General features: G+C 25.7%; 19 protein-coding genes and 1 long non-coding RNA gene across 36 annotated transcripts; 9 read left to right on the plus strand and 11 right to left on the minus strand.

Moving 5' to 3' along the window:
- Nucleotides 1-1226: 1226 nt before the first annotated feature.
- LOC112597840 (deformed epidermal autoregulatory factor 1 homolog) lies at nt 1227-5673 on the minus strand. Its single transcript, XM_025344066.1, is given in 9 exon segments — nt 1227-1592; nt 1653-1734; nt 1796-1929; nt 2555-2824; nt 2894-3139; nt 3214-3378; nt 3441-3554; nt 4472-4828; nt 4830-5673. Coding segments are annotated over 9 exon segments (1704 nt in total). The 5' UTR covers nt 5007-5673; the 3' UTR covers nt 1227-1433.
- Nucleotides 5674-8363: 2690 nt separating this feature from the next.
- Nucleotides 8364-9751, plus strand: LOC112597746. Its single transcript, XR_003114855.1, has 2 exons — nt 8364-8854; nt 9484-9751. It is a non-coding gene; the product is annotated as an uncharacterized LOC112597746 (long non-coding RNA).
- Nucleotides 9752-11750: 1999 nt separating this feature from the next.
- Nucleotides 11751-13047, minus strand: LOC112597783. Of its 3 annotated transcripts, none has more exons than XM_025343995.1 (4): nt 13020-13047; nt 12281-12602; nt 12143-12211; nt 11751-12026 (listed from the first exon to the last, which is right to left on the minus strand). In XM_025343995.1, exons 2-4 carry the CDS (start codon nt 12482-12484, stop codon nt 11769-11771), a joined length of 531 nt encoding a protein of 176 aa, XP_025199780.1. In that variant the 5' UTR covers nt 12485-12602; nt 13020-13047; the 3' UTR covers nt 11751-11768. The 3 variants fall into 3 exon arrangements, with proteins under 3 accessions (XP_025199780.1, XP_025199778.1, XP_025199779.1); XM_025343993.1 differs by lacking the exon at nt 13020-13047 and adding an exon at nt 12757-13013; XM_025343994.1 differs by lacking the exon at nt 13020-13047 and having other exon boundaries at nt 12281-12750.
- A 6000-nt stretch (nt 13048-19047) lies between these two features.
- Nucleotides 19048-20317, plus strand: LOC112597729 (protein D3-like). Its single transcript, XM_025343907.1, has 6 exons — nt 19048-19205; nt 19336-19440; nt 19499-19622; nt 19695-19820; nt 19909-19984; nt 20095-20317. The coding sequence occupies exons 1-6, from the start codon at nt 19182-19184 to the stop codon at nt 20234-20236; spliced, it is 597 nt and encodes a 198-aa protein (XP_025199692.1). The 5' UTR covers nt 19048-19181; the 3' UTR covers nt 20237-20317.
- A 65-nt stretch (nt 20318-20382) lies between these two features.
- On the minus strand, nt 20383-25411 carry LOC112597728 (transcription elongation factor SPT5-like). Of its 2 annotated transcripts, none has more exons than XM_025343906.1 (14): nt 25227-25411; nt 24960-25093; nt 24793-24881; nt 24673-24727; nt 24390-24610; nt 24141-24278; nt 23757-24082; nt 23579-23691; nt 23109-23516; nt 21800-22053; nt 21545-21740; nt 21320-21451; nt 20582-21251; nt 20383-20513 (listed from the first exon to the last, which is right to left on the minus strand). In XM_025343906.1, exons 2-14 carry the CDS (start codon nt 24990-24992, stop codon nt 20392-20394), a joined length of 2757 nt encoding a protein of 918 aa, XP_025199691.1. In that variant the 5' UTR covers nt 24993-25093; nt 25227-25411; the 3' UTR covers nt 20383-20391. The 2 variants fall into 2 exon arrangements, with proteins under 2 accessions (XP_025199691.1, XP_025199690.1); XM_025343905.1 differs by having other exon boundaries at nt 23570-23691.
- Nucleotides 25412-25694: 283 nt separating this feature from the next.
- Nucleotides 25695-31055, plus strand: LOC112597726 (CLIP-associating protein 1-like). The gene is made up of 3 exons (XM_025343902.1): nt 25695-25756; nt 25882-25969; nt 26923-31055. The coding sequence occupies exon 3, from the start codon at nt 26987-26989 to the stop codon at nt 31046-31048; it is 4062 nt and encodes a 1353-aa protein (XP_025199687.1). The 5' UTR covers nt 25695-25756; nt 25882-25969; nt 26923-26986; the 3' UTR covers nt 31049-31055.
- Nucleotides 31056-34109: 3054 nt separating this feature from the next.
- On the minus strand, nt 34110-38701 carry LOC112597727 (transcription elongation factor SPT5-like). Its single transcript, XM_025343904.1, has 14 exons — nt 38476-38701; nt 38313-38407; nt 38194-38248; nt 37905-38137; nt 37443-37580; nt 37059-37384; nt 36858-36979; nt 36388-36798; nt 36078-36331; nt 35819-36014; nt 35620-35751; nt 34880-35564; nt 34651-34812; nt 34110-34582 (listed from the first exon to the last, which is right to left on the minus strand). Exons 1-14 carry the CDS (start codon nt 38533-38535, stop codon nt 34257-34259), a joined length of 3195 nt encoding a protein of 1064 aa, XP_025199689.1. The 5' UTR covers nt 38536-38701; the 3' UTR covers nt 34110-34256.
- Nucleotides 38702-40074: 1373 nt separating this feature from the next.
- On the minus strand, nt 40075-41535 carry LOC112597776 (cytidine deaminase-like). Of its 5 annotated transcripts, none has more exons than XM_025343981.1 (3): nt 41327-41535; nt 40761-40821; nt 40075-40525 (listed from the first exon to the last, which is right to left on the minus strand). In XM_025343981.1, the coding sequence occupies exons 2-3, from the start codon at nt 40813-40815 to the stop codon at nt 40122-40124; spliced, it is 459 nt and encodes a 152-aa protein (XP_025199766.1). In that variant the 5' UTR covers nt 40816-40821; nt 41327-41535; the 3' UTR covers nt 40075-40121. The 5 variants fall into 5 exon arrangements, with proteins under 5 accessions (XP_025199766.1, XP_025199764.1, XP_025199767.1 ...); XM_025343979.1 differs by having other exon boundaries at nt 41110-41535; XM_025343982.1 differs by lacking the exon at nt 41327-41535 and adding an exon at nt 41000-41103.
- Nucleotides 41536-46264: 4729 nt separating this feature from the next.
- On the minus strand, nt 46265-53958 carry LOC112597682 (transmembrane protein 62-like). The gene is made up of 14 exons (XM_025343844.1): nt 53667-53958; nt 53381-53492; nt 52183-52320; nt 51801-52102; nt 51589-51737; nt 51367-51525; nt 50966-51119; nt 50418-50540; nt 48257-48338; nt 47210-47332; nt 47021-47139; nt 46889-46944; nt 46581-46816; nt 46265-46429 (listed from the first exon to the last, which is right to left on the minus strand). The coding sequence occupies exons 1-14, from the start codon at nt 53700-53702 to the stop codon at nt 46401-46403; spliced, it is 1818 nt and encodes a 605-aa protein (XP_025199629.1). The 5' UTR covers nt 53703-53958; the 3' UTR covers nt 46265-46400.
- A 1473-nt stretch (nt 53959-55431) lies between these two features.
- On the plus strand, nt 55432-62095 carry LOC112597701 (nicastrin). The gene is made up of 13 exons (XM_025343870.1): nt 55432-55526; nt 55587-55691; nt 55751-55874; nt 56058-56322; nt 57093-57237; nt 57472-57702; nt 57888-58087; nt 58365-58546; nt 59602-59761; nt 59842-60069; nt 61232-61328; nt 61412-61607; nt 62071-62095. The coding sequence occupies exons 1-13, from the start codon at nt 55475-55477 to the stop codon at nt 62093-62095; spliced, it is 2010 nt and encodes a 669-aa protein (XP_025199655.1). The 5' UTR covers nt 55432-55474.
- A 2956-nt stretch (nt 62096-65051) lies between these two features.
- On the minus strand, nt 65052-67345 carry LOC112597751 (enhancer of mRNA-decapping protein 3). The gene is made up of 6 exons (XM_025343940.1): nt 67031-67345; nt 66800-66966; nt 66273-66551; nt 66036-66189; nt 65752-65969; nt 65052-65445 (listed from the first exon to the last, which is right to left on the minus strand). Exons 1-6 carry the CDS (start codon nt 67189-67191, stop codon nt 65123-65125), a joined length of 1302 nt encoding a protein of 433 aa, XP_025199725.1. The 5' UTR covers nt 67192-67345; the 3' UTR covers nt 65052-65122.
- A 3042-nt stretch (nt 67346-70387) lies between these two features.
- LOC112597663 (heat shock 70 kDa protein 14-like) lies at nt 70388-73258 on the minus strand. The gene is made up of 11 exons (XM_025343808.1): nt 73148-73258; nt 73019-73086; nt 72314-72397; nt 72019-72256; nt 71707-71908; nt 71482-71643; nt 71168-71426; nt 70876-71097; nt 70674-70805; nt 70560-70615; nt 70388-70492 (listed from the first exon to the last, which is right to left on the minus strand). Exons 2-11 carry the CDS (start codon nt 73082-73084, stop codon nt 70420-70422), a joined length of 1494 nt encoding a protein of 497 aa, XP_025199593.1. The 5' UTR covers nt 73085-73086; nt 73148-73258; the 3' UTR covers nt 70388-70419.
- Nucleotides 73259-75554: 2296 nt separating this feature from the next.
- LOC112597665 (RNA helicase aquarius) lies at nt 75555-87107 on the plus strand. Its single transcript, XM_025343809.1, has 26 exons — nt 75555-75632; nt 76188-76291; nt 77027-77183; nt 77253-77453; nt 77776-77953; nt 78101-78279; nt 78340-78453; nt 78809-78912; nt 80387-80498; nt 81374-81587; nt 82799-82847; nt 83012-83109; nt 83189-83326; nt 83387-83604; nt 83680-83849; nt 83935-84066; nt 84164-84274; nt 84342-84632; nt 84732-84930; nt 84990-85114; nt 85252-85680; nt 85763-85934; nt 86001-86171; nt 86240-86437; nt 86500-86682; nt 86759-87107. Exons 1-26 carry the CDS (start codon nt 75555-75557, stop codon nt 87035-87037), a joined length of 4404 nt encoding a protein of 1467 aa, XP_025199594.1. The 3' UTR covers nt 87038-87107.
- A 515-nt stretch (nt 87108-87622) lies between these two features.
- On the plus strand, nt 87623-94494 carry LOC112597777 (UDP-glucuronosyltransferase 2B18-like). Of its 4 annotated transcripts, none has more exons than XM_025343984.1 (7): nt 87623-87817; nt 91643-91792; nt 91859-91918; nt 92707-93549; nt 93635-93860; nt 93938-94160; nt 94219-94494. In XM_025343984.1, the coding sequence occupies exons 4-7, from the start codon at nt 92740-92742 to the stop codon at nt 94463-94465; spliced, it is 1506 nt and encodes a 501-aa protein (XP_025199769.1). In that variant the 5' UTR covers nt 87623-87817; nt 91643-91792; nt 91859-91918; nt 92707-92739; the 3' UTR covers nt 94466-94494. The 4 variants fall into 4 exon arrangements, with proteins under 4 accessions (XP_025199769.1, XP_025199770.1, XP_025199772.1 ...); XM_025343985.1 differs by having other exon boundaries at nt 91675-91792; XM_025343987.1 differs by lacking the exon at nt 91643-91792.
- A 1652-nt stretch (nt 94495-96146) lies between these two features.
- On the minus strand, nt 96147-100001 carry LOC112597821 (ADP-ribosylation factor 6). The gene is made up of 5 exons (XM_025344040.1): nt 99284-100001; nt 97871-97965; nt 97000-97103; nt 96731-96929; nt 96147-96670 (listed from the first exon to the last, which is right to left on the minus strand). The coding sequence occupies exons 2-5, from the start codon at nt 97950-97952 to the stop codon at nt 96528-96530; spliced, it is 528 nt and encodes a 175-aa protein (XP_025199825.1). The 5' UTR covers nt 97953-97965; nt 99284-100001; the 3' UTR covers nt 96147-96527.
- A 6243-nt stretch (nt 100002-106244) lies between these two features.
- LOC112597757 (trans-1,2-dihydrobenzene-1,2-diol dehydrogenase-like) lies at nt 106245-108074 on the plus strand. 2 transcript variants are annotated; one of them, XM_025343948.1, is made up of 7 exons: nt 106245-106474; nt 106568-106771; nt 106897-107027; nt 107137-107297; nt 107373-107616; nt 107677-107827; nt 107910-108074. In XM_025343948.1, exons 2-7 carry the CDS (start codon nt 106570-106572, stop codon nt 108008-108010), a joined length of 990 nt encoding a protein of 329 aa, XP_025199733.1. In that variant the 5' UTR covers nt 106245-106474; nt 106568-106569; the 3' UTR covers nt 108011-108074. The 2 variants fall into 2 exon arrangements, with proteins under 2 accessions (XP_025199733.1, XP_025199731.1); XM_025343946.1 differs by having other exon boundaries at nt 106246-106474; nt 106550-106771.
- Nucleotides 108075-109380: 1306 nt separating this feature from the next.
- LOC112597730 (cohesin subunit SA-1) lies at nt 109381-117575 on the minus strand. 4 transcript variants are annotated; one of them, XM_025343909.1, is made up of 23 exons: nt 117392-117575; nt 116341-116527; nt 115941-116284; nt 115676-115878; nt 115029-115202; nt 114762-114966; nt 114475-114700; nt 114267-114420; nt 113939-114087; nt 113500-113719; nt 113220-113438; nt 112768-112950; nt 112455-112670; nt 112222-112383; nt 111957-112151; nt 111730-111889; nt 111518-111651; nt 111281-111457; nt 110996-111210; nt 110768-110931; nt 110650-110689; nt 109613-109669; nt 109381-109537 (listed from the first exon to the last, which is right to left on the minus strand). In XM_025343909.1, exons 2-23 carry the CDS (start codon nt 116511-116513, stop codon nt 109381-109383), a joined length of 3927 nt encoding a protein of 1308 aa, XP_025199694.1. In that variant the 5' UTR covers nt 116514-116527; nt 117392-117575. The 4 variants fall into 4 exon arrangements, with proteins under 4 accessions (XP_025199694.1, XP_025199693.1, XP_025199695.1 ...); XM_025343908.1 differs by having other exon boundaries at nt 117356-117575; XM_025343910.1 differs by having other exon boundaries at nt 117537-117561.
- Nucleotides 117576-120132: 2557 nt separating this feature from the next.
- LOC112597690 lies at nt 120133-126593 on the plus strand. Of its 3 annotated transcripts, none has more exons than XM_025343853.1 (14): nt 120133-120556; nt 120675-120789; nt 121612-121679; nt 121761-121809; nt 122723-122794; nt 123512-123625; nt 123690-123962; nt 124021-124149; nt 124412-124699; nt 124763-125020; nt 125101-125312; nt 125718-125875; nt 125964-126185; nt 126288-126593. In XM_025343853.1, the coding sequence occupies exons 1-14, from the start codon at nt 120239-120241 to the stop codon at nt 126526-126528; spliced, it is 2517 nt and encodes an 838-aa protein (XP_025199638.1). In that variant the 5' UTR covers nt 120133-120238; the 3' UTR covers nt 126529-126593. The 3 variants fall into 3 exon arrangements, with proteins under 3 accessions (XP_025199638.1, XP_025199640.1, XP_025199639.1); XM_025343855.1 differs by having other exon boundaries at nt 120499-120572; XM_025343854.1 differs by having other exon boundaries at nt 120538-120602.
- A 3500-nt stretch (nt 126594-130093) lies between these two features.
- LOC112597740 (nuclear transcription factor Y subunit gamma-like) lies at nt 130094-135465 on the plus strand. Its single transcript, XM_025343923.1, has 7 exons — nt 130094-130311; nt 130376-130526; nt 130597-130905; nt 131486-131680; nt 132456-132629; nt 135145-135246; nt 135320-135465. Exons 1-7 carry the CDS (start codon nt 130289-130291, stop codon nt 135395-135397), a joined length of 1032 nt encoding a protein of 343 aa, XP_025199708.1. The 5' UTR covers nt 130094-130288; the 3' UTR covers nt 135398-135465.
- Nucleotides 135466-135932: 467 nt separating this feature from the next.
- On the minus strand, nt 135933-137464 carry LOC112597771 (phosphatidylinositol-glycan biosynthesis class W protein-like). The gene is made up of 2 exons (XM_025343970.1): nt 137424-137464; nt 135933-137341 (listed from the first exon to the last, which is right to left on the minus strand). Exon 2 carries the CDS (start codon nt 137310-137312, stop codon nt 135936-135938), a length of 1377 nt encoding a protein of 458 aa, XP_025199755.1. The 5' UTR covers nt 137313-137341; nt 137424-137464; the 3' UTR covers nt 135933-135935.
- Nucleotides 137465-140438: the final 2974 nt, after the last annotated feature.

Genomic DNA, 140438 nt, shown 5'->3' on the forward strand with positions numbered 1-140438 from the left:
AAAAATCAAAATTATGCAAAAAAATGTATTAAATATATAAAATTTAATTTTTAAAAATTCCAAAAAAATTTTAACTTTATTAATTACATTATATGACAGTCTTATATATTATATTATCATAGTTTAGTATTTAATATATTTTTTTTATAATACATAATTATTATACTAATAAAATTGGTTAGATAAAACAATAATGATATCGTTATGAGTTAATCAGATCATTGTCATTGCATTTAAAGTTGGATAGTTAATTTTAGCTAATTGACACAAATCTCAAAAAATAAATATAAGTATCGTTGACTATAAAAACCGACTATAAAATTGCAATACAATTCAATTATTCAATTTTTTAATATGCCTAGTTAAATTACCTATTTATTTATTTAATATTGATTTAGTTCAATTGTATCTAATATATAATAAGGTATAATTATTACTAAAAAAAACATTTACCAACAAGAAATGATTATTAATCAGGAAATAAAGGATTTGGTTTGATTCATACCTGACATTCATAAACGTCAAAGATGTGAGTGTAGTTTGGGACTTAGGCAATAATACTATTCTTTTAATTAAAATCATTTTATTTTTATTAATTGTATGGAATATTGATGTATACTTTTGTTCACATTTATTTATATCATCAAAGAAACTATTGTTCTCCAAAATTAGCTTGTAAATTATAATAAAATAGAAATTTAAAATGTAACTGTGAAATTTTATAATATTTAATTTATTTTATTTAGGTACCTACAAAATTTAAATTTTTAAATTTAATTTAGAGGGTGTTTATTTATCTTGAAAACTATGACAAAAATTAGATTGGTATTGTTGATCTTTTGAATGATTACGTTCTGTAAGAAATATTTTTTATTAATAAGACCGAGTTTTACCAAAAAAAAAAAAAATAGTATGAGAGAATTTCATGCATACATAGAAAGTTTTAGCTGTAAAACAACCATAGGTATCCTCTTAACCTTAAAATAGTTACTTGCATCTAAGTTTCCTAAAAATTAATGGTTAACTGTTTTTTTTCTTTTTATTCCTTAACAATACTTTCTTTATTTTGAGTATTAAAATTATGAAAAAAAATATTAATATAGGTTCATAATTTCAAATTAAAGCATATTATATTCAAGATTTATATTATCAGTCATTAATTACAAAATAATGTTTGTGTAATAATCATTCTGCTTCATTTTATATTTACATAAATTTTAAAATAAAAAATATGAATAGGTACATTTGTAATTTAAACATAAAACAATTTTGTTAATAAACTTAAACATTCACTTATCTTTAACAAACATTTCACTCTAAAATGAAGGTTAAAATTACTAAACTATACTATATTACTCATTATAAAAAAAAAAAATATATATTAGGAATTATAAAAACAGATTAGAAATAACTTGAAAAATCTAAAATATATTTTATTCTTGAGTTTGTACAATGAGCATAATGCTCCCCTGTGAATTGTCACACTCCACTTGATGATTGTTCCAATCTTTACTTTGACAAAATGTAGAACAATATGGTGTACGTCGACACAATGAACACTCAGCAAATGCATCTCTATTGCAATTGGCACACTGCGGAAAAACAAAAAATTGTATAGCAAAGAATATTATATAATCAAATATGCATACTACCTTTTTAACATCTGGTATATCATCAGTACTAGGTTGTAATCCTGCTGCCACACTTGAAATTGTTTCCACATCAAAATCATTCCTATCAGAAATAAATTAACACTAATTTATAAAATTAACAGGACAAACTATAATTATATTACCTATTTTCAATAGAATTTTCTTTGGCTCTCTTAAGTTCCGCTAACAACTCCTGTTTTTCTGTACTCCATTTGTACTTGGCAACACGCATAGAGTTACGAAAATGATGAACCATTTTTATCATTCTTGAAGACATCTTAATTTAAAATGAATTATTAATATTAATAATAATTATAAATTAGTACATAATTTATTTGAAAAATTTTAATGTTTCATAAATGTAATAAAAGCACTAAAATAATATATACACACATTTATCAAAACATAATTCTCATAAGGTAAATAATTCAAAATAATATTTTAATAGATATTTGACAAAAGTTATATCTTAATTAGATAATTTAATGTATAGAAGAAAAAGAGAAATTGATGATAATAAAATGGGAGAAAAATTTTCATTTTTTTTTTTTTTTACATTCAAATATTTTTTAGAGATGGTTATTTTAAATTGTTTACTACTAAATAAATTCAGTAAATTATATATATATATAATAACACAATAACTGACATTTTTATAGCTCCATAAATTTATAAACCTATATGTTTTGTACTCAACATTTTAAAGAAATACAAGTTGTTTATAATAAAAAATAATAGAAATTTTAAAATTCCCAATTAATAAATTATTAGATTCACAAGCAAATAATGATTGTTATTAATATTAGTAATTTGATATTTTTACTTAACAAGAATATTTATTTGAATAGTAGTCTGTTCCTTTAATCATGAATTGATTAAAGAAAAACTAAATATAAACTTACATTTTCTAACTTTTTAAACATATCTTCAATTGAATCATTTGATTGTACAATTTCAGCTTGAGAAATATCGCCTGTCTGTAGAAGTATGGGTTCTTCATCTTTAATATCTATATCACCATTGTCTAATGATATACCTACACTGCTATCACAACTATCTTCATCATTACTAATAGCAGTACCGTCTTCAATCTTTTTCTTTTTCGAATGACTAGAAGAATGTTTTTTTGTACGTATTCTTTTGTATGGTGTGAATAGTCGTACAGGGCCAGTCTAAAACCACAAATTAACATCATAACATTTTTTTTAAATGACAATAATTAATAATAATATTGGATTTACAGCAGATTCATCATCACAACAAGCTGCACATGTACAACTCATAGCGTGTGGTAGTAAGACTCCATCATATATCAATGTTTGCAAACTTCGACCACCAAATCGTATACTTCTTTTCCAGTCTTTACTAGAAGCTCTGCCACAAAGGGCTTCAAACTCACTAGGTGTGTACCATTGGTTTCCAAACTTAATACACTTGCCTCGGCAACCAGAACCAAATTTTTTCTTATGCAGTTCAGCATTAGTGGTCTACAGACATGATGAAAAGTTAGGACAATTACACTAGTATTCATGTACATAAATATATTAAAATATATAATTACTTTGCACCGAACTGGTAATACTGGCAACCTGGCAGCTTCAGTATATGAATAACAAGGTGCTGTATTTGGAGATGATACTCCTTGATCAGTCTCTTCTTCATGAACATTATTAGTGGTCGAGTTATCTGGTCTAAGTACAATATGAGCAGTTTTGAAAGTGCCATCCTAAATAGATACAATTATATTGATAAATTGTTAGTAGTGAATACCAAGCAATTTTTATTTACTTCAGCTCGAACTACTGTTCGCCAGGTATCACCATCAACTTGAGTGCGTGTATCACAATTTAAACAACTGTTATCTACACACAAGAGAGGTTTGAAATCATTTGATTCCGAAAGCTGTAATCAAAAATACAACTGTAATAACTTAAGTCATGGTTAATAAAATTTTACTACCTACTACAATCATTTATAGTTCAGCAAAGATAAAAAAATTATTAACAAACTTATACTTATACAGTACACGAATATTTTAATAAAAAATTTTCTAAATTAAGATTGATTCCTAACTACCTAATTTTAATAAATTTATCATAAAAAAGTAATTTTGTAGTAGGTAATTAATACTTTTATACAAAACATGTTTATTTTATTAATTGGTAATAAAGGTAGATTCTAAAATATTCTGTTCCATAATAGTATTGATAGCTACATTAGTACTCAATAGTACATAATACTAAAAACTTAGGTAGATAAAACTTATGTATGTTAAATACTTTGAATGCAATCGAAAACCTGTACAATGATCAGTGTTAGCAAATTTTATAGTTATACATTTTGGTACAAGCCAAAATAGTATCATGAATGATAATTGATATGCAATTATATAAGTCTGAAGACCTAGTCTTATTTTAAGTAGTGAATCCTGGATGGCTATTAGATAAGAAATAGATAAGTGCTTGAGGTAAGTTCTATTGACTTAAGCTTAAATGTTTTAGTAAAAACTATTTAATTGATTAAATTAATTTAAAAATAACAATGTAACATAATATATTAAAATGGGGTCTTTTGTACCAATAAAACGGCGGCAGGTTGGTAAGTCAAATAATTATTTGTTGTATTGTACAAAATAATTTCACGTCGTCACTGAATACCCAAAAACATTTTGCAATAAATTATAACCGAGCGGGAATAACATCGTACAACGACCATGTCATGTCCTAACACTCCTAACGAAGTAAAAACTATAGGAAATCCAAAACGTTGTCGACGGGACGTCAAAGAGTCCGTCATCACCGACGGTATCGTTCACCTACCTGCAACGAGTCAGCAGTAATAACATTGAACGTGCCAGCGGCCGACACGTTAATGAGCTGCCCGACGGGTATGGAGGACACTTGCACTTGAGACGAGGCGACGTGTTCGGCTGCGGCCGTGGCGTACGTAGCGGCGGATACGGAGACGTCCGACGACGACGACGACGACGGCGGCGGTCCGTTGCGGTTTTCTTTCACCGCGTCGGCGGTGGTGACGACTACGACGTCGGTGGCCCTCGTACCAGTCTCGGCCATGTCCGTCTGTTCGGCGACATTTTCCGAATGACGCTGCCGGCCACCACCGCCACCGCGTTCGTCCGCCGTCGTAACCACCACCGCTTGCAGTCGTTGTTGTTGTTTGTTGTTGTTGTTGATGGTGGTGGTGGTGATGTTGTTGATGTCGACGATGCTGTTGTTGATGTCGCTGTTGCTGCTGCTGTTGGTGCTGCTGCTGCTGCTGCTGCTGCTGCTGCTGCTGGAGCTGCTGCTGATGTTGTTGGTCGTCTGCGTAACCACTGCCGTCAATCACAGACATGTCAATATTATAATTAATATTTTCTCGAGATTCTTAAATCTAGTTTCTCTCAATTTGGAAAAACAAAGCGAATCGCTTAAAATTTTATGATTTACTGCCAATCTGATCGTTCGTGTCGTGAAATTTTTACCACACGTACTACAGGGCTTCCGGTTCGATCGCAGTGCGCGCAAAACCGGACGCCGAGTACTATGCAAGACAACCGCAACGATGACGATTCCGCTCGACGCCCAGTGTTCTCGTTATCGATGTGACCGCGTATCCGCCGCACTATCTACATACTCATGGTATACCGATTACGATTCTTGAGCGCAAAGATACGACCTAGACTTTTGGGCAGAACGCTATAAATTATGTGATTGAGATAGCGCTGGATGTTTTTTTTCAATTTTAGTTTATTGTTAAAAAATGAAAAAAAATGGCGTTTTGTTATTATTTTATATTTTCTTAATTTCCGATTGATAAGGGAATCGAGATGAATGTATTGATAATTGATACGAATACCCGAGAATGCGGGACCAACAATTACACAAATGGTTATGGTTCGGACCATGAGTTAATTAAGCTATGATACCAACAGTGATGCATAAAAACTTACAAGATATATTTTGAATAACCTAATAAAATTTAATTATGGCCTATAAATCAACTATTTTCATTTTAAAATATTCTGCGAATTAATCAAGTTTGACACCAGGTTATCACTATAAGGATTGATTATTATGCTAGAGAAATAAAATAAAAACTATAAAAATTCTATACTTATATCTTATATCATAATATAGTATTTATAATTTTGGACATTTCTGTAACTCATTAAGGTTTAAGCACTAGTTATTTTGTAACTTTAAATCACAGAATAAATATTATAATAAAATATCTAACCATACCCTTAACCTATATTAAAATGCATTAAACGTTTAACATTTATACTTATGATTTAAAAATTTAATACAAGGTTTAAGATTTACAAACTATCAAATAAAAGTTTTAAAATGCCGAGTTAAAATATATTATTGCGCTGAGAATCAAAATTCAATAATAAACATTGAACTTTTTTATCGTAGTTTTTTTAAACCTTTTTTTCCTCCTAAATCTCATTACACATTTTAGATTCTGACTGGAATAATGAATATTATATATGTATATTGGTTATATTATAATAACAATTAAGTGTGATTTTTTTGTGTGTTTATGTATATATAATATATATAAATGAAAAAATGCTTTTGTATACACCTTTGAAATTAGTTTTGGAATAGAAAAATAAATTTAGTTTATACTCGACGAAAAATCTGATCAGGCAAACTTTTTCCTAAACAAAATGAAATACCTCAACCCCTAAAATTCAATACAAAAAACCAATTCCATCTCATCAGTTAACCAAATACAGTGAATAAAATATTAACCTAGTCTAATCACACCAAGCAAAAACTTGAACAATTTAAATCTAACATAAAGTCTTAATAACAAATTACTGCAATACAAAACAATCATCAAGCCAGTATGTCATACAATATCAAAATTTAAGGCCCAACTAACCCCAAAGACATTCTTTCTATTCATAAGCCTTTTAGTAAATTACTCCAAGACTTATTAGTTATCACCTGTACGGCAGTACTCCAAGGTATAAATACAAATTCAGCCTTCCAAAACGACTTAAATCAGTTTGATTAAAGTCACTAAAAAAATTTCCACTCAAAATAAATTAACCATATAAACTTTTTCATTAAAACGTGTTCTCTATAACATTGCAATAAACTCCCCATCAACTAAAAATAAATTATAAAAAAATAGTCTAGAGACCTCATAAAATAAGAAAAATATATTTTATAAGCAGTATGTGTTTTCCGAGGTTCTGTTAAAAAATGGTATACTTTTTGTTTTTATTGTGTAAGCAAATGGAATATATTTAAATTAAAAAAAAAAAATATTCTCAAAGAGGTCAAAACCAAAAATCCGTAGGTAATATTTAATAAAAAATGATTGATTTTGGTTTTTTTGATGTAACTCAATAATGAATACGAAAAACTGTAGGCGTTCAGATAGTCGAAATTTATCACCGAATGTTTATATGTGAACATTTCCTACACATATATTACATAATATAGTGTAATTATTTATTATTATTAAAAACATAAACTTTTTTTGAATTATTTATAAATATTTTTTATATATTATAATTTAATTTTTTTATACCTATGTAAATGTTTATAAAAAAATTTTCCTAGGTAAAAATATTTGAAAATTGAATATGAGGTACAAGTTGTACATTCACCAATAAAAAAGAATAAAAAAATACATATAGTTACATAACCTACAATGCTGTAGGTGTTAAAATTAAAATTTTTATGAAATTCGTTAAAATTAGGAAAACTTTGCAACCTATAATATTTATTTACTTTTTAAAAGTGATGTATTTATTTAATTAAAGTCTTTTTGACCAATTTCTTCATAAACTTCTAGTAGAATTTCCAAGAATGGTTAGTGAGGTCGTAAGGATATTGGAGAAATAAAAAGATTTTTATGATTTATAAGTTTGTCGTGGAGAATTTAAATATAAATATTTAAGTTTGAATTTGGACAAAATTAGATATTTAAACAATAACTAACAATTTTATTTTATTTTATTTGTTGTAATTTAAAATTTTTAGTTATGGATACTCGAAACTTTTAACGTACCTATATTAATATATTTTATACGCAATGCAATTTTTTTTATTCTTATCAAATACATTACTTTAATAGCAATAGCAATATAAATAAATTATGAAATATACTTTGTTATATTGTCTACGTTCAGAAACATTTTCTTATACAATGATTCACCATCCAATATAACACATAAACATTGCAATTACTTTCTTCTCAATAATAAGTTTAATTACTGCCGTCAAAAATAAATAAAAAAAAATAATTTTTTAAATTAACACACCACTTTTCCTGTATAATTTTGACATTTAAATATATTAAACATTTTAAAATAAATAAACACAGAAAATATTCGTCAAATTTATAAAATTGTATAGCATAATATCTAATGTCTATGAGCTAAATTATTATTTATAAATTATAAATTTATAACTATACTAATCATTAATTAGTATTTAGTAATTAATATTAACTAAACTAAAATATAATGGGCTAACATTGTACAAATTTGAATTTACTACTTTTGCTGGATTTTATAATGAAAACAAAATAGAATACAGTGCCAGTAACCTAATTTACCTACACAGTTACCTTACTTGGTATTCGAATTTTATTGTTTAATACTACGCATGCGTACTAATTTGAATGCTCCTGGCGCTCCTGCGAACTACGAGTCTACGTGGTCAAACGTCGTGTACAACGACTACAACGCCATTTTATTTGTGACAGTTGATCTACGTAGTCGTATATCGCTGTCACGCCTAGCGGCCTAGCCGCCTAGGTGCCACAATGGTGGCTTACCACGGACTAGGGTAGACTTCTATCTTTGTCCGTGGTAACCTATCTAATTTTTCATGAAGTATCATACCATAGACCGCTATCCATAAGAAAAAGATGTAGATCAGAGAACAATTATTTCAAACAAGCACACTGGTCGTCAGAGCGCCGCCATGACAGATCCGTTGTCCACGTGGATTTTTACTTATCGATCACGTCGAACGGACCGATCACCCGCTATGAATACTGCCGCATCGTGTGTCACGTTTGACTGTGCGTAACATAAAATGGATCATGGACGTTGTTGTCACAGCGGTGTTCCCGCGGTTTGTGGAAGTACGCGATTCTACGGACGTTTTTATGAAGTGATATCTGCGCAAAAGAAGTGATGATCACTCTACGAGTACAATGCGTCATAGGTGAGATAAATTGACACAATTCATCAATCTCATATTTAATTTATATTAAACATACAAGCGTTAACTAACAATTGCCCAAACTTACAAATTATTATTTTCATAGACCTATGAAAGTATAAATCAACTTGGTTTATAGGTCTGTTTACTATTTAATTGGAGTAATCTTTATTTAGTGGTGCCATGTGCACTTCACTCATATCTTATATAACGTGGTGTTCGTGTAGAGTAACATGTTAACTTATTTGTGTTATGTGTAGTCTACGAAATAAGTTATACAATTTAATAATTAACATTTATATTTGTCACGCGTATAGGAAACTTGTAAGTCGGCCATTTTGTATTTTTTCTTAAGTTTACAAACCATGAATTAATTATGATATACCTACACTAATACCGATGTCTCGTTGATGAGATTTTGTCGAAACCTTCGACATATGATATTTGAATCATAATTTAGTAATTTACATAACCTTAAATTTATATTGGTTGGGTGGGGCGAACTTATACAACGTATTCATCACTCGCCCATACCACCAAATAGTGTCAGCACTGATTTTTATCAGTATTGCCTTCACATCCCACATTAACAGTGTTCATTTTTAATTTTTTATATATGATTATGTGCTTAGGTACTATGATGTATTCAGCCTACATGTCTTTTCCTCATTGTGGATACACGTTTAAAGAATGAAAGCAGTTCGGAGTACTTCCATAAGACGCGGGAACAGTGTTGGATGAGGACATCTATTATTTATTTTACTTCAGTTACTCATCGATCAAACATAGCCATTCGAAGCAGCAATATCCATAGTGGGAGACCGGACCAATTGACTGGTCCTAAGAGTATGCAAATATTAATGATAATCTTAACATTATATAAATAATATATTTTTTTAATTTGTTTTGAAATACTTTTCTTCAATAAAAAAACAGTTGAAAAAGTTTTGTATGTGATGTGTGTATCATTTTTTATATAATGATTAGTGTTCAAGGTACTTATTAAGTAGTACAATGATTTTATTGAATAGATTTCAAGGACTTGGTTATTCAAAGATGATATTTATCTATTAGATTAGATTTTTCTGTTTGTCTTAATTTAAATGTATGCAAGTCAAATATTGTATTTTAAAGTATTTGATGAAAGTTATTTGAAACCTAATTAAGGTAGACATGTGCATCTTCAATTGTCATTTAAAGAAATGTTATGAATTTGATGAATTATTTAAATAGCCTTTCTGTTAAAACTTAAAAAAAAATATTGAAAGTTGTGATCATGAAATAGGTTTAAAAAAATAAATCAATACTAAAAATCTTCATGAACTATTGACTCATAATTATGCACTTGGTAATTATTATATATAACCATGAACAATAAATTTATAACAGTAGTCTGAACCTTTTTTTTTACGAGACTAATTGAATTGTTGATTCTCTTCATTGTACGACATATTATAGACCATAAATTAAAAAAACATATTCTAAGACACGTAATACTGTATGTATTATTAAAATATGTTACTATTATGATGTGGCATTTAAAATTTTGGTCCAACTTCCAAGAATATTCAGTTGAGATGATAAGTTTTACTAAAATTAGGCTTAACTATCAATTTGTAGATTAATAACCCACTAAACATGAGAAAATATCTCCATTATCCTGTAGACTAGTATTCAAATTTTAAATTACATAAATTAGTATTATGTTTCACAGTGGATATATTTGATTGTAATTTTCTTACCTAATACCAAATATGTTAACACTTATAAATTACCAAATGTCAATTAAATTTTGGTAATCATGTACTTTTGAATTAAAACAAATAAGTATTCATTTCCTTATGTTTCTATTTGTTTGGTATTTCCATACAAATAAATTATAAAATAACTTAAATTCAAATAATTGATTGATAGCATTAAAAACAATTGTCATTGAATAAAATAATTAGTTTTTCAGTACACCTGGTAAATTTATTTCTATATTGCTTTGCTTAGGAATATATAATTTGCTTTTTGTAGTTAATATATCTAATGTTCTAATTGAGTTAATTGTGATGTTAATTTTTTTACAAATTTAATTTTGGTCAATTAAAATCAAAAACATGAATAACCAAATATCTGTGATCACAAAAAATTGAATTTCATTCAGTCTACACAAAATAAAGTTGAAAAATTCTGCATAATATTATCAACCTTTATTTTTAAAACACAGCAAATAACTTAATACTCTTTACTCTGGTTTTTTAATAATAAATTACAATTTATAAATACAATGAACTGGAAACTATTGAAAAATTATAATCCACGGATTAAGATGGAGTGGTATAATGACAATTTTTCAATAAATAGTTTTCATGCTATTATTTTTTTTTTCAAATCTTAATAGTTACCACTTAACAAGTGCTAAGATGAAATCGACAGGTTATACATAAGTGATTTTTAATAACTTAATTAATCATTCAAATTTTGATTTAGATAAAGCAATATTTTCAAAACAATTGTCTGTTAATTATTCTGAATTTAGAATAAAAAAGTATGGTTTTTAATAAAAAAAAAAAAATGTTTTCACAGTCTGAGGCTCTTGACTCTTGTTAAATGATATAAAAATCTGAATAATTGAAAATATAATTCTTAAGCACACTTAAAAGTTCAAAAAATTAGAATTTAAAAAACATGAAAAAATAGAAGTTAGAATGTTTGGCAATTGCTGTGGAATGTAATAAAAACCGACAATGAAAAGAGGTTAAAGACATCTCCTTTGGAGCATTATTTTTAGAACATGCCTATTCAGTTATTGTTATATTCCTAATATTTAGAAATAATTTTAAAAATACTAAATATTTATGCCATTTAATGTTTTCTGAGATTATATTATATAATATAAAGAATAAATATAAGAATTTTTAGTAAATAAGTATTATATACAATAAATATTATAAACCATAATTCTTTTTGGTGGATTTATATCATTTAATGATGATACTATTCCTCCAGATGCGCTTCTACTTAATTTTTTGTGTTTTGAATAATCACTTTCAGATTTATTATCATCATCCAAATGACATTGAGCAGTGAAAACATTTGATACTTCAGGGGATTTAGAAACCAATGAAATGCCTTCTTTTGATGCAGTATCTATATTATCATGACCCTTTGATTCCTCAACCACTTGATCCTATTCAACATATTTTATTAAGAATATTTAAGTAATTTAAAGTTTTAGCCATGAACTATATAAGATATAGTAAAATGGTTGACTACTCAACTACTATAAAATAATTAAAAAATTACCTTGGATATAGATGATGCCGAACGTATGGGTACAGCACCTTTTTGAAGAGATGGCCTTTTCAAATCAATCTAAAAATTGAATATTTTTATTAATTATCCACATAAGAACCAACACTAGATTGAGTGTTTAGTATTTACTGTGTATTTGCTAAATCCTTGACCAGATACCCAAGTGTCAATAATGTCTTCCTCTCTAAAATGCCGGCGGCATACTTTGGAATTTGGTTTAAAGCTAACACCTAAAACTCTTTCCCACTCAAGCTTCAGTGTTTCATTCTTGGGCACTCCAAATGCACTAACTTTTAGAGCATTAGACGGACACAGAGGCACACAACAAGGCATTTTAATTTTTTTTTTTTTTTTGGCGACAGATATTAAATAATTTACACTCACGAGGTACCAACTGCTTGTGTACTGACCATCAATATTATTTCCATAGAAGAGAAGTTATTGTTCTGTGCTATAACAAATAATTTAGGTATCATAGGATTGAATAAATGTGTTGTATATTTAAGTTGGGAGAACAAAAACTGAACACAGCTTGTGAATTGTAACTTTGCAAATAGATAATTCTAAATTGAAAAACTATAGTTCTATACTTCTATAAATAGTACCATAGCAAATAGCAATAATTATTGACAGGTTCTGGAAATTTGACAATACTTTAGAAATACAGAGAACAGACTACAATCTACTGAAGTAAAACTAGTAACCAGTAGGTACTAGGTAGTAAATAATAACAATAGTTGTTAAACATTTAAACAACTAATGAAATCATATCAACTAACTAGCAATTATATTTAGGTTATTGATACATAAGACGGTAAGACACTAGTTACTAAATAAAAACAATATATTAGACTTCAACAATTCATACTTCATATTCTAATTTTTAATCACAGATTGTTGTTTTGTATAACAAGTAACAACTGACATGTTTTATTATCTATGTATTTGTTTTTAATCTCATACTGTGCTAGCGACATATTTTGGTATGTGGTATGCACTTATGCAGGGTTCTCAAACATGTCCAAATAGCATTATATTAGTAATTAACTGACAGATAGCGCATTACTCTGACAATATTCACCAACCATGAAAAATATTTAAAAGCACTTCCCGTAGAGCAGTGCACTGTGCAGCGTTTGAAGCGTTTCCCAAATAGTGGGTCGCAAACTCGCAACCTACTATCGGACCATGAAAATATAATACCGAGTCGCAGAATTAATAAAATTTTGTTATTTATCACTTTTTTTAGATAATTTGAACTTTTTAGTAAAAAATATTTACAAAGTATTTACAACATAAATAATAAATAATAATTATTAAAATTGTCAATTAAACTTCATAAAAAACCCATCTACAAATCTATAAAGTATCTATAACATTTAATGAAGAACGGCCATTTATACATTTTTGGTTATCTGCTCGTCAAAAGTACCTAGTTTTAGAAGAACAAGCGATAAAATGTCTCATGTCTTGTCACGACCTATATTCGTAAGTGTGAAACAGCATTTTCAACACTCAAGTCCTTATGAATAAATACAAAAATCAGTTGGAAATCGAACCTGACTTGAGAAACAAACTAACATCCCGTCCAGCAAATCTTATTTTAAATTAACGCTTCAATTGTATTATAAAATTGTGTACAAACATTCAAATGTGTTTTATTTTGCAATTTATTTTACACAGTGATAAATGTAAAATAATATGTTAGTGGGTCACAAAGGGGAAAAATATTAATTACCGGGCCACTGGCCAGCTCAAACAAGAGTTTGGAAAACGCTGCTGTAGAGTATAGAACTATCTATAGACATTAGACAACTACTCCCAATTCTGAATTCATATGAACATAATAAAATATAAGCGTACTGGTACAAGGAGAATCGAGATTACAGTTTACATTCTGTTTCTGCATTGAGTGCATTTTTAATTTTCGTTAAAACATGTTTTAAAAATACAGTTTAGGTTATTAGATAATATTTTTTTTTCAATAATTTTTTCTTGATTTTTTTTTTGTTTATTGGGACTTTATTTACCGAACTTTTATACTATATACTATTATACTAATTAGATTATTAGATAGCTACCGATGTTTATCTTTTTTTTATAGAAGTTAATACTATTATTACTATTATATGTACTATTGTACTGTCTAGAATCTACTACACATGATTACATGAGTACCCCCATTGGGATGGATGGAGTCAAACTGTCAAAACAGGGGTGACAAGGCACTTGCCTCCCTTCATCCCTAGAAAAATATCATTAACTTTATATTTGAAAAATGTATTATTTTGCCCCTCCCTTAAATGTTACCTATGGGCCGCAAAGCTACTATATATATGCAAATTAAAGTACCCACCTACTAATATGTACTATTAATTTATAGATGTAATAACCCGTTTAAGAATTTACTTAAATAACTTTTAAGTTTTATGATTAAGCAATAATTAACAATATATTAAATAGTATTTACTTGTTATTGATAAAAGATGAATTCAAATAGGTAGGTACTTACAATTCCATAAGATTTGTTAATAAAAAATAACCACATAAGATGTACCCAACACCAGTGGTGCAAACAAGAAAAATGATCAGAGAGGCTCAAGACTCCAGACAGTTTTTTCTAAATTACAATAATCACATATGTACATATATCTGTATTTAATACAATTAAGTACTTTTTATAAAACAAAAAATGAAATTAAAGCAAATACGCAGTCAACCAACATTTTGATAAAATATAAGTAAAAATGCAAAATAAGTCAATCAATGTTTAACCAAATAGTAAATACAGAATACTGAAATCATGTGAATTATTAAAATTGCACATTTCGAACATTCCACAACTTTACAAAACAATAATAAAAATATTATAAATTTAAAATTATAATATGCAAACGTCATCCATGAATCCGATTGGGCGAATAGCAATAATTTCGATTGGATCTATTTTTAGTGTTTTCCTAATTTATAGCCTACGTTAAAGTCAGATATCGTTATCGTATTTCGTTCTTAATTTTGTCAAAAATAAGTAATAACTAATAAGTAACTATACAATTACTTTTTTTACTTATAAATTAAAATTATTTTATTTTATAAATACTACCTATCTGATTAGTTTAAAAAAAAAAATGACTTATTACCGAGTAAATAAAAAAAAAATTATGTAAACAACTGTTATTAAAAAATAATATACCTAAAATCTATTCTTATATTTTGAGGTAGCTTCTAGAATATTTGGGGGTGTTCCCCCTATTTGCGCCACTACCTAACAAAAAGAAGACTGCAGTCATTTAATTGCTTGTATAATAGACAAGGGCATGCGGCGTGATGTTTATTAAAATATAAGAACTATGACTTGAACGAATCCAGGAACACACCTATAAGAACAACCAAATAAAAAAATTGCTTCATTCGATTGGTTATGCCAAGTCGATTCAAAAAATGATATCTCTCAGTCAAGATATCTGGCCCACTAATTCTAATTTCTATTTGAGATTGAATCGCCTACATCAAGTATCTATAACCGTATTGTGTAAACCAATAATGACGTAGGTATATAATATTATTTTGTTTATTTGATTATCATTGATCATAGGTCTTCTGTAGTCTTTTGTACCTAATATATAAATTATCTATCCATCATAAAAATTTTAGTCACCTTAATCAATTTTATAACAAAATCACAATTAAAGAAAATTATAATTTTTTATTTTGGCAAAGAAAATATTTAGGTACTTAAGATACTTAAGTATTAATGGGAATCCTATTATGGAATTTAAGTATAGAATTAAAAGGTAGATAGATCTCGAGTTTTTTTAGCTATGATAAAATCTATTATACTGTTTGACGTTTGTAACTTGTAAGCTGTTCTCTCAAAAGACAAGCAATTTTCAATGCTCTTCAAAGTGAGCAAGAATTAAAGTCTCAATCACTTCCTCTATTTTGTCTAATTAGATGGTATATACAACTATACGAGTAATCTTTAAAAACATTATATTGTAATTATGCAGTTTTATCAAGTTTTTGGGTATATTGTCAAAAAAGAGGTCAGAAAATTATGCTAAAACTAAGGCAAGTGGTTTTCCCAAAAAAAAATTTCAAATATGAATTTTTATTATATACCAAATAAATGATTAATATTTTTGAGATAGTTGAATTTCTCAACGCAAAACTTCAAACGATATTATTAAATTTCTATAGTGTAAAATTAAAATTAAACACATAATTTCATCAATTGAATAGCAAGGAGAAAGTGATTTAAATGATTTATTACTTTGACTAGAAATTTCAACCAAGGCAAGGGAAATTAATATTAAGGAGCTAAATAATCAAAGACCTAACAAAACACCAAAAATATTTATTCAAAACAGTGAACAAGCTTTACCTCCGTCGGTTTTATCAGTTCAAGATAAATTTCTACAAAATTTAATTATTTTATGTTTATTAAAGAAATTTGTAATCGGCGAAGACAGAAATTTCATCCCGACAGAACCTAACCTATAATCTAGAAGTGATTTTAACTGAAATAGATTGGTATTATATTGAGACATGTTTTTAGGTATTGAAAAATCTAGGGATATATCTATAAAAAGTTTAAAGACGAAGTAAATTTTATAAAATCTGATTATTTATGTGATATGTTATCAACATTTTCCAAACTCATAAAAAATTATCTTAATTATTTCAGTTTCATTTTACTCTACACACAGCTGCAAGGTCTTTCACAGCATTAAAGAGGTTGAAGATATTTTTGAGGTCAACAATGACACAGAATCATCTCAATGACTTAATGATATATAGGCGATAAAGCTATTATTCATGTCCATCAAAACGAAGATGTGGATATTGAAAAAGTCGCTAATACTTTTATAAATAAAGCCAAAGTTCGTCAAAACACATTTGCATTATAATTAAAATATTTTATTTATTTCAATTGTTCAAGTTTATAATATTATAAAAGTTTAATATTATCTTATTAAACACTCAATATTCATTAAAAATTATCTTATCTTATATTATAAATATGTTTTGTTGCTAGTTTATAGGCGATTTAGTATAAGGAGTGAGAAGAGGAAAGCCCCTCACGAATGCTTTATGCTTGACATTGGTAAGACTGAGTGTACTTTTTATATACATTTGAAATTTAATTTGAAGAATTTTATACATTCATTATTTTAAAAATTCACCAATAACTAATAAGTTTCTGTACGAGTTCATTTACCACTTCCCCGCCAACTATAATATAATTCTTACAAATGTATTTTATTTTATCTAGGTAAATTTATCTAATAGGTACCTAATTCTTCGAGCATTATTGTAATTAACTTCAGGGTATTCATCATTTACATATTATGTTCAGTGCGCGTATATTAAAATTTAACTTAAGTAGGTATTTACCTACTTTTATCAGTTAGAATTATGCTATTATACCATTGAATATAAATTTATGCAAAAAAGGATAATTATTTAGGTTCCTAGGTATCTACTATTTATTTATAGTGATCCATTAAGTATTATCACCCCCTTTATTTTCTTTAAGAATGCAGTAGTTATTCAAAATCTAGTATAATATGGATTTTTTAAATGTACCTACTTCTATACTTAAACACAATATTTTTTAATTATCGAGATATTTATACTATACTTAAAGAATGTCCTGTAAAGATATAAACTCTGTTTTTTGAATGATATCTTTCTTTTTACTTTATAAATTGTATAGTGGATACTTATTTTGAAAATTTAAATTATCAAAACTTTAAAAATAGCTCCAAAAGAGTCGAAATGTTTTATGTTATATATAAAACGCTGATACAAGCATCTTGTGCAAGTATTGATTATTCATGTTTGAGTTGAAATAAGTTTAAAATCGAACATTTTGACCCCCAAAAATAAAAAACAGATCATCACAAAATTATTATATAATATTCTGTTCATAATTTAAAATGGGAGTGAGCATGCTTGGTGAATTACCTAAGCATGCCAATAGGTTCTACAGACTAATAGACTATAAGTTTAAATATACCTAATACATAGACGTCCTTAGGGGGAAGCAAGGCAAGGCACTTTCCCCCCTCCCCTAGAATTTTAAATTTGTTTCCTAATTGTTATAATTTAATGTTATACTGACGAAACATAATAATGTTCTATAAATAATTATTATAATAATACCTAATTGTAATAATGACAAAATATGATAATATACTATAAATAAAATGTATAAAGAAAAATCTTTATTTATTTTTTAAGTTAATTTTGCCCCCCCCCCCCACTAGAAAAATGTTTGCGGACGCCCATGACCTAGTGTAATATGTACTAAATACTGAACATCATCGTTCTTAATTTACTAAATACTGAATATCATAGTACTTAATTTACTAAATACTTAATGTAATACAAATTAATTATTAGTATAAATCTGTACAAGTAGGTACCTACCTAAAGAAAAAATAATCCTGATTCAAGTAGATATTAGGCTATACTATATTTTAATCTTGCCTAGTATTGCACCCAAATCTTATACTTATATTAGTTACAAGTTAGGTATAGATTTTTAGGTACCTATTAGGTTTATAAGTTATAGTTTACCACTATGAACACCTATTTAAGTATTTTATTTTAAATATTGTTTGATATTAATTGATTGCACATAGTAATATAGTAAGTATTAAGTAATGCACATCGCACAGTACCTACATCAGTACTTTTATATGCTAATTTAACAATTTACACCAATGATAAATTTGTATGACAATATCAAGTAGGTAGTTATACTGTAATAAAACAGCAATGAAGATAATAAAATATATTATTTTAATTGGATTACTGAAGAGGGGCATTGAAAATAAAAAAAATGAATATACTTGTAGTTGTGTCTCTACACGATTATTTTCATTTATCTATCTCCAACTATTGAGGTAACAATTTAGACAAGAATTTTTGAGTTCATAAGTTAATTTATGGTCTACTTGTAAAGCAGTTCTTAAGTTTCTATTATTTATTTAGGTAATTTATAACGATTTTGAAAATAAATATGTGGTTTTTAACATTAAATTTGGTAAGAGTACATACATTTTTATTTCTTAGGTTGAAGTTTTTTTTTTTTTTTTAAACGAAATTGAATTATTATTTAATATGGTGCCTATCATTAGTTTTTAAAATTTAATATAAAATCAATGATTCTATAGATCATATTCAGCGTGTCTGCATGCAAGTTCAATGTTGAACAAGCAATGAAAAACCAATTAATCATACCAGATGTCATTCCTGTTGCTCCAAAGGAAATGTTACAAGTAAAAATAAAAAATAATAAGTATTAAACAATCTAAAAATGTTTATAAAATAAAATAGGTATATTATTCGAGTGGTTTAAAAGCGGAACTTGGTAATGAACTAACACCTACTCAGGTGAAAGACCAGCCATCAGTTAAATGGAACACTGAACCTTATTCATTCTATACATTATGTTTAACTGGCAAGTATAATGTCAAATTATGCACATATATACTTAAAAAATAAGTCAAAAATATTTTTATTATTTACTTAGACCCAGATGCTGGACCTGAATTAAAGGAATTTCATCATTGGTTGATAGGAAACATACCAGGTGCAAATGTGAATATGGGAGAAACACTAACTGCATATGTTGGTTCTGCAACTCCACCCAAAACAGGTACTTACCTAGAGTAAATATTTTATACAATAGAATTTTATAAATATTTAAATTTAAAAGTAAATAAATTACATTTTAATATTTATAGGATATCATCGCTACGTATTCTTAGTATACAAGCAACCATCAAAATTAGTGTTTGATGAACCGCGTATAAGCAATAGGTAACATATAGCATATATTTATGTTATAGTATAGCATCACTAATTATTGTGCTACTGCAATAGACAGTTGTATATTATTTACACTTAAAAATCTTAATATTAATTTTTAGAACTGCTGAAAATCGTTTTAAGTTTTCAATTCACAAATTTTCAAAGAAGTACAAATTAGGAACACCTGTTGCTGGTAATTTTTATCTGGCACAATATGATGATTATGTTCCAATATTACTTCACCAACTCGGACTTCAGTAATTGATTATTAACATACAAACCAGAATTTTAATTAACTTAAGTGGAAGAATGACTTAATATGTCAGTTACATTAAAGTAATGTATTTTTTTTTTTTATTTAAGTCATAAAAGAATAAATAAAAAATGATTAACAAAAATACTGTATTATAAATGGGTTATGGTTTTGAGATTTGGTCTTTATGGTCTGCTGCTAGTGACGATAAAGCTGGATAAAATGGTATACTGCTAGGACTATCTAAGCCAATTGGACTTGGAGTATTTATAAAAGAATTAATACCTGAAATAATAAAATGAAAATAATATTTTAGATTTATACAAGATAATAATCATAATTATAACACATACTGTTACAACCAGATGGTGATATTTCTTGATATGGTGAGAAAGAATGTATTGAAGAACCATAAAATGTACTTGGTGACTGTCCATAAGTATCAGAACCTGATGGATATTCTAAATCTTCATAAGATACTCTGGCAGGAGTATATCCTGAACCTGGGTCCCAAACATTAGTGGGTGTTTTAGAACCGTCATGAGATGGAGTCATGTTTCCCAAGTGTGGTGTACGGTTACCAACTTCATAATTAGGTGTAATTGAACCTTGTACAGGAGTTTTGCCTCCTTCACGATACCCAGGAGTTTTTAAAGCATTGATAGGTGTTCTTGAGTATGACGATGTTAGTCTTCTATCCTTGGACTGCTGTACAATAATTGTTATGTTTCTACGATCTACAGATATTGTTTGACAAGAAGAATGAAGTTCAACTCTAGCTGTACACTCTGTTGCATTTTTTACAATTCCAACAGCACCTTTGTAAGGGCCACCCGTAATTCTAATTGTCTGACCAATTAATCTTATATCTCTTTGAACACCACTAAATCTACCTCCAGTTCCCACAAAAGTATCTTCTCCTATTCCTACACTTACTTTAGTACCAAATTGACCAAAGTTACTACGCCATGGAGACATAGCTTGTGGAGATGAAAATCCATTTTGTATTGTAATCTTAGCTTGCTAAATTGTTTAACAAAAATTATATCAAATCAAAAATAAACGTACTGATATATATATTGATATATTACTTTGTTTTTTATATTTCCAGCAAGAGTAATGTGCCTTAAACGACAAACAAAAATTCCACCGTTATCTGTCATTAAACGGGAATACAAAAAAGCAAAATGGCGATATAAATGTTTAATTTCACCATGCAATCCCTGAGTCATAAAAATAAATTGGTCGAATACTGATACTAACTATAATAGCAAATTAAGAAAATGCATTCCATAATCAATATTAATTAAAATTACCGTGTGTGGACCATCAATAACTTTTACAATTTCATTCCTTTGTATAGAATTTCCCAAACCATCAACTCCAACTGTATTTCTATGTTCTTTTTTTTTACTTAAAGATTGTGGTTTAGCTTCAACCAATTTTCCTGCCATATTTAAAATATGCATTTTTTCACGCTCAATCCGCACTATTACTCCAACATTTTGTGAACTACCAATAAAAATATCAAAATAAATTGTATCAAATCACAATTAGATTTCAATACTTACTCCAATTGTACAAGATCTCCCCATTGGAATTGTCCAAGTGAATCTACTCCAGAAGCTGTGTCTGTACACAACTGTAAATCACGAGGTAAAACTTCAAGTTCGTGCATGGTGACATCTGAAAATAACACAATTCGATTTTGTTCTACGCGAACAATAAGTCCTGTATCACCCTCAAAACGTCCTCCTACTATTTTTACATGATCACCTTGTTTAAAAAATTTGCGTAGTTCATTTTTCATAAATTCCAATGGCATCTATAACAAAAAGTTAAAATTAGAATTGCTTGACAAAACTTTTAAAATGTTTGAAAATGCTTAAAATTAATGCTAAAAATATACATTTTTAAAAATAATTTTTCTTTTAATCTAATTTAGAATGAATTTGAAGATTTATGCATAAGTTAATAACAATAATAACATATATTTCAGATCTAATATTTTTTCAAAAATGTGCTGAATGAAATATTGTATAAATAGGTATTTTTAAGCAAATAAAATCAGTAATAGGTATATTCTGTATATACTATATAACATATATATTATAAAACTAATACTTATAGATAATTATTCAATCAGTTTATACTACTCGTGTTTTAATTTGAATAATTTAAATCTGATTTTTGATTTTTACTTCATCATTTCTAGTCTTACATAATACAAACATACAATACTTATTATTGAGTTCAAAACTTCAATATAAAAAATTGCCAGATTGAACACTATATACATTATGTCGCAAAAGTCTCGTATCACCCTTACTATCTCCATGAAAAATCAATATATTTTACAATACTAAACTATGGAAATTCTGATTGAATGGCATAAAATTCAATTTTTATTTTAAAAAAAACTCAAAATTTTTTTTTATGCATTTAAGAATTTTAAATTTTAAAAATAGCCATTTCATAGGATATATTTTTTAAACAGTTCAAAAAAATAAAAAAATAAATTGTTTCACATTTCAATAATAAAATATCTATTTCAGGATGACAACATTTTTATATACCTAATTTAAGTTTTGATTTGAATTGAAATAAAAATAGCCATGTCTTATCTTCACTTTGAATTTTTTTCAAATAAATATTATAAATAAATTTAAGTTCTTTTCATTGTTCTCTAAAAAAACTAGTGGACTATTTACAATAAAAGTCACATCCATAGATGCCTTGAAATTATAAGAATTTGTAGCTGTTTTATAACTTTAGATTTACTACAATCTGTGGCCATGCATTTCAAAACTATTTTTTTTTAAACTAAAAATATAACAAAGAAATTATAAAATATAATAGTTAATAATAATTGTTACTCACATTAAGATTCTCATGTTTTGGCATAATCAAAACTGTATCACCATCAATAGATAATACTTTTCCTTGTAAATTTATTAACTCTCCAGCACATACTTCTACATTATCTCCAGAACATAATGTTTGACTGTTTGTTATATTATCTTTATTTGATGTTAATTCTATGTCTACACCTTCAGGAACATCTTCAAATATTTCAAGTTCTAATAGTGTAGGTTTGACTCCTTCAGTAATTACTGTATTCAAGTAAAAGTTTTTGTATAAGAATCCTTTATGGCTATATCGATTTCCTTCAAATATTAAAAAGTCACCATCACTGGTAACTTCACCACCAATAGCTCTAATAGCTTCTGAATCAAATAGTTTAGCTATGGGACGCCTTTTTTTCTTCCTTTTCAAAGCTTCTGGATCCTAGAGGAAAATATTTAATTATAAAAATTAAAAATAACTATTAAAATTATTACTATTGATACTCTAAGAGCACCGCGTAGCCTAGTATAATCAATCCTTGGTAGTAGTTTCAAATGTACTTGATTTTGGGACAAGACCACATAATCTATTTGAGCAATATCATCTTTGTACAAGCCTGCAGAAATAAAGTTTTAGGCACTTTCAGTGTTTATAATAAAATTTAGTAATAAAAAAATTAACCTTTTTTTAATCTAACCCATTGTTTAGATTTCAAGCCGGTTTGTACTTTAACTACTTTTAAAATATCCGACATTTCTTTTATAGGAACCATTTGTTGTTTCCAAAATCCCATTTTAAGACTACTAATGTTTTCAATGGCTGATTTAACATGGGTTTGTTTGTATGATTCAATGTATATGTATCCCTTGACGTTATCTGGAGAAACTATAGATTTGATTTTCAATGGATCGTCTGTAAATTGGTATGCAAAAAATTTTCGCATCAACAATAAAGCAGCATTTTTTTCGTCACCAATACGACATTTAACCATCCATAAATTTGGGTCCCTTAAATCAGAAGTTCATATTTAAAATATTTTTTATAGACTTATACTATAAATATTACTTGACACCAGGTAATAGAGTTTGTTGTGTAATTTCATCAGCTAGTTCTTCTCCAGCATCTCCAAAATGTTTTATTGTAGCTGAAGCATCTGCATACTTTTTACGCAAGTATTCTTCAATTTCATCTTCATTTTGAGTGCTAAAAATGTATTGTAATGATTATATATTTAAAATAAATAGAATAAACCTTGTATGAACCTGTATTAAACCTATACTAAATATGAAATATATATTATATACTAAATCTTACTCCCAAAGATTAGTTCCACGTCTGCGTCCTTCTATTTCTCTTGCAGTTAGTCCTAATTCATCAACCTCATTAGCAACGATGCCATATTCGCTAGCTCCATCTTCCCAATCATCATCTTCTTCTACTTCATCATCTACATCGGCTTCATCAATAATGAAACCACCAAAACGTTCATTTTTCTTTTTTTTCTTGACTAAACGATCGTCTTCTTCATCATATTCCTTACAAACATAAAAGTAATAGTCACACTAAATAATTACTTATATCAGAATTAAGAAGTTACATCCTCAGAATTTATATTCTCGCCTTCCGGTTCTTGTTCATCAGCAACTTTTTCCCTGTAACATTAATTAACATTTACATTTAATATTGACCTTACTTTCCACAAAAATTTAATAATTACTGATTATTTTCATCAGCTTCGGATCCACTTGATGAATGGCTTCTACTTACACTGTAATTCAATGTCTGCTTACGACATCGTGGGTTTTCCTAAAATAAACGCCAAAATAGTAATAAGATTATTTCGTATTTAATAATATATTTTATAAGACATTTATTAGCAATTACTTCAACATCACTTTCTGTATCGCTTTCCGACATTTCTGTGGCGATCGGCAATCGCCAATCGGGCTTAAAAATTATACGATTATAAATTATAGCACACTAGTAGTTGGTATGACAAATAACGATTAACGATTAACCTGAAACCGTTAAAAGAATAATATTAATGTACTATACTAATATGTTATATTTTTCAATAGATGGTTGTCTGCGAGGTTAGGTCTTTCGAGTATTGAAATAGAAGTCACGTGACTACTACCATGGCATGGGTACCTGAATAATTTGGTTATTTTGATGAGGATGTTGGGTAGCGGTTATTTGTCGATACTCATTACTTATTACTCGGGCCCGTTGTGAATTTGGTGAATTTTTAATCTGTAACGCCACGGATATCTTCATCACTTTTCGGAATATCAATAACTATTATTTTGTCCGAACACTTTAAAAAAAATTAATAGTTTATAATGTTTATATTATATTTCATAATTTTAAAAAAGTCGAAGTAGTCATGAGTTATGATTTAATATACTATATAATATAGTATAATCAATGTTGTATGACGGGACTTTTAGTTTACCTACCAGATATAATGAATCGTCAAATGGGTACACACTGGGAATACAGAAAATCTATTTTAGTGTCAAAAGAATAATGATTAGAAAACGACATTCGATTATTCCGTTTATGAATCATCTATAATTATCCGTCAATTGTACTATTCGTATTTCGTACCATCATGTAATATGTATTGACGTCTATTGTAGAGTCAGTGAACAGTGGATCGTCTTACAATGTTTATTCAAGTATGAAGTGTGTACTGTGTAGTCCTTCAGTATTTGCTATCCATCTAATCTATGCGTCAATCCTACGAAAAATTTTAAGACAAATGTCTTATATTCTATATATTCATCTGATATTTCCATTACAGGATTGAAGATTAATTATTCACTTACGATTTATGAAAATGACATTAACCAATATCTTAATTGATTTTTCAAAGCATCAACAAATATGAAGTACGTTATCAATATATCCATGATAAATTGTCATAAATTAATCATTTATTATTTAATATGTACTATGTACACTAGGTAATTAACAAATTATTAATGAAAATAATTTAAAACCAATTTTGAATGTTGCCCACCTTTTATTTTATTTTTGATTATTATCTTTATCATAATATGTCTTAACTAGTATATGAATTTATTTCATAAACTTTACGAAAAATTAAAGTTTACATTTCACCGTTTGTATTATAATAAAATAATATTGATGAATTCTGAAAAAAATTTTGATTCAATTTTTAAAAAAAGAAACTAAAAATTACTATCATGAAAAAATAAGTTAAAAACTTGACTAGACAACTTAAAATAATATAATATTATGTTCTGAATTAAAATTTTGTCTATGGTATATTGTTGATGGTTTTACTTCTCAGATTTAAACAATTTCAGTGGGTGCGCATATCTTTAAAATTTAAGGGCACTATAATTAACTTATTTCTTTAAATACTTAATTATCATATGTATTAAAAATAGTTTTTGAAAATTTTTTTTGATTTTCAAAATATATATTTATAGTACAATAGTTATTTTGTTATAACCCATCATTCTGGATTATCTAGGATGTCATCGGTATAGAAATTTGTGACTCAAAAAAATTTTAATGGTGATATATAATTATTTTATTATAATTTTAATATTATAAGAAAGTTTACAATATAGGTATATTGTAAATTTTTAATGAATATAAGTGATAAAATACTTTTATTATAATTTGATAAATACTGAATTATATTTAAATATATATTTTTTTTCTTTTAAGATTTTGATGAGTTATTTTTATCAATAATGGTAAAGTAATTTAAATAGTATAAATTTCATCTAAAAATATTTTACTATTCTTGAAATGTACTGAATTTTTTAATTGGGGTATTTTACTAAATTCTAATTTTGGTTTTTTGCAGGACATTAATTATATAATACAATATTCTACACAACCTCTTTCCAACATATTTACCATCTAAGAAAATGGCTGCTGAGTTACCACGTGATTTAGATGGTTTTATACCTCTATTATTGACTTCTGATATTCGAATGAAGGTAACTGTAGGTTGTAAATTATTTACTTATTTAGAAGAACCTAGTAATTCAATTGAATGCTCAGATATTGGAATCTTTATTGATGGGATTGTTCAATGGTTATTAAATAGCAATCCTAAAGTTACTCAGTATGGGATTGAAATAATCACACAATTAATCAACAGAATGAGAATAAATTTTAGACCTTACATTTCTACCATACTACCCATAGCTATTGATCGAATTGGTGATAGTAAAGAACCAATTAAAGTTAAAACACTTTTTCTCATAATGAAATTAATGGAATGTAATACCATAAGCCCGCAAGCTTTATTTGACAAAATATCAGTTAATGCTTTTAATCATAAAAATAGTTGCGTTAAAGAAGGATCTATGAAATTATTATTGTTAACTATTGAAGAATTTGGTGTAAATTGTATTACAATATCTAAAATTATACCCATGATTATAAAACTTTTAAGTGATCCTAATGTTCAAGTGAGACAAAAAGCATTTGAAACACTTGTTGATTTGTATAAGCATGTCGGGGAAAAGTTACGTATTGATATTCAAAAAAATTATTCAATTCCTCAAAACAAAATGACAGACTTGATGAATAAATTTGATGAAGTTAAATTAACTACAAATTTATTACCAACTACTTCTGTGGGGTTTTTTTCAACTAATGATGATGAGCCTGATCGGGCTTGCACATTTACACCTAAATATGTTGTTAGTAATATTAAAAGACCAGTTTCATTTTTACCTCTAAAATCAAATTCTACTTCACCATTACAACAGGTTGATTTTGTACGAAAATCTACATCATCATCAGCATTATCTGTTTCACATGCATGTGGAGTTGATGAAGATACTTTTATTCGGTCTTTTGAAGACGTTCCTACATTAAGCATTTATAGTATACGAGATTTAGATGACACTATGAAAAAGATACATGAATCTATTCAAGATAGTAATGAACAATGGAATAAACGTGTTGACTCATTAAAGAAGATAAGATCACTTGTATTAATTGGAGCAACAAAATATGAAGAGTTTTTCAATAATTTGAGATATTTAGAACATTCTTTCCAAATATCTATTAAAGATTTGAGATCTCAGGTTATTAGAGAAACATGTATTACTATAGCATTTTTATCCCAACGTTTGGGTAATAAATTTAACCATTTTTCAGAATCCATTTTTAGCAATTTAATTGATCTCATACAAAATTCAGCAAAAGTAACTGCTTCATCTGGATTAGTTGCTATCCGATTCATTCTAGAATATACTCATGCTCCTCGTATTATACCTATTCTTGCAAATAGTTTGGGATCAAAGTCAAAAGATATTCGTCGTGCATGTTGTGAATTTTTTGATCAAATTCTGCGTAAATGGCCAACTCAAGCAATAGAAAGACATTTAACTATACTACAAGATTGCATTAAAAAGGGTATTGCTGATGCTGATTCAAGTGCTCGGATGTTATCTAGAAAAGCTTATTGGGGATTTTGCAAACATTTTCCTGAGCATGGAGAAATATTATTAAATAAGTTGGAGCCAGCATATCGTAAAATATTATTGACAAGTTCTGAATCAAATTCGTGTTTATCAAAATCTGTAACAGTTGAAAGTACAAAATTGAATTATCATCGTCCTTCTTCTTCACATAGTAATATATCTGTAAGATCAAGAAGTGCCATAGACTTACAAACTGCTAAAAGTTCAAAAGCACATACTCAAAATTCAACACTTGTTAAACAAAAATTCAACCCCATGGTGTCTAATCAATCAGTTACTAAGAAGGGTAATGAAAATTTATACCAAACAAACAGAGAGAGAAGATCAAGAGTTCGAGTATCACTTTCTCAAACAGCTAGTCGTTCTGGATCACCATCTTCAAAATTAAATTTTGTTCAAACAAATTCACATAAAACTACTTCTGGTATACCCAAATCTCGAGATACTAGTAGAGAAATTAGTCCTAATAGATTTAATGTTCATGATTCACACATGAATAGTAAAGAACCACCTAGTTTGATTAAACCCAGACTAATAATGGCACAAAAGATATTAGTACAAAGTCAAGAAGCTGAGTCTGTTATTACTGATGCTTTAAGTAACAAAAATTGTTATAAGTCTCCAAGAAAAGTATTAGAGAGATTATTTGATGATTATAATGATGATAGTGAGACATCTAGTGTTTGTTCTGAACGCAAAATTGACTATCGTAAGCGATTTTCAGATTCATTTTACTTAAATAGATCACAATGTGGCCAACATAAAGAAATTTGGAAAAACTCTAGTTTGAAATGTTTAAATATTGAAGATATAATATCAAGGTGTGAAAGTTCAAACTGGAATAATCGCAAGGAAGGCTTATTAAGTTTACAAAAATATTTTCAACAAGGAAATATTATGAGTAAATTATTACTAACAAAAATAACAGAGGTGTTTACTAAAATGATTATGGATTCTCAAACCAAAGCCATAAGTCTCTTTCTAGATGTACTTAATGAGTTAATTATTACCCATAGTCAATATTTAGAATATTGGTTATATACACTTTTAGTCAAGTTATTCAATAAAGGAGGCTCTGATATACTTAATTCTGTACATTCAAAAATATTGAAAACATTGGAAATTATAAGATCATCTTTCCCTTGTGATTTGCAGCTAACTGCTGTGTTTAAATTTCTTACAGACCCTACACAAACACCTAATATTAAAATTAAAATATTTGCCATGAGTTATATCTCACAATTAGCTGTCAATGCAGACTCAAGGTCAATTTTTCTTTCTGTTGTAAATGACAAAAAAGATTATGCTACTTTAGCATTGATAAAAATGATTGGATGGACTATGTGTAATAATAATATAAAACAAGGGCCCGAATTGAGACGTGCATCTCAGGAAGCTATACTAGCTTTGTATAGTTTAAATGCATCTCAAATCACATTGCGATTATCCCAGTTACCGGAAGAGTATCAAGAGATATTTTCTAGACTCTTGAAAATTAAAGTAAGAAGAAGTAGTATTGATCAAATTACGTCTCTAAATTATAGTGGCCAGATATCAACAAATCTAGCTTCACCACCTTTACAACCTGACACCATTGATATTTTTAATTTGAAAGAAATACATAAGTCATTTAAACAATCTACTGGTAAAGTTCAAAAGTGCTGTTTAAAATATCATTATCCTGAGGAGATGAGTGCTGATTCATATGAATCTAGAGAAAATAATTCATCTATACATATTGAAACTAATAGTCATAATTTAAATAGTTTCAGTAATAGCCATACTACAGTAGATGGTGGAATCATACAAATTCTTGATGATTTAGATAAAGATACTCTGCAGTTTCACGATAAACAATCAATTTTGATTCATCTAAAAGAATTAATAAAATATGATTATTCTTCTTGTAAACTTATAAATAATATCGAAAAAATGATTAAAGTTATTTTTAAGTTATTAATAGACACTGAACCAACTATACGAGAACATACAATGACTTTGGTAATGTATTTAGTTCAAAAATCTGAAGTAGTTGTCTATTTTCACGACTATACTGAGTTGATTATATTGAAAATAATAAATATGTGCTGTGATTCATATAAATCTGTTGTTAAAGTTGCAGAAGAATGTTTAATTACTTTGAGTGTATCTTTACACATAGAAACAGTTGTGAAAATAATAACACCTTTAATATTGGCAAAAGAATTTCCAGTCAATTTGATTGCAATTAGAATGATGACAAAAATTATTGATACATATGGCAGTCCACCTATAATTGATAAAATAAAAGACATTATGTCTGGTCTATTGCAAAGCTATGATAATCCTGATAGTGCAGTCCGTAAGTCAGCTGTATTCTGTATGGTCTCATTATATAAAGTATTTGGTTCACAAGAATTTATACCTCATATTTCAAGTCTAAACGGCGCAAAACTCAAATTATTAAATTTATACATTGAACGTTCTCAACAGTCCATCAAGATCAATTAATTTTATTTTTTTAATAAAAAGTAAGTTCATTAAAAGTTATATAACTATATGAGGTATTTAAATCACTTCATTATTTTTATTTTATTAACTTAATCTAAACTCAAAATGTGGTAGTCATGTTGAAGTTTTTTAAACAATTGTATTTTTATGTTTTAATGTTGTATTTATTTCAAATGAATGATGAGTAATAATATTTATTTTACTAAAATAATGTGACTTTTGCAACCAATTAATGAGAATAACTTTTGGCCAAATATTTTTAATATTCGTGTTTGGCATAAATTCATATTAATTTTAGTATAATTTTTGACTTTTTAAGATATCATTGAAAATATTATTTTTTTTTAAATAACAAGTGCATATTTATATAATATAGTTTAGAATATTTGATTAAGTAAAAGACAAGTTATTTTTTGGTATTAGTTATTGAATTAATACTATATTTTTTATTAACTGGCAGTATGTCATCTGTGGATTTTTAATTATGTTTGTTTGTATTGTATTATTATTAAATTATCAATTATACTAGAAATAAACGTTATACATTCAGTTTTGAATGATTCAGATTTTCATGTTATGTTATTTTAAGGAGTATATAGAATGTTCCAAATGTACAAAATTATTGATTGTGTTAAGACATACATTTATTATGTAAAATGTTTTTATTTTATTTATTGATTTACTGTAAAATAAATTCTATTCACAAAAACTATTATGGGGGTAACAATGGTAACATATTTAAATAAACATTTTCATATTATTTTATTCAGTGGCACAACTAATCCCAGTACATACTATATTAACAATTAACATACACAAAGAAAAAAAAAGTAAAAATCAAAAATTAAAAAAAACAAAACAAAAATAGTGTATTTTAGGAATATTGATTATTTAAAATATTTACCCACTATCTTTTGAAAAAAAAATAAAGTTTATAAGTCTGCGAGTCTGCTTCTAATTTTAAAAGAAGAATGTAGTAAATTAAATAATAAGTCAATGTCAATTATCATAAAAAAAAGTGTGATGGTGTAATTAGTATTCATAGGCCTACACTACAAAAATGTTTATGTAAATATAACAATAATAAATACATGATTTACCATCAAAAATTTAAGTTAGCAAATATTTATAAATATTTATATTTTTAATAAATAGATCAACATCGCAATAAAGAAGTTAATATAATAGTTAGTAGTTCTGTTTAATTTAATATTACAATAAATAATAACATGTAATAAAATAAAAAGTCACAAATGGCCTTAAACTGGCAAAGACAACTAGTAAATATAAGTAAATTACTTACTAATTTCAATATTGTTTTTTACTAATTTATTTCTTTAGGAAATATGTCATTACATAAAAATAATATTTTTAAACATTATGGAAATCGATATAATTAACTAGGTATAGGATAAAATTCAAATGAAAAAACTAAAAAGGTAAGCTACCTAGATTGGGAGGCAATTTGTATGTGCCTACAGTTACAAAAACCACAGACAAGTTAAATAAAAATATTTAACTTTATTTTATTAATGTTTTCATACAGTTTATGCTAAAACTAGGTTTTTAGGAACTAATTTTTTTGATAACTGTTTTATCAATTTTTTCAGTAAACATCTTTACATTAAATTTAATACAAGAAATATAAACATTTGAGATTTAATAGAGTTTTTTAACTGCTATTATTTTGTTACCCATGGTCAGTTTAATACTTTTTTTTGAAAATGCATATGTTTAAATAAGGTACTTTTTAAATATTTTATTGAAGTTGAGTTTTAGTAAATTAGATAAAATTAAGTTTTAACCTTTTGACAACAGTTCTGTAGTTTATTTAACAGAGTGGAAGAATGATTTCTGTTGAAGTAAAATTAAATCTTTTCAAACTAAATCTAAATTTAAATGACTTTTTATTTGAATGTTATTGATTTTTTATAATGAATTGTTGGAATATTGGAATACAAAATATAGAAAATCATAATCATTATTTTTATTTGGTTTAAAATTACTGGCTTTTAGATGTTGATTGGATGAGGCATTTATACTCAAGCTACTTAAGGAGGATTAATGGTGGTTTAGTAATAAAATACACTAATATACGATACCACATGGGTTTGAATTAAAACTATTTAACTATTAGCATTTTTTTTATATATAACTTTAAACGACACTTTCTTAGCTGAAAATATGTTTCCATAACATGTGAATCCAAATAACTAATTTTTGTTTTGAATTTTCTGGCTCTTTTACGTTTTAAATTATTTTTAATAACTTTTACTTATTTCTCAATAGTTTAAAGAAATATAACAATTTTATTGAAGTTACTATAAAATCATATTTAAACCATATTCATCAAATAATATGTACCTACCTTATTATTGCACTTTCACTAATTTACAATCTTCACTTATTGTAGTTTCTTACCATTAATGCTAAATTATTAGATAAAGTTAGATATTTTATAGCCTTAGAGAGTGAAACATAATAATATTTTATTGTTTTTGATTGATGCCGCTCTCTATATGACGAATGCTGGCAAAATTATAAAAATCATATATTCAAAAATAGAACACATAAGTTATTATTTAGCCCACGGATTACATAGATTGTAAAGGAGATTTTTAAACTCTTCTCATAAGTAGATCAACTAATAATAAATATTTTTGAAATGCTCATCATGTTTCCAAAATTTCAAGAAAATACCACCTAATATTTCTTTATCGCCATAATTGGTATTGATCAGGATGGGGCACATGACTAAAAGCTGCTACTCATTTTTATGAACATTTCATAAATTAAAAAAAAAATAATGTTATTTTTATTAATTTTAAACCATTTATAATTTAAAGATTTTTTAGGTCATTTTAGAATTGTTGTAAGGTCATCAACTTCCATGCCTTAATAATAACTATAAACATTTAAACCATATTAAATTTATAAATTAATGTATATTTCAATTATTTTTATTATGTATAAACTAAAGAGTAAATATGATTTGTATGCTACAATAATAATTATCAAAATTCATATAGTTCATAATATCAATAATTAAAAATTAAAAATATATACGTTCAATAGGTTGGCTTTTTTTAAGTAAAATGATACACAACTTATTATTATAAGTACTCAATATTCAAGTAATCTAATATAGTACTAAAAGCCACACATAGTTATGATATATATATGAATGTGTGTTACCAATCTTAATAAACTAATTTGCTCTACACAAATGCAGCAGCGGTATAAGTATGGGATTTTTTTCGTCTGGCATTACTACAACACCTTCACTACCTTCAATTGCCATCATATTGCCTGTTCTGTCTCTGTAAGAACCACATAGAACTTTCACATAGTCACTGGGTTTTGGCATAATTGGTTCCAAATTATCATTTTCTATGGTGACAACACGTTCTTCTTCAGGCAAATAAACACTACATGTTGCTTCACTAACATCTCTTATAATACCAGTTTGACCTGCTAGATCTGAATCGGCAATACGAACAAAAATATCTGTGGTTTGCCATCCCGGTGGTAAACCTGTTATTTAACATTTATGTATTTATAAGCAATATTGATGAGAAAATTATTAATACTTGAATTATTACCAAAAGATGTCAATGAAGGAGCTGCTAATCCTGGGGATGACACAGATGATGGAGTCATTAAACTTGCATAAGAACCTGATGGTGATGGTGCTGGATGATACTGGATACTACGAGGGCTGGAAGTATTGATTGGACTCGGAGTATTTACATACGAATTACTACCTATTATTAAAAAAAAATAAAATATTGTAAAAATCTGTAAAAATAACAATTATATTTGACAACTTACTGTTATATCCACCACCTCCTGATGGAGATATTGCTTGATATGGTGAATAAGAATGATCTGAAGAACCATATAATGTATTTGGAGTTTGTGCATAAGGAGTCCCAGGATCCATAGGATATTCTAAATCACTATCAGTTACTCGGGCAGGAGTGTACCCAGCAGCAGGGTCCCAAGCTTGAGTAGGTGTTTTAGAACCGTCGTGTGACGGAGTCATGCTTCCAAAGTGTGGTGTACGGTTACCAACTTCATAATTGGGTGTCATTGAACCTTGCACAGGAGTCTTACCACCTTCACGATATCCAGGAGTCATCATCACATTAGCTGGTGTTCTGGAGTATGAAGATGTTAATCTTCCATCCTTAGATTGTTGTCCAACAATTGTTATATTTCTTCGATCCACTGATATTGTTTGACAGGAAGAATGAAGTTCAACTCTAGCTGTACACTCTGTTGCATCTTTTACAATGCCAACAGCACCTTTGTAAGGGCCACCCGTAATTCTAATTGTCTGACCTATTAAATCTCTATCTCTTCTAACACCTCCAAATCTACCTCCCGATCCTCCACTACTGCGGCCACCACTGCCACCACCACCACCACCAGCACCAAATGGACTGCCTGGTGTATGACGAGGAGATGTAATTTGAGGAGATGCAAAACCATTTTGAGGTGCAGTTATGGCTTGCTAAAATATTAAAATTTAATAAGTAAATAACAAAAAATATTAATTTCTATATTACTTTATTAGTTGAATTTCCTGCTAGGGCAATGTGTCGTAAACGACAAACAAAAATTCCTCCATTGTCTGTCATTAAACGGGAATACAAAAACGCATGATGACGATACAGATGTTTTATTTCACCATGCATTCCCTAGATCATAAAAATTATTTATTAACATGATTGATATAATAAATTATTAAATAATGAATAAATTTACCGTATGTGGACCATCAATAACTTTAACAATATCTTTTCTTTGTATTGAACTTCCTAAAGCATCAACTCCAATTGTATTTCTATGTTCTTTTTTTTTATTTAAAGATTGTGGTTTAGCTTCAACCAACTTTCCTGCCATATTTAAAATATGCATTTTTTCACGCTCAATTCTCACTATTACTCCAACATTTTGTGGACTAAAAGAAAAAAAATATACATATAAATTGTATCAAATCAGAATTAAAGATATCAATACTTACTCTAATTGTACAAGATCTCCCCATTGAAATTGACCAAGCGAATCAACTCCAGAAGCCATATCTGAACACAATTGTAAATCACGAGGTAGAACTTCAAGTTCATGCATGGTAACGTCCGAAAATAACACAATTCGATTTTGTTCTACACGGACAATGAGTCCCGTATCACCCTCATAACGTCCTCCAACTACTCTTACATGATCACCTTGTTTAAAAAACTTGCGCAATTCGTTGGCCATAAATTCCAAAGGCATCTAAAACAATCAATGATACATTTAAACTGAACTAACATTACAACTTATCAAATTACTTTAAGATCGTCATGTTTTGGCATAATAGTGACCATATCTCCATCAATAGATAACACTTTTCCTTGTAAATTTATTAACTCTCCAGTACACACTTCCACATTATCACCAGAACTTAAAGATTGACTATTTGCTGAATTATCTTTATTTGACACTGGTAATTCTATGTCTATACCTTCAGGGGCTTCTTCAAATTTTTCAAGTTCTGACAGTGTAGGTTTGACTCCATCAGCTGTTATTGCATTCATGTAGAAGTTTTTATATAAAAATCCTTTACGGCTGTATCGATTTCCTTCAAATATTAGAAAGTCACCATCGCTGGTAACTTCACCACCAATAGCTCTAATAGCTTCTGGATCAAATGGTTTAGCTGCAGGACGCCTTTTTTTCTTTCTCTTTAAAGCTTCTGGATCCTACAAATAAATATTATATACAATACAAATTTTTAATTTTAAAATTTTATATTGGTTACCATTGAAGCTCTAAGAGCACCACGTGGTCTAGTATAATCAATCCTTGGCAATAGTTTCAAGTGTACGTGATTTTGTGCCAAGTCTACATAATCTACCTGAGCAATGTCATCTTTGTATAGACCTGCAAAAATAAAATTATAAAATATAGATGAACATTATATTACAGATAAATTCATTACTTATAAGTTTATTAAGCTCACCTCTTTTTAATCTAACCCATTGTTTAGATCTAAGGCCTGTTTGTACTTTGACAACTTTTAATACATCTGTCATTTCTTTTATAGGGACCATTTGTTGTTTCCAAAATCCCATTTTAAGACTGCTAACGTTTTCAATGGCTGATTTAACATGGGTTTGTTTGTATGATTCAATGTATATGTATCCTTTAACACCCTCAGGGGAAACTATTGATTTGATTTTCAATGGATCTTCAGTAAACTGATATGCAATATACTTCCGCATCAACAGTAAAGCAGTATTTTTTTCTTCACCAATACGACATTTAACCATCCATAAATTTGGGTCTCTTTAATCAGAAGTTCATATTTAAAACATTTTTAATAGACTTATACTATAAATATTACTTGACACCAGGTAAAAGAGTTTGTTGTGTAATTTCATCAGCTAGTTCTTCTCCAGCATCTCCAAAATGTTTTATTGTAGCTGAAGCATCTGCATACTTTTTACGCAGGTATTCTTCAATTTCGTCTTCATTTTGAGTGCTAAAAATGTATTAAAACAACAATTTATTAATATAACTTATTGTGTACAAAGAATCTTGTGGTCAAGTGTTTCACCCTTCCTTCCTTACTCATAGAAAACAGAATTTACAATGAATCTGTACATACTACTAGATCAATTTAAGGAATAGTTTTGTTATAACCACTGAGTGGCCATTAACTGTTTGATATTTAATAAACAAAAAATAGTAATGGGGGTAGTAATATTAATACTAATTTTTCATTGTTGTTGGTTCAAAGTAAGGAATATAAGTTCTAGAATACATACTAAACCTAAAATATACACAGTTATAAATTAAATCTTACTCCCAAAGATTAGTTCCACGTCTACGTCCTTCAATTTCTCTTGCAGTTGGTCCTAATTCATCAACCTCATTAGCAACGATACCATATTCGCCAGCTCCATCTTCCCAATCATCATCTTCTTCTACTTCATCATCTACATCAGCTTCATCAATAATGAAACCACCAAAACGTTCGTTTTTCTTTTTCTTCTTGCCTGGGCGGTCATCTTCTTCGTCTTCTTCTTCATCATATTCCTAAAAAAACAATATAATATTTTAAGTTTATTAACAACCAATACATCAATACATACATCTTCTGAATTTAAATCTTCGCCTTCTGGTTCTTGCTCATCAGCTACTTCTTCACTGTAACAATAATCAAATTCACATTTAGTATAGACTATGTTTATCACAAAACTTTAATTATTACTGATTATTTTCCTCTGCTTCAGATCCACTTGGAGAATGGCTTCTACTTGCACTACGACTTATTGCCCGTTTACGATATCGGGGATTTGAATCTTCCTAAAAATAAAGCAAATACAATGTTGGATGAATATATTCTATTTCTAACTACTGTTTAGGACTATTACCTCTGGTTCACTTCCACTGCCACCATGATCACTCACTTGATCACTGTCGTAATCCGACATTTTTAATGTTATTAAAAATTAATTTTTAACCAAAACTAAACATATAATAAATCATAAAAATAACACAACAATACTGAATAGTTATATCTCACTTTTCAATATAACTATGTAAGTATTGTAAGTCATTAAAATGTTAGATTGTTGCACAATTGCACTAACATAATATAATAATAATATTATAAACACATTTGTATTTTTTATTTTCTTATCAACAATCAAATTACTTTTTATCAAAATGTCAAAGATATTGTATAAATAAATATCATGACGTATGTTCGATTATTGTTTATAGTAAAACCTAAAAACAATAAACAAAAACATATGATTAACCAATCTTGTTAATCATGGTATAAAAGATTAAAACAATAACCGCAACTTTTAAAATTATCATAATTTTAAATTTTTAAATATTAATTATAAAATCACCTCCAAACAAATAAATGTAAAAAAAATATTTTATTTTAGCTGTTTTCAAGTACTCATATTCTATACAATATGAAATATTAGTTATTACTTATTACCTACTACTACTTATGCATAGTACAAATTTTGGTTTATATTTTTTCAGTTTCTGAGTTTAATAATGAACTATTTAGGTATTTTTTTCTATCACGTATATTTTAGATCAAAAATTCTTCAACTCTTGAAGATGGTTTTTGATAGCAATTTGAATCTTGTTGGTATTTTTGGAAGAGGTTAAAATGTATAGAAGATGTAAATGCATAAGTAATTTACCTAACAACTGGTGTTCAATTACTCATCCACCCATTTTAATCTTGAAGTAATTGTCTTAAAAAGGCTTACTCCAGCTTGTTACAGAGTTTATTCTTCAACTACTATCGTGCATGTTTTATTTAAGTGGCGAAGTAGCAACTATTTTTATTTGTATTTTATAAATATTTATAATTAGAAATCTTTGAGCAAACTATAATGTAAACATTTATCAACAACAATGTAACAATACTAAAAATAACAATATAATTTTTAAAATATAGATGAAAAAATATTTATTTATAGATATTATATATTTAAGACTTAAATAATAATAGTATTAATTTTTTTTTCCTTTTGGATGAGCACTGTTGACCTGTTTATTTTCAAAGGTCTCAAAAATTTGAATAAAAATGTTAAGAATATAAATTATACCGTTATTTTATTTTCGATGAAAACAAATACATTTTTTCTATACCTTTATTCAAAAAAAAAAAAATTAAAACCACTGAAAAGTTCAATGATTTTATACAATTGGGTTATTTTACCAAAAGTAAAATAGGTAGGTTATAAACATATCATAACAATTAACTATACTTATAAACAATGATATTATACATTTATAAAACACATTATTTATATTTATATATATATATAAAAAAATAAATAGATTAAAAATATAAAAACACTGTAATTATATAAATGTTAACATTTTTATAATGAATAATATTTCACTAGTAAATTGTAGTAATAGGTAAAAAGTATAAATAATTAGTATTTATTTCCAAGAAGTCATTAATAAAAAAAATCTAAATAATAGGTAAAACACTTAATAATTTATATTTTCTTAGTAATTAATAATTTGTTTAATTATATTAAATATCAAATTTAAAATTCAATGGAAGTAACTCAGACACACTTGTTACAACAACATTAGTACCATTCGGTTGATATAAATAAACAATCATGTCATTATTAGGATTATTAAATTCACTTAATACTTGTCTACAAGCACCACAAGGAGGAACAAATTGATTTTTATTTAATCCAGCAATTGCAATTTTAGTGAATTTTGTTTTTCCTTCACTTACAGCTTTCACAATAACTGTACGTTCAGCACATATTGAAAGTCCATAAGAAGCATTTTCTACATTACAGCCTGAGAATATGGTACCATCATCACATCGCAATGCAGCACCAACTTTGAAGTTGCTGTATGGAACATACGCTCTTTCTCTAGCCAATGCACACATTGATATTAAAAGTTGATCTTCACTAGCTATGAAACAAAGTAACAAAATATCAAAACAAATTTGAAAATTTTTCAAATAAAAATGAAGTATAGTTTTGAGTCAATAATCAATTTAGTCAACGTTAAAGATATTTCAAATGATTATAAAATCAATTTAAAAAAAAAAAAAATCTTATAAGTTACTGAAACATCTAAGTTTATTTGTAATATTAAAATAAAAATATCTAAATAAAACAAAAAATAAAAATATTTATATATTTACTTAATTCATTGAGTGGCTTAAGTCGATTTGTATTTTCAGCAGAAGCAGACTCCATTTAATACTAAAAAATAATAAGTATAGAAATAAAAAAAAAATTAAAAACCAAATTCTTTATTCTATAGTAGGTACCTACAAAAGTAATTAAGTTACAATAGAGCAGGATAATATTTAACAATAAATGTTTAACTACTTATTAGTAGGTACCTAATAATAAAAATATTACTTACATAAATACTAACTTAAACTGCTCTTAATATATATATGTATATATGTATTATGTATATACATACACAAAAGTATTTTAAGTAAAGACAATTAACAATAACTATGAACTACTAAATAGCATTACCTTTGATGTTCAATAGTCAATATTATATTAGTATATCTAAATAGTCAATAGATTAGTTTACATAATTACATATTATTATATGTAAGTATTATACATAGAATATAGATTTCAATGCTTTTAATTTGTTCTAATTTATTAGTAATAATATAAAGTGCTTTAATAAAAAAAATTAGTATAGTTAGATATCTACTAAATGGCTATAAATGCTATCATTGACCTTTGTATCAAAGCAGATCATGTGAATGTATTAACGTAATATTGATGTTTAACACGTCGTCACGTCATGACAAAATAAAAAAACGCAGTTGCCTATTTAACAAATGTCTAGCTAATTACACATTCCGTGACCTAAATAACTAATCAGTATTTTTATTTTTTTGTTGTAGTAAGAACACTAAGATCTAAGAACTAAGAAGTAAGAAGTAAGAGCTTTGCTTAATGATAAGAATATTATGAGTGTCCAAATTTTAAGGGGTAGTAAAGCAACCAACAATACACTCTAGCTGACGGCACAATAATATACAATATACAATATATTAATATATTATTATAAACATTCTATCTACACTTTTACGTAATTTTATAGTATATAAAATTTATAATCGGTACTGATTGTCTGATTCAAAAATTATTTTCTAAAAAACTTTAAACATCATTAAATCTTTTTAAATCGTTTTAAATTTAAAACGTTTGGTTAAAATAACAATCTTGCGACTGCAACGCAGCTTGTGGCAATTTAATCGTGTGATTCATTTTATGACATTTTTAGAAGCGAAGTTTGGAAAACGACAGTTGACAATCAATTTATGTAAAATATTGTAATCACTAATCACTAATCAGTACATAGATAAGTATATCTCTGAATAGTGAATCAGTGATTGAAATTTGAATTGAGAAGAGACGTAGAATCGGAGTCCTTGCTTTAAAAAAATAATATACTTGTGCGTTTATTAACTGGTAAATTAATAATTTATAAGGAGTCGTCAAAAGTCCAACCATCAATGAAAGCCTCCTCAATACATCTATCAATCACGACTCAATTGTGTTTACTTATAAGTATGTATCGTGCTTTTAAAGGAAGCCAAGCATAACTTTAATATCCATTCTTAAAATAAAAGATTTAAGACAGGTAATAGGTATGTGAAATTGGTTTAAAAGGAATATTTATAAAAAAATTTATCAATCTCATTTTAAAAACGGCCTAAAAAATCAAAAGAAATAAATATATACAATACTATGGAAATTTAAACCAGTTAATGTCAGTCATTCATACTTTACAAGCTTTTATTTTATTAAATATTTTTAAACTTATTAATTAATTTGCAAAAAAATTTTAATAATAGTAAAATAATTATTTTTACATGGTTATATCGATACAAAAAGTTATATCAGGTAACAGATTTTCGTGTTCATTCTGTATAAATGTACAATATATAATTTCTATTTATGTTCATACTTGGTATCGGAACGTCACGATAAGCAATATTACTCATTATTATTGTTGCCATGAAATAAAAGTTTAAAGTATTATCTATCTATAAATACTAAATCCTAGTAGGATTATCCTACTAAATCATTGTTTTATATATTTGTGTGTTGATGTGTGTTGATTAGTTCTCGACTCGTATTAATCACTTTGCATGTCTGCACTCGACAGTCGACAGTTGTGCGTGTAAAGAGATGGTTGTCATTTGTTTTTTATGTACTTACGAGTAGTTATATTTTGCTTGAAATATAAAATATTATAGTTTTGTTAAGTCGTGGTACTACGTCTTCATAAAATACGTAAACGCAAGTGTGTTTTTACCATAGAGTATTACTCTATGGTTTTTACCTACAATCTAAAAGAAAAATATAAGTTTCTTATACAATGTCAAAATAGTAATGACTGCGTGAGATATTTGACATGCAGTATATTATGTTATGTATCACATTTTATTTTTATTATTTTAACATATTTAACCTAATAACTCTTATTTAGACATTTTATTCATAGATCTAAGTAAAATTGACAATTATATTAATAAAATAACAGTATTGTTTATTTTCAATTTTTAGGATCAGTAGCATTGATTATACTATATATTCAATATTACAGTATCTGTATTATAATATCAATGTCAGTAGATGGTAGGATACTGTAGAATATAATTTAAAACAATAAAGCTTCTTTTAAGAATAATATATATATTGTGATAGTAATTATTGCTGTCTTAATTTTTTATTAGTTATTTTTTTTTTTAGATACTATCTAGTGATACTACTAATATCAAGTTGTATTTCTGAATACTCTGATTTTTAATGAAAAATACTTATTGACAAAAATAAAAAAAAATACCAAAAAGAAAGTGTTAGGAATATTAAAAATGTAAGTTTAACAATATTTGTAGCTTGTAACATTGATATTTTATATGTATCAGTGTGTTAAGGGTTGAGGTTTGAATGTATTATAATGCGATAGATTAGAAATATTTAATCTAATAATCATAAGAGACCGTTACTTGACACTTGTAAATGGATAAAAATAAACTTTTGGAGATATGTAAGAAATAATAATAATTTACTAATTCGTACTTAATAGTTTAATATTAATAAGCCTATAAAAGTGATAAATTTCGAGCGAAGCGAGCGGCTTTGTGATGGATGTATTTTCAATATAATAATATGGTCGATCATTATTTTACTCAAAGTTAGTAGGTGGTGAACGGTGGTGGGTTATTATACTTTGCCCAGACGCGGTCCCCCGTAATATCCATTTGAATTTAAACGGCTTTTACGTGGAAAACCGCGGAATCACTTTTCTATCCAACCTCTAGCCGACGACGGACGACACCGACACACGACAACGGCGTCGGAACACTTGGAACGTCTGAACCGCCAACACCGCGAACAGGTCCTAGGACAGTTTAGTTTTTTCATACGCACGGTACATTTTTATATAAAACTTATTCTCTGCAATAATGTATTTACCTCGTCAATATTTAAGATCAGTTGTTTGAAATAAACCTTATAAACTGAATTGTTTATTAACACTATTTAGTTGTAGCATATATCTTTGAGTTGGCAGGTAGACAGACAAAATATTAATACGCATAAGTTTACATTTATCAACATCAATCAGAAAAATTATTTGTATCATATGTCATTCAAAACAGTGACGTAGCGTGAAACTTGTTAGCCCAGGAGCCTATCCTAGTTGGAGACTCTCTTTAAAGAGAAAATTAAACAGTGATTCTATGAGATAAAAAAAAAAAATGATGTAATGAGGTACCTGTATATTATACTGCTTATAAATTTATAAAAACAATGGCATTAAAATAGTGTTATAACATATAATTAAAAAATTAACTTTCCTAGTCTTCACTTTAGCAAATTTGTCAATGACTTCATCCAAATTTAATTGTTGTGCTCACTTATTTTCGATAGAAATAATTGATAAACCACTTGGTCGTTCCTCTGACATTATACTTTGTAAATAATCTTTTTATTATTTTTAATTTTGAGAACGATCACTCTGCTGCCACAACAGTTAAAGCTGGTAACATCAAGTATAACATAAAAGCAGTGCATATATCAGGGTACCCATGTCGTTTGTAAGAGGAGTATGTTTATTAAACAACATTTTTGCAATTTATTTTATTGATATTAATTTGATCAATATTATGTCTTTAAAACATGATCAAAAAGATTGTATCAGATGAACAAAATCTGGAGAAATATCTTGGTTATGCTTTTTTTGTAATGTATCTGCTGACTTGTATAATTCTTTATCATTCAATTTAATTAATGAATCAGTTATAAGCATTTAAAGAAGTAAAATATGTAATTAAAACTTTGAAATGTTTGTTCCATTTCGGTAATACTACGATTAATTTTTATACTAAATATTTAAATTTCTAACTTTTTTTCAGGTGATTCTAACTTTTAGTCTTTATAAATCTTATCAAAAAAAATTTTTTTAGTATGTCTTTGATTTTTAAATGTTGGTGCTATGCCCCGTTTATTCAAAATATTTGAAGCTTCTGTAAAAAATTCCAAAACATTTTCTCCTTTAATTTTTAATTTACTCATTAATGTTTGTAGAAGTTCTGTAGCTATATGAAGATCAACATTACTTTGTTATAACAATTTTGAGACACTATCTACTTTCCTTATAGTATAACGCTTGTAATTACTTATGTTAAAACAAAGTTAAATTTTTTTAACTAATGACGTTTAGTCTAAATACTAATAGGTAGGTACTTATTTTTTTCAGTAAACAACAAAGTTTGATCCAAGAGACTGGAAAACAGCGATTATTTTTCCCATACATAAAAAAGAGTAATCAAATAAATACAAGCAATTGAAGGAGAATGCCACTTTAGATTTGTGCTATATGTACACATAAATTAATTTCAATTCAAATTTAATTTCATTAATTTAAACACAAATAACAGTTAGGTATTTGATCTGTCCTGCAAGATTCTATCACTTTTATTATTATGCATAACAACATTTTATTTTTACTTGATTATATTATAATAAATGGTAGTTATCATATTAGATTTAATAGATGTATATAGTATTTAGTATACCAAAAAAAATACAAATAAACATAATAACCAGGACTTTACAGTAGTTAGTAATGATCACAAGTTAATTTGTTTTGTCACTGAAAAATTTTGAATGAACTAAATTACAATAAATACAACTATTTTGAAACTTTCTAAATTAGTTGATAAATGAATATCTTTCAATTCTGAAATATTTATATCCTAATTTACAATATATTTAGCTAAAAAAATTATTTTTTATAAAACCGCAAGTTCTACTAACATTTTATTTTAAAAATTAATATCACTCGAAAAAAAACAATTTAACACTTACTTACATTACTAAAAAATAATTTCTAAACTATTTGCTTAAAATTATTAGGAAAAAAAAACAAAAATTGTAAAATAACTTATTTTTAGTATTTTGGTATCTATAGATTAATAGGGCTCACAATTTTTTGAAAAATATAAATTGAATTTGAAAATTAAAATACAATAATTTTAGTAAATTAATATTAAATAATACTTGTCAAAAATTAAATGATGTATAAATGTATTTATAATTATATGTGTGGGTTTATTATTAAAATAAATATAATATTGTATTGATACATTATAAATATATTTATATAATTAGTAGTAAATTAAATTATAAAGATCATTAAATAATGTTGACTAATGTCAATATAGGACATCAACAATATTCTATTAACAATAATGTATTTTTACGAAATTGTGAAATAAACAATTATACAATTTTTAATTTGTATTTAGTTTTTCCATTACTCCTGTTTTCAATGAACATATAAAAAATAAAAAAAATATTAATATTGTTAAATTTTTAATTTTATAATCATGCAAAATATGAACTATAAAACTACAAATGGGTATACTAATATAAGTTATTTTAATCAGTTGTCTGAGGTAACCTACAATTACCTGTTGCATATCGTATCTCATTTGTAGTAATTCTTCGTGTTTCATTCCAAAGCCAAAGTGCAATAAATATTGACCATGTTTTTAATGGGCCAAATATAGTAGCTATCCAACCATATGCTCCAAAAAACCATAGACAACACACAATTTGCCAAATTATAAGAAAGAAAAAAATCATATCCACATAAATATATGGTGAGGTAACTAAAGTGTACTGGATATTTGGCAATGATTGCATTCTATAACAATAATTTAATTATTTTCATTAATTTGTAAGATAGCAATTTTACAATTCAATAGTGTATGTGTACCTTTTATCAAGTCGGTGACCAAGTATAAAATTAAGAGGCAATTGAAAAGTTAAAATCTAAAACAATAATAATTAATAAATAAATTATAAATTTAAATAATTTAAGGCATTGATAAGGTTTCAATGAACTTACTTGTCCAAAACCATATGCATATATAAAAGAATCCTTTATAAGTTTTCCCTTGACATATATACCCCAAGGAAAAACCCAACCTATAAAGTCAGTTACAAGTTCTCCAACAGCCCAAGGACCTAACCCAAAAACAAAACAATTAAATAAGATATATAATTTATTATTTATAGTTATTAATTAATTAATTACCTAAACACAAATAAATGTAAAATAAAAGCAACGTGTAAAATATACGATTCACACTTGACAATAAAATCATTTTTCTTGAGTATCTCATGATCGGTGACAATTTTGTATTATAGCTGATTCTACCTATTAAAAGATACATATATTATTATTTCTTAAAATTGTTTTTAAATTATTATCACAAAACTAATTTTAAACTCAGTTTATAATAACATTATAGTAAAAAACAATTAAAATATTTAGAAGAAATATTAAAAAGTACGGTACAATCACTAAAGTATAAGTAGAATATTTTAAGACTGTTTAATTATACGTTATTTAATTATAACACGCCAAAATATTTTGTTAAAGTGAGAAAAGAACTCTGTATCTGGTATCTGAATCCAAACAAAGGATTTCTAATTTATTAAATCAATGTAATTACAAAATATGTTAGTATTCAGTAGTACATTCAATAGATTATAAGAAATTGGTAATACCTATCATAATAATTCTACATTTGACATTACTGAATTGTACTCACTTTTGTATTTCCTAGAAGTATCTTTCTAATTGACTTTCCTTATTGTAATGATACTTGCTTATTATATCAAATATTTTGTATATATTGAGAAAAATTTTTTTTATTAAATATAAAATAAAAATTGATTGCAATCAAAAGTTTTTATTCCTAAAATTATAGAAGACAATACTTTGAAGTTCAACTGTTGTGTTGAATAATACCTTGAAAAAATAAAGCTGGATATACTTAATAGAGATAAATTATTTTCACAAAAACTTAAATTATGTAGGCTGTATGACATTTAAACAAAAATCAAATCAAAAATGTTCTCTTTCATTTTCATGATAAATGTTTTTTATCTAAAAATAAATTGAAAGAATATTTCTTGTAAATACAAAAATTTGTAAATTGTAAGTAAATGAGAGTAAGTGTATGTAGATATAATGCTATGTTCTGATATTAATTTTTATGAGCTGAGTTACTTATATTAAATTTAAAAATATTAGAGATGCTTAGCTAGGCATTAGTTTGAGACAAAAACCACTTACACTTTGTGCATTTGCTAATAAATCGATAAATTATAAGCGGCAACAGATTAGCCAAAGATGCAATCACAAACATCAGAAGTAACTGCAAAAACAACTTGCATTTAATAATGATAAAACTAGCAAAAATTGTATTTTGGTCATATTAGAATTCATCTCATTAATATTTTAAATTATTAACAAATAAAAAATTAGTATAATTTGTATACAAATCCTAAAGAAAGTTGTTCTTATAATATGATTGCCTTAAATCAAAAATATTAATATTATGTGTATTTTTCATTAAGGGGACTTCATTAATAATTAATGGATAAACAATAAAATCATTGTTAAATGATTATGATAAACATTATGGCTTTAAAATTAAATTTTATAATACTCATCCCAATGGCATACTTTTTTTTTTTTTTTTGTTATAGCTTTAAGTTACAACTAATTTAGCTCAACAATTAAATAAAAATATAGTGTGCCGTGACCAGGATCCGAAAATGGCATACTTATTGTTAACTTATTTTTACTTTATTAGTATGGAAATAAGTTTAATATTTATATATTATTAAATAGATTGTTTTTAAATATTATATAAATATTAAAAATGTCGTAACTGATATTAGTAGATTCAGATGGTTATTCATATGAAACATTTTGTTTGAATATTGTTTATCATTGATGGATAAATTAATTACTAATAAATATTGTATTTTGAAATTTGTTTGATATAGCTTAGTTGGTTTAGTTAACGATACGGATCATGTGTTTGAAGGTTATGTTTTTGAATGAGAAGTGTTGGAAAAGTTATTTGTTTGAGTAGTAATGTAATCAAAAAATTATTTATTCGAATAGATATATGTTTGAAAAATTATATGTAAGTACAAAAATTATTTAATTAAAAATAGCTATTTAATATTTTCAAAATTAATAAAATTAAAATAAAAAAAAAGATTTTGTCAACAGCCCCCATGGTGTGATGATATTCGCCTATAGATATACCTTATATCAAAAGTCGAAAAATTAGCCAAAGTTCAATTATCTTTCTTTTTCTGGTAAGAGTCAACAGCCATGACATTGCAAATTAGACTATATCGGAGTCATCAGATTAGATGTAGAACAATTATTACCAGTGCAATCTTAGCTGATACACCAATAATATTTTTATTATTTAAAATTAATCTAATATCTTAACGTAACAAAAAACACAATTTTTGGGAGATATTCTAGCTAACATCCATGTGGTGTCTCCTGGGCAACGCAAATAAGCTAGTTCCAACTCATATGCTCTCATGATACAACTTATGATATTTAATATATTATTTCGTTCATATAATTTTTCTAACACTTGTCATTCAAAAACATGCCATTTAAAGACATGTACCTCATTCTTTAGTTAAATACTTTAAGGTTAATGGTTTTTTTTTAAATTTATTTTTATTAAGTTTGTTGTGTACATTTTTAACCTAGATGAACCCAAGATAAATAATATGTATTAGATAGGACTTTACAAAGGTATACTAATATATTGTTAATAAATTTTATGCTAAAAATGTGTTAATACTTGAATTGGATATAAGATGTATATCATTTTTGTAGTGCATATAATTGACCCATAACTTTCTATTTCTTTTTTTTCATAGGCTAATTACATATTTTTAAATTTTAAAAACTTTTAAAGTATATTTTATGATTAATGATGATATAATACAAAAATTTGTAAATTAAAATACATATATATTTATTTTGAGATCTAAGATTTTACTATTTATAATTACGCGCTTTATGTTATTATAATGTTTTATCTCTAATTTGTAAAAATATATTATACATGTGTTTAATTATGATATGTATTTATTGTAATTATAAAGGCACATATAATTAATTTAACTTTTTTAAGAATATTAATTCTATAACATTTAATAGTTTTAAAAAACATTTATATTTTGAAGTGAATAATTACATACATTTTTAGTACTTTTTAAGAATATTAGGATTCCAGCCCAAGTATGATTTAATACAATATAATTTACATAATAATTAGTTAAGTTTAATAATAATAAGTATTTTAAAGTTGTAAGACATGGTATTTATGATATATAATTATAAAGATCTAAATTTACTCTATTATGACCAATTAAGACTATTATAATGCAAATAAGACATTAATACTTACCACATCAGGAAAATAAACACTAAGTGGCCATTGTGAAAATAATTTTAGTGCTGGTTTAGAATTGTCTAAAGAAAAAGGATGGTTAATTTCATGTTTACGCCCTTGAATATCTTCCACTCTAACCTGCATACAAGTTTAAAAAATCCCAAGTAGTATACATATTTAATATTTCAAATATTATTATTTATTAAAAATATGATTTAAGACTTAGGAGTCACTGTTACAATTTTAATAGACCAATTAATTTATCCTAGTTTAAAGAAGGAAGAAAATTACTTTTTAGTTAGTTAAGAACTTTAATTTTATTTATTATTGCTTAAGATAAGTAATAAAATAATAAAGCAATAATTTATTTTTGCTTTAGATGATCAACTATAAACATGTGTAACTTACAAAAAATATATAACACACTTCATACATAAGTTATATGAGTTGTGTTTATAATTAATGTAACATTTTATTTTTTAAACTCAATAAGAATTGTCATTAAATGACAGCAAAATAAATTTTACTTATTAATATTCAATTAATTTAATTTAATTACTTACCTTTAATGTATGCAATCCACTTGAATATGCATTATTATCCCATTCAGTTATATAAAGAGGACTACCCTCCACATTACTACAATTTCTCCATTTATATTCCATATCAATTTGTATTAATACATGTTTAATAGGATCAACCGAAAAAGTTAATATTCTAAAATAAGTAAACAAAAGTTATTAATTACATTTAGAACTAAAAATAAGTTTTATTAAGATTTAAAGTATATTCAATTAAATGTAAGGAAAAGTCAAATTTTCATTGTTTAAGTAATACAATAAAGAAATTTAAAATGGCCAAGTGAATTGGTCAACATTGGATTTTTAATAAATTATTATTTAAAAGAAAAAATGGGTTTTTCGAGCTTGTTAAAAAAAAAAAAAAAAATTAAATCTTCAATAACCTTATATATTTAATATTTGCCTTTCGATCTTCTTCAGTTTCCATATCTCGTATAGTAAGCCATGGTGTTTTTGGATTAGTGACTAATATAATTGGCCATTGACCATGGCGTATGTCAATAAATGCAAATGAACCTTGATCAAATGCTAATAATCGAAACCTACAAATAAACATAACTGTAAAATTAATAATCAATTTTACATTTAATCTACATTCTACTTACATTCTACCATCTTTCCAATCAGCTAATTCTAACTCTGCAAATCCTTCATTTTGCATTGTATACATTTGTGGCACCAAACCACCTAATGTATGTAAATGGCCACATAAGTATACAATAGACATTGGATTTTCACCTATAATTAACCTTACCTAAAAGCAAGAAATTAGAATAAAATAATTACATCAATAATGTAATTTATTCGTGGATTTTACAGTTTTACTTCCTGTTGTAAGTATGCATGAAGTTGGATAGTGACCAAACCAAACAATAGGATCTTTGGTATTATTTGCTAAAGATTGCAATTGAAGTATTTCATATTCGTCCAAGTTTCCAATAAAATTAAATGGTCTTTTTGGTCCAGGATCCAAGCAGGCATCAACCGCAATCATATTAAGACTCATTCCGGCATGATTTGTAACTTTGTATTTGTACGATCGAGGGTGAGACTGGCCTTGTTCAGAATATTTACGGTAAAAATTTTTTGGAGAATCTAAATTGTTTACATCAAAACTATCTAAAAATATAAATTGAATTACATGTATTAATTATATTATAATAATTAAAATATACTTATTAATATTTTAAAAATTTTACCATGATTTCCACGAATATCCAACCATTTAGTTTTTTCAGATACTTTCCCAGATGTCAATACATTGTGGTACGCTAACCATTCTCCTTCATACTGTGTTGATCCAATACCATCTTTTTTTTTTGCATCAGTTAGATCTCCTAGAATAATTCTTTATTAGATTTAGTATTTAATATTACTTGAATTGACATATGGTACATACATAATATAAAATAATGTCTTTATTTATTGCAAAAATTTAAGTAATAAAGTTAGAAATGAAGATTAATTATTTAAATATAGGACTTAGATAATTGTAAAGTTATTAATGTAAATTCAAATATCTCATAAAATGGCTAAATAAAAATAAAAATCTAGAACTCAAAAAAGCTAAACCCATTACTTTTATGGTTTTAAATCAAAGCATATTTAATTGTTTAATAAATAACTAAACTCAACATTATTAATTAAGTTCTGAATATTGTTTTAGAATTTTGTAAAATATTTAAATATAGTTTTAAAGTGTTGTAATTTTAGTTATGAAGAAAATAATACTATCTGTTATAATATTCTGATTTTTTATCATAAATATAATTTTCTATTTTATACTTAACAAATATTTATTTTATAGAAGAAAATGTATGTGTCGTTAGAATTATTAATATAAATATCAAAGCTCTAACCAACTTCAACATAGTAAATTTTATGGAATGGTGTTCTTCAACTGGTAAGTAAAAATCATAAAATATATTCTATGGTAAAAATCCAATTTTGGTTCATAATATACTTTAATTAAGAATGGGTCCTTGAATTTTTTGAACTTAAATACCTCAACATAGGCACAATTTCAATTTTTTACTTAAGGAAGGCTAGACAAATGTATTTCAAACAGAATTGTAGAGACCCAACTAAACAACATTTCTAAAATTTTAGTAAATATATCATGTTTTATTGATATATTGTGAATATTTCTTAAGCCTATTCAATTTAATTTGAATTCAAATAGTTTGAGCACTATCGAAATCAAAATGAGTATGATGGCAAATTAATTTTAACAATCTTTTTACTAAGTGTAGACACTGTTTAGATACTATTATATATTAAAAATCTATAAACATAAAGATTGTTTTTTTTAAATTTTTAAATTTAAGAAAAAAAAAATTAACTTCAATTTGACCCATCCATACTTTAAAAAATATATAAATTATTAAGAAAACATACCACTTGCTAATACAGCTACAGGCTTAATGGTATCCAAAGTTAATTCACAAAATTCTTTGAACTCGGTTACTCGTTCCCAATCATGAAAAATGCTAAGATGTAAATCTGAAATCTGTAGTAATAAATATTAAAGTTTTAATATAAAAAAACTAAATATTAAGTAAATACATAAAAAAAAAACAATAAAAAATCTAAAGCTTCTTTAGTTTAAAAACAATAATTAGAGATGTAGTATCAATAAATAAACAATATAATAAATTAAAATAACAGTTACTTTTATAGTTACCTGTAGGAACCAAATCAGTCTATTTGTAAAATTCATATTTGACTAGAACAGTTTTTCATTCGATCGAAGTACTGAAAAACTGCAAGTTAAATCGTGTACTATATTGTATTCATTGTGACGATACGGCACAAATACTTGTAGAATTCTACATGATACTTTAAATTTAATTTTTATCGATTCGAGAACAAGTTCTTTTTCGATAACTCAATATTCATCATTAAACTTAAGATTGCAGCAATTGACAAATGCTGATTAGTGATTTGACTTTATAATTTCTTTTTTTTTTATCACTTCAAATATTGATAGTTGATAGCAAATTGTGCGAACAGCTGGTGTAGAACACAAACTACAAATATAACGTCATAAATTAAATATTATACAATCAAACAATCAAAGTTGAAAGTATTAAGAGTTTAAGACTTTAAATTATACTTATTATTTACTGAAGCCTATATTATTTAATATTTAAGCACAAACCACTTAATTAGGTTTAGGTTCCTAATTAGTTAATTAGAGTTTTTTCACTTTTTTATAAGGTTTTGTATTTGTTATAAACTAGTTTATGGCACTGAATGACTGCATTGTAATAAATGTTTATAGTTCAAAATCATTTCAAATTGTTAAGTGGTATCATGTGGTCACATGGATCATAGTGATCCTACAGATTTATAAAAATATATTTTTATGGCTCCGTAGACAATGGATAGAACGTAGATTAAACTTGGTCCTTGATACAATTGTTATTTGTTCATATTTAATTTATGTCTACACCTTAAAAATATATTTACATTATTAATACTAATGTACATTATATAACATGTCGGATTTAAAATTTTAATAAATAAAAGGACTACTACAACTTAATGCCTATATAAATATAATAAGACATATTCTATACGACTGGGAGTCATTTAATTTCAGACCTTAAAAACTACAGATATGGCTATTTTCATAGTTAAGGAAGATACCGATAATTAATTTTTTTTCTTCTTTATAGTTGATAAAGCTTATTATATTATTTTATAGTTAAATTGTTCATGTTCACATGTTATTTTAATTCTATATCACCAGTACAAGCATATGTTTAAAGATAGTAGATAATTTTTATTTTTCAATGTAAAATGGATATTAAGAAATTCAAAGAAAATTGACACCTTATCATGGTCACAGATATATAAAAATTTAAAATTCAAATATTTAGAACACAATATTTTTATATGTTTGTGGTCAATGGTCATGGACCATGGTCCAAAGTATCGAATTTTTGTATAGAAAAAAAAAACTAATAAATTTAAAATTTTGAAAAAATATTTAAATATTCATGCATTTCATACCTAATATCTATCTGTATTTATATTTTGTAATAAATATTAATAATACAGTATTCTACAATTCAACTGAAAAAAAACAGTTTTATTAACCATTCCATGAAAAAATCTCTTATGGTTCTTTCTCTCTCACGCATATCACAGTTTTATAGTTCTTTTTCTCTTCACAATCTACCTAATCTAACCACAGAGTAAATTGTATAAAAGAAAAAATAGAATACCATAATATTTAAAATTATATTATTTTAGGTTATGTTTAATTTTATATCAATATCAGTAACAATTATTACTATCATAAGAGTGGAAAAAATTGTTAATAATTGTAATCATACATTTGGAAAATATAAATTGAAATGTTAAATTGTTGATGGATTTTTAAAAAAACAAAAATGTAGTTTACATTTATTATTGTTTAAACATTTATTAATATAACTAGGTATTTTTTTTTTTATCTTCTTCTGTTATTCTAAAATAAACAAAATGATTAGTGTACGTTATATTTTATTTGTATGTTTGCATTGTGTGACTTATAGTAAGTTCATTCAATAATATTATTAATATACATTGTATTTTATGATATCTATTTTTTTAGCACTATTAAATTGTCTTTCTGTCAAAGATCAAATGTATGAAAACATCATAGCGAATAACCCATGTTTTCTTAGGCTAAATGGAACAAATCAATTTGGATGTACTTGTAAGTTCTCTTTTAGATATAGATAACAATTTTTCTTTGTTAATTTTTTAATTTTAAAGCTGCAAGATTTGGAAATGTTGGAACTTTACATTTGGTATCAAATTCGACTGATTTAGAATGGTTATTTAATAAAGGAAAGGCTGATCCTTATACTGTAGCATTAACACCAAAGATGTTTAATAGGTAATATTTGTTTATATTTTTATTTTAATTAATAATATTTTAAAAATATTTGATTTCAAACTCTATTTATTGTTTTCAATGTATGTTCTAATTAATAATTGCATTTAAAGATTTTTTTAAATTATTTTAAGATTAGAAACATATTTATGTTCTACGTAATTTAAAAAAATTCTTGATTTGCAGAGAGGTTTTACAAAATATTGAATTGAGTACTAAAGTAAATGGTATAATGTTACTAATGAATGGTACAGAACAAGAAGTAATAAATAATGATAATTTACAAAATAATGGATTTAGCCCAGAAGATACATGTCCTAACCGTTATTCAGATGTTAACAGTTGTCCAATAAAACCATGGAACCCATATGGTACTGATATTCTTTTAAAAAGTTGGAGTTTTCCCATATTTGTTGTTTACGATCAAAACACTATCAAAAGTATTATAAATGTAAGAATAATCAATTTTTTACTTTAAAAATTATTAGCATAAAGATTAAAATATGTTTATTTCGATAGAGACTTAGTATATAATAAATAAATAATTAAAAGTGATATATTAGGTTAATTTTTATTTATTATACACTCATTTTTTACTTTTTTGAGAAAACATTAAATTTAAAATCTATATTTTAATTAAAAGTCAAAGGATGAAATTAATTAAACATTCTTGGGGAAGGAGGGACTATAACCTAGTAATTTCTTTTAGCTTAATATAAAATTTTATTGGTGATAATTTAAATACATAATATGTGCTACCTTATTGATGTATTATAATAGCTCTTTTTAATTATGGTTTATTATATTCTCTGAAAGAGTTCAATTATAAATCTAAACATGAAGAAGTTTAAAAAAATTACTCTCTATTATTATTTAGTTGGAATATTTGTTATTAAAATACAAAATTTAAATTTTTAAATAATTTTCTTGATGACATTTTTGCTTAGTGCATATAAGATACCGTTACTGTTTGTAATTACCAATACCATACAATTTTATAGCCACCAATAGAAAAGTCTTAATAATTGTTTCATAACATAAACTAAAATTAAATTACATATTTTTATAGTGATTTCTGTTTAATCAAAATTGCTGAACTTAATTTTTTTTTTTTTTTAAATTAATTAATATTATTATTATGAATTTGAGTCTTTAATTAATTTAATATATTAGTTACAATGTTAATGATAAATTAATAACAATAATATTTTAATTTTCCAGTGTTTTAAAAATTATAATTTACCTTTGAATAATCAAAATGATCAATCTTTATGTGCTCTGGAATTGAAGTCTCATATGTATGCTGCTGTAGATTCCAAAACGTGTTTGAGACGGACAATGATGTCATATCAAAATATAAGACCAAGTAAATAGTTGCTGTTATGATTTATATTATTTTTTATCTTTATTGGTGTGACCTAAACTAGGTTTATTATGCCTAGTTTTATCATCTGGTAGTATCGTGTTTTGAGAGACACTGCATATATTTTTGTCATATCCAAAAAGATCAAGTCTGTTTGACTAAGTAAAGAGACAGCTTGTATTTAGGCTATTATATCAATATGTTGTAATAAATTATTAATATTTTAAATTTGTTTAGTTAAATTTTGTGATCCATTGGGTGATAAGAATGTATATTGGTCTCTAAAAGAACTACGTCCAAATACACCAAATCAATCTATTGCTATTGTTGCTGCACGATTAGATGCTACATCTATGTTTCAAGATTTAGCTCCTGGTGCTCTATCAACAGCTACATCTATTGTGACATTAATGACTACAGCTAATTTGATTTCAGAAATGCTTTCATACAAAGATGCCAGCAACTTCTGTAAGTTCTTTAATTTAATTTTTTTTTAATGTTACTAAGTTGAATTGCTTAATTCAAATTAAAAATGTATGATGACTATTTTTTTATCTTAATGAATCACAAATAGTTAGGTTTATTATGTGATCCATTTACCAAAAAATAAAAACTACTTAATTTTAATTTTAAACATATATTGACATTTTTAGCTCGGAATGTAATGTTTATTTTATTTAATGGAGAAGCTTATGATTATATTGGATCAAGTCGAGTGGTTTATGATATGTTAGATGGAAATTTTCCAAATGATTTAATTAAACTCAATAAAAGCCATATTGGCATGTTTGTAGAACTATCGCAAATACATTATGATAAAGAAGTGGTTTTTTATCGCTCAATGAAACATAATGTACGTATTAAATATTTATTATATAGTATGACCGATGGGCACATAACATTTTAGAAATGAATAATACTCAGTTATTTTTTTTATTGAAAATTGAAATTGAATATTCAGTTGTTTGAAATTACATGTCATTTGAAATATTTGTCAATTGTAAAAGATTATGTTAAATAGGTGGTATTTGTTCTTTTGATTCTAGTTAATACCTGAAAAATTTTAAGTTCTCATCGGTCACCTGTACATTAAAATTTAAGAATTATTTAATATTGTTATTTTATTTTAGGCTAGTGATGACGTTAAAAATTTTATAAATACAATAAATAAGAGTCTTTCTGATGATGGGTTTTTTGTTACTGAATCGAAAAGCACATCTATACCACCGTCATCACTACATTCATTTCTAAAACTTGATCCCAAATTTCCTGGTATAATATTAACAGGATTTAAAGATCAATTTAAAAATAAGTATGTATTATTTTTATTTTTATTTTATATTAATATGTCACTGTGATGTTAAAATTTGAATAAGATTTATATTACTCATTAATTAACGTTAATACAATTAAAAATATTTGCACTCAAACAGTAAAACATATTCTTTATAACATCATAACAAAATTTACTTCATTACTTTAAACTATACTCTTTCTAGTTACAGAATACACTGTAGCCTGATGAAAATAGGTTTTTCTACATATTGTTGCGTGCCAATATCTGATCCAGATCCAGGGTGTTATTTAAATGAAAATTACAACTTTTAAGAATAATAATGTGTTTATTACGTATAAATAAAGTTCATGTAACTGATACAAAAAGTGGCTGAGTGTTGTGAAGGTGCTCAGGTCTCTGTGGCCCTGGTACATCTGCTGTTGCTGGTCTCTGGGCTCTCTTATATATGAAAAAGCTTCTTGTTATTGTAGTCCATAGCCTTGATTTCCATATATATCCTTGGAGTTGTTTTGATACTTGTTTTTGGTAAAAACAATATCCAGGATGCAATCTGATCCTAATTGCCAACACGTGCCAATGCAATGTGTTGTTGCATATGAGTAACCTTAATAATGCATTTCACTCGACCTCAGCACGCGTAATGCACTATTGCGATGTTTGTTATGATGTTGTTGAGAAGTAGATAATTACACCCGAAAATGCATTATGATCCTTCCTAATGCAACGAGATTCATAATAATATGTATCTACTATCTTGTGTTATGATCTGTAAGGAAATGTTTACTCCCCAACACGTGTCATGGTCATGCAAATACTTATATTAGCAATATTATATATACTTATATTTAACAATATATCTCGAAGCCCATAACAATATTTCCATACGACACCTTGCTATTGAAACTGGTTCGACTTTTGTAGGGGGGGGGGGGGGGGATATACAGAATTGATATGTTCTCTCACTGATTTGAGTATAGCATTTTATATTAATTATATTTACTTTTTATTATTATTTATAAAAATTAGATATATTTTAAAAATAAAAAATTTTATTTATTTTTTTTGTATAGGTATTATCATAGCATTTTAGATAATGCTGAGAATATACAATATAATAATTCTACAATTTCAAAAACTATAGCTAGTATATCAACTTCTCTTAGTTATTCCCTCTATAAATTTATAACTAATTCCAATTACAATGGTTTGAAACAAGCAAATTCTAGCTATGTAAGTAGTAAATTATTTATAGTAGTATTTCTTTATTTTTAGTGTAATCAAATAATGGACAAAAATTATGTTTATTTTAGGTTTCTAAATTACTAGATTGTTATGTTAAATCCATGAATTGTGAAGTATTTCAATCATTGACTTCACCACTGCATCTACCTGACAGTCCTCCTAATTATTATATCAGTATTGATATGATCACAAATACTCTCACTAGTCTTTCACGACTATTATTTGCTTCTTTTGGAAGTAAAATAATTAACAAAGTCCAAAATGAAGAAAAATGTCTGAATTATAGAACAAAGCAGGTTTGTAACTTTTTAATAAACAATATATATGAACTTAATGTATGAAAAGTATGAGTAAGTCTCATAAAAAAAAAAATTTGAGAATTTATATTTATTATATATTTACGTGTATGTAAATAGTAAATGTATGCATTACATTGACTTGTCACAATTTTTTACACTTAATTTGGCAGTCTATTTCTCCTATATAAATTATATTTTATTTTACTTAACTAATTTAAAATGCTTAAGAGGACATTGCACTTGCATGTGTTGTCTCTGTTTTACACACGTACGACATAGTGAACTTCCGTTAACTAGTTTCAATAGTGTGCTTTTAATTTTGATATTAAAGCAATTTTACCTGTTATCAAACTTTTAGGTAATAAAATAATGTTATCTGTGTTCTCTCGTTGGTTTTTAATGATATTTTAATTTTTAAATGAGTTATAAGCATTTTCAAATATTTATATTTTTCATACTCATAACTTACTTAAAAATTAAAATATCATAAAAAACCAACTAGAAAACACAGATAATGTTCTTACTTAAAAGTTGGATAACAGGTCAAATCACTATAATATCAAAAATAAAAACACACAAATAAAACTGGTGAACGGAAGTTTATTATATCGTATGTATGTAAAAAGGTGACAACACATATGCCATATGGGTGTGACGTTCTCCTAAAGTATTATTAAAATTATATGGTAAAATTTTCTGTTTAAAATCAATTCAATATAATTATACAATATTTTTAATTTATTTTAATAAATCAATTTACTTAAATTTTAATTGGATTATCATATAACTTTCTATTTATACCTTTATTAATAGTTAACAAGTTATATGGTGTCATAGTCTCTTAAGTTATTTAACTTCATCATTTGTTAAAAATTACTGAGTAACATAGTAAGAATTAAATGGACTCTTAAAATTATGTTATGATTTTTATATCTTGTACCCACTAAAATTAAAATACACACTTAGTAGAATGTGAAGGCCCCATTCTTTAAATGTGTAATATGAGCCTGGAAAATGTATAAATCAAGAACTTTTGTTGATTACAGTAAAAGATTTATAAAAAACATAAAGTACTAAAATTACTAAAATATTTATGAATTTTAATGATTATGTATTTTTATTTATACAATAATTTTTATTTTAAATGTATGTTTTAAAGGGTTTTGTTCCTATATGGTTAAGAGGAAATTATAATGCATGTTATTCAACAACATCTAATGTTACTGATGCGGTTAGTCCTGCGTTTATTATACCTGGTATGTTTTTATTTTCCTATTTTTATTCATATAAATTGTGTGATTAATTATTTCAATATATGTGTTTTATAAATTATTTTCAGATTATGATTTATCATCTTCAGAATATTCAACATGGACAGAATCTGTGTGGCACGAAGTGCAGATTCGTATGTTTCTCAGGCAATCACTTAAATTACAAATTATAATATTTGTACTTGGAATTTTAGTTTTTTTATTTTCTTTTATCATTGTAAAAAAAATGAATGATCAATCTGGATTTTATTTTAATAACCAAGAGTAAGTCATAAAATATATCTACATTTATTTTTATTTTTTCTGAGTTTTAGGATTTACTGATTATAAAAATATTAATAGCATAAATACTCAATTAAATTTTATGGAAGTAATTCATTTTTTTAACTAAAAATATCTTGATGATTTATAAGATCTAGTGTGTTGCTATATTTTATAAAAAAATATTAAAGTAACAAGAAATACTTCAAATAATTTCAATTATTATAAATTATTTTAATAATTATGATAAATAATAAAAATGTTGCAACAACTAGCAAATAAAGATTATTTCATTCAAAATATATCTATAAATGAGAACTATCTTTCCGTTAATTTTCTTGCCCAATACATTTAATATAAAATCTAAGCTTTATTAATCAATAATAAATAATTATAATGATCAATCACTGTTAAACCATCAATGGTACAGTCATTACTAACTTTTTGTATTATTCTTTTATTCCAGGGTGAATTCAGTAACAAATTTTTGAAACAAACTTCCTACAAGTAATATTTTTATAACAGTTGTCTGTGATTTATTTTGTATAATTTAATGTTATTAATTTATATTTCAGAAATATGTATTACTTTTTTTACTATAATTAATTTGTAAATTTTAATTAATAATAATTTTTTAATTTATGTACATTTTTTAAAATTATTATTGACAAAATATTTATTTTAAATTTACTTTTTTATAACAAAAACTATTTACTTAATTGTTTTTATTATGGATGTCATGTATGTAACCATGATATAAAATATTTTGTAGATAAGTTTCATATTCTCATTAACAATAACAAAAATGAAGTAAAAAGTTTTTAATTAATAATATTTAATTACCTATAATTAACTCTTAGAATTCAAATGCTTTAATTCAATGTAATAAAATATTAAAACAAAAAAAAAATAACCAAATATTAAATTTATTGAATATATCAATATTATGAAATAAAATCTATTACTTTAAATTCAAAGTTTTTGATTTTAAACATATTATTTAATTTTGAATTTTATAAATAGGTACACATATTTTTAAGTTGTATAAAACAAATAATTATTACGATTTAAAATAGTTACTTGTTAATTTAAAACTTTCTTGATTTTAACTTATTCATTGTCTGAGTTTATAATATTTATCTTTTTCTTCTAACTATATAAAATCAACAAACTTATTAAATTAACACTTTTTCTCATAACCCTATTACATTTCCTTTTGTAATTTTATCGCCCCATTTACTTTCATGTCCATATCATTACATATTAATAAAACCTTTCATAAAATATTTTTACATAAATATTGAGATTTTATCTTAACCCCTTCTCCAATTTCCTTTGCTTTTTTAAATTAGTTACCCACAAATATTAATTTTTGATCTCTTCAAAACTGACTAACTCCTTATTAATAATGTTCAACATTCCACATACTTAAACTTACTTTAGAGTAGGTTTTTCCAACTTTTTTATTTTAGTTACCCATAAATTTACTCACTTTTAAATAAATTACTCAACTCACCTTCATGAAAAAATAAATGTGTGTCAAAATATAGTACTAGTAATAATCGTTTTTATTATAAGAAATTTTTTTACTTTAATATAATATAATAATGAGTTATTAATTCTGTTAATTAAATACAAAGATTATTTTTTTAGATTAAAATATTTAGATATTTTTCAAAATACAAATGACATAATACAATAATAGAATTAATTATATTGAGCTTTCATAGTCTCAATATACTACTGTTCAAGCTCAACTGTATGGACAATCAATTTATGACTTTATGAGCATTTATGACACAATGATACCACTAACCCACATTATCGCATTTATCAAAGTCAATAAATATTCAATTACCAATTATAATATAATGCAAAAGTTACTTTGAATATGTTTTTATATACTATATAATATGGTTCTAATTATTATTTGAAGAAGTATTAATTAAAACATAACTTAAAAAATTTTAATTAAATCACAGCTAAAGTTATTTTTGTATTTAATTATTATTTTTATATTTATAATTAAGATATTTTCCTTGTTATTTTTTTACAAATAACCCATCAAAAATATTTTGTGATCTATAGATTGGTAAATACTACTTTAGATTTTAACTCCAAAGTGTAAGTGTTTTTTATCCACAAAGTTTTATGATTTCAAAAATCCTAGGAAAAAACCAACTAATCAAATATTAATTATTTTAAGTTTTGTTAATTAGATTATTAATTTTTTAGTAATATTAATTATTATATACTAAAATATACTGTCTCAAAATCCTGTATCATCTTTAGTATCTTGTTTTATTCAACATACTTGAATGTAGCTTTTTTTACAGCAAAAGCCAATGAGTCAAAAAAACTTATTGAATTGCATAAAAATCAATTTTTTTTCATTCATTTAAAAAAAATATATGCAATTTAATTTTTTAATTTACAAAATAATAATTTTTAGTTTTGGTTTAATTTTATATATAATAAAAATAATTCAAATAACAACAATTCTAAATTTTATTTTGAGAGTTAATGTATTTCTAAAATAAAATTTTCTTTTTTGTGTACTTTTACTACATTGTTGAATAGTTATGTGCCAAAGATTTTTTTGATGCATTTGTTTAAAAATTGGTGTGTACTATGCAATGGATGTAGAGAAAAGGTTTCCATAATAATATTTAGATTATAAACTCCTACAAAGTTTAATAATGTGCAAAAAAATAAAATTGTATTGTTGGTAACTAATATCTAGCGTTTAAGACGGAATAAATGTTTTACAATGAACTTATCTTAAAATACGATAATCGCTTTTTGAATAAGAAATTATGGGTAAATTCAATAAGTATTATACACACATTATATTATTCAAGTTCAATTTTTTTTTGTTTTTTTTTTTTTTTTTTTATTAAAAATAGTCCAATACAATTTATCATAATTTGCCAATTATACTAGATTTTAATTTAATTAATGTACATTATGATGATGGGATATATATATTTAATATATAATAACAATTATTTAGGTGAATATGAACATAATGTCTACAAAATGCAATGTTAAAAAAGTTGAATTACAAATTAAAATAAAAAATTTTATAAAAAAATAATATACATTATAAATATATTTATTATTATAATAATAACTAACATATTTTCATTATATAAATCAATTCAATATATACAATATATAAATGAATTGAAAATTTAAATACTCTTATGAATTTTAATATCAGTTCAGGGTACATAAACAGACAATATGATACACAAAATAGATATAATATAAAAAAAATTCACTAAAAATTGACGGGTAGACTTATTATCGACATATCAATAACATGCTAATGAATCATTAAAATATAAGATGTATAATAGTAAATGATTCAAATCGAATAACTATTAAATGGTATTTGAATAAATTTTAAAGACATTTAAAAAAAAAAAAATTGGACACAAAACATATAAGTACTTAAATTAAAATCTTCTTTTAGGATTCGTCAAAAAACAAATAATAATTCATATCATAATAAATCATTCATTATTGTGTAAGGGTATTACAGATTTAGAACCAAATGGTGATTTATACTGGATTCCAGCTAAATGAAATACTTGAGTAGGTATACCCATATTACAAAGATAAATTTTACCATTTGATTCACTGTAAGATAAAGGTAATGCAGGTACTAGAGAATATTTCACTACTACTGAAGGTGTACCTTGTGATGGAGGATCAATAGCCATTAATGGTGATCTAACTGATTTAGCCCAATTAGTTATATTTCGGGATACAGAATCAGTTTGTTCATCAGCCAAAGATACTACAACAAAATCTGGATCTAATAAACCATGCAACTCTAAAAAAAAAAAATTATTATATATATTAATTTATACACATAAATATCTCCTTTTACTAACATAATAAATATTTATTTTTTTGAAAAAACTCAACTGAGCTGTGGAGATTAATGAAACAAATTAATATACAAGTTATAAATAATAAATTAGTTTTATAAAAATACATTATTTAAATTCTATAAAAATTACATATAATTTTTAGGAAAGTTATTATATATGGTACTCGTTAACATTTATATTTATTTTAGTAGTTTTTCATAATATTAATAATAATTAATATGAAAAAACTGGTTTAATTCAATTACCTGCTGCACTAGTAATAAGTGTACCAGTTGTAAATTGATATAAAGCCATTTCATTAGCCAACTGTGGTGTATACAATCCTGGTTCAGAAAGTACAACTACAGTATGAACACCATAACTGCTTAATTGTCTTGCACAATTTACACCCATAGCACCTGATCGATTAGGTCCACATAAAACTACTACCCTAGGCCATTGGTGTTCATTTCTGGGATTAAATCTACACATTTGGAAAAACAAAATAATTGTTTTGTTAAGATAAATAATTTTTTATGATATATTTTACCTATAACCTCCACCCAAAAGTTGCAACACCATTTCAGTAGCGGCTCTTCCAATTATCTCATTTTGACGTCCTGTAGTTAAACCATTCTCTTCCACTAGATTAAATAGTTTCCATCGTAATTCTGATGTTATACTTGGAACAACTAGTCCATCATCTAAAAGTGGTTGAAATAAAAAAATAATATTGATAATTTATAATTGAAATAATTATAAGAATTACACATAATATTTAATTAACCTGTTATGTATTCATTGATAGCAGGTGAAGGAACTGTAACTTGTCTAAATTTGACTGGAGTAGAATGTAATACATTTTCATTATGTTTATATTTATTTGAAACTTTTTCATGCGGAACAAGATCTGGTTTTTTGTGAATTTTATTATAAAAAGCTTTTTTATTGAATAAAGCTAAATTTTTTTCAAAATCAAAATCTTCCTTGACAATTGTATCAAGTGATACACCAAAACAGGCATCATTTCGTTCTTTATGGTTTGTAAAATTCTGAGGTGGTTGTTCTAGATAATAAGATAAAAATAAGCATAAAATTATATTATTCAATAATAAATAGATCTATTCTAAGATTGGTGTAATAAATTAAAGAATATTGCATAATATTCCATAGAATAGCTAATATTTAATGTACAATACATTATTAAAAAATATTAGATAATAATTAGTTATTTTAATTTTCTTGAGATATTATTTCAACATTTGTATTGTTCTTAATAAGTAGGCATTAAAAAACTTCATTAAATATACCAACCAGATTCAGAATTTGAAGCATTTTTTGCTTTATTCTTTTGCTTGACATTGTTTGTTTTGGGTACTGACACATTTTTTTTATTAATTTTGGCTACTTGGCTATTATTGGTAACTGGTTCATTTTCTAGCTGTGCTTTTATAATCTTTAGATTCTCTATCATCGAGGCTCTAGTTTTAAAAATAAAATAAAATATGTATCTGAGTAATTCATTTTGTAGTATTATAGCATTACTTCAAACGAATTTCTTTTTCTGTATGAGGTATACCATTTTTAAATGGTCGTTTTAAGATTAGAGTTTCATTGTCATCCGACATACCACTCACTTCACCTTGAACAACTGAACCATCCACACAATTAATAGACACACAACATCCTTTATATTGATTTGCCATTTTTTATAAATTTTTATTTTATTTTATTTTCCAAACAAAAAAAAACGAATAATTGTCAAAGTATAGGAAAAATATTTAACATTATACAACAAGACATTCACTTTCCAGATTCCCTTGTTACTTGTTAGTAAGTTATTCATCAACCAAAAACCAATCCACAATTCACATTAATGTTTGTTGACATATTTTGATTACAATATCAGACACAGTGCAACCATATCAAAAATAACCATAAACCACCTTTTATAATTCTATGATTACAAATGAGAAATTATGAAATAAGAAATTAAATATGAAAATAAAACTAAGCTCAAATTGTTAAAAGTAAAATATCTCAATTTGAGTTACTTAACAGTATTGTAATTTGTTAATTGCAGAAGAGAATTCCCTTTATAAAATGTTATCAATTTGTATTTTATAGGGCTATCAACTACAAAGGAGGTATTTACTTATTGCCTTTTGGTTTTAACTCCGGAATTAAATGTCTTAAAAACTATTAAAAATGCTCTGTTAAAATAAAATTCCATCTGAAATACTTTTTCAGCTCAATGGTGCTCTTGAAAAATTACCCACGTTTCTTTAAAAGCACGTTAACGAGAGAAAAACGACGAGTTTAATATGCAATGTATTTTGAATTTTGATATAAATACCGAACTTCGGTTTACAATATTTAATTTTATTAATGTATAGTTACTATTGATTATAGAATAGAATAGGTACCTATATACAATTAATTTAATTTCTTTATAATTATTTTCGTATTCAATTTAGGTGATGTAAGTAAGTACCTATAGGTTTATAATTTATAATATTAATAATCAATATTATACATTATTAATTTTTTATTTTCGTATAATTTTTATTTAATTAAATTTACATACCCAATATCGAATTATATCCTTATTTTTCACGCTAAGGGGAATTTTTAAGGTCTTTTATTTAATTCTTAAATTTCCTCTAAATTTTTAACGCCATAATATTTTTATTTCAATAGGTAACAAGCATAGGTACCTATTACTTAATAGAAAGTTCAGCTCTTTCAGAAATTTTTTTTAGTCAATATATGAAATTTAAACTATATTTTTGCTCCAAAAGTGTACTTAGTATACTTTTTGAATGTGTACATATCTATACATTTAGATAGGAGTGATAGGACCCATAGTGGTTTTATTGAATTTGAGTTCAACATTATTTATACTTCTGAAAAGCTCTGAAGTTTAATTTAGGATACCGAAACATATAAAATTTTGAATGAAACGGAATAAATAAAAATGTTAATGTTTGAATTTAATATTTAACGATTAAAATCTAAAATAGAATTAGTTAAACTGTTGTTTTTTTTTGCTTTTGTGTTACAAAATGATCAACGATACGATGGTAATCTAATGTTTGCAAATACTTATTACATTTAAAGCATAACTAGTAGGTAGCTTGGCAAATTAGATATTTGTTATTGCCAAGTGGGTAGCCAAAATTTTTATTGGGGGATGTTTTAATTAATTAAATTTAATGTTTGAATACAACATAATAAAGTAGGTGTTCACACAACTATCCCGGAATTATACGATCACATGATGAATAAATTATTAAACACGCTTGAATATATTTAACTTTTAAATATTTTTTTAAACAAATAATATGAAAAATATTATTTATCTTAACCCAACTTAAAGCATTTTTAGCATATAAAATATTTATATCACCATTTATCATTTTTATATCCCTCTAGTCACGGGTCCCTAAGGCTATTTTTGGAATATAACGCTAAATAATTTTTATCATTTACTATTTCGACAATAAAAGATAATATAATGGATTTTAAGATTTTATTTTATTTATTTTTTTGTTTATTCGGTTTGTACAATCTGATAATAGATTATCTACATGAATAATTTGATTAGAGAGTCACTCAGTAGTAACACTACCTTCACTTGTTGTTTTTGTTTTTTTAATCTTATAAATTATTTTGATATATATTTTTCTTTATAAGTTAAGATCTTAACACTAATTCCTTTTGATCCTTCTAGAGGGGTTTTTAAGAACTATGAGAGTGGAAAGGTTTAACATGAGAAGAAAATTTGGAATGGAATCATTTGTAAAAAGTTACTGCTTCTTCATGGACTGTTTAGATTTTTAGATCAGAGTGTAGAGTTAGATTTGAGATATAAAGCGGAGAATTGGTGATTTTTCGAAGGATATTATTTTAGAAAGTTTGAATTTTATTGGTGTTGGTTTTTTTAGCATTGTCCCAAAGCTAAAGGCCATGAGTCCACATTGGTTTAAAGAGGGATTTATAAATTAGGAGTAAATATTAAGTTACTGAATTTATTTATAGGTACAATCTAAGCATGGTGATGGGAGTAATCGAGAGATGGTCACCTCTCAGTTTTTTAAGAGTGGTAAGTGTCACTGGGTGGATGAAAATAATTTAAATTCATAATTACAAATTTAAAGTAGCAGTGCTTAGCATCACAAAATAAATAATAAAATGTATTCTTTGATAATGATCTTCATATAGTTAAGTCTTAGTAACATAAGATTATTAGTTCATATAAAAATTAAAAAAGTTCAGATTTTTATTTACCTGTGATTATCATTAGTTTATCAAAAATAATTAAAATAATACTCATGTCCTTTAAATAATAGATATATTAAAAAAAATTTCAAAAAGAATATGTATTATTTTCTATAAGTTCATTAATCTCTAAATATTTAACAAGGTTACTACTAGTCTTTTATGATCTAGCAACTCCTAATAGTCCTCCTTTTCCTAGGCGACAAAGAACTTATGATTTGTTTTTTTATAATATGCTACTACACTAGATTAAAGTAGTAAATCCATAGGTTATGTGAGTAGGAACAATTAGAAATAATACTAAATGGTAAAGTTCTTAAATAATTATAACATATGAATTAGGAGTCAATATTAAAAAATACTTCTACAATGTATTATTTAATTACTATTAGTTAAATATAGAATGGAGGAAACCACTTAAAGACATTTAAAAGTAAATTATTATTAATTTATTAATGGGTTAACTTAAAAAATTTCAAAATAATAATAATAATTAAATATTGAAATTTTAAGTATAAGAATTTACAGCAAGACTTTTGGAATTTGAGATTTAGATTGGCAATAAACTAATTTAAATAATTTCAAAAGTCAGAATATAGGTTAAAATTAGAAAAACATAAATAAAACAGAATTTTTCTATATTGTAAATCAAGTTATACAGCTACAAATATAGCAGATGATTTTAGTTCTGAGTCCACATTTTTTGCTTCAACATATAATTGATCTCTACAAATAACAGAGAAAATAAAAAAATAATGCAATTCATTATACAACATTTTTATATATTACTTACACACTGGCAGTTAATGTGAAAGTGATTTCTCCGTCTGTTTTCAGTTTTAAATGTGCCTAAATTAACATTGATAAAATAATATGATACATTTAAATCTATTTCAAACAAACTTACTTCAGATTTATTACTCTTGTTATTTCCTGATGTAGCTACTAAAGTGATATTATCAACATTAGCACTAGTTGTTATATTTTTTGTACAAGGTAAAATTTCATTCTGATCAAAACTTAAAGTCTTCCCACAACACTAAAAAAACAATGAATATTATTAAAGGATTATTATGATTTTATAGGAAGATTAAACAAAGAAAAAATACATCAATTTCTATTAATTCATTTAATGTGTGAACTTCTGTTGTAGGTTCTGGTAAATCATCATGTGCATTCCAATATTTTGCTAAGAAACTAGCTTGTACAGCTGCTCCATAAGCCAATACTTCATCAGGACTAATACCATTTGGTATATCTGCATGTGGGAATAAGTTCCCAATATAATGCTTCAACTTTGGTATTTTGAGTGGACCACCACAAAGTAAAACCTAAATTAATCAAATTATAAAAGCATAATATTCATAAAATCTTAATTGTGATCAAAAATTTTATAAATACTTTTTTAATATCTGAACTCTTAAGTTTAGCTTTCTTTAAAACATCTTCAATAGGCAGAGCAAAATCAGTCAACAAATGAGCAATCAATGATTCAAATCTTGCTTGTGAAACCGTGGTAGCAAAATCAACTCCATCAGTCAATGATTCTATAAATATATTTGCTGTTTTTAATGTAGACAATAAATGAACTGCATCTTCAGTAGCTCTTTGTAATTTTGCAGAAGCTCTTGCATTTTCTGAAGGATTTGATCGATGTTTTCTATAACAATTAAAAATATAGATACTCAAGCTAATTAGTTAATTTCAAAAAATACCTTTTTACTTCTTCAATTAAGTGAGCTTTCAGTGTCTCTATTAATTTATATCCTCCAATAGCTTTGGTATGTTCAGATGCTACAATTGACACTAAACCAGAATTCACATATAAAACTGTTGCATCACAACTAATACCTCCTAGTCTATATACTAAAATATACCTGTAATTACAAAACAAAAAAGCAATATAAAAACAAATTCAACACTAATATATTTTTACATACGTATCATTTAAAGGTTCTGTAACATTAATTCCATAAGTAAAAGGAGTTACACTAGGGGCATTAACAACTTGAAGCACATTCCATCCAGCTTGGATCGCTGCATTTCGAACTGATTCTCTGCTGGGATCATCAAAAAATTCAGGGACAGTTAAAACACAAGAACATTTTGTATCTTCACTGTGAGTGGCTCTTTTAGCAATACCTAATTAAAATAATAGATTATAAAATAAAGGCAAAAATTGCAATAATAACAATAAAAAAATAAAATAATTTATTAAATTAACATAAAAAACAAATTTTAAATCTACATACCATATAATGTTTTATATATATTTGATTCAATGAACTGCGGAGAATAAATTTTTTTCTTAGTTTCCAAAGGTAGATCATATGCAAGATGACCTCCATCCTCAATAGTTTTAACTTTATTATTTTCTATAAATGAACGTTTATCATTTTCGTCTAATGAAAGGTTCATTAAACGATTATTAAAAGTTATTGTATTTGCTTGTTTTGATATAAAACCAGTTTTTGCAGCATTTCCAACAACCTATAAATAATTTGTAACAAATTATAAAATAATTTATATTTAATAAATTAGACTTACAGTTTCTTCATCGGTTATAGATACAATTGCAGGTGTTATTCTGTCTCCAGCTTCATTTGCAAGAACGTCCACCTTACCTTCTTCCTATGAAATAATTACACAATTTTTTGAGTACCAAGTACAAGTAATGATGTATGATTTATTTATTGAAAAACACCCATTATATAAAAAAAAAAATAAATACAACTTTTATGAAAATTAAACTTTATATTTTCTTTAATGTTAATATAATTTTAATCCCATATACTATATAAGTTTTTTGGGAATTCAATACTCCGCAAAATATTTGTTCACTACTACACTCATCCAAAATTTAAATTTTGATATTTAAAAATAGACAAAAATAAAATAAAGTATATAAACAGTTAAAATCTAAAAAAAATATTTAGTAAAAAATAAAATTTATATCTAAAATTTAGTGTTGAGTGTTCTTTACCCTTATAGTACAAGGGATTATTTTCAGTTTTATACAGAATATCATTACTTAATCAATTCAATATAATGTAACAATATTTACCTACATAATTTTAATCAAGTATACATAGCTTGAATACAAAGTTTGAAAATTTTTATATTATTTTATCAAGTAAATTACAATTTCTATAATGTCATAAATGAACTCTGCTTTATATTAATAGCTTAATTTAAACAATGAAAATACTACAGTGAGTGTAAATTTAAAAATAGCAATTAAATCATATTTACTTTGGATATGGCTATTGATGCGGTTGAGTTTCCAACATGTATCCCAAATACAATTGAACGTGACATTCCTAAAAAAGTAGTCCAACAAATTCAATAACTAATTGGCTATTTTGTAATAGTAAAAATTACTTTAAATTCAAAATTCTAAAAAATATATAAAAAAACGAAAGAATGGTTACTACAATTTACTAAACATTGAAATCTGAATATTCTGAATGTTTTACAAATACAAATCACATTACATTATTTTCAATTTTTCAAACTAATTTGACATAACCTATAACTGATAACCGCAGTACCACCATAGAACAATACTACGAAGTATGTACTACACCACTACCGTGGACCATGGTGCCGGAGAATTACTCTTTACCAAGGATTGAACATCAAAGATTTGCAATAATTGCATCGTGCGACGTACATCATTATGTTAATAATTATTAATTATAATATATTAAGTTGAAAGTATGACTGTCGGCATTACATTTAACCTAAAATGGCAAAACTAAATATTTAGCCATGTAAACTGTAAAGTCATCTAAAGCCGTAAATGATAATTTAGTGGATACATGACCTTATTATAAATAATATAAATAATATACAATAATAATAACATTGTCAACATTACTGAACACTGAATTGTTACATCAAAACATACCCATTATAAATATTTATAAGTTTCATTATATTAATATATCATAATATTAAACGGAACATTTGATGTAATGCACGCAATTAAGTCCGTGCTGGAGGATTAAATTTTGGAGGTTGGTTTTTCTAGACTTTACTCGAACTTTAAATCACGTTTTGAGGATGCAAACCATTGTTTTTTTTTTATGTCGGTTTTGATAATGATGTCTTGTGAATAACCACTTTTCGGTATCGCATGAAATTATGGCTATTTTTTTATAGATTTTAAATTTTTAATCAATTTAAATCCAAGTTCAATTAATATCCTATATCCCGGTTTAAGGGTAATATTTTTTTTGTGAAATTGTGAATTATGTAGAGAATTCATTTGAAATAAATTAAACTTATTAATAATTAGTAATAATTACTAACAGAAGAATAATACGTAAATATAAATTTAACGAACACAATCTATGGTACCTAACCAATACTATTAGTAACATAGACTATTTTGTTTAATTTTTTTATTTATTAAATTTAAAATGTGTCAAGATATTAAATACTTTAAAAATCCTAATGAATTTACCAATTCCTTATGAGCTTGAGGCATATTTTCTAAATTTTGTATTCAAGGCTTTTAACTTTTTAGGCTTTTGTTAATTATAGTTGAAGAGGCTCTGCCCATATTGGACACATTTTTTACTATTTTCATATTTATAGTCTATGTTAGTACTTAAATCTAATTTATAGACTCGTAGCTATTAAAAGTCTTTGGGTTATCTATTGTTTGTATCCATTGTTCAATGTTTAATCTATATTATTAGTAATTTATTACTTATTCTTTATTATCTATATTTTACTATGTTACATTTATTTTATATTTAAATAAAAATAAAAAATAATTTTAACTTCTAATTGATAAACCATGTACTATGTACTTAATAAATGTGTACTGCAAATTATAGTTATACTTTTAACACTAATTATGTCTATGATTTTTCAGAATACAGATTTCATGATAACCAATAATTAAGTAGGTTTGTTATTTGTCCTGTGGTTTTAACGGCGTATTCCGGTGTCCCGGTCGGGTATTCAGCTTGTCCTGATAACTGATTAATAGAAATTAAGATTTTGGTTTAACTTGTATTACATTTTAAAAATAATTAAGAATAATACAACTCTATAGACAAAAATTCATACAAGTGAAAAATATCTAATATAAACAAATATAAAAATTATATTATTCGAAATTACCTATTAAAATATTGAATAGCTAATATGTTTATAAAATACTTTAATAAATAAAGAATAATATTTTAATATATCTTTGTATTAGTTAATAAATATTTAAATTAAAAAATGATAATGCCCTTATTTCCATTTAAATTTTACATATATATAAATAAAAGGCCATTATTCATTAATAATGATATTCCCGATTGGGGATTTCAAGACCAATAAATATTTTATGAATTTCTATATTTTTAGAACAAAGGAATATTGGAACAAATGTTTTATGGAACTACAGATATTGTCCCGACATTTATCTGTGATAACTGATAACAGTGATGTGTGTTTTAATTTGTTTATGTTTGCAAACTGCTATACACCCTGCCGGCACCAAACTGTATAATGTGGTATAATGTATACTTTTTTTAATATATCGTCTACTTAGTAGTAAATAGTAGGTACTATTCAACGTTTTTGTGCGTTTGAAAATCAACGATTCAACTAGTTATATTACATAATTTTATTAGTAAATATTTTGTGTAGATACATTCAAAAGTGTATGCATTTTATAATTTATACTTGATGTGTTGTTACTTTAAAATAACAACTGCATAGTTTTTATTTGTGTTTAAATATATTTTTTTTCAATTAATATTATTGGACAAAAACAATAATAATGACTGATTCCAAGCAAGCAGTAGTCTTAAATCTTGCTCCAACCATAGATCAGATCAATGCTGATCGTATTACACAGGTATATATAATGATTTTCAGTGATACAATTTTAATTAAATTCTTACATTTCATAAATGTGAATGATTTTGATTCATTAATTAACAAATAAACTTTCATGAGCTATAACATATATAACCAATGTTTAATATTAAACACTGGAGTAGAAAATATTCCAAAGTTCATAATATTTTAATTGCAGTTAAATGGTTTTTCATATAGATTTGCATACTTTCATTAATTTGTAATACACTAGTATTTACAAATATGTATAAGATATGTAATGTAATGTGTAACTCTTACAGAGTTAGTTTTAAAGTTTTCTGAAGTTAATTTATCTTTATTAAAAAAAAATACATACATTTATATATATATACATATTAATATTAAATGTTCATAGTTTTATGAATTGTATTTTGACTGTATATCATTTCTATTCTTAACAATATAATTTATTCTTATTTCAATTTGAACTTGAACTAGAATATTTTTAAAATTAATTTTGCCATTTGACAAATTTTGAAAACTTAATTTAATTTATTAAAATTATAATTGAATTTTGCATCTTCTTTTGTAGCTAGCTTCAAAGTATTGGGCACCAAATTTACAGTCCAATCAATACTTACCTTATGATGCCAAGGTTGTTGAAGATATTTACAATGAAGAAATCTATAAGTCTAAGTAAGTTGCTGTGTTTAAATTTTTATAAAAGTATAGATATTAAAAGAATTGTTGGTTAGAGCAGTAGTTCAATTACAATTTTCCTCAGATAATTTGATAAGCCTTATATCCATTTCTCATGTGTTGAATCTATCTTACAAACTTACAGCATAGTAAATTTGTGTTTATTAGAATCCATTTTGTGTTAATCTTAATATTATAAATTATAATAAATAAATTTATTATAGTTTATAGTAATCTTACCCATCAGCTTATTGTCTTTATTTGTTTGCTGAAACTCCATAAAAAGTTTTGAAAATTTTCTCTGCTGTATACATGTAAAATAAAGCCATTACATGCTATATTATGTCCTCTTAAGATATATTAGTAAACGAGAAAATAACAAAAGTACTCTTGAAAGAAAGTCTTGAGAAAAAGAATACTAACTAATGATTATCAATAATAAAATTTAAATTTAAAATAAAATATCTCAATGTACCATCCCTTGTTATGTGTGTGCTTGACAAAAATTTAAATAAGTATCCTGTTTTAAAGTACACTCCTAATTTTAATATTTTATTTTTGCCTAAATTAATATTAAGGTACATATAGTTAATAGTTATCTATAAATATGTGTAGTTATAAATAGCTAATTTTTAGAAGTTATTTAAGATTATTAATTTTGATTATTATTTTGACTAAGTTTATAGTAAGAGATATCTTATAAAATATACTAAAATAATTTTGAAATTTTAGTTTTTCAGTTAGACGAATTATGATCCTAGAATTTAGTCAATTTTTGGAAAATTATTTGTGGCCTAATTATGTCTCCGCAAATGCTACGTTTGCACATATGATGTCTATTGTTATAATGTTAAATGAAAAATTTCGTGAACGAGTAGCACCTTGGCAGGTAAATAATTATTTATATTTATTTAAATATTCAGTGTATTCGACAAATATATTACCATTTTTTTTTTAGGCCTTAAAAAAGCAACCAGCTGAATTTGATGGTTTTATTGATCAAGTTTTACATGCCAGTCTTTCCGATGATCACAGTATAAAAGAACAAATAGCTTTAGTAGTTTTTTTAAATCATTGTTTTCAATGTATGGAAACTGATTTGGTTAGAAATAAAATGAAAAAACTAGTGTCAATATCAATTTGGTGTAGTTTACAAGAAGTATGTATTTTATTAATATTATAGTTATAAATGTGTTTGAAAAAATAGTTACAAGTAATCTGTCCATCTTTGTATTACACATCATATTTTAACTTAAACTTTTTTATCATATACTATTATTCTTATTTGTAGATAAATAATAACAATACATTTTATCGTGTTGGTGTTAATAAATCAAAACAAGTACCTGCTTAATATTATAATTCTGTAATTCAATTTGTTGAATAGTTATCAAAAATATTTTAAACATAATTAATTACTAATAAATCATGCTGTTTATTTTTAACATTCATTAATCTTTAATATTTTTTTTATTTTTCAGAGACGAAGAATATTGGAATTGCGTCAAGTACCTAAATGGCAAAAATTATGGAACCGATTACAAAAAAAAGATAAAGAGTTGTCATTAGAAAATAAACTAAAAGCAGATCTTGAAAGAACTTTTTTACATAAATTATGCATTAAATTTATCAATGTTTTAGAAAATATACCATTAGAAGGTAATATTATAAATGCTAATTGCTATAACTAGTTAATAGTAAACGCTTAATAGTTAATTTCTAAAATTAAATATTTTTTTATCAACATAATTAGATATTTTGATTCATTCTATTTAAATTAGTTAATGTATTAAATATTATGTTTAGGTGATTTGTCTATGGACCATTTAAACTACTGTGAAAGGTTTTTAGAAATGCTTATTGACTTAGAAACATCATTACCTACAAGAAGATTTTTCCATGCAGTTTTAGATGATGTTCATTTAATTAACCGCTGTTATTTAGCTTTTTTAAGCAAACGTGATGAAGGACACCTTTTCAAACAGGTTTGTTCATTTAAGTTATATCATACACAAAACGGATTAATTGAACATATTTTTAAACAGCTTTTAGATATATTAAAATTTTATTTTCATTTTGAAATTTGTCAAGCAACTGGTGATCCATTAAAAGAAAATGAAGTGATGCAAGCACATTATGATAAAATTATATCATTACAAGTAAGATTTAATCATAATAAATATATTTGATAACGGGAAGAAAATATATATGATAGATACCCATTAGTGTTGCTTAGCTTGGTATTATAAGATTAAAGAAAAATTAAACCAAAATATCATTTTAAAAATAAAAATTTATTGATTTTTTAATTAACCTTAACAGTATTTGATTATTTGATATTTAAAAGTTTGATGAAACTTTTAAACAATGTTTATAAAAACTACAAAATATTTTTTAAGTTAATAGAAGTATAAATTTTACAACTTTATTTTTGTTTATTCAAAAATTGATTTTAAATTTTATTGTATACAATAACATTAATACTAATACAATTGTTTTATTTTTATTTTTCAGGCAACATTATTTGGAAAATTTACTAAATTAAAAGATTTTTCTTTATCTAATATTAATGCTATTGATAAATATGATTCTCTCATTAAACATTTCAAAAATCTGAGGTAAATTTTAAATTATAACATTAATTGTTCAATAAATTAAGTTATATTTTTTTTATTTAAGTATTTTAGTTGAATAGTATGTTTCTATAGTAATAATACAAATTTTACACTATTTTAAATAAACCGAATTCTCAACATTTAGTTTAATAATCAAAGTAATAAAGAGAGAAATGAGAGGAGGTAGTTTTGGCGGTAAAGATCCTCAATGGATCGTAAAGCTGGAAAAAAATCAAACTAATATAATTAAAATCAAAATTTAGTATGTTAAAAAATGATAAAAATTTAATTTTAACCTTAATTTGAATCTAAGATTGATATCAAACTTGAATTTTTGATTTATTTTTAATGTGTAAAACAAAGAAAGTTTGACTTACCTAATTCAAATATATTCTTAGATTTGTAAAATTAAAAAATGAATGATTCTAATTTATAACTTTTTTTTTTACTTTTACAAGAAATATACAATTTATACATTTAAGCACAATAAGTGTATGTGAAATCGAGATAACAAAACATTTATGGGGTTACCTGAATAAGAAACCACCCATTAGTAGCACTTAACTTGGATGTTGTGTTATTATATGATAAGGTTAGATCAGGGGTTGGCAACCTGCAGCTCACGGGCTACTTGTGGCCTGCAATTATAATTTATAATTGGTATAAAAATATGAAATATCATATTATGTTAGTTGATAATCTAACTTTGTTAATTTATACTGTGTTAAATTAATATAGGTACCAAATAGTGATGAAACTTAAATTAATTAAGTTAAATTTGGTTTAAAATGTAAATAAAATAAGGTGTATAGCCTGTGAAAATTATTTTTACTATTTTTTGGCCTTCGGTACCAAAAAGGTTGCCGACCCCTGAGTTAGATGATCTCTGCACCATTTTCTTTTAAGTCTTTGATGGGGATTTCCAAGAAGTTATGGTACATGTAAGCCTTTTATCAGGAAATTTATGTGGTTTTCTAATCTAATGTAAAAATGTTTATAGAAAACAGCAGCTTTTTCTTCTATTGTTTTTATACCTAGGTCTTGTGGAGAGTTAGGTAATTTATAACTTAAATAGTTTTCATTAAAATTAGTAAATTTCTATTTGATATATATTTTATATAACACATTGAATGAATTCAACATCAAACTATAAAATAAAATAATAATCAAAAATCTAATAAAAGCAAATCCCTGATATGGTAAAATAGATAAGTTGAATTTAGTTATAAAGTACAGGGAAAAATAATCTTTGAATGAAAAGTAAGGGTCAGCAAAACTTCATATTTTGATCTTAAAAAATAATGTTAGACTTAGCATTGAGAAGAATAATTTAACCTAGTTTTATTTTTATATTTGTAACATGAAAAGGAAGACATTTGCTCATCAGCAAGAAAGGAGGCTAGAATTAGAATTTTATAAAAACGGACATTATTTTACTGATATCAATAATCACGTTGATGTATATTCTTAATTTCAGTAATCAAGAGCTTCAAAATATTGCTATGGAACTAAATTTAATTCCTGACCAAGAAAAACGTTTGACTGAAAATTGGTATCGTTACGATTCTGAGTTTTTACTTTCTTTATTGGTATGTATATTTCATAAAAAATTTTAAATTATGTAATAAACTAAAGAGCTATTAATTTAAAAATCTTGTAGCTGTGGCTGGATAGACATATACTTGGACTATAAATGATCCAGTCATTATATGATATTACTATAAGTTAGAATTTAATTATATTGTATTTTATTAATTTATAAATATATCAAAATAAAAGAGAATTAGTTGAAATAGTTTTATTATGTCATGAGAAAAGATGATTCGGAAGTCATATGAATGGTTATTGAAATTAATGTTGAAAGGAAAATAAAGAGTAAACATCTAAAGAAGAGATGAATAGATAGAATAGAAAATTACACGAAAAAAGTTTGTGTTAGCAAAGAAGTGAAGAATCTTTGGAAATGTAGAACAACAATTACCAACCCAATTTAATTAAAAGCAAAGAGTAAAGAGATAAAAAGAAGTGTTTTATAAATAAACCTAAAAGATAAAAACTCAGTATTGGGTATTTGTCTTACTTTATTCATTTTGGTGTGAGATAGTAGTTTATCATTATTAAAATATTGATTGTAATGATTGACTCCATCAATTTTTAAGTTTTATTTGTAAGTAATACTATAAACACTATAAGGATTTTTTTAATAATCGATTCAAATGTGGATACTTACATCTGAATTTATAGATTATTCTTAGTTACTAACAACTTATTTTAAATTATAGTTGTTATATTTAAAGTTTCCAAGTGTATACAATTATATTTTTAATTTAAGTTAATTTTTTTTATATTCATATAAATTGTATATTCTATATTGATTTTTACTTGTTCAGAAATAATTTTTGTCATAACAAAAATATTATTTCATAGAATTTATTTTTACTAATATTATTAAATTTTATTTAAGGTATCTCACCACGAAGCTAGAGAATCACAATTACAAATTTTGAATGGAATGCCACTTTATCCAACAGAAGATATTATATGGAATGAAGCTGTAGTTCCTACTGAATATTATAATGGCAATAAATGTTTGGCATTACCAAAATTGAACTTACAATTTTTAACTCTTCATGATTACTTGTTGCGTAATTTTCAATTATTCAGATTAGAATCTACATGTAAGTTTTTATTTTTTGTTTTCTATAATTAATTAATAAGTACTTTTACCTATTACTAATTCCTATCAACTGATAATTTTAATGAGGAAAAATCTAAAATATCAGAATATCTATTTAAAATAAATATTCATATGCCATTTAAGATAATATAACTGTGCTTTTAAAATTAAAACTATAGTTATAATTATATTAAAAATTCAATTTAATCTTTGGAAGTTAATTGACTAATGTATCAAAATCTCAAATTTAATAATTATTATTATTTATAAGTGACTTTATTAAATTGAATGTTTTGATGATTTTGATTGTGAGAAATTCAATGTGATGTTCTAGTTTAGCATGTTTTTTTTTGTAAATATATTTAAATATAAGTTTTTGTAAGAGTTAAGACATTCTTCTAAGAAATTATATCGGTTTTTTAATACTACAATAATATGATCATTATTATGTATCCATTTATATTATTCTGGATTATATTCTATGCATTTAATAGCATTGTATGTGTGCGTAAAATGTAATACGGCATTTGGAAACTTTTTAATGAAGTTTTAACTAAGTTTGTCATGGCCCATTGCTTTTTGAATTAAAGTTTTCATCTTTTTTCTTTTATAAGTTTGAATATAATAAAATTTTAATTTTTTTCTCGCATTAAGATATTGATATTTCTCAATGTCAACCTACGAATTTATAAAATGCAGTCAAAATACATATTCAAGCGTGTATTTTAGGTTTTTCTTGTTTGTTGTGTGTCTGTCTAGGTGATATATTGCTTGCAGACAAGTGGTACTTAACAACTAGATTCTTTTGATATTAACTTTAGGTACTATCTGTATTCTGAATTAATTACAAAAAATACATTCTATATAACATGATAAATTTAATTTGTATTAAAAGTTCTGGTGAATTTGGGCGCAAGCTTCAAGGCCTTTATTATCATTGTAAAATTATTGCAATTTAGAAATGGTCACAACTTGCTTCAATACTAAAATATCTATAAAATACTGACTATGTTAATACCTTTATATTTGATGATAAGCAATTCACATGGATAATATTTTATTGATGTAAAATCCTTTTCTGTTGTAAAAGTATATTAAATTTCAGAAATATTAAAAACTGTTGATTAAAATCAAAATAATGGTCCCCCCTTCAAAAAAAAAAAAAAAAACTAATAACAAATGCATTTCATGTTTTTCCCATATCTTTTGTAGATGAAATCAGACAAGATATAGAAGATTCTATTACACGGATGAACCCGTGGTAAGTAATGACTTTTGAATGTACGTTATATATAATGGGAACATTTATATAACTTGTTATTATCTGGTTGAGTAGTTTTAATTACTTAAACCAACTAAAAGGCAAATTATAAAAACTTTAAAATAATCTTATTAATGGTAATTAATATTCTTAATTAATTTTAGTAAATCTGAAGATGGAAGCATTTACTTTAGTGGTTATTCCAAAATGGCATTACCTATTGATAATTTTCTGGTTGTAGAAGTTGCAAAACCTAATCTTGGTAAATAAAATTAATTTCTTACAATATTGAAATGTTATAATTTCTTTTTTTGTTTTATATTTAAATAAAAAAATTTTAGGTGATTTACAACCTTCCAGAGTTCGTGCTGATGTTATAGTTACATTAAATGTAAAAAAAGATGTTCAAGAAGAATGGGAAAATCTTCGTAAACATGATGTTTGTTTCTTATTAACTGTAAAACCAATTTTACCTATAGGTAAGATAGATATTAGTTTTTAAATGTTATATACATTTTATTTATTGATATTTATTTTAGGATCTAGAATTGATTATCATAAACCATTTCTTCAACAAACTGCAATAGTCTGTGTTAGAGGCTGTGAAGTAGAGGGTATGTTAGACAACATGGGTCGTGTAATTGAAGAAGGACCTGATCCAAGACCAGTCTTACCTGGCCAAAAACGAACATATCGTGTTTGGTTAGATTGTAATCAATATCGTGCAGATCTTGATAATGTTGCTGCTGGAAAAATTGTATGTTTATTTCTTTATTTTCGTTCAATTATTTTCCAATCAATAAATGCTCATGAATTAAATTTTTTTATTTAGGATGTTTATGAAACTTTCAACATAATAATGAGACGAAAACCTAAAGAAAATAATTTTAAAGCTGTATTGGAAACTATTCGTCATTTAATGAACACTGAATGTGTCGTACCTGAATGGATCCATGATATTATTTTAGGATACGGTGATCCATCAGCAGCTCGTTATGATAAGTAAGTTAATACAATTATTTTTGTTGGGGTTTTTTTTATATGATGTTTCAAATTGATTAAAAACTAATTAAATTTTTTTTATTAGAATGCCAAATAGAATAAAAGTAATGAACTTTAATGATACATTTTTGAATATGGACCACTTGTTATCAAGTTTTCCTAATCATCAAATAGTTCTACATGAGAACAATCCCGATAAAATGCTACCACCATATCGGTTAGTAAGAACTCCAATTAGTGTTTTTGTATATTAAATTTATTGTTCTAAGTATATATTGTAAAAAAAAAATAATAATAATTGTTTTATTTGTTAGTATTCATTTTCATGAAACTACTGATTCAGATGGTAAGATCTTAAAAAAGGCTATTGTTCAATCTGAGAAAACTGTTAATAGAGGACCTTACAAGTTTAATCAACCTAAAAAGTAATATTACAATATTTAAAATTAAATATTATAAAATAAATTTACTAAAATATCTTATTTTTATTAGAAATATGATTTATTTTACACCTACTCAAATTGAAGCAATATATTCTGGTATGCAACCTGGTCTTACTGTAGTGGTTGGTCCTCCAGGAACTGGTAAAACTGATGTGGCTGTACAAATAATTTCAAATTTATACCATAACTGGAGGAATGAACGTACATTGATTGTGACACATTCTAATCAAGCATTGAATCAATTATTTGAAAAAATTATGGCATTAGACATTGATGAACGGCATTTATTACGTCTGGGACATGGAGAAGAAGCTTTGGAAACAGATAAAGATTTTAGTCGGTAAGTTTTTTTCACTAACGACTGAAAAATAATTTTTAATAATAAATTATTAATTAATAACATCAATACAATATTTAATTCAAATAAACTTTTATTTAGGTATGGAAGAGTAAATTATGTTCTAGCTAAAAGACTCCAGTTATTAAATGAAGTACAACGTTTACAAGACTTAATGGATGTAAAAGGAGATATGTCATATACTTGTGAAACGGCTATGCACTTTTTTTGGTCTCATGTACTTCCCCGGTGGAATCAATATTTAATGACATTAAAAAATATAGAAGAAAATTCAGATGGCGTAAGTTAAATAAATTAATTTAAATTCAATGTATTAAAAATTAATATTTAATTTTATAGGCGATCACAGTTAACATTGTCAAAGACAACTTTCCATTTGGACTTTTCTTCAGTGATGCTCCTCAACCATTATTCAAATGTCAAAACTTAGAAGAAGATAAGGAAATCGCTAGAGGTTGTTTTAGGTATGTAGATATTTTAATTTTTATGAATATGCATTATAGTTATATACAACTATGATATTTAAATTTAAAGAACTCAGTTAAGCATTTGTCAATAGATGATTATTTATTATATTAACATATTATATTTTCTTCAATAGACATATCAAAAAAATATTCAAGCAATTGGACGAATTTCGAGCTTTTGAATTACTTAGAACTGGTTTAGATCGTTCACGATATTTATTGGTAAAAGAAGTTAAAATAATAGCAATGACATGTACTCATGCAGCATTAAAGCGTAAAGAACTTATAGAGCTTGGCTTTAAATATGATAACATACTGATGGAAGAATCAGCTCAAATTCTTGAGATAGAAACATTCATTCCTTTATTACTTCAAAACTCTGATGATGGATTTAGTCGCTTAAAACGATGGATAATGATTGGTGATCACCATCAATTACCACCAGTTATTAAAAATATGGCTTTTCAAAAATATTCAAATATGGAGCAATCATTATTTACTCGCATGGTAAATTTAGGGGTTCCTACTATTGATTTAGATGCTCAAGGACGTTCACGACCTAGGTAATTTAAGTTAAACAATACTTTATATTTTAAAATGATTATTAATTAAATAATAATAATTCATAAATCGTTTTACTTATAGTTTAAGTCAATTATACAATTGGCGCTATAATAACTTAGGAAATTTAAACCACGTGTTAACTGCTCCAGAATACCATAAAGCAAATGCTGGTTTTTCTTATGAATATCAGTTAATTGATGTCGGGTTGTTTAATGGTGTTGGAGAAACTGAACCAAACCCTCATTTCATCCAGGTTAAATATTCTATTATTTATAATGTATAAATATTTCATTAATCATTAATGTATACAATTTTTTAGAATTTAGCCGAAGCGGAATATTGTGTGTCAGTTTACATGTATATGAGACTAATTGGTTATCCTGCTAGTAAAATTACTATTTTGAGTACATATAATGGTCAAAAACATTTAATCAGAGAAATCATAAATATGCGCTGTGGTTCTAATCCACTGATTGGTTGGCCTCATAAGGTAATAATTAAAATACTACTCTTGTTAAGCAAAGTATATTTTTACTAAATTTTTCATTTAATTTTCAGGTAACTACAGTAGATAAGTATCAAGGTCAACAAAATGATTATGTACTATTGTCATTGGTAAGGACAAAAACTGTTGGTCATTTAAGAGATGTCAGGCGTCTTGTTGTTGCTATGTCTAGAGCAAGACTTGGTCTATATATTTTTGCTAATGTATCACTATTTAGCAATTGCTTTGAATTATCACCATCATTCAAACTTGTAAGCTTATAAATTAACCAACACCACAAGTATCAATCATAACTTTTCATTTTGTCTTTTAGTTAACAAAACGGCCATTAAAATTGCATCTTCTACCAGCTGATTATTACCCTACTAATAGAATACTTGATAGTCCTATAGACACTCAAAGTCAAGTTTTTATAGTACAAGATATGCCTGAAATAGCTAAATATGTATTTGATTATTATTTACAACGAGTTCAGGAATTAAAACAAGTTCATCAGGTATGTTCACATTATATTACTGTTTCAGTTCATCCATGTGTAGTCATTTATAATTTATTGTTACTTTGTATTATAGGAAATTAAACCTGTGGATAATTGGATTAAGCCTGGAGAATCAGTAACATGTGTTGAAAAAAAAATTATTAAGTCTGATCATCCTGGTGCAGATTCTGATTCTGAAGATACTGACGATGATAGTGAAAATGACAATACTATAAGAGAGAAAAAAGAAAAGATTGGACCCTTAGAAATGGATGAAGGACAAAAAATGGACGTTGATGATAATAAAGTATCACCAGAAATTAATAAAACTATTAATGTTTTAGAAATGGATGAAACCATGAAAGAAGATTAATTGTATGACTATATGATTATTTTTAAATATGTAATTAGTTGTGTATATAGAGATGAATATATATTTTTAAGTTGATAATTCATTAACTGAAAATAAGCATTTTTTTACAATAAAGCGTTTTTGACAAGAATTGCATATAATTAATTTGTTTTAAATATTGTTATTTTATGCATTATCTCACATTAAATAGTTGTGTAACTTATCTAGATAAGATGATTCTGTTATAATTTTAATTTTATCTATATAATAATTATTAAATAACCATTAACTAATTGAATGAAAACAATACAATCTTTTTTACATCACAAGTAAGTTTGAAGTAAATTCTGATTTAAAATTTATGCATATAATATTAAAATATTAACTTTGTTTACTTCAGATAATTATAACCATCAAACCCTAACATTTTTTTTTTATCTACGTGTCTATAGGTTATTAATACATTTTTAGTTATCTATGCCCAAAACTATTTATCATAGATTAAATGAAACACTAATAACATTTCATTTATTCTACGGTGTTTAAATATTTATACTTATGATTAAAATACTGTAATAGCCAATAAGTGCCTATCATGCTTATTAATAAATATATTGTATCACAATTTTTATTTCATATTACATAATATATATTAAACTATTCAAATAACAGATTATGGGGAGAAGAGGTAATTACTATTCTGAACCTACTTCAGTGGCTCATTCAAAAAATATTCTGAACCTACTTATTTAGTGCCTACTGCTTGCAAGGCCATAGTTATTTGAACTCATAATTAGCTGGGTAAGATATGCTTTATTATTTTTTTATTGAAATATACAATTTTAGTTTAAATTTATATTTTTTTAAATGTTAAAACAAATTAACTTACACTTTATTTTATATAAATAATGTCATGTACAAAAAAGTAAATTGATTAATTGTAATTATTAAATTTGTTGATCCAATCCAGTATCTTTGAGGAAGGGAATGAGGTCGTTTGAGAGATAGGTACATACCACATATAGATGATAGTCGATAGGCAGTCAGTCAATTTGCATGAGTACAAGTTATTGGCTGTTATTTCCCAATTAGTAACTTCGTGTTAATCTTGTATGGTCGATTATTAATCTATTGATAGTTGCTTCTACTTTTTTTAGATGTTCCAGTAGGGTATGAAAGTACAATTTTTTTTTAGTTGTGTTTTTTGATTTGACAAAGTATTAAGCTAGTGTAAATGTTCATATTGTTTCTTTTGTTATGTCTAAGATTTTAGTTTTATTGGGATTAGGAATTTTCTAGTGGTACAGTGCTGCGCCTTTTGTTTGTCGGTTTACTTCTTCATGTCATTGATTATTACTGTGTCCTGATATTCAAATAATAGTAATATTTTTAATAAGCGGATTTTAATTTTTATATATTGTTAATTAATATCATTGAGATTTCATTAAGATGGAAATTACTTTGTTTGCCGTGTTTGGTACTTTGAAAGTCGGTGGACTTGTTGAAGTTTTCAGAAATATAGTAATGTGATATATTTTACTCCGAGAATTCAACATGTATTTCAGTACCTATTCTTAAAAATATATCCATTAAATGTCAATATACTTATCGACTTTCGAGATAATTTTTTTAACTAATAAATTAAAGGATGTGTCACCATTGGGTTTCTTCCTCAACACAATATTCGTGTTACTTAATTCTATGTAAATATCAATTTTGCTTATTGTAATTATTGAGTATAGGTTATAAATTGTCTTTTTGAATAAATAAAAAAAACTTATAAATTAAATACTTATCATTCTGTTTATTATAAGGAGAAATACGTGTTAATTCTAGTAATGGGCATAATTGAGTTATTAGTAATCAATATATTTTTAAAGTAAAGATAATATCATTCCTAATAATCACTTGAAATTTTTAATTGATATAATATTAATTATTATGCGTTACTTGAATAGTAATCGATAAAATTTCAATTAATAAATGACTTGGAATATTAATAGACAATAGTTATTAGTTATTACTTATTACTTTTAAGTCGTTACTCAAAATAGTCGAAATAATCAACTGTCCAATCATAAACTCATTTTTTATTCTAACAATTTTAACCTGGAAAATTATTATAAAAAATAATAAATATTGAAATTATTATGAACAATTTATTATACCTACAATAGATATTATTATGCTAACATATTTTCATATTACGAGTTAAGGCTGTGTTGGGGAATTTTGTTTTGTTTAAGAAAGCTTTATTTAAGCATAATTAAGCAATAACGTACATAATGATAATAATAATAATAATATAAAGTACCATGATTAAAAATTAAAATATTATAAATAAAAAAATAATAATTAATAGCGTTCATTCAATTGTTTACGTTATTCGGAGTTTTGGACTTGGATTTTAAAAATGTTTCAAATAAACTACCTCGTTAGTTGAGTAATGAGTACTCGAGTTACTATAATGCAAAAATCACTTGATTACATAATCTATTATTATTTTTACTCAATTATGTCCATAACTAGTTAATTTATCATAAAATATTAATGAAAAAAAAACACTACCTATAAAACCGTACAGATACACCTGTATAGTATATTACAGTATTACACTGATTTGCTAATAAGTAATAACCCATCGAATTGTATTACAACTAATGAACTTGGACATTGGACTAGATAAGTATCAATAGATTATAATAGGCATTATAATTTGTTTATAAATAGGTTTTTATTTATCTATATATAATTTTATTACGTAGATACTACACACAACACACTACGTACTATGTCAATACACAATATTATTACCTACCAAAGTTTGGAATTATTATAAAGAAAGAAAACAAGTATTATTGTTACATTCCTATAAATAGTATAAATGTTTAATCATGCATTATGTTCAGTTTCTATCGGAAATTACTGCACGAATTGCATTTTACTAACAATACCATCGATATAATAGTTCAATATATGTATAGTTAACCTATAGACCAGTAGTGGTAAGATTTATGAGTGGTATTACATTATTACAATTATGATACTATATTAATTAAAAAAAGTAGATTGGGTACCCAATGTTGACTGATGGACAGCACTTTCAGTTATGAATATGAAAAATATAAATATTTTAAAATGCTCATAATTCACTTAAAAATTAAAATATTGTAAAAAACCAACGAGACAACAAAGATAATTTTCTTACCTAAAAGTTTGATAATATCTTAATTCACTGTTATATCAAAATTAAAAACACATTATTGAAACTGATGAACAAAAATTTACCATGTCGTACGTGTGTAAGACGGAGATAACATTAGTCCAACTATTATGCATTCGTATTATATAGTGCAACGTCCCGGTACTTGTTGATCGGGCACAAAGTTTATTATTGGGATTGTTAATGTTACGCGTAGGCGTGTTTAAAACTGGTAAACGTCGTACGCTTCACACTGAAAAATGAATAATGGACGTGTCGAGTTTGAATTCGTCGATATGTATTAGGTACGCTCGTAAAATCGTGAACAATAGAAATATTAGAATATTTTAATGTCCATGGTCCATGGTTATATTTTATTAAATTTGATGAAAATTAATTTTGAGCGGCGCCAGACTGCCGTCTGACAACTATTGTATAATAGGTAATGTCTACAAAAATATTCGCAAACGCTTATAAACGAAAACTGTCACTGTACTTTTAAACTGCTGTGACAATTTTGTATTGTTTGAGCTTTTGTTACTTGCAAACAATAATTTTATCCTTTATAAATCAAATAAAAACATTTAAAACTAAAAATTACAAACGATTTAAATGGCTCAAAAAAGGTCAAAATATTTTAAAACTTCGTCGTGTCTGGAAAATGTTAATATAAATAATTTTCGCAGATTTTAGTCTTCGTTTTTGAATTATAACAAAAAAAAAAAAAGATTTCAATAATTTTGTTTTTCACGTTAGTTGTTATTATTATTATATTTATACTCTTTATTCAATTTTTAAGTACGTAGTTTTAATTTTTATTAATATTAAAATTATTTAATCATTCATGTTATATTTGTGAGCATTAAATAGTAACTATAAACATACCATACAATTAGACACGTTAACAAAAAAATTCGGAAGAAGGGTTCACAGATTAAAAATTTAAATTTAAATTTTACAAATATGAGTTATCTGGTCGAGTTAAAAAAACCTGTTTTTTGAAAACATTTTTGGAATTATGTGGTCATCCTCTAACCATGGGCGCCCATATTGATTCAATTTTAGGGGGAGAGGCAAAATATGTCATAAAAAATCTCAAAATATAAATTAAATAAACTTTTGATCTTGCGTATACCTACCAAATCGTCAATACGACTATGTGTAACTATGTATAATATGTTGTATTTAAAATCCCTAGAGTGATAAGAAAAATAATTTATATGCTTTTTAGGTAATTAGATAATAATCTATAGTAGTAATACTTATTATAAGATTTTAGATCATATTATTTTTCTGTGTAAATGCACACCCATGCCTCCAACCACTCTTCAAACTGCAATATATTTACGTGCCTATATACTACCTACTTACAACACGTACTAGACATCTAGAAACTATTAATGGTTTATATGAAATATGAATAGATAAATTACATAACCAATTACCTTACATAAAGGTATACCGTGTACCTATGAAAAATCAAATGTAAATAGGATGATATCAGTTCAACTTTATGAAAATCAATAAAGATTTAATAGGTTCATTGATTAAGACTTGACGCTTTCCGGCTTTCGGTATGTACTTCAAATAGTACCTAATTAATATTTTGTACTATTAACTAATTACCAAATTGCTTTCAGAGGATATCACAATAAGGTATCAGCATCCAATTTATTCAAACATGAAATATCTTTAAATAGGTACGTATTTTTAAGATTCTTTATAACCGTTAGTGGTTAGTACATCTGTTATCTGTACATACGTATACGTACGTATTTGAAAATCCACACGTCTTGGTGTCTACTATTTAACTACCTACCTACCTATTAAGCAAATTAAAATGACTAATAAGTATAATAGATTAGTAATAGTAGCATGTATACCAACTACATTAATGTAAGGAATCACGATTAGTATTTTAAGGTGATCATTTTTATTTTTTTTGCAAAATACATTCGTGTAGTTTGAAATAATTATCCTTCGTGCAGTTAATAACACGTGTTGAGAAATTAGAATAGAAGCCTGAAGGTTAAGTCTTTGGTATAATTTATGATTATATAATTATCATATTAGTAAATAGTATGGGTAAATCGTATGTACAAATCACGGATTTGGTCGACTTGGATATTTCCTAGGCCATGATACAAACGTATTCGCAATAGATAGTAGATACGCAAAATACTACCTAGATATAGTTTTCAGTATTTTTATGTCGGTTCATATTGGAAGTTCATACATAAAATAAACGAATCAAAAATAGTAAGTTGGTAGATAGGTATACATTATTTATAGACATACAGTTAAATACCTACTTACAGAGCACACAAACTATATTCATTTTACTTACCTACTGGATTTTTCTTCGCTACAGTCTACAAATATTAATCTAATCTAAACTCGATACTTTTTACTTATTAATTATTATACACTTTACAGCAATAATTATATCATTTACATCAAGTATTATTAAAATCTGTTTATCCAATAGTTGTGGGTGAATAAAGAAGTGGAGAAGAACAAAATGAAGTTAATATCGTTCGTCGTTGTGGTTTTTTGTGCCTTAGTAATTGCACAACAAACTTGGTCGTCGGAAATTCTGGTCATATCCCCGACGACTGCTCAGAGTCATTACCGTGTTGTTCAACCTCTAATCTACAGCTTATTGGATCGCGGACATAAAATATTGGCGATCACGAATTTCCCGGATACTGTGGAAAGAACCAATTTATCACACATCGACATTTCCGGATTGAAACCGCACTCGAAATTGAAGACCACCAACTTCGGACCAATTAATTTTATGTTACGTGTAATTAAAAACGCCGACATATATGCGTCTATTATCAATCATCCGCCAGTTGTGAAACTCCTACAGTCCGGTCGAAAATTCGATTTGGTGATTGTCGAATTTTTTACATCAACACCAACATTTGCACCGATTGCTGCAGTTGTAGACGCACCGATTATTGGTTATTGTCCAATGATCACATTTCCGTGGATACACGATCTGATGGGAATGGAGACGACCATGTCTTACATGCCTTCTTACGCAAGTAGTTCCGGGGACCATATGTCATTTTTCCAGCGAATCAGAAATACAATTAATTGGGTATATATTGATATAATGTTTCAATTAATTTACAACTTCAAAATTAAGGACATTATCAAACATCATTATGACATACAAATGGAATCAGTTATAAAATCGTTGGCTAATTTAAGTATGATTATGACAAATAACTATCATAGCGTGTTTCTACCCAGTCCCGCACTGCCAGGAATTGTCGAGGTTGGCGGTATTCATGTAGTCGACGAAAAGCCTGTTCCGCAAGTAATTAAAAATCATACAGAAATATAATATTTTTAATTAAAAAATGTAATGACACCTAAATGTTTGTTTATTGATGAATACGCAGGACCTGAACGATTTTATTAATAATGCAGATTATGGTGTGATTTTATTCAGTTTGGGCTCTGTTGTGTCAGAAGCATCGTTGAGCGCGGACAAATTGTACAACATACTCGATGCATTCTCGAAACTTAAACAAAGAGTTATTATGAAATTTGATGCTGAAAAACTCAAAATACAGTCACCAATGAATGTAAAAGTGGTCAAATGGTTCCCACAGCGAGATCTTTTAGGTAGATAGACGAAAAATATAATTAACCTAAATAATATATTTTTTTAATAAGCAAAATAATATTAAAACTTTTTGTAGCGCACCCAAAGGTATTATTATTTATAACACATGCTGGTGCGATGAGTGTAATCGAAACAATACACTGCGGTGTACCAGTAGTAGCTATACCAATATTTGGCGATCAATTTTTTAATACCCATTTGTTGATCGAAAAAGAAGTGGCTGTGGCTATAGAATACAAACATTTGGATAGTGATCAACTTTTCAACGCTATTAATAAAGCATTGACCGAAAAATATATGTATGAAAATCTAATAAATAATAAATTTTTAATTAACGAATTTTATTATTAATTTCAGGATTAACATGAAAAAATTACAACAATTGTATCATGATCGACCGCATTCACCTCTCGAAACAGCAGTATACTGGACTGAGTATGTAATAAGAAATAAGAATGAATCGAAAGAATTGTTAAAAAGCCAAAAGATTCACTTAAATTTTTATCAATCGTATTTAATTGATGTATTTACTGTTCTTCTCCTCCCACTTATTATAGCAATGTACATTATACTGAGTGTAATAAAAAATTTAAGGAAGCATTAAGTGAATAATTATATTAATTGTTTTAAAAGAGTGCAATTGTTTTTTTAGTTATTTTTTTTTTATGTACAATTATAGATTTAATTTCATACATATTCTAGTCTTTTTAAGTGAAAAATCCATTCCAAAATTTGTTGCAGCTCAAAACCGCTCTAGAATAGGTATTATCTTAATTTAAAAAATTACTAATCAGTAATCACATAAAAATATTGAATTTTTTTTGTTACCTAGTTAATGATTGAATAGTTTTGGAATAACTTCTTTTCCACGTATGTATTTATCTCGTGATTGGACACAAAAAAAAAAAAACTTAAATATAAATAAATCAAAATACAAATATATACGTATACCTATCTATAATTAACACAACTGTTAACCTCAGTAATAAAATTACGTAATTAACATTATTCTAAAAAAATTTATCGATTTCAGAACTATATCTACATAGAATGTGTCAATTGTCAATTATTTAAATTATTAATTATTATACAAATAGACATGCAACGGTAAGTACACAAAATCAACTATAAGCGTCACAGAGTACCTCTTTGGTTCTATATATCTTATCATTCTTATCTATATTAAAAAATGTATAAACATTTTTAATTAATTCATATTTATATTATTTAATAATAGTGTAAGCCAATAAAGGATGAATTTTTTTAGCCAAAAATATATATTATAATTAAATAAATTTGTGCCATTGTATAGTAATAAAAAAGTATGATTAGCTCTGCAATATAGATAATTTGAAAATTCCATTGTGAAGTGTGAACTTACCTATACACAGTAATAAATAATATCAAAATGTTCCAATTCTCTGCAATCAATATTTAATAAATTGCACTAAAATAACTAATAAATTATAAAATGTCTATCCTTATAACTAGTCTGACAGAGACGGTCTACTTAGAATTAGTTTTTTATTTAATGGTTTTTCATAAAATTCTAATTGAAGATTTGATTTACTAATTAAAATGATGACTCTGTAACGGTGCTAGAAGTAATAGAGATTCAAACTTACAGTTATTAAAGTCTTTACTTTCTTGTTTCTATTATCATTTTATTAGTACTACATGTTATAGATTGGTGAAAAAATCTAATTTTCCATTTCAATATCCAATCATGTAGAAAATTGAATTTCAAATATTATGTCAATGTATTTTCAAAGAACATAGTATAATAGTATTACATTTTTAACTTTTTAGAGTTGAAAAAATAATGTACCAAAATATTTTTTAAATTGTATAATATTTATAAAATGATAATATAAAATATATTTGGTCTATTCCATATTACGTTTATATTAAAAAAACCTACATTATTATAAAATCAATAAATTCAGGATTCAACTCAGGATCTAAAAGTATGAAGACTACTAAATTTTACTTTGCCAAACAAATTAAAATTAGAAAGCGATAATATTTTTTTATATATATTTATTCAATATTTTGTACAAAATAATAAATAACAATAAAAATAAAAAATAGGATTCTTCCACAGATGAAACAATATTATTACAATTTTTTTTTTTTTTTTTAAATAAAATGCTAATTATTATGAACTGTATTTATGTATAAAATATTATGATATTTAGTACATATTAAATATACTAATTTACAGGCCTAAGATAAAATATTCTAAACTCAAGAACAAATATTTTATTTTTATTAATTTATATGTATATATATAAATAATATTGCTTACTTTTTATTGTTTAAGCTAATATGTATACTGATACTGATTTGGAATCAATTTACAAATATACACATCAAATAAATAGTTCGGCAGTTTTAGCGCATGACAATTTTGTTCAGTACACATTATACAATTTATAATTATAATATTTAAACAATTGTGAATAATTCAGTATTTTATTAGGCCAGTCCTCTCAGAGAAATTATTATTAAAATGGACATCTTAGTTTAAATATTGATGTTCACTTTTATTTATAATTAACAATTAATGTACTCAATTTGTACGTTTGGAATTTCTTTTAGTCCTAAGCTTTCTTAAAAAAATTAATAATGATATTCAAAGTATAATATTGTGTTATACTTTGATATCATTGTTTAAAATTTGATGTGAGCCAAGCAAGGCCTTCATGTAATCCATCTCCTGTGGTAGCACACGATGGTTGAACATACCAATTTCTATCCCGTATTCTCGTTAGTCCAAGTTTTTCTTGTATTTCGTGTGGTTTCATTGCTAAAAAATAAGACATTAAATCAGGGTATACTTAAAATTGAAAAGTATAATAATATATACCATTGGTCAAGTCTTGTTTGTTAGCAAATATTAAAATGATTGCATCCCTCATCTCTCTGTCATTAATAATCCGATGTAGCTCTTGCTTAGCTTCATCTATACGATCACGATCTGCACAATCTACTACAAAGATCAAACCTTGTGTGCCTGTGTAGTAGTGTCGCCATAGTGGACGTATTTTGTCTTGACCCCCAACGTCCTATGAAAGATTAATTTGTTAATTTATCATTTGTTTGTATTTATATACAACTAATAACATGATAACTTACCCAAACATTAATTTTGACATTTTTATAAATAACTGTTTCTACATTGAAGCCAACTGTTGGTATTGTCGTTACAGATTGACCTAATTTTAGTTTGTACAAGATAGCTAATATATTTTAATAGGAAAAATGTCTATTTTAAAGTTTTTGACATCTATAAATAAGATGAATATTAATTTTTTTTTCTTAAATTAAGATATTACAAAATGATAATATGAAATTTTATCTAAATTAAATTATTAATTCTTTAAAGAAACAGAAGCTTTGACTTAATTTTGTAACAATAGCTTTAGACTAAAATATATAATTAAAGTCTTTACAGGTACATAGGGTCTATATTAATTATGGTCTAACTATTGAATAATTTTTTATTGATTAGTATTGTTAAAAATAAAGAGGTTATTTAAATTGAAAAAAAAATTGAAATTCTGACGAGTATTCTGATTAGCTCATGCATTTTAATCGCTATTAAACAATATTTATATTCATATTCAGTAACATTCTAAATGTTACTAAATTTCATAAATAAAATATTATAATACATAATTCAACATGAATTGTAGATTAAGTATTATAGTAGGTTAGTAGGTACGTGTTTTAACATTTTAAACATAGATAAATATAAAAAATGTGTTTCAGTTAATATTACTCAATCAATTCTATCATAAAATTACAATGAACAAACTTAATTAGTTATGAAGAATTTCTTAAGGTAATTTAGTTTAAAATTATAAAAAAGAACTATAGTAGGTATTAATTAAAATTGTTAAATATATTTTGTAAGAGTTAATATTATATGACTTGAATTTTAAATTATTGTTAATTAATAAACATCAATAATCATTTTGAATATGAATCATACATAAAAGGATACTTGTTTTTCCAGCTGCATCCAAACCAAGCATAAGTATTCTCATCTCTTTGTTACCAAAAATTTTGGAAAGCAGCTTTCCCATAGTGATTGATTATCTGAAAATTAAAAAATAATACATAATCAATTATAAATTTAAGCTAATGACTTAAGTTTTTAAATATATTTTAATATGTAATTGACATTAATATCAGGCGTGGCTACTAAGGTCATTGCACAAATACAACTTTATATATTAAAATACTTAAGTTGTATACATTTTTTTATTTATAAATTGCGATAGTTGCTTAATTTATTTACATTTTTTTTTTTTTTATTGTAATTGTTTAGCTGGTATTTTACTCGACTCTTCCATAGAAGATGAACACTTTGTATAAATTGCCTTCAAAAAAGAAGTTTTTCTTAAATACATTTAAATAAAATTATGGTCAAGAAATATATTTCTTAAGACAACAAAACCAGAAGAAATGTAATGCTCATACAGTTTACAATATCATATCAATAATACCATTATTGAATTAAAAGGCAGCTAAATAAAATGATACTATAAACCTAGTCAAGTTAGTTGTAAGTAAAAAATTGAGGTAATTTTTCAATATCTAACTCTTATTTGCATATGTACCTACATTGTTCATGTTCAAATAATAAAACAAAATATAAATATAAATGAATCAACTCAATTTTGCTCATACCTTTAGTTTTCCAATGATGTATATTTACAGTAGTAAATTTTACTGGCCCTAAACGCGATTGATAAGTATATTATATAATCTTCAGACCTAGGTGTTTAGAATGAACTTAAATGGATAATATATTTGTAAAAATGAAAAAACAATAAAAATTGTTTGAACGGAGAAGCTATAAGGCCATAAATATCTATATTTTTATGGCTCTTAATTCTATTGAAAGTTTTGTTATTAAGTTGTAAAAACAATAAACAAACACACATTTGTTGAGTAACATAAAAATAAATTTACCTAATAATAAGTAGGTATCCACTTAGTGTAAATTATATTTAATAGATACGTAAGAATTTATTTTCTATTACTATCTTTATCTTTTTTAGTGATTTACCTATTAAATTGTTATTGATACTAAAACAAGTTGGTCACATGCAACAGCGTTTTTATAATAATTTAACATTTACAAATAAATGTACAATCATCATTGTTTTTAAGGTATTCAAAATTTATTTTAAAATGTCTTGCACATACCTAAGCATATTAAATTACCTTGGAGTGAAACAATTTTAACAATTTGACAAAAATTATATTGAGCAACTAGTGGTTAAAAACAGTAAAATATCGAAGCTGACACATACGCCCAATAGGTGTATGGACTATGGAGTATATATCATCCACAGAAGTAGACTGTAATTTTACGACGAGCATGGTCTACAGACAGTGTTTTACGTACCAGTGAACATTTACAACGGACCGATGACAGAGGACAGCGAATGTTCAAGCCAAATCTTAATGTGCAGACTCAACTACTGTCGCATTACAGTTTTCGATCATCTCGCTCGGCGTCACACATCAATGAGACGACGTCTGCGGCGATAGTTAGAATTTGATTTCACAGTAATCGCCACGTTTGCGAGAGGTTTTAATTCCTTTTAGACGGACATCCGTGTTGGTAATCAACCGCCAGGGGACGACGCGATACTCTATCGGGCACGGATAAAGGTGGTGCGCGATAACAGAATCAACGGGTTTGGGGACGAAAACGTCGGCAATAATAATTAATCGTCGTGGTCGGCGACGGCGGCGGACAAATGATAAAAATGTATTAACAAAAAAGTCGGTAACGGGAGGGACAACAAAAACACGGTGACGAGTCCAAAACGATGTACCCGAGTCCGACAACGGGATGATAAGTCGGAAAAACGAAACGCGTTCGACTTTACGTATTATCGCAGTCTTCTTTTTTTGTCTTCGATATTTTTACTTTTTTTTTTTTTTTTTTCTTCTATCACTATTCACCGTGAATAGTGAATAATGAATATCGTGATATTGTATTTACTATTTTGTGTTACGACTTTACGAGAATCAAAGACTGCTGCTGCTGCTGTGGCGGCGGCGGCGGCGGCGGATGTTCGGTGTGCGCGCGAGTGGGGCGTGCAATGGTGGGGCCGGCGCGTGGAGGAGAGGCGTTTTGAGCGATAACGAACAAAAACGAACGCCGCAACGGATGTGTACTGTGTAGGCAAATAGTCGCCGTTTTGGCGTTTTCTATGGGCACCGTCACCGTCGCGTCCCGTAACGGCCGCTCTGACACATCACACAGGACACCGACCGGAGATAGTGAAACGAAAATATGATTATCGCTTGATACAATGATACGGCGCGCGCTCTTTACACAGAACAGATGAAATGTTCCGTGTACAAGATGAACAATAATATTTATTACAGAAACGTATAACGATAATAACGTTGTTGCTGTTGTCGCCTCGATTAAGTGGCTAACGGTTTTCCAAAATCTGCGGCGATATCGACGAAATAGATTTTTTCGGGTGCACTGCGCCGTGACAAATTAAATAATACCGGCATATTTACCCCGTATTAATTATTATTATTACTCCGTTAGGTCTGTATTATGCACTACAGATGGTCTTAACACGATCATTTTGTATAAGTCTTGTACAGGTCTTAAATTATTAACAATTTTATTAAAATAACTATGTTCACGGAATACGGAATACATGAAATGAAAATGAAAAATGAAATGAAAATTGAAATACGCTTTAATTATATTCTGCGTTATTTTGTTTTCTATAACAGTGTAACCAATGGAAACTATGCAAACAAAAAAAAATTATTTGTTTTTCGTGAAGTCAAAAAATCCCTATTAGCCCTGGTTGTAAAATGTAAAATTTTAAAAATTCACTTTAAAGTAAACCATTGTGTAGTACATACACGAGTTTAAAACTACTGGTGCGATAGACGTAACTGTGGATCGCTTATCCGACAGCACGCATACATTGCCTTTTAATGATACAGATAAAATAAATACATTAATTGTGTTTTGTCGAGTGCCAATGTGCCATTTGGCACTCGACGAGTTTACTATCTGAATTCCTAATATATTATTCAGTTGTGCGTATTTATGTTTTGTGTGCACATTTTGGTAACAAATAACAATACTATAAAAATTATTAATAATAAGTCAATCACACGTTTTATTGTTTTTGATATAATTTATAAATCAAATAATAAGTCATAAGTCATAACATTATGTCATAGACTTAGCGTGTCAGAAATTTCATGAACATTTTTCGAAAATTTTTGTAATTGTGTATCAATATTTATTGCTGTTGTAAGTTATTACGTAGAGTCCAATAGGAATTAAATTAATCAAAATCTGATTTAGTGTATAAATTCCCGTTTTTTTTTTAAATTTTTTGTTTGTTACCAAAATTTTTTTTTAAAAAAAATCAAAGAATTTTTAATTTTAACAACTCTAAAGAACAACTTAGATCAATTTTCTATTCAAAACCTAAACTTTAAACTAAACACTTAAAGTTGAAAATCGAAGCATTTTATTGACATCTTATCGTGTACACATGTCACATACACACGAAAAAATTATTTTGTAAAATCAATACATTGCTCCGCTCAGAATCTAAAAATAGAAGATTCTTAATGTTAATGATGACTTTTGATTTTTGATTCTACAAATTCTTTTATAATTTCTAAGAAATCTATTGTTTGAATTTACTGAAGGTAGGTATAAACTTTTCGTCTCGTTGAATCGCCAATATTAGGTTAAGCCGTAAGGTGCAAGGTAATACTATTAATTAATCAATAATAAACTTTTGTCTAACGAAGACTTTCCTAATTGTATACATTCGTTAATTTTGAACATATATACAAACATTAGGATAATGGATTCATACGCGTACTCTTACCTTATTATGACCGTTAGCAGTTGCTGTAGGTACTTATTATTTATTAATTATTAAGTTCCTATACTAAGTAAATGGCGATTAGGACTGATGATTGACAACATTTTTTACTATTCTTCTATATACCTATGTAATCAATATATTAAAATATTCTAACTAGAATAATTCATAGAATGGATAGAATAATATTTGCATAATGGCTTTAGTTTAAATTATAATATAATTAAGGCACTCCCTTAAAGCAGGTGCCCTGGGGGCATACCCCGAGTGGGAGACCTTTAGTGCTGGCCCTTATTTATCAATCATCATAATTTAGTTCATGGTATTATATACAATTATTATCCACTATTAACTTTTATTCGTAGTCCGTTAACCTCATAGTAAGTACATATTATTATAAATTATAATACATTATAATTATAATTTAAATTATGTAATTTTTCTTTTAACATTTTATCATTATTTAAAAGCACGTATATTTTTTAATCAGCATTTTCTACTATGTATTTAAATTTTAGTAAAGTCTAAATTAAGAAACCGTATCGACAATTTGTAATTAGAATCATACATACAATTAACTACCACAGGGTATTTGATTGATATTGAAAAATTGGCTTCTAAGTTCTCACAGATAATTTCAATCATCATACTAATAAATTATTAAAACGTCAAATTTTAAATAAATTTAAGTAACCTAATTATTTATAATTAAAAATTAATAATAATCTATACGACTATATACGTATTCTATATAGTATGACAATATGTGTATTATAAAATATTAATATAAATATTAATATAATAGTAATTTTATTTTATTATGTTTGTTATAAAATAAAATATGAATTAAAATATTTTATTTATTTTAGTCCCCTTCCTCTAATATTCATAAATGTATTAATTGGCCAGTTAACTACAAAAACAAAAGGCTGGATCACCCTATTTTAATCTATACGACTATACTAAATAGTAAATAGTGTAAGTTTACTGATCATTATTTAATATATAATAGTTTAAAATTTACAGGATTATTATTAAGTGACTGGTACTCATAATATTACCGTTTGTAACAAAAAAAAAAAAAAAAAAAAGATAGGTAAACACAATTATATTTTACACACAATACAGAAATCATACTTTATAAAACATTTAAAAATTAACCATTCTCGTCCAAGTCGTATTATAATTTTTACTGTTTAGTATTATTCATTCAAATTGGTAACAATAACAATTTTTACATTTTATATCTAGTTCAGTTTAATTACTGCTATAAAACTCAAATATTGTAGAATTTATCTAAAAATATACAGAGGTAAAATTTAATAATTTATGAATATTCTTTAGCAAAATATTGAATATAAAATACAACTGAAATTTAGTAAATACTTTAATATTTTATTTTTTTATTTCTTGTAAAAATTTTGAGAACCAGTTTAAAGCTCTCGAATTTGAACGTGAATTAAGATTTACACGAATACGTGTTTTTCGTCCATTTGTATTTAAGTATAAAAATCCATGTATTTAATTCACGTGTAATTAATTAGTAAATTAGAGATATTTATTTCATGCTTATTAAAATTTTAAAACAATATTTACTAAACGTTTTAAATTATGTTAAAATATTTAAAAAAAATATGTGAATAATTACCGTAAAAAACTAAAAATATCTGTTCCTACTATTCTAAAAATAAATGTTTCATAAACAGTATTATCGTAAAAAGGCTTAACAGGTGGAAAAATGTATTATGTTTATACACATAACAGTGAACAGTGAACATTTCTACGAACACTACGAATTGATCAGCCCATCAGCTATACGGTTTAACTAGTTTATTTTTGTCTTTTTTTATTTATGAAATTGTGTTTTCATTATTCAATTTGAATATATTTTTAATTATTTTATTTATTTTTAAATGTAAATAAATTTCATGATTGATAAATTTTGAAAAAACCGCATTCTAAAATATTAATTTTCTGTACAGATTTTGGTTAAAATAAATAATCACTGATCACCGCTATGTTTATGTAGAAACTATAAAATCATTGGAAGATACCAAATGTATTGAAATTAAAATTCTAAATGTAATAATAAACTCCTGGTTAACCACAAAAATGGGTGGTTTCTGATGGTAAATTTGATTTAGTTCGTACTTTTGAGAGGTAAAAATTAAAAATCCTCAGTATTTTTCAAAATAATTGGGAAAAAAAGAATTTTTTCGCAAATTAAGTTATTCATTTGATCATATTAATACATTTATATACAACTATATAAGCCATTATTACAACTTTTTAATTTATAAATAATATTATGTATAACTTTATATTCATTTATTATTATTTCATATTAACTATGATGTTGGAGGAGAGAGGCTAATTCGCAATCAAAATGTTAATAATAATTGGGATAACTGGGATAGTTTATCCCCCAAATGGATATCGAGGTTTTATTAAAGACAAATTTTAATAAATGTCTATAAAAATAAATTGTATGTAACCTATACATATTTTAAGATTTTTTAGTTTCAATATGAAACTAAAATATTATAAGAAATCTTGTACTAAATATTTTAATATAAGAATTTTTTTATGCATTTTTAAATACAAATTAGTAAATTTATGTGATTTTAATGATTTTTTATAAAATTCTAACTTTATGTTTTATAATATTTTTATACAGTATAAGATCAATTTATGTTTTATTAATTTTTAAGCGTATTGTGCAAAATATTTAAAGTAAAAATCTAAAAATTGGTAAAAATTTTAATCGTCTATAAATAGTTCACAAGAAATCATACTTTGAATTAAAATTATACCATATTTAGAAAATGATAACCTAAATATTTTGTGTAAATTTTAAATATACACAATATAATTATGAAAAAATAAAGAAATCAATTTAGTTGTTTGATAAAAAAAAGTTTTTTACGGGTGAATATATAATATTGTAAAAATTTTAATTTCAAAAGTTCATTAAAAATTAATTTAACTTTCCGATGAACTATTTTTTTTCATAGTCAGAAAATCTTATAAAGTTTAATTAATTTTGTTGAAAACTAGTTTAGCGTAAAATTTTCCGTTTTTTCTTGATTTTTATTGTTTTTCACAGTTATTTAAAAAGTTTCTGCAAAATTTGTATAAGTGGCCCTTAGATCCTAGATTCAATTTGCTCCCAGAAATCATCATTAAAGTTGAAAATGGAAGTATTTTTAATGTTTCAAAAAATAATACAAAACGCAAAAATAAAACATTTAGGTATCTTTATAAAACCAATAATTCATTATCATTTTTCTCTGTTCAAAATCTAAACATGTTATTGTACATAGAAAATGATAACCTAAGGGCTAAAACGACACCACACTCGCATAATACGTAGTTATTGTCAGATTGTCTTCGTCTTACACAATTATATTTGTACAATATTTAGCAGTTTCAATTTAATCTCTGTCCTCTATAACAGAGTCAATAGAGTAACTTATCATTTTAGGTAAGTTCAACTGTGAAAATGTGAAATGTATAAAATGTTACAATTTAAAAATTCTCGTAAATTCGTTTAAGAATTAAAAGATCGTAAAAAACCTTTACGAAAACACAAACAATATTTTTACCTTTAAGTTTGATGATAGGTCAATTCAAACCATTATTAAAGGGTGCTACACAAAAACTGCTGAACGCAATTTTGTTATGAGGATGACGCAGTCACATAGGTACGCGAACACACGCGGATTAATAATTGAAATGTGGAATGTTTCAACTTTCTACGTTTAATATTTTTTGAATAATAACAAATAATTAAAATTGTTTGAGGAGTAATACAATTCGATAACTGCTGCAATGTAAACATTTTAACTTCAATCTTTTATAAAAAATGTATGTGACTTTGCAGTACCTATCTATTATTTAAAGATTTTTTTTTTAATTCCTATGAAAAAATTCTTAGGTACCTATATTGATTAAACAGGTATAAATCAAATATTAAATTCTTAATCCTCATTTTCGATATTTTTAATTACGATAAAAAACAAATTTTTAAGAAACTAAAAAACTGTCAAATTTTTTTAGTCTTGAACAAAAATGGTGTCATACCGAATATCCTTCATATTACATAAATCAACAAAATATTTAAATACTTTGAAAATTAAAAATGTCTATAAAATGTCACTTAAGTACCAAATAGGTACTAAGTACTAAACTAAATAGACCTAATATGCTACCAAAAATCACATTCAAGGTTAAAGATTGAAACATTTTACTGCTCTTAAAGGTACGGCATACTCGAAATAAAAATTATTGTATAACACTATAACCAATTAATGCTATTCATAGGTTCGTTCAGAATCTAAAATAATTTAATGACAACTTTATTGGAGTATTTTGGCCGTAGGTATGTGAGTAGCGATGTAGATTACATAATCAATAATCATAAATCGTTGTGTAATAGTGTAATACGATCAGTCAATTATATTTTATAATTTATGTAAGTCTAAAAAAAATATGACTTAACTGTTAACATTGATAAACTTTCGTGAACTGTACAAGTGTATAATATTTTTAACCTAGGTACATGTTATATAGAATACATAATAATAATAATACTATGTTCGAGATTCCGTTGCTGAAATATTAATTCGTTCTGAACTAAGTATACGAACAGATTGGGCGTGCCGCATTTGTGATCTACTTTTGACAAATTTATATTACTTGTGGTAAGTCGTTAGTTTTAAGTATTTTACTATCATTAAAGGCCGGTCGAGTGCACGTGACACACATAACTATTTCAGGTGTACATTACCCTTTAGAGATGGCGACCAAATGGGGAGTAATAGGCACTAGCAATATTTCCCACGATTTTGCTGTGGCCATGAGTACATTGCCACGATCAGAGCACTTGATCATAGCAGTGGCATCTAAAACCAAAGCAAGGTCTCAAGAATTTGCTGAACAGTTTGATATTCCCAAGGCGTACGATTCTTATTCTCTCGTGGCAACCGACCCTGAAGTAGGTAAGATCATTTAACTTTAAAATGTTATGAATTATGATTTATGATATTATATATATATATATATATATATATTATGATTACCAATAGGTAGGTATAATTATTATGTGATGTGTAATTTGTAACAGACGTTGTTTATGTGGGCATCCTCAATGAACACCATTACTCCGTCAGTCGTTTAATGTTGGAACATGGTAAAAATGTTTTATGTGAAGAACCATTCTGTCAAAATAGTAAACAAGTCAAACAGCTCGTTGAAGTAATTACACTTATACAATATTAATATGTCTAGTTTTAAAAGCTAAATGTAAATTTATCTACTTCAATATTTTGTTGATGAGAAAACAGCATTTTTCTTTCTATTTCAGCTTGCAAGGTCTAAAAACTTGTTTATTATGGAGGCCATGTGGATGTTTTTCACTCCAGCATTTACTATTTTAAAAGAAGAAATTGACAAAGGTACAATTGGTGAACCATTGCAAATAATTTCTTCATTTGGTACACCGATGTCCGAATCACTAATTCAATTGTAATGAATCACATAGTTCCTATGTTATTGTTAAGTCAATGAAATATTTTTTAGTTAATTGAAAAAATTGTATAGGCGAAATAGTGGAGGATCGATATTAGAGTTAGCGGTATTCTCAATTTACATGAGTCAATTCTTGTTTGGCCCTGAAAAGCCACAAATCTATGGCACTTGTGGACAGTTTACAGAATCTGGGTTTGACAAGGATGCAAGTGTAATTTTAAAGTATAGCAATGGCAGAATTTCTACATTTTTAAGCCATTTCAAAGTTGAACTACCCAATGAAGCAATTATACTTGGCACTAAAGGAAATATTAAAGTAAAATAAAATAAAAGTGGACTTTTATTAAATTGTATGGTAACAAAATTATATTGTTAGTTATATGATCCATTCTGGTCAGCAACTAAAATTTCTGTAAATGGAACTGACATTAATATTGATGTGCCTCTTACGAAAAAATCAACCGTTTATGGTAATAGTGTGCAATTAATCTATGAGATTCAAGAAGTTAGAAATTGTCTTCTGAAAGGTAATTATAATTTTACAAAATATAAGTTATAAATTAGAAATAGTTCCAATTGAATAAGTGAATTGTATGTTTATTATTGCAGGTTTAAATGAGAGCAATATAGTTCCATGGTCATTAAGTATCGAGAACGCAGTTTTAATTGAAGATATAAGGAAAAAATTAGGAGTAACTATTTGTGAATAATAGAAACTATTTTTGGTAGATAATTTATATATTTGTTTTAAATAAAAATTATTTTACTTTTTGATTTGTAATTAAATTAATATAATGAAATATTACTCTATTAATGCTCAAAAACATTTCAATGTAATTATTGAAATTATAGGTAAATACATTCTATTGCATTCTATTGTACTTGTTATATATGTTATATATTATTGTTTGGTATTTTAGGTATAAAATGAATATCAGCTGTTGAATTACTTAGTGGTTATAAAATATTGAATATAAACTAACATAAGTGATTATTTAATATACATTGTGATTTTAACCAATTGACGGAATACTAGTTTAGGTACTTCCCTATTTTTCAATTCATTTATAGTTTATAGTTCATTTTGCTTCTTTCTAGATTATGTAGAAAAATATTTTTTTTTATTTTAATATGCCTTAAAATCAAAATTATATTTAAAAAATGTAGCCAAAAGTCTAAAACATAAATTTTTTAATTTTTATGTATTATATTAAATTATAAATATCAATTATTTCTCTAACATAACTCAGTAAAAAGTTAAAAAATATTAATCTTTTGACAAATTTAAATCAAACCATTTGTAGTACTCGAAAAAAAACTTACTCTATTGGCAGTTTCCATTTGTAAATTAATTAATTTATAACACTTAGTAATTTCTATATAAAATTATCCACTCCAAAAGCCTTATTATATTACTCAAATAGTTACTTAAATAATAATAAATATTATAAATATAGAATAAAACCTAACATATTTATCTATAAAAATTAGCTATATTAAGTATTGTTAATTATTTTTAATTATATTTTAATTGAGTCTTATAATCTTATATTTTTTTTGAAAATCTTAAATTATAATAAATGAAAAATACTTAAGTACCCAGTGGGTGACTAAAACACATTACATAGAATAATAGAATATGGACAGAAGACACTGTGTATAATGTAAGATGTATACTTCACATGTGCGAGATACTGTATCATTAAGTTAAAACTAAGTTTCTAACTTTTTTATTTAAAATAATGTATGGGTATTTAAATATTTATTATTTAAAAATAAACGACTGTTTTCAATCTCAGAGTAAGACAAATTCAATTGATTTTAAGATATGTTCATTTATAAAATGACAAAATATTATGTTATTTTTATTAAATTTATTAGCAGATTGCTGAGTAAATAATAATATAACAAACTATATTTAAAAAAATTTTGATTTTTCTTATTACTAAGACAGTATATTTTATATAATAACTAAAAATTAATAGTATTTTTTAAATATTATAATGTAAAAATTTCTAAAAAAATAATTACATCTGAAGTTAAAAGTAATTTGAGTTTATAATTATTAAATTATTACACTTTATTCATCATCTTCATCATCTTCTTGAATATAACGATATGGTATTGAACGATTTATGCACTGGCGTGTTGGACGAGAGCCTCCAGCTACAGTACTATCTGACCAATTAGTTTCATCAGAGTTCAATTCGGAGCGGTTATCTTGTGATCTTATTGATCTGAATGAGGAATAAATATATATATATATAAATTTAATAACAAGTACTTAAGAGGATGTGTTCATTTAATCTTACTTAATAATCTTTGATCGCCTTTTTTTTATTGGAGCTTCACTCTGTATACTTGGAGTTCTGTTAGTATCAAAAAGTAGTTAACATCGATGAAAAAAAAGATTAAATCAATTATCTGATTTCAACTACATAGTAAATTGACTATGATTAGCGTATTTAACTAACAAGTAAATTTATTAATATGAACGTAAGTTTTTATACAAATTTTAACTGATAAAAAAACTGATTGTACTCAAATTGAAATTATTGAACATAACTCAATAATCAAATATATAAGTAGATAAACAAAAAACTAATATTTAAAATTTTATGTTTTTTTAATAAAATGAATTAATGATTAATAAAGAAATATTTGAATTATCATTAAAGTATAACACTATTTTAATTACATTAACATTATTATTTTATTATTTACCATATTAAGTAAGGTTACTACATTTTGCAAATTAACTATCCATATAAATGATAATTTACAAGTTTTTCTTCATGTTAATTAAATGAAGATATTGTTGAAATGTAATACTTAATAATATATTAAAACTAAATTTCATGCACATTGAAAAAAATATTTACCATACATTTAATTTAATAAACAATAACTGTAACACATAGCCAAAATAAAAATTATTATAATTATTATCAATCACATTTATTAAAATGCATGCATTGTTTATATTCATATAAAAGTAATTGATTTACATCAAAATAAATTAAAAATTTCAAATCAACTAAAGTCAAAAATCAAATTAAAACACAAATTGGATAGCAAAATAAATTTTATTACAAGATAGGAACACACAATGGTGCATAAAAAACTCCAAGATGACATTGGTGATAACAGCTTAAATTTAGTAACTGAAAAAAATAAAAAATAAAAATATAGCATTGAAAATTAAATAAATTAAAAATAATAAAAAGCATACTATGATTGCAATAATAATACATATCAAATAATTCTTTGCATGGATGCTAAAGCATTAAAAATTAAAGTAATTCATATACTTAAAAATATAACTTAAGTAAAACTATGTTTTTATTACCCAAAATCTTGATCTGAACCTTCATCATCTTCATCATCATCTAAACATAAATTTAGAAAATAATTGTAATGAATATTTAATTACTATAATCTATTACATAATTAATTAGTTTACTCACAAGTTTCTTTTTTATTTCTACGTGTGTATGCTCGCCGTGAAGTAACTGGTCCAGGTTCAGCATCACCATGCATTAAGCTGTTTCTGTAAATTACCCAAGGCTGCCAATCTTCACTACGACTTGAGGGAACTGCTGATGTTATATGTTTATCCAAATAATTAAGACTATAATAAAAATAATAATTAGGATAAGTTATTATAGAATAGTATAAATTTAAAGTATCCATACACAATGCGTTTATCTTGTTTAAGTAGTTTATTTGTGAATTCAGCTAATATCTCCAAAAATGCGACGTGTGGAGGTGGTACTGATGGATCATCTTGAACAATTCCTTCATCAGTACCTACAGCAAATAAAACACCTTCACGGTGTAAAGCTGCCATAGCTTCACGATTTTTTAATGCATCCAATCCAAATGATAAAGCAAATCTTTTGGCCAATTCCTAAAATAAAAAAAAATAAAAATTATTTAGTAAATTAGATCCAGTTATGCTAATTCAAGTTAAACTGCACTTTTAAACTGCTAAATTCCTGAGAAGATCTTGATATACGGAAAGTGCCACAGTTGATTTGGAGCTCTCTAAATGATGTGATTAAACTGACAACCATAGTTCTTGCACAAATTACTTTATTAATTTCACGAGCTTTTCCAATTGTAGTCTTAATGATATCTCCATATTCATTGTATGACTAAATATTAAAAATAAAAACAATTAATAATCAATTTAATAATAACATTTAAATTCATACTTTGACATAATGTTTAAAGATATCTGCTGCACAAGTAACCGGAATCATTCCATACACAATTAATTTACAATAAGATGCTAAAAAGTTCCTTCTTTTGTGTAGTTCTTCAATTTTTGAATGCTCATCTTGAACGCCTAATTATAAGTTTATATTTATTAGTTTAAATGTATATCATAATATTAAATACATTGGAAAACAACTAATTTAATTACCTTCTTCTTCATAAACAAACACATTTTTTTGAATAAAATTATTCAATAAGTCTTGAAGTTCCTTGTCAGAATCATAAAGTAGATTTCCCAAGACTGGATATTGTTTAACACCCAATTGATTACAAAAAACGACAAGCAAGTCACATATTGATATATAAGCCTATTCAAACAATATTTATTAAAATAAAACGTTTTTTGATTCACAGAAGATAATAAAGGAAAATTACCTCTTCTTTGAATAAAGGATTAGTAGAATGTGCCAAAATTCCTCGTAGAACATCCATGAAATCATAGAGTTTAGTTTTAACTTGGGCTACTTGTTCTTCTATATCTTCATTACGTCCATTTTCCAAAATATTTTCGACACTGTGTAATTCCCACATTGTAGCAAACATACACGCAGAAATGCTATATTTGATAGCCTTTCATAACAAGAAAAAAAGTTATTTGATAAATAATTAAATTTAAAATTTTTTACAAATATTAAATTACTTCTTCTGGTAATGGTTTTGAACCTTCGTGGGCCATTTTTAAGTCTTTGAAAATGATATCCCATAAATTCCAAGGTCCCAAATTATGACATGAATAAAATATAGAAATTTTTTTCATACTATTTACCACATTGTAGATTTCATCATCGTCAGGTTTTTCATTCTAAATAAAATGTTTACGTTTTAGAAAGATTGAATAAATAATGGTTTCAAATATTTAAGTAATTAATTTACTCCTTCAATAAGATTATTCCAATCATCCATAGCTTCTCTGTGTTTATTAGTAATAGTATCCATAAGTGTACTTTTTTGAACACTACATCTCGTAGCTAATGTAGAATTGTTTTTTGAACAAAGAATTTCTAAAGTTTTGGCACAAGTTTCAAGAACTTCATCGTTTTGATGTTTGTCAGTTACCAAATGTATTTTTTTAAGTAATAAATCTAAATTCTGAAGTAACAATAAAATGTAAAAAAAAACATAGTTTAGTTATTTAAATGTGATAAAAAAATTTAGGAAAGAAAGTTATTCATAACAATTTACTTACAGATTCTTGTCTTGATGTTGTATAAATATCTAAATCAAAATACTGAGGTATAGATAACAAATTAATAAGTTTGTCTGCATCTGCTCTATATTTATCAATTAATGGAGGTAACACTTTTATAAAATGTTCAGTCAATCGCTGCTTATCATCTTGTACTTGTTTAATTTCTTTTACTGACATCATCTATTTAAAATAATATATTGATAAGAAATAAGGTTTTAATAATTATAGTATTCCCATCATAATAAAAATTAACATTTGTTTTATTTACATTTATATTTTATTTTAAATTTGAATTATATAGATTTAATATAAGTATTTATTTTATAGTCACAAATTAAATTAATTTTAAAAATAATAAAAGTATATTTTGTTTGATTCCATATTAAATAAAAAAACAGGAAAAAGTTTAGTAATTTTTTAAAAGCTAGTTTAAATAATAAATGATCTACCTTTCTATTTGGTCCTCGTCCAACAGGTGCTTCTCCAGTTGCCGCTTGTTTAATACAACACACCATCAATTCAATTAAACTTGTTTCTTGTCTATCATCCATTCTCTCTTCACTTAAACCAGGCTCCTCTAATAATAAATCAGTCATGCACTCCCAATCTTTCATCATTTCATTAGAATCGATCAATGAATCAACCAAATAGGCTCCATGTTCATGCAACTAAATTATGTTAAACATTAAAAGGTATAGTAATTTATTTTGATTATTGACCAAATCTTACTTCTGATTCAATAAAGAACTGAACTAAATCCCTTATTAAAGGTGTATTTGGTAAACGTTTTTTTCCTCGTTTTGTTCTCACAGTTTTTGTATCTTCTTCTGGTTTAAATAAACGTTCATTTAAAAATTCCCCAGCGGCTTGAGCAACCGCTCGATGTGAGGAGTAAACAAGTTCATATACATGTTCACAGTCTTTATCTGATAAGATATCACGATGATGTCTATATTACAAAAATATATTTTTACTTATTAAATGTAAGGTAATACTTTTTTTTTTAGTTTTTTTATTGAGATAAGTCACTTATACAAAAAATGCACAGTAAGAATATTTGATATGTGAATTATATATATAGCATGAAAAGTTGATGGAAAAAGCAACTCATTGGTGTCACTTTTAATAAAAATAAAAGGTAAACATGAAAAATAAATATTTTATTTACTTTAAAATACTAATGACCAATCTGACAGCTTGAACTGCAACATCATATTCTTTATCTAATGTCATTGCCACGATTCTATCCTTAAATTTACTTGTAAAAAGTTCCAATTTACTCTTCAATTCTTCAGATGCATATAAAGGTTGTAATGCCTACAATTATAAAATAAGAATACATTTTAAGGCAATTTAAAATTTTTATGGACATATCATTTATTTATATTAACTGTATAATGTATTAACGGCTTATATATTTCTTAAAAGCAATGCTTATGTTGATGGCAGTTATAAAATATAATTGTATAATTGTTGAAATTTTACAATATTATTACCTGTAAACATTTTAATCGTACTTCACCAACTTTATCATGCAAAGTCCAACCAATATATTTCAAATATGAATCATCCAAAAAGTTTTGATGGAATTTTTTCATCCAAACTCCTATTTCTGCCATACATATTGCTCTAATTTCTGGTAAGGTATCCCTGTAATTTTATCTTTTAGCAAATTTATTTGAATATAATTTAATTTTTACTCGCCTGTATCTATGAACAAATACAGATTTGAACATATATGTCAACATATTTTTAATTTCATCCATATTTTCTTCAAGTTCTTGACGTTTAGCCATTAATGATTCTAAACGATCACTTGCTCTTTTATCTCGAGCTTTTTGTCGCTCAGCTTCATATTGTCGTTGAGTATTATCCAAATTGACAGAAACAATTAGCGCAACGTCAACTAAAGCTGTCATTAATTTCATGGCTGAAATTGTATAAAAATTGAGTATAAAATATTTTTAAATTAATTGATGTAAATAATTTACCAGCAAGAGTAGCTGTATGCCTGAATGCTCGAACTTGAGAATCAGATAAACCTGTTAAAAGTGATATCATGTTATCCATTAAATATTGATCATATATAATAGAATATTGGCACTGTTTTACAAGGTGACCAACAAAATCACAAAAATTTGATCGAAACTTTTTCCATTGAATTCCACTCATAATAAGAGGATATTCTCCACTTTCCTAAAAAAGAAACAATCAACATAAAATGTATAATAAAAAAATAAAATTATAGAAAATTTTACTTCATCAAATTCTTCTGTCATTTTTCTAATAATAGCTGCATGCTCCATATTTTCAGACATCGCTGGTGTAATGACACCTTTACAACCAGCAGCATTGATAAAGAACTGCATCAATACCAAAAGTGCTTCATCTCTATTCATTTTATATTGCTCAATCCAATCATCAACAGTGACCTAATAAATATATATAAATATATACATAGTGATTCCTTTATCAAAAAACACTCATTATCTTGAAATCTATTGTTTTTTCATAATTTCTAATTAAAATAAAGCGACATTATTTATTTATTTTTTTTATTTTTATGAAAAACAAAAAAATATAAATTTTGAAATATGTATTATTTAATAAAAGAATTATCTAGTATATAACTATATATACATTAAATTTTAAGCATAATGAGAAAAAAATTAGTTTTAAATTGATAAATGATGACTAATGTGACACTAAAACACTTTTGAAAGCAGAAAACATTGAAGATGGTTTCTGGTTGCAAATTTAATTATTGAGAAATTAAAGATAGAACATTAATTAAACCTTTTTTTAATAATATGAAAAAATTTAAGAAGAATAGAAGAAATTTTTAAATAATTGCATAATGTTTAAAAATTATGGTTCCTTAAATATTATACTAACTAACAAATACCTGTAAAGAAACACGACCATTTCTAATTGAACCATACAAAGTTCCATCATTTTCTAATTGCAAATCCACAGGCTGTACTTGAACTTGCTGCTTTTTGGATCCTGCAGGTCTGCCAGGAGGCCTTCCAGGCTTACGCTTTTCTGGCTTCTTTTCTGGTGGTGGAGATGGTGACGCAGTAGATCTTTGAGGTGGATATTGTGCTCCTATAAATAACACATAAAATATAAAAAATTGTTAATTTAGAGACTTATATTAATTGATTAACCTCTAGTTCTTGCTCTAGTCACTCGACCACCACTAGGTGAATCAGAAATAGCACCACTAGGTGAATCATTAATACCACCACTAGGTGAAACAATACCACCACTTGTAGATGGAATTTGATTATCTAAATGTAAATTAGACATAGCATCATGGACAGGCATTTGAGGGGATTGATGTTCTTGTGAATTTATTTCTTCATGAATAGATGGGGAAATGTGAGGAGGAGGTGTTTCATATGCCATCATATTTTGTGATTGTGTAGGTTGCTGAATAACTGGCATTTGTTCATAATTATTATCTGACATTCCAGGTTCTTGATAATGGTCTATGTTGAAAACTTCAGATCTATAAATTATTCATCATCATTATTTTTTGATTTTTTTTTTTTCGTTAATTTTTACCTTGGAGTTTGATAACTATGATAATTTGCATAGGGGTTGTAATGTTCTTGATAATCCGATCGACTAGGTGTCATAGGACTTGGATGAATAGAACTACCGGGTGTAGATGGAACATCATACTCCATTGGAGGAGGATCATCCATGCGTATTCGTTTACCTATACTTCGATGCATTTTTATTTTTTTATCTGTAAATTATTAATGAATAATTATTACAACAAAGTTATTTAATGAAATTATTGTTTTTTTTCTGTACAAGTTAAATTTTGATATTAGAATCAATATAAATATGTATGTTATTTTATAATTTTAGTCATTAAGATGGCAAAGTAGCAACAGTTGATATTTGGTATTTCTCGCATGTATAGATCATTGGTCGCAGTATTAAATATTTATAAAATAAGAAATCTGTCTACAAATCATCATGTGAAAATTAAATACTTACAATAACTTAACTATCAATAACACTAAGTTATAAAATAATAAAATATGTATAGTTTGTTTGTATTTACTTATGAGAAAAAATAAACATTAACCAATGAATATTAATAATCTTATCATCATTATTATCTAATATCATTTATTGAATCTTACATTTTAATTTTAATATTTTAATAGGTCACGTAAGATTCTAATAGAAATAAAAAAAAATATTGAATGTACCTATCAGTTATTTTATAACCAATATGATTTTTGATTTAGAATTAAAAAGAATTGTTATTAATAATATATTGCATAAAGATATTAATGTAAAATATTATAAAAGCGAAATATAATTCTAGATTTCTTAAATGTTGGAAAATCTACAAAATATTATGGTTGAATAGTTGGTACGATATATTACGTACTTCACGAAAAATTAATCAAATATAATACTAAAATGATGTTCTAAATACAAAAAAACTGCATACAATTGGTTACACCTTATACGTATTTCAGAAATATAAACATTTTAAAAACTTATCTAAAATTAAATTTCGCGCTAAAACTACTACGAAAGACAATAAAATATTTACCAAACTGATCAATTTCAAATGATCCCAGTCACTTACACTATTGGCTTTATATCATTGATACCATTAATAATTAATTAAAATAGCTTATAGCTTTAAATTTGGATAAAATTTAAAAAAATAATGAACAAGTTCTATGGTATTTATTATTAAGTATTAACTTTATCCGTATTACATTATGTACCTGTACTTATAATCGACGTTGATTGTTGTAGTCGACTGTTCGACTGTAATCATCTATCTGTGACAGTGGCCAGTCTTTGTTTACGGGTATACAACACTTGCACCGATTTGTGATAAAGCAATTTTTAAATTTATTATAAAATCGTCACTTAGTACAATCATGCGTCGATAGTCCTAATAACAATTTGTGCTACATTTGGGTTACTCGCCGCGGATTTGGCCGCGTAATTTTAATAGGTATATAATAAAAAAAAAAAAATAATAATTTATGACAACTATTTTATTATAACACTTTTTTATAAACTAAATTTGATGTATATTTCTATTTGGTGCCAAAAAGACTAAAATTGTGGGCATACTTACTCCGAAGCATGCCACACAAAATTGTCCATGTAAAAACACTAAAAAACTAAGCTTGAAGCTCACGACTTATATAAGCGCTTACTCATCGATGTATCAAGATATATAATTTAGTATTTATATGTAAAATTTTGTTTTTTAAACCCCTTAAAATCAAAATTTTGAAAAATCCTTTTTTGGTGCACGGTGAAATTATAATATTAATTTATCCTCAAAATTTCAAATCGATAGCTTTTAATTATGAATCTGTCTCTCAGTATAGTATCGTTTATATATAGGTTCAGATAATATGAACTATACCAACGTGTATTGTGTGTCTTTTAAAAATATAATACAAGGTTTATCATAATTAGGAGTTGGATTTTCTAGCAAAATAAATCATCAAAAAAACTTTTGAAATAGCTAAAAAAAAGTAATTGTTAAATAAATGGAAATCATAAATTATATTAAGATTATAAACATATTAAACATCATTTATTAGGTCGAGTTATTTTTTCTTAAACTTAGGGCCTAAGTCCATTATTGATTATTGGGTAACGAGTGCTGAGCTAGTATGCTTTTGTCACATTTACTTGTAAACTAAAATATTTAAACATTCTATAATAATTTGCTATATTTAGGAAAATTTAATACAACTAATAATTTTCTTTTTTTTAAATTCGTAAATAAAATTGTAATTATACGGTAACTTTGAAAAAACAACAATTCGGTTACTCCGATCGTTATTTTAGAAGTTATTTTATTGTAAAGATTTTACTTATATTTATCAATAATAATAAAATTCGTGCATTTTATGAATATTATATGAAAATTTGGACGAAGGAATGATAATATTTACTATTATACATTATGCAATTTTTAAAAATATATGTAGATTTAAATTTAAAGCTATTTATACAATTATAAAATTACAAATCTATTCTTACTGTTCTACGGTATGTTGGTGTTAACTTCATAAATTACATAATATCAGATAATTGAGCTAATAATATTACTTAGGTATATTATAATAATTAATAATTATTGCAATAATTATTTTATAAAATAATATTCTTTCTAAAATTAATTTAGCCGTTTCAGAATTGTCTATTGTATGTAATATGTAAGCATTAACTTTAAATTTAACACATTCTCAGTAGTCATACGCTGACATTTTATTTCATTCAGTATACTCAACTGAGTGATTTCCACGTTTTTATTTTTAAAGTAACAGTTATTTTAAATTTTAATGATAATTTGTTATAATAATTAATTTGTTTTTGATCAGTAGTAATCCGTGTTTATTCTATGTTAGTATTTTTGCTTATTATTACATTTTATTTTATTTTTTAAGCCTATTTTCCTGCTACTTGCGTGAATTGAATTAGTATTCAGTGTAAAAAGTTAGGTCTTAAATGACTTAAATTAAGAATTTTTTTTTTACTCTTCAATAATAAACAGTTTTATCAAATAATAGATATTGAAAAATATATGAAACAATTAATGATCTGATATTTGTACTTTGTACCTTTAGGGGCAGACTATATTGTAGGTAATTATATATTAATTGATAAATTTTGTCAATATATCAACAAATAAATCGGTAAATATTATACAATATAATTAGTTGCATTTATATAAGCATTAGTTGATAGAATTACTATAGATTTCAATTAGCTTTATTTCAATGAATAGCAATAATACATTAAAAAAAATATATATAATTATTGATAATATTTTTTTTATATAATAAGCAATAACGTCAAGGGACATGGAAGTATAAAGAATTTAGGAAAATAAATTTAATAACAATTATCAATACTTTTTTTATCAATTTATCATAATACGTAAATATATAATGTATGATTAGTAGAATAATATATACATATTATATAAATTATAAAAATTTAAACATGTTTATATATATATATATATTAGATTTATTGTTGTATTCAAATTTATATGTAATAAAATTCTATACAAAACTTCTATCGTGAAATGCGTCTTCAATCAATATAAATATAATTACAATATTGTATGTTTAATATGGTGCACGTAATTTTGATATATTGCGGTTAGTGTAGCGGTCGAGTGTTGATATTTTAATCGCTCATCGATTCTTTCAATAATTAATATCAATTAAAAAAGCATACCGTTAATTGAGTTTGATTAAAATGGGATCGTTGACTGTTGCTGTGCAGCGCATGGGGGAGATTTATATATTGAAATGTCTAATTAAGTTGTTGTGTGCGCGTGAACGTACCGAATACAGTTTCACCGAATTGAGGGGACCTCGTTATTCTTCAAATACTTATATAATGTTAACTGCGTTTATGGTGCTGACCTAAAATTTTATGTTTAATCATGCAGTACTTATCGAATGTGTGCTTAGCTGCGGTCATAACGGTTCAATACGTACTGCTGTATGGACTGTACGAATATATTCGTGAAGTGGACATCAAATGTTCGGCATTGGAGGCAGCGACGATTCATCGGTCTAGACGGGATGTGAACATCGCTGAAAACTCGGTGTCTTCAAAGACCGAAGATGGCGGGGAAAAAGTGGAATTTATCAATCCGAATTTCCGACCCATCATCGAAAAAGAAACCAATGCTAAGGGAGAAGCACCAAATGGAACCAAAGAGGAATGGTATTGGCTCAACGCCTATTCGAGGATACCAGTAAGAGACAGAGAGTGTGAGAGAGTGCATATTGCACATACATTACGTAAAATACACTGTGCTTAGTTATTGTTAGTATCTGAGTGTTTTACTAACGTTTAAACGGTAAAATATTTAGGTAGCTGCTCTTCAAGGTTTCTGCTCATCTACTAGAGACTATTGTCCACCCGGTAAAGAAGGACCTATAGGTCCTCGAGGAGAGATTGGTCCAGCAGGACTACCAGGAAATAAAGGTATATGATTTAATAAAATAAAATAATAACTACCTTAAAAACGGTTTATTTTTATTGTTCGTGAAAACAAATGAATAACGTAAAACCTTTTTATATAATAATAAAATATTTACATTTAATGTATTGAATAATTATATGTTATTTTTTTAGTACCTAACAATATTTAATAGCTAATAAGTGAGGTGATATAGGTACCAATATTTTAATACAATGAAAATTCTGTATGCTTTATTTATTATGTATCGTGGTGAAAATAAAGTAAATTTTTATTGAATAATAAAATATAATATTTTTTTACTCATGTGAGTTTTAAATACTTAAAAAAAAAATTAAAACTTATTTAATAAAATATTTAACTAATACCTATAATAGTTTATATTGATATATTAAAAATATAGTAATTAACGGTAGTAAACATTTAAAACAAATCTCATTTTATTTATTTCATATTAATAGAAAAATTTTATTGGGAAATAAATTAGAAGTATGGAAGACAACTGTAGAATAAAATATCAGGAATCTCTGTAGGATGCTAATAATGATATCTATGTATAATTTGTATTGATTGGAATTAATTCAAATATAGTCATATTATAAATGTTTAATATTGAGTTTATTCTCAATAATAAAGGTCAATTGTTAAAATGTAAATATTAATTAGTAATTTAACCTATAACTCTATAATTTGATGTTTATTACGTATATTTTATAAAATTAAAACAGTTGGATTAATGTTACTTAAAATCATGTAAAATGAAATAAAATGTATGCATAAAATGTTTAACTATAATATAACTATTCCATTGAACATTTATGTTTTAGGCGAACCAGGTCGCGATGGTCCAATGGGTCTTGAAGGTCGAAAAGGCCCAACGGGGCTACCAGGGCCGGTTCGTAGGTGCCATGATAATTAAATTGGCGTTGTACAAAATGCTTAGCTTTATTATGTATTAAAATATTTTTTATTATAGGTAGGTCCAAAAGGAGAAAGAGGGATGACTGGTTTTCCAGGAGCACCTGGTAAGGAAATTAATATAATTTAAACAATAGGTATTTTTGAAAATAAAAAAATCTATAGTATATTAAATATACTATATTTCATGACAAAAAACATCAATTTAAAATAAATCTACAAGTTTTTGTTTAAAATTTTAACTATAGATGCGTTTCATTTAATTTAAGAAATAGGAGGTTCTGATTAAATTTTTACGTTTAGATTAAATAGATAAACATTGTATAAGCAAATAACTTAATTCAATAACGTATCGATGATTTGATGTGTATTTTAGATGTACAAATTTTACTAAATAAAAACTATTAGTTATATAGACTTTTATTATTTAAATACTCAATACTTAGATACATACGTAGAAAATAGACTGCATAAATCTATATTGCTATACAGCGTATAATTATAGACAGTCCTATATTACATATTTTTATATTCATCTATAATACTGTACGAGGGTACCAAATTAAAATAATTTTTGACTTATGTAAAGTATTAAAATTCTAAAATATTTATATTTCACATAAAAATTGGAATATTAGTATTGTTAGAAAATCAGCGTATGAACACAGCTAATATTCTTAACTTTAAATTTGACACAAATGTATAAGATATAGGCTCTGCAGATTCGCTATACAACATGTGTGTCAAAAAAAAAAAAAAAAATGGCGCATGTACTGCGTTAATATCTTTTTAATTTTGATTAATGTTAAATATCAAAATACTTAGGGAGGTACCAAGTAAGTATTCGAGTATAATAATTTTGTTTTTTATAGAACTATGTCAAAATTAATTAAAACTTCTTCAACTTCTTGTATTCTAATTAAGATAATAATTGATGTTTAAAAATAAATTCAATTAAGTTTAATTTTATGAAATAATTACCTAAAAGTTATAAAGTAATAAGCTTGTTTAATAAACTAGGTTTAGATGGACGTGATGGTATTCCTGGAGAACCCGGATTGGATGGAATGCCTGGAAAATATGGTCTTGATGGTTTGTAATTGTTTTTTTGTTTTGCATATAACAGTACCTATAATACAGTTTTAGAAACATATAAACCTTCAGCCATTTTTTAAATTAGAATTTTTAAGAATGTATAATACAAATAATAATTTATAATTTAGTTAATTAGGATGGAAAAGAATAATTTTGTTAAATTTGAACATTGTTTTATTTAAGTAAGGTATGGGGGAGTCTTCACTTAATGGTGTAAATATTAAACATTCTCAGTGGGCTTCTATCTTCTGGTATTTTTCAAAACTTAATTTGTATAATATAAATGGTTGTAGAAGAAATGTATATGACTGAAGTGTTGTTTTAGCCATTAAGTGATTATCTATAAAAAGAGGCACCAGGGTAATGTTTCTTTTCGAACGCGTCTTTAATCATCAAAACTTGTCCTATAATTTTAAATGAGTTACTATGAGTTTAATTTTTTAAATTAAATCAATATATAACAAAATCTTTGTTATTAATCGATATAAATACGTATATATTACTAATATAAGTAGTATATAAACATGTATAATATATACAGTATACACCTATTACACCTATCGTTTATCGATGCTGTAATTTTTAATTATATATTTCACTTCAAGTATTTTTTTTTAATAACTTATATATAGGTATTTACCTTTAATTATTTAATATTATTATCCTACTATTATCTTATTATTAATTGCATTTATATTTGATAATTGATTTAAGGTGTTCCTGGTACTAATGGTTTACCTGGAAAGGATGCAACGTGCTTCAATGGTACCGATGGAAAACCTGGTGAAATGGGACCAATAGGACCACCCGGTCCTATTGGCCCAAAAGGTTAGTAATAATTTTTTTTTAAATTTATACTTAAAGCAATTACACTTAAAATTTGATGAATTAGGTTTAACTGGACCGAAAGGTCGTCCAGGTAAACCAGGAGTTGATGGTACTCCTGGAAGACCAGGATTAAGTGCTTATAACTACACGGTGAATGGAATTCCCACTACAGACTTTTTAACAGCTCCTAATATTATTGGACAATCTGAATTAAAGAATATCACTGTGAAAGAGGGTGATAATTTAAGGTTACGGTGTGTAGCAACAGGATCCCCTAAACCTACAATTGTATGGCAAAAACTTGATACTACTACAGTACCGATGGGATCGTGGAGAGGTAAGTATTTTCAGTTATTTAACTTTAAATATGTTTATTTTTTTTATTATTATTTTAGAGGAGACAGTCACTGGTTACGCTATAAATATTACTAAGGTCAATAGACTTCACATGGGTCGTTATAAATGCATAGCTGATAATGGTATAGCTCCACCTGCAATACAATATTATTCAATTGAAACACATTGTAAGTATCTACCTAATTACGTTTTTTTGTCAAATTCACATAATATATTTTATTTTATTCGTAATTTATATAATATAATATGTATATATATATTGTAATAGCAAAACGCATATTTATTTAATTATTAGAAATTTTTACTTACTTAAAATATTACTTTTATACGAGTACACGAATCTCAGATGAGATAGTTAAAAAAATAAAATAATTTAATTTTGAATTAGCTGTTATTATGATTGTAATATGTAGTTATTGTTTTTTTTAGTCCCTCCACTTATTTCTGTACAAAATCAACATGTAGGCGCTGCAGTTAATCGTTCAACATCATTTGAATGCGAAGTAGAAGCTTATCCATACGCAATTCACTATTGGGAACGAGAAGGAGATATTATAGATAACAGTGATAAATATAGTATAACCAGAATAGATATTTCCAGTTATAAGTTCATAATGCAACTAAATATATCATCAGTTAATGATGCTGACAATGGCACATATTATTGTGTGAGCAAAAATGACGAAGCTATCGTAGCTGGAAACATCACTTTATACAGTAAATATTTAATAAAAACTATTAATATTGTATTCAATAACATGTTATTTTAAACATTATTAGTTGTTGATCCAACTTTGGTAACACCTCCGCCATATGTTGATCCCAATAACAAAATTAAGTTCGGTAAAGGACCTCCAGAATTAATTGGAGAATATGACATATGTCAACCACCTGTAATTTGTCCTACTTGTCCAAAATCAAAAGAAACAAAGGAATGTAAAGAAGAATTTTCTATTGATGACTTGCTGGGCCATCAGCCATTAGCTATACAACAATTACACAAAGTCACCAATAAAGGTCATGCTAATCGAACTTTAGGTAAATACTAAATTAAGAGTATAATAATTTGATTGTATTAATCAAATATACTTACTTACCTTTAATAATATGTATTCCAGACTGCCAAGTATATGCGGTGGGTAAACCAGTCTTTAATAGGGTTTCAAATGCTTCGTTTGGAAGTTGGATGAAAGATCCAATGTCACGTGATTCAAATGATACCATTTGGATGACAGTTAATGAGATAAATGTACTTTATCAATTTTCTAATAAATCAATGTTTAAAGACAATAGACCAACAAAAACATATACCTTAAGCTACCCGTTCCATGTGAGTGAAATGTACAACTATATTATTAATAATTACAATATAACAATTGTTTTTATTTATTAACACTAAGTGGTATTGTTTTTTAAGTAGATAATTTAATTTTATAATATATTACAAAATATGATAATTTAAGTTTTTAAATAACCTTGAAAGTTTTGATTTTATTAAATAAGACAATTAATATAAATGTTATCATTCCTAATTATCTTTAAATATTTCAAATTTACTATGTAATATTTTTAACCTAAAATACATCTTAAGTTTAAAATTTAAACGAATCAATTTCACATTGTTTAAATAAAAATATAAAATTTTAAATTAAACTAGTTTTTGAAAATTATTAATTGTTACCAAACTAAATTGCATATAAGTGAATAATTAGTTATAATGAAAAATGTATTTTAGGGTAATAGTCATGCGATGTACAAAGACTCTTTTTATTTTCACGAAAAGGATAAACCAATAATTCGAAAATATGATATTCAACAAGAAAAATGCACAAATTCTTTGACGGTTCCATACTTAAATACTACTAACCTTAAAAATCGTTTGTATACAACTAAGTTAGTAAATTGTTTATACATTTAAACAAAATTCAACTATATAGGTATATTAAGCATAGAAATACAATAGTTTTTTATGAATATTTAGAATGAATTACGTTGATTTGGCAGTCGAAGAAAATGGTTTATGGGTAATTTATGGTCTGGAGGATTCAAATAATACAGCAGTTCTACATGTTGACCCGATGACGTTGGAAATCGAGTATGCTTGGAATATAAGCATTAAACACGATCGAGCAGGAGATATGTTTATCGTTTGTGGGGTATTATATGCGGTCCATAGTGTAACTGAAAGGAGTACAACCATTAGGTGATACACATAAAATATTAATGCATAAATATAATTCACTACATATTAAAAGATTTTATTCTAGATTCCATGTCGTAATAAATTTTTATAATTTTAATTTAGATTTGCACTGGATTTATACAAAAACGTTCGATTAAACGATGTAGATTTACCATTCACTAATCCATTTGCACACACAATATTAATCCAATACAATCCACATAATAAAGAATTATTCACTTGGGATCAAGGAAATTTGTTAACGTATCCAATTAGATACAATGCTATGGGTCTAAACATTACTAACAAAGAATTAGATGACGAAATGATTCCTTCTGGTATAGAACAGAGTAGATTAGAATAAATTTTGAAATATTTTATGTATATTTTTTTACATTTTCAAGTATAATTTTATTTTATATAATTGTAAAGACATATTTAAATGTTCTACAATTTTTAATTAACTAAAGACTTAATATTTTTATTGTGTCTCCAAGTACATACAATTTTTTTTTTAGTTTATCAAATATAACTATCTTGATTGTTGTTTTAATATATGATATGTTATTATTAATTGTATATAGGTACTAGATGGGCATGATTTATATATTTTTACTTACAAAATAAGGATGTATGTATATACACATCTTATTAAAATTAACTGTCATAGTATACCTAGTATACCAAACTTTATTTTATATCGAAATGGATGAATTTTTTAAAAATAAAAATAATAAATAATAATTTATTAAACATCATACAAAATTCATATAAAATAATAAGTAATTGATTTATATATACATATACCAATTATATACGCCTTTTATAAACAAGACTTGTGCTGTTGGCTGAGAGTTATTTACTTATACACTACAAATATAAAATAAAACAAAATACTTCTTAGTTTTGTATTAGTATAAATTGAAACAAGCATGTTTCATATTATAACATTATAGATGAATAAATATTGCTTGAAATTTTATTCATATCAATATTATTTTTATTTATTTATTTATTTTTTTTTTTTTATGTTTCTTGAAATTCAGATAATTTAAATAAATCAGTCCCAAATAATCATTAAATTTCTACATAAATAGTTTTTATTAATAAACAAAAAATAAATACATGCTGAATGATTCAAAATTAAATTCAGCATATAAATATATAATACAAATTAAAAATGATTTTTAGAAATTAAACCTTAGGTATTATAATATTATGATTTTTTTTGTTGGAGTAGGTACGACTACTTCAATTAAGAAGGTATACAATCATAGTCAGGATGAAAGTAGACATTCGATACGTTGACACGTTGTAGATACTGCAGTCTGTAGTAGGTGTCGAGAGTTGGTAATTCATAATTGAGTAAGCTAATATAGTACTGTACAAATGGTATAATCGTGGCAGGGATTAAATGTGGTTACTTAGTGTAAATGACTGATGTCGAAGAGTGGAGTAATACTACATGTTTGTTTTGTACGCAATCACGTTCTCTCGGTGAATAAAGTGGTAAGCTACTCGTAAAATATAATTATGTAAACAATATTAGACACTTTAGTTATGTACCTATTTTGCCTATACAATACGCCAGGCAACATATTATGTTTGCGTGAATTTTCATCAAAATCTCAAAAATTAGCAAATTATTAAAATTCATAAAATTTTTGTTAATATTCATACCTAAGATTTTAAAATTTATATATATATATTTTTTAAATTTTATAAGGATATTTCAAATAAAATATTTACCAGAAAGTCAAATTAAATTTTTATAAGAGTTATAAGTTCAAATTTTTACGGCATTATAGATATTAATATTATATTCATCTGTACAATAATTATTTTTCCTTAAAGAATTTTCTTTTTAGGTCTTTAAGAACATTATTAGAAATACAAAATTAACTGATCTTATGATAAGTTACAAATTAAACAACGGAAACAAGATGTAATATAATTAATTTACGCATAAAATTAACATTAAAATTAGTTAAAGTGAGAATATATCCAAACTTGAAATTAAAATTTGAGATATACAAGTTGGCCAAGGTACGAAAAAAAACTATATATCGTTATTGGCTATTGAGATAATCCTAATAAGAGGAACATTTTTTGCAAAATGTGTATTTACTGGTAGGTAAAATAATTTCTTAAACCTGATGAAACAAAGAACACGAATGTCGAGTCGTTCTGACAAACGGGGTGGATCAATAGATTCTTCAATTTTTTCATTAATAAAACGATTAATGGAGATATTACAAAGTTTGAATAACGTTAATATGACTATAGTTGTGGGATAAGTGTGCAATATTTGACGGTAACTGGAAACTGGTTCTGAACTTTAACTAGACATCACATGTCACGTAGAGTATAAACTATAAGGAGATCCAATAATGGCCCCGTATTCTGTAATAACGTCCTTACTAACAAGTTATAAAGTTTAGAAAAAGTTAATTTAAATTTTCAATGTATAGAATAAATTAAAATTTACTATTGTAGTATGCAGCCAGACGTGTTGGCTATTTTTGGGTGTCTCCGTATATTTTTAATTTTGCATAATTTTACGGGGTTAGGAGTGTGGTGTGGTTTTTAAAATTAAACTTGCATAAGCTTGCATGTTCATGATTAGGTATGTGGTGTAATATATTTATACCAAAAAATATCAAAAATCTTAGTTTTTATTATCAAGGTATGTTGTTAATTCTTATATGTGTTGTTCTGGTGAATATCTAACGCTATACAAATTTCAATTTATATATCAAATTTGATGCGAGTTTCCATTAACCCTTTTTAGTATATTATAGCCTATAGGTATCAATATTTTTGAGGAATCACGTATTACGTTTTCAAATGTTAGGAATAACAAGTGCATTTTTAATAAAATTTTAATTTTAAAATAAATTACAAAAAATGTCTATTGATAAATAATTAAAAAAATAAAAATGGAAAATTTTAAATGTTTTTAAATAGGTAACTCAAATAGTCAAATAGTCAACTATATTTATATAATTATAAGTATCTACAGGTATTCATGAAGTTTTTTACTTCTCCGACCATATTGTTTTGAACCTAGTATGAATTCTTACCTGAACGGTTATCATCGTATGGTAATAAGAACAGTAACATTAAGAATATATACTAATGAAGTATAATTAATTTAAATGCAATTGTTAGTAATTAGGCCATAGCTATTGTAGACTGTAGTCAATATCTTTTATTTTCTGTTCAACGAAAGAATATACTGTGACCGGCCTGAAAAAAAATTTTTTTTTGAACATCTACATATCTTATGTGCCATCCATAATGGAATTAGACTCGATAACTTTACTATCTTGTAGGGATGTGCAGAACCAGTGAATTCTCGTTTCTTTTAAAGGCAGAGTATATTCAATATTCATTGACCATTGTAGTATTACTAGCAATTAGCATTATTATTTAATAGCATTGTAAGTTACTATTTAGTATTTTGTAATGTAAATGTATTAAATATAATTATATAAATTTACAAACTACCAATTTAAAGTTTCAAGTGTTAACAGTGTTTACACTTAGTAGGCACGAGTGTCTAGGACAGGTATTCTCGCATTCCACCAAGAACGGCAAGAACCAACTAGAACTTAGTAACAATTATATTGTAGAATATAGAAGCCGAAATAACTATCATGAGTATTCACGATTCGCGAGATAATGTTATCAGTGGTTCTCAAAAATACTGGACAAATAACCAATAACAATATTTATCCAACGAAAAATAAAAATAAAATATCTAAATTCATATAGTGATAGATTTTAATGGATAAATTAATAAAAAATAGTGGTCAGCTGATAATAATTAATAGTTTAAGGAAAAAACATAATTCTGAATCATCAGCCATTTTACTAACTCTTTAAGTAAAATAGTTTACTTATAAAAATTTTGGGACACCTTGAGTTTACAGTTAGTATCAAACCAGTGTAAGGGCGAAAAAATGATTGGGCGTCGTTTGTGTCGTTGATCAGCTATTGGACATCTGCTTTTGTTCTGTTGAATACTAACGATACGCCAATTTTGGTTGGATGCGCTAATTTGAGCGGCAAATTAATTTATTTCGACTGATTCTGAATTGTGTGAAGTGAATAACATAACCATGTCTGTGTTCTTGGTGAATCCGTAAGTATTAGCGATTAATTATTGAATGCCGTTAGTTGTAATAAAGAGCGTATTATAATTTTAGGTCTACAGAAGAAGAAGAGGAAGACAATCCAACCGAAGATGATCCTAACGCTATCACAATATCCGTAGAAGAGAGCAATCAAGCTTGCAATGTGGCTGCCTTAAATCAATTTTGGCCAAAAGCAATCGAAGAAATTAGAAAGATTGGAACAGTAAAACTATCCATTGTTTAAATTATGTTTGGTTGTTACAGAACAGTTTTTTTTTTTTAATTTTGTTTAGTTAGACTTAAAAACACAAGCATTACCATTAGCTAGAATCAAAAAAGTGATGAAATTAGATGATAACGTGAAAATGATCAGTGCAGAGGCTCCAATGCTGTTCTCAAAAGCTGCAGAAATATTTATTAATGAATTGACTCTTCGTGCTTGGATACATACTGAAGACAACCGACGACGGACCTTACAAAGAAATGATATTGCTATGGCAATCACCAAGTATGATCAATTTGATTTTCTTATTGACATAGTACCTAGAGAAGAAGCAAAAATTGTTACAAAAGAAGTTAAGACATCACTGAATCCTGAACAAGTAATTATCACTTATCAGTTATCAATATTAGGTATCGTATGTATTTATCAATAATGCTGCAAGACATTCCATCAATCATTTATTACCAAATAAACAATATTAATTTTTCATGACATTAATATTAATATATTCTAATTATAATTTGGTTTGTTTAAAGAAAAAATATTAAAGAATAACATTACTTTTCAAAATTGTGTAAAATAAATATATAAATTAGTAGGTAGGTACTCTTATACTTAAATTATTGTTTTTAATATTTTTGTTTTTAGCTGTATAGATTATAATTTTTCTTTAGTATTTATTTGTAATATTAATAATTCATGTTAGCACTTTGTAATCAAATTACCTAATTTAATAAGTGGAATAATGTGTAACAATTTTTAGGTGGTTCAAATTTGTTTAACTATGAAAAAATATCTAAACATTCTTTTAGGTTAATATTTTTTATAGTAAATTTTCATTAATTTGATCTTATCATCATGTATGTTATTGAATTGAGTATAACATTTAAGAAAAAAATAAACTTATTCTACTAAATTGTTAATAATAAATGTATTTCTATATGATTTTTAAATTTTAGGTTCAGTATTATTTTCAACTTGCTCAACAACAACAACAACAACAACAGCAACAGCAGCAACAACAACAACAACAACAACAACCAAATAATGCATCAGGGTCTAGTGCTGGACAAACAATACAAATCTTACAACCAGTGAACAACCAAGTAGTATCTTTAGGGAATGGTACTCAAGATCAAGTAAATATAGAAAATGTATGTTGTATTTAATACAAAATCAAGTATTTAATTAAAGTAGTATGTAATTATTAATATAATCTAACTTTTTGTATTCTCTTATAAAATAAGTTTGATATATCTTAAATCTTATAAGTTATATTGATAACTTAGTTAAATGTATCCTAATACTTAAGTGCATAGGTAGATATTAGAAGGAGGGGAGCTTGAGTTCTCCCAGGATATTTTTAAGCCTTCCAAGTCTATTTTAGTCTGTTTACAACACTTTAGTCGGGTTACATATGAACCAATTAATGTATTTAATAGTATACTTTGAATACATTTTAAATTTATTTTCATCTTTTTTTTTTTCTTAAATTATATTTAAATTCTATAAAAAAAATAATTTAGTAAATTGCTATTAAAAATTATTTAAACATCATTGCATATACCTTATATTTATTTACAACATGATAATTTTATTACCTTGGTAATAATTTTTTCTACAAAACTGTCCAAAAGGTTAGGTTATGTTTATAAAAATAAAATCAAGAGAACAAAATTGAAAAAATGCGAAAAATTACAATATGTTACATTTAAAAATATTATATTTCAATTTGTGCTTCCATGAACACAAATTTATAATTCGCTAAGTAGAAATTCTGAGTAATGGTAAAAATTGTGTAAGATTCATATTCTAGTCATTAATAAATTTATAGTATTATATTTTATTTTATAGATTAATAAAATAATTATTAATTAATTTTTTTTTTTGTTTTTTTATTAATAATTTTTTTGTTACTTTGTTACTTAGATTCCAAATAATACATCAAATATTACAACAAGTACTTCAACCACTGTAACAGGTAGTCAACCACAAGTTATACAGTTACAAGGTAATACTCAGGCATTGAATACAAATTCAAATGGTGTACTTCAGTTAGTACAACAGGTTATTACTCCAACCGGAGAAATACAACATATACCTGTAAGTATTGCCGTTAACTACATTACTAATGTGTATTTAAATTAATATTGGCTATGATATATAGTATAATTCTTTGAAAGTGAAAATTATTTGTTTAATTTAAAATTTTAAAACAAATTATGGTATCTAGTTTAGTAATTCTCAATATAAAAATTGATACATGGTTTTCTTTAAAATCATGTTAATGTGCTTTATGTGTGTTTATAGTTTAAACTAATACAATTTTCAATTCTTATAGTTATGGCTTGAAAATTGAATAAAAGGTTCTTCATAAGTTTTGCTTACATCAATTTTATTAAAAATTTTAAACTTCACATATTATTATGTTTAATTTTTTTTTTAGATATTTCAAATTCAAATGAATAATAAATAGATATTTAAACCAAAAATAATAATTTTTAACTCTTTGTCATATATTATAATTTACTGTCCAAATTCACATTTAATATTAATTATGCCACAAACATATTTACATCATTCTACGATTCATAAGTATTAAGCTATAATAATTAATAACTAATATTATATGAAGTAATAAATACAATTTTATTTTTAGTTTGCATTAGTTCAATCTACTGAATTAATTAAAAAATAAATAAATTACTTATAATAATATAAAAGAATCATAAAATATCTTAAGAAATATAGGTTGATAGACTGTTCAGAATGAGGTTTCGTATACAATGATTTATCTATAATTCAAAATTAATGTTAATAACAGTAAATTACTAAATCACGAGGTATAATTTCATGTAATATACAGCAAAGTAATTTTCCCAGTTTTTGTAATCATTTAATTCACATAAAATCACTAAATTTAATAAATGTTGCTCATTATATTTTTGTTTTTATTAAGGCAAATTTCGTATGAGGAGATAACCAAAAAATTATGCAATAGAATTTTAAAATTTACATAAATTTGGGCACTGATCATGTGTGCAACCTACACATACATTTTTGGTCCAGTATACGACCACATATAGCTATTTTATTTATTTCTATTTATCCTTCTTGTTTTATAAGTAAAGAGTTAAGTCCAGATTCTTGTTCATTTACATCTTTTTATGGTGTGTCCTAAATTCTATTAAAACAAGCTACAAATCCAATTCAAAAGATGTAGATTAATTAAAAAAATGTAATGTTTCACAAAATTGCACGTTTTAGTTTTTTTTAAAAAAAATGCACTAAATAGTATTTTTGTAAAAATAAATCTGTTTAATCTATATTCTATTACCATCTATCTACTTTATTATATCTGTATTAAGTTGTTATATGAAGTATTGGACTTTAATATCTAATAATTTAATTATGTATATATATATATATAATTAAGATAATGAATATAGGTACTATGATAGTCTATAAATTATTGATACTTATACACATACAGTACTACAATCTATTTGCAACAGCCATAGTCAACTCGTGTTTTATATAACAATTTTATAGTTGATATTTGTTACTTAATATCATTTAATTTAAAATGATGAAAATTGGTCATAATTTTATAGAAAAAAACTTGGAAATGTAAATGATTATAAATTTTAATCAAATATTGTAGTTTGTTAAATACGCTAATCTATTCTTAGTTAATTATTATTTTACTTAAATTAAATTTTTTTTTTAAATTTTATATTTTAATATAATAGGTACTTGATAGTTATTGTCAACTAATAAATAATAATATTAAAAATAAAATTTGAAGTACCTGTAGTATAAATTTTGTTTTTGAACATTTTAATTGCACGTTTTTTAGGTGTTAACTGCACAAAAATCTGGTCTTTATTTATAATAATTCATCATACTTTATGTATAATTTGTCATAACTGCATCTTTCTTGTCTGATAAAAATTTGTTGAATATAGTTTACTTGTTAGGGTGAAGGGACCTCCAACACTCTTATTTAAATTGTTTAGATAATGAAAATGCACTGTTTACTCTTATTTCATATTGCTTCTTCAATATTTTCCACAAACATTTTATGGTTTGGGTATCAGTATTAATAAACCATTTTTGATGATTCATGGTATTGTGTTCATCATTGTTAAATGACAAATAAGCTCTCCATTCATCACTATGGATTATATTTCCACATGTCATGTATAGCCAATAGCCAGATAGGAATATACACATAGGCTGTAGGTTGCAGATTAGACTGGTGCCCTCATTTGTTTACTTTATTTTTATTATGAAATAAGTCTAGCATATATTATATTAATATAATATATCCATATTTGGGACACACTTAACCAAGTTATCTGTATGATAAGAATGCTTATTAAATATTTTTTCTTGGGTCAATAATAGGTAATAACTAATAAGTAATAACAGTGCTTACATAATTATTCAATTTATAAAAGTCAATCTAATTATCCCATTATTAATTTTGATGAATATATTATTTATGATCTAGATATTTCTGTCATTTAATTTATATATATATATATATATAATATTCCCATAAAATAGAAAAAAAAATGCTTTTAAAAATATTAACAATATCCTTTTGATCTAGATACAAATTAATTCTAATCAACTTCAAATGCTTCGTATGCAAATTCAAAATTCTCCTCAATCACAAGTTCAAGTAGTGCAATCGCAACCTCAAATCATACAAGTAAGATATTCAAATTTCAAAATATTTTTATTTTTATAATTATAATTTATTATTATGTATTAATATTTTTAAGGTGGCCTCACAAGCTAATGGGCCAACACCAGTATACATATCTCAATCAGCTATTAATCCATCTTCAAGTTCAGAATAAATTATTGTAAATAAAATAAAAGTTATTTATTATGTAAAATAGTTAGTAAATTGTCATTCAAAATTAAAATACATTATTAATTTAAATCTTTTTTTTTTTTTATCTTTTATATAATTTTAATTTACAAATGTTATTATAGGTTACAAATCAATTCATCTAGTTTCATTAAATTTTTATTAATTTTAACTCAAATTTTGGTGTAAAAATTATCATAAATACCATTAATGTCTGTTAAACTCGTGTTAAATCTTTCTAAACATTTGGGGAAAAATTATTGTTATGAAAAGCAGTCATTCAAATTGTAAATAATTTATCATTAGTGTATATTTTTTTATACTTTTTATCTCTTATTTTATATTAACCATTGAATCATTTAATTTGTTCTTTGAAGTTTAAATACTGTTTAATGTTTATGAGGAATATGAAGTGTGGCTGTAAAAAAATGGTACCATTAATTTTTAAATAATTTTATTTGTATCTATACAGATAAATTGTACATAATTTGCCATAACATAAACAGTAAATAATTATTTAAAAATCAATTATACATTTTATTTTTATAATGCTGTAATTTATATATTGTAAAGTAAATAACAAGCATATAAAGAGACAGAATAATTATACTAGAGACAGTATTCATTACTAAAGTGTATAAACACATATTTATAATTCCAGTTACAACATTGGCAAATAAAAAGAAAATTAATAAATTATCATTTACACTATCTATAATAAGTGAAATTTTATTAAATTCATCTAATTGTCCTATCTTAAGTAAAAGAATAGTTATAAAGTTTTCAATCATAATTGACATAAACAAAAGAAATGAAGACATTGATAACACCCAGTAAACATAACCAGCATTAGCTAATCTTCTAGAAACACCAAAAATATAACTTATGACAAATGTCAATAAAAATAAAGCTATAGATAAAGTCGATGTTACTGCTAAAAGAAAAATACTGTTTATTAAATGATTTTTTTTCATAAAAATTGACAATCGTGATTTCATTGACAAAGAATATAAAAAAATTGCTTCATAGCCAATTAATGATAAAATACCTTCACGATTTGCTGAGAACAGAGTGTCTCTGGGAGCATCACTCATAATCCAATCGGCAAGTCCAAAATTTAAAGCAAATTCATAAATAATGACCAGAATTGTGGCAATACAAGATAGACAACAAGTATTGACAAAAGGTAAAACAATTAGATTAATTATTTTTAGGAATGCTAAAGTCATGAAAAAATTCCAATGTACACCATACTCAAATACGTAATGATGATAATCTGCTTTTGTTACGAAATATGTACGACCAATTCCCAACATAATCAATGGTAAAACTTGTTTAAATACTTTGAGTACATTTTTACTTATATTCCGTGTATTAGGAATATTAAACAATAATGCATTAGAACAAACATAACAGCCAACACCTATATCCATTACACCGTGTCCATACATTTCTGTTTTAGCAAATCGACGTGGAAACACGTTGAAATCTACTGCTAATATACAAAAAACTGTATACGTATTGAGCATAAATCTATAAACTGTCATGTAAGGGTTTTTTTTTGTTTTAATAGTACTCGAAGATAAATAATTGTGGTTCAATAACATCCAAGTAAATGCAATACCAAAGATTGTCATGTAAATTAAGAACTGTTCAACTGAATAATCTGAAAACAATGTGAAATTAAACACAGTTGGAAGTACCATTGTAATAACTTCAAAAAGAAACATCCATATTGTCGGAGAGTTGAGTTTTTTGCTGTAGTCTGTATCAACTGATATCCAAATAAATATGATTATATGAATAGGCAATGGAAACAGAGATGTGTAAGTTTCAATTAACGTTGAGCCTGTTTGGTTGGATATGGCTTCTCTGTGCAGTTCTTTATACTCAGTATCCATGATGTGAATGAGAACATACAAATGTCCAACTAGATATAGAAATAAACTTGATTAACATTTAACAAATGGCAACAACCACAAAGAGCAGGTACTTAAATAAATACTATTTACCCAAACGTTGAAGATATTTTAATCAATGATATTGTTGATACATTAAAACATGTAGTGTTAATTGAATAAATGTAAAAAAAATTAAAATATTAAATTTTTTTCAAGTACCTACATTAGTAAACGCCAACATGGTTTACATAATGGGTACTTTAATGCATTATTAACTAATGAGTAATTGGTTAGTTATTCGTTCCCAATTTAGTATAATACTTATAATAGCATGTCATAAAACTCATAATGATATAACATATTGTATTAATCAAAAATGAAAAACACTAAACGGTAATGAGTATGGTATCAATATAAATTATTGTATATTTGTGTGTATTAATCATTATTAATGTCTACAATGTGTATTTACTATTTTGTATTAAAACGACAAAACGTACGACAACTCAACAACAGCCGTTATAAATCATTATCTGGCAAGGTGTGGACATAGATAATTATTATCTAAGAAGCCGTGCTATGAAGACAATGTTTTCAGATAGTATTATCAGACAGCAGTTGGAGCAACAGACAAAATCTATTTTGTAGTACCTAGCACTAGGTACACCTGCGTCTTGACTCTTGAGAATCAGAATATTAAACTTAAATAATATTTGGGTACGTTTAAAATTGAGAGTACAGCCATAGATTAGTAGGTATATTATTACGGGTGCAGTAGAAAAATTAGTAGGTAGTTACTTGTAGGTTAAGAGCTTACATAGGTACGGATGTAGATATTACAGATCTATAGTCATGGTTACGAGTAAAAATTAACCACTGACGGATTAATCCATTGTTTGAAAAATATTATTTGTATTTATACTTAAACTAGAATTTATAATTGTGAAGTCAGTTATTAGTGAAGAGGGGGAGAGTTGAGCTGCGTAAATTCAATAAAATTGCACAGTTCATACATAATATAGGTACAGCCGTACAGGTACCGCTAGCACAGACCCAGAACATTTTTTATTAAAAATCATAAATGTATGCGAAAAAAAACCGGGAATTGGGAAGTCATTTTCTAATTATTGTTTATAATAGTGTTTGAATGTACCGCGTGTTCGTTTTATTAATAATTAGTCACTGTAATTTACAAGGGATGTGTAAAATTTAATCCGATGAGAAAATCATTGCAACACGAAAAACGATTTCGAATGAAAACGTGCGGTGAGTTAGAGCCCAGCTTCTAATGCAAAGGATATTTTATAAGCTATTTTCCTATCAGTAGTATGACATGTAAATATGTTGAACTCATTTTTGCTCAAAATTTCGCACAAGACGGTAATTACAACATAATAATCATTTTAATGTTAAATCATACTACATTAGGTATATCTACCTATATTATTGTTATTAATAATTTTTAAGTTAATACCGATGCGTTTTGGAATAGTCCGCAGACTAGAATCGTGGTATAAATAATTTAAAATTAGATTAAATATTTTGCAAATTTCATTGCTTATAAGTTATAAACAGGGCTCGAGACTTAAAGCATTTCCTTATTTTTATGGATTGACTTAAAATATAGCAAAGTGGTATGGAAGTGTATGCCATGTCACAATTCGTTCAATTATAAAATTTGAAAGTGCTTTTTTTTTTTTTACTTTTTTCAAAGATTTTTCAAAAAGATGCTGATTTCTAGTTTTTCTGATTATTTGGTTTTTTTGACCAGTTTTTCTACTTTTTATGGTTTTTTTCCTGCAATGTTGCTTATGATAGAATAAACAATAAGGCAAAATGTCTCGAAATGAAGTTTGATTTTTTTTATAATATAAAGATTTATTTATTTATTTAATTTTTAGTTAGAAACTATTCCTAATCATTTTGTTTCGATATTTTTTGTAATATTTAATTATATTATTTTTTGCACAATTACGAATTATATGTCTAGTACCTACTTTATCGCGTAAAAAGAAAGTTTTTTTTTTGATTGAATATTTTTGCTTAAATTTAAGTGTTTTAAATACTTATTTGAGTGCTTATAATGATGTTTTTAAGCACTTATTTTAATGATTTTAAGTGCTGTAAGTCCCAAACCTTGGTTATAAGAAATCATAATTTATAGGTTTAAATAATACATCAATTTAAATTACAAAAAATAACTAAAATCGTTTGATTAAAACCATTTTTTAATTTGTCGAAATTAAATATTAAGTTCTATATCAAAAAAAATGTTGTATATGTGTTAAGTATATTTTTTAATTTGCAGTTAGAAAAATGTATAGAAAAAATAAATAAAATTTTTCAAACTCAATATTTATCAAATGTATCTAATTAGTAATTAGTAATTACGTATAAAAATAATAATTTAATTTTAATATAGTGGAGTGTTTCTATGATTAATATGTTTTGAATTATAAAAAAAATAAAAATAAATAGTTTACCCAATGAAAAATAAATATAATAATTTTTAATATCCAAATTTGAACTTCAAATTTTTATAGTATGTATTTTACGTATTTATTTTCGATATTTTTTAATTTCAGCTATAAGAACAAATTAAGAGAAACCATAAATAAATATTTAAAATACTATAGTAGCTAGGTATTTAAGAAAATAATTAGATTAAAATTATTATAATTCAAACTTTTAGTACAAAACTGCAAAAATGCCATGACATTTCAAAATACCGACTTTTTGAGTAAAAACTGTAGATCGATATAGCTTTAATTTCTAATCTAAAAAATAGAAAACTGCCACATGTCATAGCCCAACTAATGTCTGTATTAAATATTAAGATTATATTTTGGAATTTGATTTGAGAAAAAATTTAATTGAATTTTTTAATATAATGATATGTTTCTTTAATCGTGGGCTGTGGTAATTTTGTAGTAAAAGACTTTCAAGCTTTGATACATATAAAAATCTATCAGCAATTAGTTATATTCAAACTATTATTTAAGAGATGATTGAGTTTAGTATTATTACTGTTAGGTTTGATTAACAATATCATTATTATTATATAGTAAATTTGAATGTTTTATATTGTATAATATGAATTATATAGGTACAAGTATATATCACTGC

This window comes from Melanaphis sacchari, unplaced genomic scaffold (assembly GCF_002803265.2).
Source record: "Melanaphis sacchari strain LSU unplaced genomic scaffold, SCAv2.0 Contig43_pilon_pilon, whole genome shotgun sequence".
NCBI lineage: Eukaryota > Metazoa > Arthropoda > Insecta > Hemiptera > Aphididae > Melanaphis > Melanaphis sacchari.

Excerpts from the sequence above, each read along its gene's own strand:
- LOC112597783 (XM_025343995.1), bottom strand. The coding sequence starts at position 12,484 with ATGCCTTGTTGTGTGCCTCTGTGTCCGTCTAATGCTCTAAAAGTTAGT. Across the intron at positions 12,212-12,280 it reads AAGGATTTAGCAAATACACA|ATTGATTTGAAAAGGCCATC; the intron begins GTAAATACTAAA and ends TTCAATTTTTAG. Across the intron at positions 12,027-12,142 it reads CGGCATCATCTATATCCAAG|GATCAAGTGGTTGAGGAATC; the intron begins GTAATTTTTTAA and ends TATGTTGAATAG.
- LOC112597729 (XM_025343907.1), top strand. The coding sequence starts at position 19,182 with ATGTGGTTTTTAACATTAAATTTG. Across the intron at positions 19,206-19,335 it reads GGTTTTTAACATTAAATTTG|ATCATATTCAGCGTGTCTGC; the intron begins GTAAGAGTACAT and ends ATGATTCTATAG. Across the intron at positions 19,623-19,694 it reads CTATACATTATGTTTAACTG|ACCCAGATGCTGGACCTGAA; the intron begins GCAAGTATAATG and ends TTATTTACTTAG.
- LOC112597728 (XM_025343905.1), bottom strand. The coding sequence starts at position 24,992 with ATGTCGGAAAGCGATACAGAAAGTGATGTTGAA. Across the intron at positions 21,741-21,799 it reads GGAGATCTTGTACAATTGGA|TTCACAAAATGTTGGAGTAA; the intron begins GTAAGTATTGAA and ends TTTTATTGGTAG. Across the intron at positions 20,514-20,581 it reads ATCACCATCTGGTTGTAACA|GTATTAATTCTTTTATAAAT; the intron begins GTATGTGTTATA and ends TTATTATTTCAG.
- LOC112597726 (XM_025343902.1), top strand. The coding sequence starts at position 26,987 with ATGGCTGCTGAGTTACCACGTGATTTAGATGGTTTTATACCTCTATTA.
- LOC112597727 (XM_025343904.1), bottom strand. The coding sequence starts at position 38,535 with ATGTCGGATTACGACAGTGATCAAGTGAGTGATCATGGTGGCAGTGGA. Across the intron at positions 38,138-38,193 it reads AAGATTTAAATTCAGAAGAT|GAATATGATGAAGAAGAAGA; the intron begins GTATGTATTGAT and ends TTGTTTTTTTAG. Across the intron at positions 36,332-36,387 it reads CAAAACATGACGATCTTAAA|ATGCCTTTGGAATTTATGGC; the intron begins GTAATTTGATAA and ends TGATTGTTTTAG.
- LOC112597776 (XM_025343981.1), bottom strand. The coding sequence starts at position 40,815 with ATGGAGTCTGCTTCTGCTGAAAATACAAATCGACTTAAGCCACTCAAT. Across the intron at positions 40,526-40,760 it reads TAAGCCACTCAATGAATTAA|CTAGTGAAGATCAACTTTTA; the intron begins GTAAATATATAA and ends TTTGTTTCATAG.
- LOC112597682 (XM_025343844.1), bottom strand. The coding sequence starts at position 53,702 with ATGAATTTTACAAATAGACTGATTTGGTTCCTACAG. Across the intron at positions 51,120-51,366 it reads GCAAATATTAAATATATAAG|AATATTAACTTTTTCGGTTG; the intron begins GTTATTGAAGAT and ends TACTTATTTTAG. Across the intron at positions 50,541-50,965 it reads GTGGATTGCATACATTAAAG|GTTAGAGTGGAAGATATTCA; the intron begins GTAAGTAATTAA and ends ACTTGTATGCAG.
- LOC112597701 (XM_025343870.1), top strand. The coding sequence starts at position 55,475 with ATGATTAGTGTACGTTATATTTTATTTGTATGTTTGCATTGTGTGACT. Across the intron at positions 58,088-58,364 it reads ATCGCTCAATGAAACATAAT|GCTAGTGATGACGTTAAAAA; the intron begins GTACGTATTAAA and ends ATTTTATTTTAG. Across the intron at positions 60,070-61,231 it reads TGAATTATAGAACAAAGCAG|GGTTTTGTTCCTATATGGTT; the intron begins GTTTGTAACTTT and ends TATGTTTTAAAG.
- LOC112597751 (XM_025343940.1), bottom strand. The coding sequence starts at position 67,191 with ATGGCAAATCAATATAAAGGATGTTGTGTGTCTATTAATTGTGTGGAT. Across the intron at positions 65,970-66,035 it reads CTTTTGGGTGGAGGTTATAG|ATTTAATCCCAGAAATGAAC; the intron begins GTAAAATATATC and ends CCAAATGTGTAG. Across the intron at positions 65,446-65,751 it reads ACTTATTACTAGTGCAGCAG|AGTTGCATGGTTTATTAGAT; the intron begins GTAATTGAATTA and ends TTTTTTTTTTAG.
- LOC112597663 (XM_025343808.1), bottom strand. The coding sequence starts at position 73,084 with ATGTCACGTTCAATTGTATTTGGGATACATGTTGGAAACTCAACCGCA. Across the intron at positions 71,909-72,018 it reads TATATATAAAACATTATATG|GTATTGCTAAAAGAGCCACT; the intron begins GTATGTAGATTT and ends TATTTTAATTAG. Across the intron at positions 70,616-70,673 it reads ACAAGAGTAATAAATCTGAA|GCACATTTAAAACTGAAAAC; the intron begins GTAAGTTTGTTT and ends ATGTTAATTTAG.
- LOC112597665 (XM_025343809.1), top strand. The coding sequence starts at position 75,555 with ATGACTGATTCCAAGCAAGCAGTAGTCTTAAATCTTGCTCCAACCATA. Across the intron at positions 84,275-84,341 it reads AAGTTTAATCAACCTAAAAA|AAATATGATTTATTTTACAC; the intron begins GTAATATTACAA and ends TATTTTTATTAG. Across the intron at positions 86,172-86,239 it reads TGATTGGTTGGCCTCATAAG|GTAACTACAGTAGATAAGTA; the intron begins GTAATAATTAAA and ends TTTAATTTTCAG.
- LOC112597777 (XM_025343984.1), top strand. The coding sequence starts at position 92,740 with ATGAAGTTAATATCGTTCGTCGTTGTGGTTTTTTGTGCCTTAGTAATT. Across the intron at positions 93,861-93,937 it reads CCCACAGCGAGATCTTTTAG|CGCACCCAAAGGTATTATTA; the intron begins GTAGATAGACGA and ends AACTTTTTGTAG. Across the intron at positions 94,161-94,218 it reads GCATTGACCGAAAAATATAT|GATTAACATGAAAAAATTAC; the intron begins GTATGAAAATCT and ends TATTAATTTCAG.
- LOC112597821 (XM_025344040.1), bottom strand. The coding sequence starts at position 97,952 with ATGGGAAAGCTGCTTTCCAAAATTTTTGGTAACAAAGAGATGAGAATA. Across the intron at positions 97,104-97,870 it reads GGATGCAGCTGGAAAAACAA|CTATCTTGTACAAACTAAAA; the intron begins GTATCCTTTTAT and ends AAAATATATTAG. Across the intron at positions 96,671-96,730 it reads CAAACAAGACTTGACCAATG|CAATGAAACCACACGAAATA; the intron begins GTATATATTATT and ends CTTATTTTTTAG.
- LOC112597757 (XM_025343948.1), top strand. The coding sequence starts at position 106,570 with ATGGCGACCAAATGGGGAGTAATAGGCACTAGCAATATTTCCCACGAT. Across the intron at positions 106,772-106,896 it reads GGCAACCGACCCTGAAGTAG|ACGTTGTTTATGTGGGCATC; the intron begins GTAAGATCATTT and ends AATTTGTAACAG. Across the intron at positions 107,028-107,136 it reads AAGTCAAACAGCTCGTTGAA|CTTGCAAGGTCTAAAAACTT; the intron begins GTAATTACACTT and ends TTTCTATTTCAG.
- LOC112597730 (XM_025343909.1), bottom strand. The coding sequence starts at position 116,513 with ATGCATCGAAGTATAGGTAAACGAATACGCATGGATGATCCTCCTCCA. Across the intron at positions 113,720-113,938 it reads TTGGTCATTAGTATTTTAAA|ACATCATCGTGATATCTTAT; the intron begins GTAAATAAAATA and ends TTTGTAATATAG. Across the intron at positions 112,384-112,454 it reads GGAATAATCTTATTGAAGGA|AATGAAAAACCTGACGATGA; the intron begins GTAAATTAATTA and ends CATTTTATTTAG.
- LOC112597690 (XM_025343853.1), top strand. The coding sequence starts at position 120,239 with ATGCAGTACTTATCGAATGTGTGCTTAGCTGCGGTCATAACGGTTCAA. Across the intron at positions 121,810-122,722 it reads TGGTTTTCCAGGAGCACCTG|GTTTAGATGGACGTGATGGT; the intron begins GTAAGGAAATTA and ends TTAATAAACTAG. Across the intron at positions 123,963-124,020 it reads ACCGATGGGATCGTGGAGAG|AGGAGACAGTCACTGGTTAC; the intron begins GTAAGTATTTTC and ends TTATTATTTTAG.
- LOC112597740 (XM_025343923.1), top strand. The coding sequence starts at position 130,289 with ATGTCTGTGTTCTTGGTGAATCC. Across the intron at positions 130,312-130,375 it reads TCTGTGTTCTTGGTGAATCC|GTCTACAGAAGAAGAAGAGG; the intron begins GTAAGTATTAGC and ends TTATAATTTTAG. Across the intron at positions 130,527-130,596 it reads AAATTAGAAAGATTGGAACA|TTAGACTTAAAAACACAAGC; the intron begins GTAAAACTATCC and ends AATTTTGTTTAG.
- LOC112597771 (XM_025343970.1), bottom strand. The coding sequence starts at position 137,312 with ATGGATACTGAGTATAAAGAACTGCACAGAGAAGCCATATCCAACCAA.